Genomic DNA, 121,896 nt, shown 5'->3' with positions numbered 1-121,896 from the left:
AGACTGATATATGTTCGACTTGGTACACCAATGCTTGATTCTCAAAGACGAGATCTATACAAGTGCCTCGCGAGGTTGTCACAGCCGTGGGACGCGTTACGAGCGAGAGGAACGGGATGTTCTCCCGCATAAGTGTTAGGAAATTGCTGTTTGTCTTTATGTCAACATTAAAGTCCCCCACTACTAACATCGGTGTGGATCGATGGACGGTTAATGCGAGTTGCAGGAAGTGCACGACGTCTTTCGTGAGTGCGGTAGCGGACTCACGAAAGCGGTATCAGTCGGTCGCTGCTAGCGCTGGGGGGATGAAAGGGGGGCGGAGCTGGTTATGAGGCCGACGACAACGCGAAACCCAGGAACGGTCGCCAAAGAGCCATTTGTGTAGCCAGCCCTCCTCCACAGTCTCTCCTCCTCCCTTCCATCATCCTCCCTCGCCCGGAGAGCCGACAGCGCGCATGCGCGGCGGCGGAGCAGCGGCGCATGCGCGGCGGCGGAGCGCGGCGGCGGAGGCGAGCTGGTTACGAGGCCGACGCCGTCGACGACGACGCCGACGACGACGCGAAACCCAGGAACGGACGCCAAAGAGCTGCGCTCTAAAATGCGGAAAGTACATCACCCTTGCTCTTCTTAACAGTCTTTTCTAACAACTACAGGTTAAGCCTTTTAAGCAGCTCCAAGGCACTTCTTTTCACTTTTTCTGGTTTTACGCACACAGCCTTGAAGTTTTTGCTCAAAGCTTCTTTGGCTTTCTTAGTGAACGAGGTATTCGGGAGGACAACAAACCCATCTTCCTTATCGGACTGTAGAAGTCCAAGGTCATTGTCCACGCAGAAACGTACAACAGGCCGCATGAGCTTTTCCGTGGGACCATTGGAAGGTCCTGAATGCTGGAGTTGTTCGATACCCTCAGATATGCTTGTTCGATACCCTCAGATATATCTTGGGGGACGTCGTTTTCATGAATAATGTTCAGTTGTTAGTCCAGCCACCTTCCTGTCTCTTTGTCTATGTCTGCCTCTCAATTTTTTCCTACTCTGAAGTTTGCTGGCATTCTGCTAGCAAAACTGTTTTAGATTTTCTTTTGCGTTTGAGGCAGGTTCAGCATTTGCGACAGTCAACAAACACAAAAAATCACTAACTATGAGTCCTAACGCCACAATCGACACTTCGTGTATTGCTCAAGAATTAGCATTTCATATTTAACTTAATAATTTAGGACTGTTACCATATCGATCTGGGACACAAGGCCATCTAGACATGCGACGTCGAAATTGTTCACGACCAAATGCCGTAGCGACAAGCCAGTACCATTTCCACCACTATCGCTTCCCGTCATCCTACAGAAAGCGCGTCACACACAAAACAATACCGCTCATTCATGACGTCACAGGTGTTGTTTTCAAGAAAAAGGGGACAGCGTGTGCTCGCAAGCCACCCTTTAACACGACCCGCATGTGTAGTTTGTCCGAAGCGCTCATGACAGCTGCGGCCAGCGCACGCGTCATGAACGCCCATACAATATCGCCTGTCTTGGAAATTTCTGTTTTCCATGTGTTCCTGCTTTCTGATGAATTATTTCGTTCTAGTTGTCATAAAACGCTGGAAGTTCGCTTATGTTCAGAACAAAAACAAAAAAGAAGCACCCGTTGCGCCTTTATTTGTGCAGCATTTTTGAATTATAACTCAAATGAAGATGACTAATGTCTCTGTCAGCAAGACATGTGGGAAAATTGGAAATGAAGGTTCTCTTCTCATTCACACGATGTTTCTTTTCAGATGATCTGAAGCAAGCCGAAAATTTTCAAACCTAGAAGACATATTCACTGAAATTTCCAGATCATAAATGAAAAGATAACACAGGCACAAGAATTTCCCAATTTGCAATACATTTTGTAGCCATTTTCCCGCCTGGTAAGGAAGCCGTGTGACAGGCCATAACCGCACATAAAATTTTCTGAGCATGTCTTTATCTAGATGCCCCCTAGGTCTGTCCAGGGTACACAACTTGCGAAAAAGTAGTTACTCATATTTGCAGAAATATTAATGCAACAGTACATGAAAACTGACCTAACTATCACGTTTCCGCAAGATTATTTTGTGGCTAGTCTTAAGACTCAATAATGTAAACTTATCGTGCTTATTTAATCACATTAAACAGTATGGGACTGTACGTGCCTAAGCCACAATTTCATTTATACGCACATTATAGTGGGGGCCGTGGGAATAATTTGGACTACCAGGAGTTTTTTAACGTACATGTAAATACGAGCCCACAGGTGCTTTCGCATTTCGACCCGATTGAAATGCGGCCGCTTTGGCCGGGATTCAAGCCGCGACCGCGTGCTTAGCAGCCCAATTTATTCATATGAGTCGTTGCCATATACGTGTACAAAGCAAACTATGAAAGAAAACGTAAGGCCCAACTCACACAAACTGAAGCCCCTCATATCATTTTTTTATTGGCAGCACAGAGGCTACATACGTCATGCGGGATGAATCGAGCGCAGGTTTTCTTATGTCACGGAGGCTTCTACAGAAACTCAGTTTCGCTAGAGCACCGCTGTAAGCCTGGAAAGCGAGTACCTGCTGTACTTATTCACCAAAACGAGTACCTGCTGTATCTGAGTACTTGTTCTCCAAAAATTCTATATAAGTGATTACCAAAAAAGGTTTGAAGTATGCAAAAATATTTAACTGCTGAAGGGCATTTTTGCTTTATACATGAGAATGTGTCAACTGCAACGAAAACACTACGAATTGTAGCGCACAACTTAAGCCAGTCACATGACTCGACTTCCAAGCCACTAAATCTCAGCCTCAGTCAGATGTCAACTACAAGCACAAAATTGGGCCTTATTACCTGTTTTCATACTGCATTGCTTCTAAAACTATTGATGATGTTTCACTTCTGATAAGTCTTGTAAATTTGTTTAGATGGTGGAGAAGAACGTCATTTACCGCAGAACTGAACTATAAATATACCATATTTTAACATATCGCATGGTGTATTTTCGAATAAAACTACAAATCGTTAGCATGAAATATTGGATTCGTATTTGAAACTTTGAATACTCTAGCAGGCCTACTAAAAATATGCATTCAATGCTTCACTCGGCCGAGGTCACTGGGGAAGTCTAATAGGTGCCTAGTGTATATAAAAAAACCAGTGTTCGGTAATTATTTGAAGAGCTCCTAATTGAACTCCAAACAGCCCAGTTGGTGATTCTTGACAACTGCCTATTTTCCCGGTGATGCTGCTGCCCCCAGGATTCACCAGCCGCGCAGCTATAGAATGAGTGAGGGATAGAAAGTTGAAGGTAAACAAAATTTACATTCTCTGTCCACAATTTTTTATTTGAAAAAGACGCAAACACATGAATGAGAGGACGAAAGCTGCAATGTCGTAAATCCTTTCTGGAAGTTTTAAATAACGTAGCCTTTTTTCGTAATTACGAAACCGACATTTTTCCTTCCTTTACCTGCTTTTCAAGCAAGGTAGGCTTGAGTTTTGCTTGCACGACATCATGTTGTATATTCAGAAGCATGCATCATTTGTGGATAAATAAATATTATAGGTTATTTGTTTTTTCATGCAGGGGATTTATTTTTTATCCATGTGCTGTTTTAAAGACACGTAATTGGGCTGTGCGTTTTTTCAGCTACTCAATGGCAGCCTTTATCTGCTGGTTCCTTTTATCTTTTTTGTAATATAAGGAAAAAATTATTGAAGAAATGACAATAATACACCTCTCTTCTGTCTTCTAGCATGTTCCTGCTGATGTACACGAAACGAAAGCTTCCTGGTGGGTTGAGTCCTTTCAGGACTGAATGGGAACCTGAGTTTCAGGTCCTGTTTCTGGGAAACAGATTTTGTCCGTTCATGTGAGCCCTTAGTTGCGAATGTGTTAGTTTTTCGTAGTTTTCTCATGATGACGTTAGAGATACTGGTTGCAGGGATTGCAGGGTAGACGCTTTTCCTGGTTCCGGAATTCAGGTCATTTTAGCCTCCCTCCAGCTCTGTGTGACCGTGCCGTACTCCCAGACTTTCTCATTAATGAAATAGGGGAGAGTTATAAAATTTTATCAGTCACGTTTTTCAGCATCGTCTCTTGTTTGGTCTAGTCCTGGAGCTGTATTGCGCTTTGCTGCCTACACTTCCGCGAAAAGCTCGGTCTTCGTTATTGGGGCATCTAACTTTTGTTTTTTTCATCCGTTCTATTCCAGGTTGCACGGAGGCATCTATTACTTTCCGTGATATAGTGTAATTAGTGCTTGCAAAAACTTCTGGTCCGTGCTTCCAAAATTACTGCTAAGATTCTGAAAGGCATGGTTGGTAGCCATCTTGGTGGTGTCTAGCATGCTGCGTAGTATAGCCTAGGTCTGAGACGAAGTTTGTGTGTGTCTAAGCGAGTCAAGAAAAACGAACCCGGCGCTCTGCCTAGAGCTTTGTCGCACACTCATTGGCTTGCTACCACATGACTGCGATTCTCCTAAGGATGTTAAGGTTGAGCATTTTTTTTACCATCTTTTTGCGTTTGCCTACTTTCCCATATATGTAGATGGTGGCTATCGACAACTAGCGTATCTGCCATTAGTATCAGGAACAGAAACATGCACAGAAATAGAAACAGGAACAGAAACATTCACAACGTGCACAGATTCCGGTAACATGTCTACACAGATGGTTCTTTGAAACTCAACAGTACTGCTGCTGCATTATTCATCGCCAAAAAATCTGAAGGAATCAAATAAAGACTTCATGTACGACCACATCGACGGGTGGAGAACTCGCGGCTCTCCATCTGCATTTGAATTCATTAGGCAGGAACCACCGCAGCAATGGACTGCCTTTAGGGACTCCAAGGCAGCCCTTCACTGCATACAAAGCCCTATGCGCCATGAACCTAATGAACAACTGGCCTCAGAAATTCGATACGTACATCATCACAGCAATGACAAGAGACACAAAATAATCTTTCATTGGCTTTCAGGACATTGTAACATCAGTGGGAACGACCACGCCGATGAAGCCGTCCGATCTCCGCATGAAAGTGGTCAACGAGTCTTCATTCCACTTTCGCGAACAGATGATGCTGCTGGGCTGCGATTGATGTTCCGTGTACGTACTTTGCCGCTGTGGGACTCGAACGTTTTCACCATGTTCCGTTTGCGTGCGTTTGCGCATATGCTTTCCTTATTGGAATGGCCGACAGCCCCACGTGCTACGCATGCAACAGCGAAGACACGCTCACACATATTATTTATGTCTGCCTGTGATATAGTGCCCGGAGACAAGTGATGTGCAAAGTAGTGGACCAGTTGCACAATCGTCCACTATCAGAACTGAAAGCTTTAGGTCAGTGCTCTGAAACAAAATCCGCGTTGAAGGCCTTGCTCGCGTTAATAAGGTCCCTGCCGTCTGCGGGGATTAAGGATAGACCTTATTAACGCCGCCCTTACCTCTCTATAGTGTACGCGCTTGGTTAGTGCTCGTATTGCTTTCTCTATATCCCCCCATCCACTCTCTTTCTCTTATTATCTTCGTTAACTTTAACCTCCGTGCAGGGCAGCTAACGGGAACTACCTCTGGTTAACCTCCCTTCCTTTCTCTGTATTCTCTCTCTTTGATGAAGTTCGCTCATTCACTGGCGTTGGTCAGGGAGCTATCGGGTATGGAATATTTCCTGTAATTAACCCAATCCGCAATCGTTGCAAATCCTTTTATATGTTTAAACTTCGGGGAGGCTATGGATATGCAATCATAAAGTCATCTCTACGCAGGTTTTCGGCTATATTCCTCCAGGTCGCTTTCCGTATGTTGTATCTGAAAGCAAGCTCAGGGTAAGTGTCGTTGCTCACACTTTCACCAAGTCTCGTGGGAGAGACCGGTACTATTATTAGGTGGAGCTTATGCTTTTTCGTAGCTTGTTCAAGAGCCCTTGCTTGGAGAGAGTCGTTTTTGTACCCCAACTCGTACGCGGTGCCTTAATATCTTTCAGCAGCACAAGTTGGTCATGCACGTTCGCGCGAAGTTTAACCTCTGTAATCAAGATATAAAAAGCTACGTCCTTTTCTTTTGGCGGGCTGCGTACATTTACTATAATGGCTTTCAACTGGCTCCACTTTTGCGGCAGCACTGTAATAATTTGATGCTGAATGCTGCAGTCCGTGGTGTAGTCTGTGCTCCTCGCTACACCCTTCGCCGCCAGCGGCGCCGCTCTCGGACAGTCTGGGTTAAGTATGGCGTAGTAGCCAATACGTTTAACAGGTCAGGTGTCAATCTCCTGTAAGCACATGATGCCGGGTTGAATTGGCGCTATTCAATTATTGTTGTCGTGTGGCGGAACGTTTGTGAAAGGTACGGCCCTTCCATTGCCAGATTTCGAGGTGTTCGGGGAATGTCGTAGCGTTACTCGCCATGCATCGCGGTCTGTCGTCTCCAGAGGCTGCTGACGACGGATCGCGTGTTGTCTAGCCGGGCTACATTCTCGCGTAGCCCGGCTAGAGCTTGCACTCTTACTGGTCGCACTCTTAACTTTGTCACTGTATGCGTCTACGTACCATATCGTATTTTCAAATTCTGAAAGGAGTTGTTGGAAGTTTTGCATAACCTGCACTTTATGCACCAATTGTTCGAGTGCTGGCTCTGCCGAGGGTGACGCGATGGAAGCTGGTGTAGGCCCCGCCATGAACTGTTCGGGTTTCTTCGGGGTGACACCTGGCACAGGAATTCGCAGCCCGGCTTTAAGGGAGGCCAACTCTCGTTCGATTTCCTCTAGGCTTTCGGGGAAAAGTCGACTTTCTTTTATTTAATATTTTTTGATACTTTGGATTAGAAGTGATGCGAAGAGAGGCGCAAACGATCCTTGCCCACCTTACCTTGTTCGTCAGCGGCGCGTGTTAGGTAGGGGGTTGTTGGCGTCGGGCTCTGGTCTTTGGGGTTTGGATTAAGGACAGTAGGGAGGGCTGGTCGTTTGGTGGACTCTTTAGTCGTGTTCATTAGCGGGACGTCGATCGTGACGGTGACTGGAGTATTCATGTTGGTGGCGAGAGGTAGCACCAAGAGTTTCTCTCCAAGCTGAAGCAGCGAGGTAGCATACTCTCACTCAGTGTGGAGTCCTTCCTGCTAATGCGCAGCTTTTCGGGACGCGGTTTCTTGCTAGGAAGGGGTTTGAGGCGCGTTTTGCAGGTTCTATTCCCAGTAAGGTGTCGTTCTCCACAAGTGGCGCATGTGGATTGCATTCATGGCCTACTATGGGATCTATTTGCTCACAAGGGTTACACATGTCAGTGTCCGGTTGCGGGCATACGTCGGAATGGTGTGCCGTTTGATGACAGACCTGGCACACTTGCGTGGTCGCCTTGTATGGATAGCAGGGTATTTCACCCCTTCTGTAATAGTCAAAGCATGGAGTCCTTCTATCTAAAAAAGATACCTACTGTTTTGGTCGTTCCGAGCATCCGAAGTTCGAGAATTCGCGCCTCTTGTTTTCGTATGCGGAGGTTTGCCCTGAGTTCTTCCGATGTTGTAATCGGTTCTAAGCCATGTATTACTCCCTTGGTGATGCCTTTGCAAATCACCACGTATGCGCTCACCCGGCCGTTGATGCACGGGCTTGGGATTCGGCGAACCAAACCTGCGGCCTACTGGTGCGACGTTGATACTCTGAATATGTTGGAACCCGGCTCAATTCATAGTGGCAATTGCGTACCTGAGACTTCCTGGTCACATGCTGTAATCAGAATGTCCGCCACATGTGGACAGGTCAGATTTTTCTTCGGCAATCTCAGGTGAAGTCTCACTACGATTTCAGAGCAATCTTTGAGCAGGCAAGGGGAGGGGGAGCAGGTAGCGTCCTGTGCTTTGGTTTGATCTCGTGTTGGCTTTCCCTACCGGATACCTACCGGTGGTCCGTCGGCGCTCTTTGGCGACCCGGGTGGTCTAGGTCTGGACGTTTCTCCTCATTCGCCAGGTTTTTCTTGTGACAAAGTATGAGGACCATTTGACATCGTCATCCATGTTTTTGTTGTTCACCGGGACATCGGTCTGAGCAGCGCTGTCCTTGTGCGTCGTTGAGCTGCCTTTCTCGGAGACTTACAAATGGATGTTACCAAGGTGTGGCCGACCTATTTCTTCCGCAGAGGGGCGTTCGGCCGTGCGGTCATCCGGGGAGGTTGGCTGGCAGGCGCCATGAGCCGCGCACTCGTTGTTGACGCGAACGGCGGCTGCCGCCTACGTGGCTACGGTAGTCTTAACGAGCTGCGAAGTTGTGGATGGGCATTTCGGCTTGTGAAATGAAATGGTTTGGTCCCCCATGGCTTGTGGTTGGTTTCCTTACCACACTTCGGCTTTATGCGGGACATCACACGACGAAGGTGACGTAAATTTGCCCGAGGTGTGCGTATACTTGCTATGAACATTATCAGTGTCTTTGACAACTGTATCCAACGACACGATTTATATTGCAGAGTTGGAATTAAAGAACCGCTGAGTCTAAAAAAATCACCGACTCCCACTTGATTCAGCGTCACTAAATTTCTAATAAAATATTACTGCGCGACATCGGGATGAAAGGTATTGTGTCATGACAGACATATGTCTCTTGATTGCGCAACTGCTGATCAATGAACTAGTAAGCAACATCACATTGTTCTTATATTTGTATTTTTAGAAACGAGAAGATAATTTAGAAAGCGATCGCAAATATAAAACGAAAAGTGTCCTAAAAGATCTATTTGTACATTCCATTTATTAACTATATAGTTTACACGCTCCTATTACTAATCTAAAAGGGTTTATTCACAAGTGAGCATTTACTTTTCATCATGAATTTTGCGTAACAGATAAAGGACATTGCAATAAAATACCGCAGATACTACAAAAACGACTATACCAGGAGCGGTATCAGAAGCAGGTGGTCGTCACAATTCCGCTTTCAGTGCAACAATTATAACGACTTACGATGTGTGATCACTTTAATGACTTCTCGCTTTCCACAATCGAGTTTTCCTCTTCCAGCGACACAAATGCTTCTAAATCATAAGTGCATGCCAAAGCCTTAGAAATACACAATAAAAGAAAACAAGCCACATGAGTATTAGAGTAGAATCTGTTTATTCCTGCAGTGGCGCCAATTAGGTTTAGTAGGAAGATTCCTGGAAAAACGGTGAAAAAGACTCATATTACAAAATAAAGCGTCACCATAAGATGGTGGTTTGAGAAATAAAACTGTCTAGTTCAAGTAATTTGTTGAACTATATATTGTGGGTTTTTAGGTTACGAAATTATGAAATAAACTGCAAATACTGAAGAGACGAGCCAGAAAAACAGCTGATGTCAATATACATTAGCCTTCACGACGACAACAGTGCAGCATGACGGGTAATATGGGATGACCAAGCAGATCAAACAACTGCGTAGTGACGTTTTAGAGGTAAAAGAGTTTGTTTAAGCACTTACATTTGACGAGTGTGCGAAGAAAATTTCATAGAATCAAAACAGATAAAACAATTGATGCGATGTGTGTTGCTTTGCTACTGCACCTCGTTAAAAAACAAATTGTTTTGGTCAATTTGATATGTGACTTCTACACGTATCTTTTACTTTCTGTTCATTAATTCAGAAACTCCTATGACTGATATATAAGCCTTTACAATACCAGGAAATATTTTGTAAAGCTGCACTTATATAGCCACATTTCTATAATTGAGACGCCGAAACTGTCTGAAACGCATTTTTTGTTCTTGTTCTAGCAATAGGTATCAGAAGACATTCTGTATTACACACCTGTCAAAATAATACATTCGATGAATAGTTCATTTGTCACAGAAAGTTATTTCGTTAATATGTTCATATCTGCCCATTTCGGTTATTTATTGGAAAAAAAACTTCTGCGTTGCGCGAAATAATGTTAACTCGTGGGGTTTTACGTGGACATAACGGGTACGTTAACGTACGCCTAAATCTATGTACAAGGTATTTTACAATTTCGCCCTCATTGAAATGCAGCCGCCATTGCCGGGATGTTTTGCATTGCCATGTCGTGCTCCGCAATAATAGCAAACACGACCTTCACAAAAGTCACGCCGCTAAAATGGTCAGATAGTAGTTTGGGTGCCTTAAAATTTTCTTGAAATAGGAAAAACGTTTTTTCTGCTAGTTTACCAAAGAGTGAAACACGCATATACTCGTATGGACGATAGCCCATGGTTTAAGCAGGTTCGATGAACCTCGACCCTTTTTTTTTAGTTGTGGCCCTGAAATGTTCAACATGCAAATTGCGGTGTACATTGCATATACCATACTGCATGCTGTACTTGCATGTAGTTGATGCCAACTACCTGTACCAAATTGCTGTCTCATTTCTCCTCTTTTTGACAAACTCTAATGACAAACCGTATTTGGGTTTACTAGTCATGCACCATCTATTCGTTGTAGTTCACATTAGACCATGGATTAGTGCATTATCAATTGCATTTTAAGGTGATGCTCTCTTTTGCCTTTCCCTTTCATTTACCCATTGCTCTTGCTGCCATCGCTATCTAGGACGCCACTTTGGTGGTGGTACAGAGATGCATATATGCAAGGCACGTGACATGGAACATGGAACTACATGGAAGGCACATCACAGAGCAGATGGCGCGACAAACATGTTTGGACCTTTCCCGTGCGTGACGCCTGCACTTTGCCTTCTGAGGCTACTCGGAGGTCGTCGAAATACCCTGTTGACATCTAATATTATCCGTGAACCCCCGCAAAAACATTGCAGAAACTGCCACGCTTAACCATTAACCCTAACACGCAACAATGCAGTTGGGAGGTAGTTTGAATGGCAGAGAGGAGGTGGGGATAGTAGCCAGAGAACAGGCAGAACAAGCGTAGTCCTGAAAGGAGTGAATGACAGCCTTGGCACTCTTTGATCGCAGTTGTAATTCACGTGGAAGGGAAGGAGAGGGAAAAGGTGAAGTGAGTGGGCGAGGAAAGCTACTACTAGACGCAATAGTGTTTGCAGAACAACTCGAGAAAATGAGGTTAAAGCTACGGTACCATGTGGTTCTGATATTTCTGAAAACTAAACATAACGCAACTTTGTCAAGCGGACAACTGACCCTTGGTGTACTGACGCTGAGCGCCATTAAAGCACCGTATCACTTAGATGACACTATGGAACCGCTAGCGCATAGAATTAACACTTCTATATCCGCTACGGTGTGATTGCGGCTATGACAATGCTCAAGGTGCAGGGTTCAATCCAGTCCCTGACAGCCGCCTTTCGACGGCGGCGAAATACAATAAGACTCGCTAAGAACACGTTAAAAATCTCCAGGGCGTATCGACAGGCGCCTCTATGGCGTGCCTTATCCGATTGTCGTTTTGGCACGTACATGTCAATAAGTGAACTAAGGAATACCACTTCCGCCACGATGCGATGTGCAATGTGAGTCAAAGACGATGCTAAGGTTCTCGGATGTTATGAACCGTGGCGCAGAACTACGCCTGAACCAAACACAAATCTTTTTGTCTTCTGTCAACTATGCCGGCAAACAGAAGTGTGCGGCACAAGGTAACGTTTAAGACCCCCTCACCACTCTCGTATTAGATTAACGCTTAAGAAATTATAAGTTCGCGATTAAAACTATCGCATATTGTGACAACCATTACAAATTGCGCACAATGCTTTGCTTATATCATTTCCAAGGGTTCGTGGAATTCGCATAATTACTGAATCAGCCTTGGATCTTGGCTTTGTTTTCTTCTTTTGTTTCCTCCAGCGACAGTGACTGGCTGGCGTCAGACATAATCAGATAGAGGGTTATTGAAAACTTCAAAGTAAATTCAGCCTATAGCGTAATACGCTCAAAGACAATGCCTTCCAAGGCATTTCGAGCGTAGGAACAATATGATCTACTGCAGCAGCCGTGCTTGAGCGATATCATTTGCTCGAGCACAATTACACCTTGAATCGCCTTCCAGATTGTTGACACCGGTTGTCGTAATTGGCACCGTAGCCGTCAACATCACAACTATCGTCACATACATCGTCATCATCATCATAGTCACGTGGGCCCTACGTACTTCAGCTGCCCGTACCCAGCCAGTAACCAGATGGTCCCATATCCTGTGGCCCACGCCTTGGTCTCAGTGACACCTATACATAGAATGCGCTCGCCTCCTAATTGGCCGACGAATAAGGCGTGTAACAGGTTATGAATACGGAAAACAAAATTTACCCGATGTGTAAAACCACTGGTAACATCCCAAGAAGGATATTGTCTTGGCAAATAAAATATTGTGCTTGGACACGCAGTGCACATGTCTCCTGTTCTCGTCCTAGAATTTCCCATCCACAAGTGTTTGCTGTGTCTGGCCATCAAAATCATTTTTTTTTAAATTTTAACGTCGTACAACGACAGAAAAGGCGATACTGATGACAACAGCCAAGGAAGCTTTGGTTCAAGTGTAACTAAAAGAGGTTGGGCTTAGCACTTACAGGAAATTTTATTTCCTAGAGCAGAAATTTTAGCAAGTGCGTTTATCGTATTTCTATTAGCTATATGGAGCGCAGGGTGGCCTATTAGAACCACCGCAAATAAATTATTTATTTTTACCACTAAGGAACCTAGAGCAATGCAAAGGCAAACGGTGAAGAAATTCATAGATGTCTATCGATGACACATTGGAGCTTGTGATTTAAAAGAAAAGATGGGCGAAGAAAGAATTCATGCGGCCAATTTTTGATAAACGCTATCATGTTTATAGTTGTCTTGAGAGGATGAATGTACGGTGTTAGTGCTCTTCACGTTCTCTTAGATGCGCGTTTCCACCGCCAAAAAACAAGCTGAAAATTTTGCTTTATTGGCCACCAGTTCCTGTGCAGCTTTTGCGCACTAGAGAATTCCCGCAGAGACTGATGACACCACTCTAGTTGAATGACCTTTGAGGCAGCACCGTAGTTCAGCCTGCGTTTATATCTACAGTAAACTAACCGTGCCTTGACTAACCGTGAAACAAGACTAACCGAATGACTACAGGAGATACTACAGGACTAACCGTGAAAGAATGTGCAGAAGAGTACCGTACGCTTATTTATGGATCTGGCCATCATGCTGTGTGCAGCATGACTTCGGCTGATAGACAACGTTTGCGAACGTTTACTGATGCAATGGATGTCCTCTCGCCATGGAAGAACTTTCAGTGGCTATAGCTGATACCAACAAAGAGTCTCCTCGCGGCGTAGACGAAGTTTGCTATTAATATATAGCACATTTCTCACCACTGTCTTCTTCGAGTGCAGGAAATACACAATACTTCATGCAAAAGTGGTACAGTGCATGCCGTATAGCAACTCGCTAAAGTTGTTCATGTCATCAAGCCTGGGAAGCAGCCAATCAGCTACAAACATTTCCGACCTATCGCCCTGCTCAGCTGTGTTGGGAAACTAATGGAGAAACTGATTCAAACGCAAATCACATTGTTCGTTTAAACGCGAGTCATCGATCCCAAAGAAATCAATGGCTTTCGGTGGAATAGATCAGCACTAGACAATATAATATCCTTGATTTCCTCCATAGAAGAGCAACTAAGTGCTCTGTATATTCCAACCATCATCTTTCTTGACATCAAAGCCACCTTCGGTTATGTTTACATCACACAGTTCTTCAGGCCCTTGAAGCTGTTCCTTGGAGGACCCCTTTATACATGGCTATCAATTATCTCGAAGAACGGCAAGTCTGTATGGTAACCCCTGAAGGTATGACAACTTGTTACATTTTATTTATTATTTGAAAATACTGCCAGCTGCTTTTTAGCAGCCAAAGCAGGAGTGGTACATAGAAAATACCCTTGTTGAAAACGTAGTTTCACAAGGGTAGTCCTTAGCCCTTTTTTTACTCAACATCGCTCTAGTTCCCTTGAGCAAGGTTCTACAAACTCGAGTACATATCACGCTGTGTGCATGTGATATCTGTATATGAAATGCGGTAGGATCTCATCGAGTAAGTCAGCAGCGGCAACAGCATGCGCTTTTCAGCATGTTCTCCTACCTTACTATGCGGGGGCTCCATCTATCACCTTAACTCGAAAGCGCATAGATGGCTACCCGCTGATGCTTATGGGTCGAGCCCTTCCCTACGTATAGACACATCGCTTTCTCGGTGTCTTGATCAAACATAACCTCTCCTGGACACTGGATGTGAAAATGTTACGGGGCAGAATCCCCGGCACATTCGAAATTAATAATTATCTTCTGGACCTCGGTAGGGTGGCCACTGCCGGTCGATCGTGATGCTTCATAATGCTTACGTTGATGACCATCTACACTACGGTCTTCGTATTGTGAAGTGACTGTTCTCAACTAATATTAAAAGCTTGGAAGCAACACGTAAAAATAGACTGCTTGTTTGCATTGGTCATTCGAAGGGGTCTTCTTGTACTGGGAAACTAGCCGAGAGCCGCTGTTTAAGTTTTGACCAGCTAAGAATCAGGAAACCGCCCGCATACACATAAGACACCTGGCCCAAAGCAAGAACCATTTCTTGAGCAACGTGAAAATGCAAAACAATTCCGGATTTGGGCGACCTGTTGCGAAATTCCACTTTGTATCCTCAAATAGACACGACATATCACGCCGCCACATTTCCCGCCATGGATACTGTCTCCTCTACGCATTCGAAAGTACATCCGTGGAAAATTCTGAGAAGAACATGCCTCAAAAAGCTACCTTACAGATGTCCCTGGGCTGCGTGAGCGAGAAGTATTCCACTAGGAAGCACATATTTACTGACGGTTCTTCTAGGCCACCTGAGGTATTCCTGAGGTATTTTCGTTCCTTCCACAGACAAGGAATTTTCGTGGCGTTTAGAGCAAGTAACGTCCTTATCATTGTCTGAATGATACGGGACGAAACAGGCACTAAAATACGTAACATAGCAACTTCAACAACAATAGTCAATCTTAACACACTCGACAGAAGCATTGCAGAGCATTTCACAAAAAGTACTTAATGAAGAAATTACATTTTGGCCCTGCACATAGCATGCCTACACCACATGGCATCTAATGCTGGACATGCGATAGAATTTCAGAGGCTTCCAGTTTATTGTGGAAGTATAGGTAATGAAAAGGCGGGTGAGGCAGCCCACAAAGAACATGATCGCATGAACTTTATAAAAGTTTTTTCCTTAAAAGTGAATCTGAAGCTTTGGCGAAGCAATGTTTATTCATCAGAGGAGTATATGATGGTCTTAAATTTCAGATAATCACAAGCATTGACCGAGAACTCCAACCAAGGCTACCACAATGTATACCATGCCATCTGGAGACCCTCTACCACCGGCTATGGCTTAACGTTGCATACGCGAACAATCTTTTTTTCTCCATTGGAGAGACCACAAAACCATGTTGTGAGAACTGTGGCGTGGTAGAATCTCTAGTGCACATTCTGCTTGAGTTCCCTACCTACAGAGACGAGTGATATCAATATACGATGAACATCAAAATGACTGACCATAGCCCCTAGACATTGACTGAGAAGCTGAGTCCCTGGCCTTACCCATCAAAACAGCACAATGCCCTGGACTTCTTGTTCTTATGTATTTAATCAATCGGTTTGGTGTCCCAACTAAGACTTAAATGCGTCGTCTCATTAGGACTGTGGGTTTATTTTATTTTGTATTTACCTACTTCATGCGTCGCATCGGACACTTACTATGCTACTGACAACATCACCCTACCTGCAATATGTTTTCTTTTATATTGCCTTTTTTCTTCTGTCACCTTCTTTTAGGGAGTTTCTTCTCCTTCGTGCCATCCTTAGCAGGAACAAACCACTGTGACTAACGTTGCTGGCACGGACAATCTGTCTCGTGCAGCACATTGCAAACGGAGCGAATTGTGGCGTGACTGCCTCGCTAATCGGGAGATCGCGAGATGCAGCCCGTAGATGCGTGTGCGCGATTCACAGCAGCCAGCACACAGAGGCCTCTGCTCATGCAATGCTTTGTTTAATTATAGACGCGTGCTCTACTCTGGTGCCATATCGTATGCATTGTCGCCGCACAGCCCGTCTTTTGTGGCACTATGGTTTTGTTCACACGCTTTCTTTCCAACAAAAAATTACCGACGATTACGTTACTTCCTAATGCGAAATTTGAGCGCAGCAATTAAGCTGTTTCACCTTTTCGATAGATTGAGGCAAAGAAATCGAGCAACACATGTATGCGCTATCACAGAATTTTTTTTTAATTTTTCACACGTATTCCTTTAACAAAGACTTCACTAACAGTTCTTGACAGTCATGAAGGAAGCTTTGTGGTCGGAGAAATAGACTGATATATGTTCGACTTGGTACACCAATGCTTGATTCTCAAAGACGAGATCTATACAAGTGCCTCGCGAGGTTGTCACAGCCGTGGGACGCGTTACGAGCGAGAGGAACGGGATGTTCTCCCGCATAAGTGTTAGGAAATTGCTGTTTGTCTTTATGTCAACATTAAAGTCCCCCACTACTAACATCGGTGTGGATCGATGGACGGTTAATGCGAGTTGCAGGAAGTGCACGACGTCTTTCGTGAGTGCGGTAGCGGACTCACGAAAGCGGTATCAGTCGGTCGCTGCTAGCGCTGGGGGGATGAAAGGGGGGCGGAGCTGGTTACGAGGCCGACGATAACGCCGACGACGACGCGAAACCCAGGAACGGACGCCAAAGAGCCATTTGTGTAGCCAGCCCTGCTCCACAGTCTCTCCTCCTCCCTTCCATCATCCTCCCTCGCCCGGAGAGCCGACAGCGCGCATGCGCGGCGGCGGAGCAGATTCGTCGGCGAGCTGGTTACGAGGCCGAAGACAACGCCGACGACGACGCGAAACCCAGGAACGGACGCCAAAGAGCCATTTGTGTAGCCAGCCATCCTCCACAGTCTCTCCTCCTCCCTTCCATCATCCTCCCTCGCCCGGAGAGCCGACAGCGCGCATGCGCGGCGGCGGAGCAGCAGATTCGTCGGCGAGCTGGTTACGAGGCTGACGCCGACAACGCCGACGACGACGACGACGCGAAACCCAGGAACGGACGCCAAAGAGCTGCGCTCTAAAATGACAGCGGCCCTTCGTCGCGGAGAAATTGTGCCACCAGTGTCAGCGGCGAAAACACCCAAGGAAGAGCCACATCGAGCCTTCCACGTAGAAACGACGGGAGGAGACGTCACAGTGAATAACCTGTAGTACGTGCTGCCAAACATGGAGATCCTGTGGAGCCAATCTAACAAGTTGCTCTGTGCTCTGGGTTACGCGCATACCTGTGACTTTCATTATTTGAAGTGGTTAGAAGATATGCATAATCCAGCTACTCCAAATGCGTGTTAAGTCGGCTATGAAGGCTTTGTTGTCGTAATATGAATGACATTCAAGTTTATGCCACATTAACGTATAACACACCGCCACACAAAACTGTGCGAAGAACGTCATTTAGACTTCTTGATGGCCGCGATATGACGACAATGCTTGATCGGTGCCACGTGACTGCAGTCATTTAGACATGAATGCTGAAGCTTTCACTCAGTGTGCTAATGTTCACGCGGATGGGAATTCCCCAGCAAACGACGTTATGACGCGCAATGTGAGAATTTCCCACTAGATGCATCAACTATAAGGCTGATGAGGAAGTATGCTTCTGAAGTTACATCCCTTGGCAGAAATTTTCAGAAAACCTAATGTGCAGGTTGTTTGGCGCATACGACGCGTTTCAATGTATTAGACAACAACGACGAGATCAGGTCAATTACCCCTTGACATTCGAGTTCGCCTAAGCACCCAGGAGAATGTGCGGCATCATATCCTAGTTAAAGTGCTTTCTAGGCTTGCACACGGCCTGGCTCCAACGTAGCGGTAGCGCGAAATTGTTGCATAACGTTGCAGGTCTCTTTTACCATGACAATTTCCTGTAGCTGAACAATAGGGTGATAATCTCTCTTTGGGCAGTACACTGACAGAATTTCGCCGTTGAGCTCTAAAAAGAATGACAATACCAATGTTTTGATCGTATGAATGTTTGATGTTTAATGACGAAAGAGCTATGCATGGCCAAATAGCTCCATGCTAAGGAAGGGGGAACGCGTCTACGCGGATATAATAAATCGACCTGCCTCGTTTTCTTGGTTCCTGCTGTGCGTGTATTCCCACCATACGTGTATGAGAATGGGGGTGGTGAAAGCGGTTATTGACTCCTGAACCTTATGATTAAAGCGTACCGATGGTTTGGCTCGATATCGTGAATGGTGGCAGGGAGCTTGAGGCCCTTAGCGATTCTTAGAGATCTGTAGGTGCTACAATGATTTTGTAACCCTGCGGAAGATACCCCTGTACTTTTTTTTCATTCATACTTACCATATTCATCATTAGGATGCCTGCTGGGGTGAATATAGGCGAGATGATATCATGATAGACTTCATGTACTATGAGGACTGGCGTTGCCTGAAAATCTGCGTATATAAGCCACCCTGCAGGCGTGTTACGAATGTACACGTTGAATAAATAATTAATCTTCAAACCCGTTTTGCTGTAACGGTGGCTTCTGCGGTTGTTTCCATCATGGAATTCAATGGTGAGTCTGAAATGAAACATAAAAGATACATCGTAATTATGCCACCTTGGAGAGTCAAACCCAATCGCCTGAGCAAATCCAGCAAATCAGGGCATGACGTACGAACCTTAAACATACAAATTTCGAGTAATCAGGTACGCAGTGTACTGAAAGAAAAACAGAATTCCCAAAAAGCAGCTCCACAACATTCACTTTCTGCGCACAGCGCGATTTCACTGGCCGGCTGGTCGAATAGCAATCTGCAGTCATGCTGTAATTGATAGGCGTACAAGAGGCTCGGTCCCGCTTCGATATAGTGCGTGCAGAATTTCACGAAGCAAAAAACACCCTGCCCCACCACCCTGTCCGTCCACCTTCCAACCCACACCTCGCCTAAATTTCTTGTCGACCGAAGTACTATGTGGCTACATCGGGTGTGCTAAAAAGCAAAAACATACTTTTCTCGCTGCAGTTGTCGTAGCCTGAAAAGCTAACTTCAAAAAAAAAAAAGGCAGAGACAGCTAAGACCGCTTACGTGCGGAAATTCAAAATGATTATAGTTCCTGCGGTGAAATATTCTCTACTCATGTTTTCGCCATCCATTAAAATTTCTTCTGCTGATTCGGTGTATGTGTTTCCGTATACGTTGGCCATACGCTGTGAACATCCGGGTAATTTTGCTGCAGAAGGATGAATTTTTCACCCCCACGTTTTTCTTTCATGACATGGCACCGCCTCCTTCACGTTGGAAGCGCCATCACGTGCGCAGTAATGCAACCACTATGCCACATATTTAGTCAGCCCGAGAGCTCCGACATGATGTGTACGATGACACATGCACTAGGCACACATTTAGTTAGCCAGAACCGCACAGCCGCCGTGGCGATGGGAAAGCGTGATTGTATCGCACGCCGGAGTTCCGGGATCAATTCCTATTTATACAAAAATGTACGGAATATTGTTTTCAAATTCACTAATTTGCACTTTTTACATCAACCTCCCTGAGCAATTTGACCTCAATCCGAGCATCTCTGACGTGTTTTTACACTTTGCGCTGTCTCGCTTGCGCCGCCGATGCCGCCGCCTGATTTTCGCGCAATGGGGCATGTAATGCTATAGCATTCATTTTAATGGACGCTTGCTAAATGATGGTACTGGGTTCATTTTTAAGGATATGCAGAAACACGCTTGGCATCTCAGGTGGCCTAAGCGTAAAAATTCATTTGAGAATTTGCACGAAGGCACCCGGTTGCATTGTGCTCCGTGCCAGAGGCATCAATTTGTTTGTCTTTATTTTGTCATGGTTGGCGCGCACATGCAGAGAACCTTTTCTTGGGCGTTGGTGAGTGACAGGAGAAGAGGTATAAGTTAACGTGAATCTGGTCAGTGTTCCAAGACCTGCTTCCTTTAGTGGTTTGAGTTCGCTGTTCCATTCTTTTCGCAAGCTGACCGTGTTGGTACAAATCCGATGTAATTTATTTCTTCATGAACATCACACGCCGTACACCGCGCTCTTGCCTCCTTGCTAAGAATTGATAAATCGTAAAGAAACCATATATACACTGATGTACACAGCAAATTTATACCTCGCGGAAATGATTTTGTTGGTTCAGTGGCTATGATGGACTGCTACTTTGTGGGAGGTAGTGGGATGGAGCCCAGCTGTTACAGGCGTTTCTCTCCTAATCAAACTAAAGGAATGTGTGTGTTTACGTTGTAATGAACGTCAAGAAACCCTTGATAAAACATTTCTAGGTGAGGTAAGCTCGAGTAAACAATGTCAAGAAAACATTAGCACGAAGTTTTAAGCGACGGAACGACGCATGCCCGACGACGTCGTCACTATCAACCGAAACATCCTACAGTAATACAGTGATCACTAAACACTAGTAGGCTTTGATCACTAGTGTACCGAAATAATTTTTTCTGCAAGGCTCTCGGTAGCCTCCAATTGAACACGGCGTTATGGAAATCAATTATTAATCACACTTCGAGGTATTGTGAAATTTACAAAGCGTCTACAGCCAACCACTAGTAGGATTAGAGTCACTAGTATTCGCTAGTTTATAACATAATCTTTTAGGTCCTCCCTGTTTTGAACACCCAACTGTCTTTGATATGAAATAAATGTAATAAAACTAGCGAATAAACTATGCCTACTGGGAAATGGTAGGATTCAGTCATTAGTGATAATGAATCATTTATTTAACTGGTTCAGTGGAAGTATTCATTAGCGCAATTCATAATTGATAGCAATCAAGCTGTCATTATTGGAGTATCCATTTAATTCCCGCTGCTGACTGATTACCACAGGTCATGGGTGATCATCAACGTAAAGCTCAGTTTCATGTGACATATCACCATTATATCAAATGAAAGGTCCTACAAGTGATGATTCATGATCAAAAATAACGTACAGCGCAAAGGACAAGGACAGCGAAAGACGACATACACAGCGCTGACTTCCAACATTGTTGGAAGTCAGTGCTGTGTATGTCGTCTTTCGCTGTCCTTGTCCTTTGCGCTGTACGTTATTTCTGATCATGAATTACCAATTAGCCCAAGCAACCACCCTAGTGATGATTCATATATAGTTACTAGGCGACAGTAAGGTTCAGTAATAGACGGTCACAAATTGCTTTGCTTATTAAGAAAATGGTATCCTTCGTTCTTATACGTTATCATCTCTATCCCTGAAAAAACTGATTCTATTTCTATTTGTTACATTACCATTGCAAACTGACAACGTGAATTTTTCAAGTTATGCCTACTGATAACCTTGGTTGGAGGTTCTTGTGCTTTGCAGAGCATAGTATCTGGGATCTCAAATGCTAACTCATTTAAACAGTGATTTAACTATAAAAACTAGGAGCTGGTAGTATTGAGTCACTATCGACTACTATCACTTTGTCCAGTATCAAAGTGGTAGCCTTTAATCTTGCAGGCCGTCAATTCTATCAGCCATGCAGTCATTAAATAAGTACGTTTGGTTACCATGACTAATTTTTCATGTCTTGTCATAGGTTATTTGAAATGAAGAAATCTTAATCCTCAGTAAAATGTCATAACACGTTTTAGGTGGCTGTCTCAACTTGAAAACAAAATAATTAACGAAAACGAAACTGCCCCCTTTAAAACGCTGACCGCATGTCTCTAAGAAGTTCACATGGTTTTTTTTAATATGAAAATTTGAAGCGCTTCTTTAGGTTATATAGCTAACCTTTACGCATTTTATTTTTCATACAGATTAGCAATATAGCAACCCAATTTTTATAAAGTGGCGTCTAGCTTTTCCAGGAATTCCAGACTACTCCGGAAGTCCAGCAGCCAGATTAACCCATCGTTCTGCGTATGCTGTGATAACCTGCCACTGATTCCTTTATAGCGGGGGTCCAAACTTCCATGTATATGGATTTAAAGTTGTCCAAATAGAGTGTAGCTGGACAGACAGACAGACAGACAGACAGACAGACAGACAGACAGACAGACAGACAGACAGACAGACAGACAGACAGACAGACAGACAGACAGACAGACAGACAGACAGACAGACAGACAGACAGACAGACAGACAGACAGACAGACAGACAGACAGACAGACAGACAGACAGACAGACAGACAGACAGACAGACAGACAGACAGACAGACAGACAGACAGACAGACAGACAGACAGACAGACAGACAGACAGACAGACAGACAGACAGACAGACAGACAGACAGACAGACAGACAGACAGACAGACAGACAGACAGACAGACAGACAGACAGACAGACAGACAGACAGACAGACAGACAGACAGACAGACAGACAGACAGACAGACAGACAGACAGACAGACAGACAGACAGACAGACAGACAGACAGACAGACAGACAGACAGACAGACAGACAGACAGACAGACAGACAGACAGACAGACAGACAGACAGACAGACAGACAGACAGACAGACAGACAGACAGACAGACAGACAGACAGACAGACAGACAGACAGACAGACAGACAGACAGACAGACAGACAGACAGACAGACAGACAGACAGACAGACAGACAGACAGGGAACTTTAATTACAAGGTCCTGATAAGCTTTGCCCGCCGCATCATGGGCTCTCTGGACAGCCAAAGTTTGACGGGCATATTCTGAGCTCTGGATGGCAGAGCTCCATTCTTCTGTGATGCGATTGGGTCCCTGTATGGAGGGGCATCGCCAGATAATGTGTGCGAGATTACTAACAGCCCACAGTCCGGGGAAGTTGGGCTAAATGTCTCTGGAGTGATCGTGTGAAAAAGGACCAGGTTTGGATAGCACTTAGTCTGAAGCATGTGTAAAGTGGACGCCAGAGGTCTAGCCAGTTTGCTGTGAGGGGGAGAATAAGTCCTGATACCCATGTGATAGTGCATAGTAATTTCGCTGAAAGTAGTGAGAGTGTCCCGAAACTGGAGAACCCCGGAGTCTGAGCTTTTTCCTGCTCCCGCGTGGTGGATTAGTGCGCGCGCTTGGGAGTGGGCGATGTCATTGAAATTGGGAAAGGAGTCAAGCTGGGGGTCGCGGTGAGTCGGAAACCACGTGATGGTGTGCGGAGAGATTATCTTGTTCTTGAGAATCTTGTGAGCCTCCTCAGCGACGGATATTGAAGCGAAAGCCCTGACTGCCGAGCTCGAATTAGTGAAGATTTGTGATCTGTTGTTGTCTGGGGGTGCTATAGCAACTCCGTCCTGCTCCGCTCTGGTTGGTGTTGAGCGCTTCAGGGAAGCCGCATTCACTATCTGTCCGTTGTGATCAACGAGGGCAATGGCGAAGTTAGACGACTGTCCATATTGGGCTGCGTCGACAAAACATGCCGAGTACGGATCGCCCTTAGTATGCTTGAGGACGGCGAGGGCTGTTGCCCTGCGTCTGCTTACATTGCGTTGAGGATGAACATTACGGGGAAACCGTGCAACTCGTATGTTGTTCCTTTGATCTTCTGAAATTTCATATTACAGCTCTTCCATGATTATAGGGTTCATCTCACGAACCACCGGGATCTTCTTTCCGGCAGGGGTACAGGATAAACGGGATAGTTGGGCTGACTCCTGGGCCTCGATTATCTCGTCCAGTGTGTTGTGCACTCCTAGTTGCATAAGGAGGTCCGTTCTCGCCTAGTACTTTTTATACTTCTAATGATCGTGTTTAATCGTTTCTTCTCGGAGTTATACCAGTTGTGCATGGCTGCCACATAAACTATATGACAGAGGAGGTTGCCTTCTTTTAAACCTCCGCGCCTATTCGAGACATTTTGATGAGTCTGATCACATTGTCAGTCTTGGCTGTGAGCTTGTTGAGCTTCGCATTGTTACTGCCATTGGATTCGATCAACAAGTCAAGGACCCGAATGGTATCTACTCTGGGGATGGTACAGCTGCTTTTAGTGTAAAGTTTATGTTTATTTCAAACAACGGTTTCCAGCCTCTAGGTTTGGGACCTCCCCTGACTGGCCTGTAGAGGAGGAGCTCATACTTGCTCGGAGAGAAGCTAAGCCCCGTATTTTCCAGGTACATCTCTGCTTGATCTACAGCCTTCTGTAAGCCTAATTCAACGGCTTCTTCGCTTCTTCCAGTGCACCAGATTGTGATGTCATCAGCATAGAGCATATGATTGATCCCTTCTATGTTGGAGAGCCTTTGCGATAGTTTCTTCATGGCGATGTTAAAAACCAGTGGTGACACTGCCGCTCCTCGTGGCGTGCCTCTGGGGCCCAAACTGAAATTCTCGGACTTGAGGTCATTTATTTTAAGCGTGACCTTGCGATTCCGTAGGAACAAGCCTATGTATCTGTGGAAGGCGTCTCCCAAATTGAGCTCCGAGATGAGGTTCAGAATGTGACCATGGGATACACTGTCAAATGCCTTCTCCAGGTCTAAGCCTAGGATGCCTTTTATATCTCATGTGGTGTTGTCAATGATATGACACTTGATGAGGTCCATCACGTGTAGCGTTGACAGGGCCGGACGAAAGCCGATCATGTTGTACGGACACAATCCTTGTTTCTTGATTTGCTTAGAATTTCGATTGTGTATGACATGTTCCTGCTACTTTCCCCATGCAGGCCGTGACAGAAATGGGTCTGAGGTTTGAGAGAAGCGGAGGCCTTCCAGGCTTTGGAATGAGGATGACCGAGGCCATTTTCCAGGACTCCGGGACAACCCCTCGTTCCCATATTCTATTAATCTCCTCTGTCAACATTCTATAGAGCAGTCATCCAGGTTTCTGAGGCTGCGGTTGGGGATGCCATAAGGACCAGGGGCCGACCTGCAATTTACATTCTGGAGAGCTTCCCTTACTTCGCATGCCTTGAAAGGTTGATCTAGCTCGGGGCAAGATGCGCCTTTGTAGTGGGGTAGTCTTCGTCACTCGAGTACGGTCTGCAATGTCTGTCATTGTGATGCCTGGTGAAGAACCTTCGCTATCACTTGTCTTTGGTTTGGCTTGTTATTGGTATCATGAGCAGATGCTTGAGTAGGTTCCATTTAGCTCCAACTCTCATCTGGCCATGGATCAACGGAATTGCAGACTTCATCCCATTGTTCTCTGCTCAAGGTTTGGCAGTGCTCTTCTATAGTTTTCTTGAGCTCCGCAATCTTTTTTCACAGCCTTCGGTTGAGTTCCCGCCCTTTCCATCTGTTCAACAGTGACGTTTTAGCTTCTAAAAGATGAGCGAGGCGGCTATCCATCCTGTCCACCTCCTGTTCAGTCTGGATTTTCTTTGTCGCCACGCGGATATCCTCCTTTATCTGTTTAGCCCACTGCTCAAGGCTAAGTGCTGAGTCATGTGTTTGAGTTCGCACTTCCCTAACCTTGCGAAAGTAATCCCAATCTGTAATAGTGAATTCTTTGAGGTCTCCGCTTCTCACGTTGACGGAGGTGGCCAGGAAGTTGCGATCATTGCCAAGGTCCACTTGGAGGTTGGAACAAGATGCCTATTCCACGTTCCGTATGAAAAGAGATCAGGTGGTATGCGTAGAGCAGGAGTTGCCGATCCTGATCGGAAAAGCCGGATCTGTTATAAGCGTGAGGTTATTATTGACTGTAGTTTGCCATAGGTCGACGCCCTTACGGTTAGCTTTTTGGTACCCCCTGCTTGATGCGGAGCATTGTAATATCCGGCCACCAGGAGTGGGAATGTCTTGGCCTTGCTTGTAGCCCTGTTGATAATTGCCGCGATATCTTTGCCTGAAGTGTTTGGGAGTACTGTTTATGTTAAGTGTAAATATACTCGTCTTGAACTGTCCGCCGCGGATGATTTCAACGAGCGAGTGTTCGACCTTATTAGAGTCAAGATTCAGATCGTGAGCCATGAACGCACATTCGTTGGTGACTAATGTGCTGTTTCTCCTCTTCCCATCACCATCTTGGGTATGTGATTTATAGCCTGGGAGGGTTACCATTTCCGTGAGCGTTTCTTGCCCCTAGAAGGGGCACGGTCCTGGTAGCCGCCATCCTCGCCTGCGGGGTCTCGGGATCGGCTCCTGGATCTGTGCCAGCTGCTGAGGGCCGGCTTGAGAGGGGTTGGCGACCCAGTTAGTTGTTTGGATTGTTCACCGTTGCGCCGTACTCTTCTCAGTTTTAAGTACAAACGGAATTTGGAACCTTTGCTTGCATGTTTTGTCATCCGCGGGATGAAGGCCACCGCAGAGGGTGCACTTCGGTGTACATTCATGCTTATCCTCCGGGTTGCTGGAGAGAACCAAGGTAATGTTGTTAGTCAGCCCTTGGAAGTAGGCAGATTATTTTTTGTGTTCCTCATATTTGCACGTTGTGTCCTAAGTAATTAATTAATCATCTATTAAATAATTATATTTACATGAACTGTGTGAATGAGAAAATTGTAGAGCAACAAGAAAAACTCCTGATACAGCCTTCCATTGCCATATACGTGCTATATAAGAGTGAAAGAGAAAATAGTCTAGAGGAATTCGAAATCCCACAGGTAACGCCGGAAGAAGTAAAGAAAGCCTTGGGAGATATGCAAAGGGGAAAGGCAACTGGGGAGGATCAGGTAACAGCAGATTTACTGAAGGATGGTGGGCAGATTGTTCTAGAGAAACTGGCCACCCTGTATACGCAATGCCTCATAACGTCGAGCGTGCAGGAATCTTGGAAAAACGCTAACATAATCCTAATCAATAAGAAAGGGGACGCCAAAGACTGAAAAATTATAGACCGATCAGCTTACTGTCCGTTGCCTACAAACTATTTACTAAGGTAATCGCAAATAGAATCAGGAACACCTTAGTCTTCTGTCAAGCAAAGGACCAGGCAGGATTCCGTAAAGGCTACTCAACAATAGATCACATTCACACTATCAATCAGGTGATAGAGAAATGTGCGGAATATAACCAACCCTTATATATAGCTTTCATTGATTACGAGAAAGCATTTGATTCTGTCGAAACCTCAGCAGTCATGGAGGCATTACGGAATCAGGGTGTAGACGAGCCATATGTAAAAATACTGAAAAATATCTATAGCGGCTCCGCAGCCACCGTAGTCCTCCATAAAGAAAGCAACAAAATCCCAATAAAGAAAGGCGTCAGGCAGGGAGATAAGATCTCTCCAATGCTATTCACAGCGTGTTTACAGGAGGTATTCAGAGACCTGGATTGGGAAGAAATGGGGATAAAAGTTAATGTAGAATACCTGAGTAACTTGCGATTCGCTGACGATATTGCCTTGCTTAGTAACTCAGGGGACCGACTGCAATGCATGCTCACTAACCTGGAGAGGCAAAGCAGAAGAGTGGGTCTAAAAATTAATCTGCAGAAAACTAAAGTAATGTTTAACAGTCTCGGAAGAGAACAGCAGTTTACAATAGGCAGCGAGGCACTGGAAGTCGTAAGGGAATACATCTACTTAGGGTAAGTAGTGACTGCGGATCCGGATAATGAGACAGAAATTATCCGAAGAATACGAATGGGCTGGGGTGCGTTTGGCAGGCATTCTCAGATCATGAACAGCAGGTTGCCATTATCCCTCAAGAGAAAAGTGTATAATAGCTGTGTCTTACCAGTACTCACCTACGGGCAGAAACCTGGAGGCTTACGAAGAGGGTTCTACTCAAATTGAGGACGACGCAACGAGCTATGGAAAGAAGAATGATAGGTGTAACGTTAAGGGATAAGAAAAGAGCAGATTGGGTGAGGGAACAGACGCGAGTTAATGACATCTTAGTTGAAATCAAGAAAAAGAAATGGGCATGGGCAGGACATGTAATGAGGAGGGAAGATAATCGATGGTCATTAAGGGTTGCGGACTGGATTCCAAGAGAAGGGAAGCTTAGCCGGGGACGGCAGAAAGTTAGGCGGGCGGATGAGATTAAGAAATTTGCAGGGACGGCATGGCCACAATTAGTACATGACCGGAGTTGCTGGAGAAATATGGGAGAGGCCTTTGCCCTGCAGTGGGCGTAACCAGACTGATGATGATGATGATGATGATGATGATGATGATGATGATGACGAGTGTTTTCCTTGCGTGAAAGAAAGCCCGTGACTGGTCGGTAGAGCAACCTTGCCTGTATCGCCTGGCTGCTTTCCCACCCGGAATTTTTTTTTTGTAGGACCCATATGAAAACAGTTGTATCGGGACTTCTTCATGTTGGTTTACATTTCTCTAATTGATACTTTTCATCTAATAACATTTGAGAAGTTGAATAAACACTCAGCAAATATTTGATTCGGCTCAATGCTAATAATAATCTGATTATCTCCAAGCGAGGGCATACAATATTCCGTTGGTTCTGTTCACCTATGTCGCATTTGCGTGTTTTTCAATCTCGGTGCGTAGTACTTGGGAAACCCTGTATATAAGCAAGATGACTTTTTCGGTTCACCTATGACACCGAAGGTGTCTTGTATAAGAGGCAATAAAAGAAAAAAAGTAATTGTGCTGTAAATGATTGGGGGCAACGATCACAATTTCGGCAGCAGTAATAAACTTCTTTCACCACATATCGCGGCTAACATTTTCGTGAGTTTTCACGGCAGCGGTGGCGTAAGCGCATGTTCTAATCAAGTGTATGTGGAATCTTTGCAGGTGGGTTGATCTGTTCATACTACCTTAAACACAGGAAGTGCTATTATTTTTTTATTATCGCTGATGTTGCTGCGAAGAGTGGGTTGGACCATGAACCGACCACTGAACTTGTACCAGTTAATCATACCTTGTATCACAGTTACACTAGCCATGTGTAAAGATTTGAGTAAACTCATCCACGAAATAAAACGCAACATAAAACACGAGATCCGAGAATCACGTGAAAGTTTCGAGCGAGACCTGACGAAGGATATCAGAAAAATCATGTGTAGCTTTTCCCTCATAAATACATGTTATGAATATATGAAGGCCTCCCTAAATTATGTACGAACAAAACATGTAAAACTCAAGGCAGCGGTGAAAGTGTTACAAGATGAACGTGATGTTCTTCGCGCTGGTGTATGGGAACACGAGAGCAGACTTCAGGCGACTCACTGTGGAGGTGCAAGGCGTTCCGCACTCACCGAACGAAAGTGTCCTATAAATAACTAAGAAACTTGCAAAAGCTATTGGAGCACCTCTTGTGGACAGTGAAATTGAGACGTGTCATCGTGTTCGATCTCAGAGTGGAAATCCATTATCGAATATAATCATGCACATTACACGCCGTGAAAAACGGTACAGTTTCCTACAGAGAGCAAGGAAACAAGGCGTTACTTCAACTGATCTTGCGTTTGCTTCTCGTGTTCCAGTATATGTGAACGAGTACTTGTCCCAACACTTAATGGTCTGTTCGGAATGGCGAACGCCAAACAGAGAGAATGTTGCTGGAAGCACATCTGGTCGTCCCATGGGAACATTTTTTCCGGAAGTCAAATACATCGAAAGTCGTATCCATTGCACACGTTGAATACTTGTCTAGAATAGTTTCATTCTTCTTTCTCTGGTTCTAATTGATGGTACAGAACAGCATGGACTTTTTTGCCGACCGACATTAATGAATTAGTGTTAGCTAACCAACCACGTTTTTCACTGTTTCATCTTAACCACCGCCCCCCTCTGAAACAAAGATTACATTGAAAGAATGCTCGAAACATTTGAACAGTCATGCACCTTTCAGTTTCCTGGATACCAGTCCTTTTTTTGCTGCCTTAATTAAAAGAAAGTATTCTTGTAAAGAAACATATTTACAGCGAAATCTCAGTTAATTAACTGCCATAACTGCTGATTATGAGGTCCTAGGCTAGCGCAGGCGGAGTACAGTGTCTTCTGTTTGTTATAGACCACTTTCAGGAAGGGCACAGCGCTAACTTCCATTTATTGATAGTTTTCTTGGATATGGTAATGCTCATTCCCTGGACCAAATTTTAGGAGGAGATGTAAATGTGAATTTGTTGGTTTCTACGAGTACTTGAAATGGGCTTCACACAATCATGTAAGCAAATGGCTTCATATATTCTATAACAAGGGCAACAAGAGTCACGCCTACATGGGAATGTTTGTTGGATATATTTAAAACAAACATGCATAGTGTCGTAATTTTGGAGATGTCACTATCACTGACATCGCTAATCATTTCGGTATATTCATGTTAGTCCGCAAGAACTGCGTCATATCGAATACAGCAAAGGAACAACATTTCAATCAAGTAATCACGCAAAGACAACTTGAGCCATTCCGTAGCTCCGTCAATCAGCAGACATTGGAAAGTACTAATGAACCTAATGATAATGATATGGTGTACAACAATTTTATAGATACCCTAAAAACATATATCATCAATGCTTTCCATTGAACAAGGTAAGAAAATTGTGCAAGGCCCAAAAGCCCTGGGTGAATCATGATATGTTACATATGATAAGGCACACGAATGAACTGTATGAACATTTTGTGAAAACATAGTATATTGAGGTACATTAAGAAATAAAACATACTGCAATGAATTTACATCTAAACTGAAGACGGCGAAAAAGAAATACTATATTAACATATTTGGGGTGACAGTTTAAAAAAGTCAGACCAGATCTGGAAAAAGCTTGGACAGCTCCTGAATTGCTTATAGACAGCTCCAACATTGCTTATAGCTGTTTGCATGCTCTGTATATTATTGAGCATGCAGGCCAAGATGTTTCAGTCATTGAAATGGCAAGCGTGGTTAATCACTTCTTTATTTAACAAAGACAGTTGCAATAGTAGTTATATTCCTACTAGTTCTGATACAAGTCCATTAAATTCCAGCCCCGTGAATTCGCTATTTTTGCAACCTACAGATTTCGTAGACGTTTTATCCTGTATCAGCTCTCTAAAAAACAGTAAATTTACAGAGACTACTGGAATTCACATTACATCCGTAAACGACCTACTCGATTTATTTTCCCAGTAATAACGTATATTTACAATCTAATTGTATGCAGTGCTGTGTTCCCTAAGGCCATGCAAGAAGATCGAGTTTTGCGAGTGTTTGAAGGTGGCAATAGGATATTTATTAGCAACTATCGTCCAATCTCAGTTTTGCCTGTAATATCTGAAGGTATTGAAAAAATTCTGTATATTAGAATCGTCAAGTCATACATTTCAGTAAGTCATTCTATTCTCTTTTCTAAGCTTAAACAATATGGAATACGTGGAATAGCAAACGATCTACTGAAATCGTACCTTCCGAAAGAACTCAATATGTATATGTAAGCAATAACAGGTCATCCTTACAGTCAATACTTGCTGGAGTACCTCAAGGCAGCATTTAGGGGCCACTCGTTCTCGCAGTTTATATAAATGACATTGTATTCTGCTACGAGGACGCCCGAATAATTTATTTAGACGATGACACATCTGGTCTTATTATTGGTATATCGACGGGTGATATTGAACGCAAAACCAACTGTGTGCTTGTAAAAATAAAAACAAATGGGCAGATGCTGATATTCTTAAACTAAACTTTAGCAAAACAAAAGTTTTCCTATATGCACGTAAGGTCAAAACTATCCCCAGATTACATAATCAAAGCATGGGTAATGATAAAATCAATGTTGTTGATAATATTCAAATGCTGGGTGTTTTCTTGTCAACAGACTTAACTTTGCATAAACACATAGAGTGCCTCTGTTCTAAAGCTTCCCTGCAGTTGGTATAATTACTCGACTAAGAAATATACTCCCTGCAAAGATTAAAGTTTTACTCTACATTTTATTGGTGCTTTCCTTGCTTCAGTATTGTCATCTTGTATGGGGTGCAACATGTATTACTAATTGTTTAGGTACACCTACTACAAAAGAATGCTATAAGATGTATGGCAAATTCACCTTATAATCTGCAGAGTAAAGAGTTGATCGTACAATATAATATTTCTCCTGTACATCAACTATACGATAATGATAATACAATACGTACATATTCGACCTTGCAAACCTACGAGCAAATCAAAGGATACTCGACACGAAAAACAAAGAATTATGGTTTTTACCAACCCCAGAAGCTAACTACTATAAAGAATCTTTATCGTATACCTTCCTGCATTTGTGAAATATGTTGCATCAAGAATCGTTTGACCCGTTCTGTTACTCAAATATTGAGATCAGACTTTTCTTATCGACAATGTCTAAATGATCAGTGAAGCTGTATGAGCCTCGGAGGAAATCAAGAAGCGCAGGAAGCTTGGTACAGGGGAAGAGGAGAATGTGGTTAGAATAAAGGAAAAAAAAGATAGACGCCAGTGCCACAGCAATGCTTTACGTCTACTGTATCCCTTAATTACGATCGGTACATTACTTTGGCGCAGCCGACAACTGACTCCAACATGTAGGTGACATTTTTCCTTGAGGAGACCTCCGAAGAGAATATTAGATATTAGGCTCCAGATGAATCAGCGGTGACACTACCCTGCGAACTCTTCATAACTCGTCATAGCAATTCGGCATAACTATTGAACATGGTTTTAGAGAAGGCTTCCGTGGGCTCTGTTGAACTACGTCGGAAGGGTGCTGTAAAAGCGAACTTGCGTCTGGCGATCTTCGACGAATTAGTTCTTCAACCGATGCGTCGAAAGGAATCCAGATCATGGTCTTCGATGGAAGAGGTGAGCCTCGTATTGAAAGCTGGTGACATCGCTTATAAGCTCTCTAAATGCTGAGAAACCGATGACTGAATTTGTAGAGCCCGATGCGTTCGACAGCATGTCTTCAATTCCAGAAAGTTGGATTGAATTGTATGAATATGCCGCTAGGATGAACAACTGGCACTCTAATTAGGACAAGAATACTAACGTGCGTAGTTACTTGGGAGGTGTTCCACAGAAGTGGTACAATGTGCACATTATTGAAAAAGCTGGAATCTCTTGAAACTAGTGGAAGGAAAAATCCTTGACGACATTACGAAGCAATCCAGGGGGAGACGGAACGCTGCCCTTAATTTTAAATTTAAGCAGGGCTTCCTTGTCGAGTATTTCTTTCTAATACGCCGCCTTTTAAAGCTGGCTGAGCCTGTGCTTCCTTCTTCTGCGGTAGTAGGACTAATAATGCACGGACTCCACGCGGAAGTCCTGAAGCAAGTGGAAGTACGGTCACCTAAACCTATGGACGGGCTCCTGGAGTGCTGTCAGGATGTACCATCGATTTCAGTAGAAAATATAACCACTAAGTTAAGCAGTTGCTTCAGACAGAGCGATGCTGATTGGTCAAGCTGTTCTCAGCGAGAACCGATCCACCTTACAGGCAGCACAGAGAAATCAGGTTGGCGCCCTCCCTGATGTCGGGTAAATAACGTCGACAACGACGCTGTTCGCCAACCTTCGGACGCTGAAGAGTTTCCGATGAAAACAACTAATAAACAAGGGTGATCAGTCTGACCCGACGACCACAAATGAGAGCCAATAGCTTTAGAAGAGGTATTGCCGCGTGCCTTGCCCCCTTCGGCGATTTCCATTTCCTGCTTTACTTGAGTACAACCAAAATTGAAATAGGCTTCCAGTACCCCTTGATTACACTTGATTACATTTCATTGCATCTCTAAAGAAAGAAACATCGTTTTGTATTAGGCATAACGTTTCACTAAGATTGATAATACTCCGCCGAATTCTTATTTTCCTGATTTATGGCAAGCATGTGACCCATTGTTGATTAATTCTGGATGTTTGAATTCAAGTGGTGTCGTGAATCTATCACTGATTGCCTTTTTTGTTCAATGATATATGTGAGATAAATCCATGTAATTGTTGTATTCTTTACCCTGCATCTTCATTTATTTAATTTTTTTTCCTCACAGGCTTACGAAGATGCATAGGGTGAAGGTGGCATGAAGTACAATGTTTAACAAAATACAAGTGGCAAAAAGATATCATACAAGGGTTCGAATATGGGCACAAAACGAAGACAATTATGCTATACAGGAACTATACAGACGGTAAACAAGAGAAATGGACATATAAGCATCGCATAAAAACCGCAAGAATTTACATAACATCACAGTATTAACAGCAAGAAGCATCCCATAAAGCAGGAAGTTGCATTGCTTCATGATATTATACATTATGAGCGATTTAGATTGAGCTAGTGCACAATAATGACACATAAGTACATACCAAAATGTACCAAAAGAGTGAGGACAGCTGGGAAAAAAAGCAGCATTTCATCAGTTATGCTTTGGCGCATTGCGTAATGCTAAAACAATATCGCGCATGACATGATTAGTAATGTGATCCAGGTTACAACATTCTCGTGCGCTTGAAGTCTTCATTTATTGCAAATAGATACTTGCACATTTTTGAAACATTTTCACGCTATCTTTTATTAAATTCCATGTCATTACCCCGCCTGCGTCATTCAACCTGCGCATGTCTCCCATACGCCTTCTAAACTGATAGGACTTTCCACGTAGAACTTCTATTTCTTCGCCACTACGTTGAAGAGAAAGTTATCTGGTTACTCTGGGTGCTGTGCAGCTCTTCATAAAGTTTTTCTGATCGTTTCACTATTTCGTCGATAGTGGTGATTACATTGCCACGCATACTTTTCACTGTTTACGTCTTGTTCCATCCAATGCCGAGTTTTCTTCATGTCAATTCAATGCTTCATTTCTTTACCGTCGCCAATAGGTTGTAGATGTAACAATTCTGCGCGTCATGGATTCTCCCAATGCAGGCCATTTTGTCAGCTCGGATAATTAAACTTGATTTTTATGCTTGAGATGTTATTGTCTACGTTTTCTTAAATAAACAAGTTTCTGCGGGAGACCTTGACTGTTTGTTGTTGTTCGTGACTTCCAACCTAAGGGGTGGCCCCACAAATAAAAAAAAGGTAATTAGGATGTCGTAAGTTGTCGGTAGCTTATGTAGGCTTGTCTTATGTAGAGAGCGACAATAGACGGCCCAAAACAAAGAAGACAGGACGACTTTGCCCGTCCAATCTTGTTCGGCCGCCTCCACGTGTTCTTTCACTGTAGAGAAGATGACGCCTAACCAATCTGCCCAAATGCCAGTTCTCATAACTTGTTTTGTTTCTAAGGCCACATCTTTGTGTGCGAGCACTATCCTGACCATAATTGCGTGTACTCTGAAGACTTCAATGTAGGGGTCCTCTTAACTAATTTGTGCTTGCATTTTTTTCAAATCAAAATCAATTTTTCGCCGTAATAATTGTGATCACGGGCCTTGGCACCTACCTTATACTGCCACATCATGCACAAAGTTGAGGTCATGGCGGAACGTGAAATTGCTAAATTTTTGTTTCACACGTTAGATCTTTTCCAGCTGATTTTTCGTGCTCCTGTTGTTCAGACATGTGCCCACCACACCCTCGTGCATAGAACGATTTGTGCAGCTCACAAGAGCAGCAGTGTGAGACACGTCTGGTTCATGTGTAACAAAAGAGCATTCTTTTTCTTTGCTGCGGAGTGGCAGTCGCCAACTTGTTACCCAGGCGTATTCTCAGAACACCATACGACAGTGGTCAGCGCAACGCCTAATATTCGTGTCGACTTGAATGCTACGCTTCGCGGCATTTATATTTCATTGTCCCCCATGTTTGTTTGCTGCGCGTTGCAGTAAAAAGGGACACCACATTTACTAAAAAAAAGCACACGCGCTCGAGCAGATAATCATTCTGTTTTCCGTGCGTGCGTATTGCGTGCGTTCAATTGTTAGCCCTAAAGGAGTCTCCATACTCCACCCAAAAACCAGTCTACCAAGCAACGTGAAACCTTGATAAATATTTTATCGGTGGTAAATGACTATCGCTGCTGTAGCACGTAATTTTCCATCAAGCTGCTTGCGCAGAGCATGCAGTCATGCATGGTTTACTTCCAAGCTATACATTTGCGCCTGTAGCATGTTCGAGTATTTCAATATAATAATTAGAGAAAATGGATACACGCCATGATTAACATAGTACCCAATACGAGCAATACAAGCCTATCTTGGTAAAAATAAATGATTTTCTACTGACTTCGTGCGTTCCCTAGCCTTCCATAGCAAAACGTAAAGATGACGCTACACCAACTAGGCGCTTTGCAAGCGCTGCTTTTTTTCACATAGAGTAGTTTCATATTCATAATATAGATCTCTACGACTTTTCATACGCGTAAAAGCAGCGAGCTACAGAATGTTTGGAGAGTTCATCGCATCTCTGGTACTTAGATTGGAAGGCTATGTAAGGTGTTTTCACGATTCTTTTCGAATGATGTGTACCTATGTCATGAATAATATATATATATATATATATATATATATATATATATATATATATATATATATGTATATGAGAGTGTGTGTGTGTGTGTATGAGGTATTTCCTTGTATTCAATTAAACTGGCATCAATTCTATTATCCCTTTGTCACAGCAGACTAAATTTCCTTGAGGCTCGAGCTCAAATCAATATATCCTTCATACTTGAAAGTCTTAGAAAAACGGCAGCAGGTGCTGACAAACTAGACGCCGAATAGGTTTTCTAATGGAGCCGAAGGGAAGACATTGCGTACAAATTTCTTCTGTCTGCTCCTCGCTCTTCTGTGATTCGCGTCCTACCAACAAAGTCAGAGTGGATGCTTCCGTTATTTCTCATATCAAGTGTTTTCCTCGATAGTCCATATTCATATTTCGTTGACTGCGAGCCAATATCGAATGTAGTTATTGTAGAAAACACTACTTACTCTCCCCAGCCATTGCCGTATATACAATAAAAAATTCCGTATGATCCGACGTTCAGGGGAACGTGGTTAATAAGAAATTCTGATCCCTAAAGAAAATATGAAAACAAAGTCACGCACAACAAAGTACAGTCACACAAGTGTCTCATGCAAGAAGTGTTCGTAGCAGAAGTGTCAAGGCAATGCTGACGGTAGAAATATTACAATCGAAGCCGGCTCTTCAATTAGAAAAATACTTATGAAAAAAGTTGTGCGTTCAGCACCAGATGTTCAAGGACTGCTGCGATTGATTTCGGTGATGTAAATCCCCAGGCACACTAGACAAAAAAAAAACACGCCACGCCGCCTGCTGTGAAACGATGATGCAGGGAAACGACATAGTTGTGCAGAGTGAGGTGGGACTAGTTTTGAAGTGATGGAACCTCACCGTAAAATTGATTATGAAGAACTGAGGAATATGGAAGAAAGTAAATGAGCTGGGAGAGTGTTGAGGTATTTGTACAGGTAAAACATTGATTTACAGAAGAGGAAAAGAACTAGGAAGCTTGCCAGCAAGTTCGCGGCCTGTAGGGTGAGTAAGACAGCAGCAAAGAAAGTGAAGTGGAAGGTCAGGGAGGCTGAAAGAATCTCATCGTTGGCGGCAATGGAAAGAAAACCTGCCATCAGTAACTACTCAATAGGAAGAAGCGAAACAAGGAAAGAAACAATTTATATTTCAAAGCTAAGCACATTACTTTTCGAGGACAGATCGGGACGCTTTATAACACGCACCTATGAAGCGAGACATAAGAAGGAAGAATAAGCATGTGCTTGCTGCGGTAAAGCTAGGGAAACAATGGAGCATGTTTAATGAGAATGTGGAGATGTCTGCTCAGCGGTCGATTTATGCACCACTGGCCTCTCTGAGGGCATTGAGTTCAGCAAGAGCAATGCAAAAGTATACGTGTCCACAATTGAGATTAGTAAAAGGGGATTGGAAGATCGGTGGAAGAAAAGCAGGGAAAAGACAATAAAAAGGAAACGTACAAAAGCAAAGTTAGCAATAGGGGATCAGAAAATTTGGTTGTGGAAGTTCCTGGGCTTTTCTTCTTTTTTTCTTGTTTAACCTAGGTAGGACATTATGCAGTATAATAGCAAGAGCTTGGTGGCGCAACCGACTGCCCTGTTCCAATGTGGACAATCACAGCATACATACATGCATCCGATTATACAGCAGTGTGGCATCGCCAACTGGCGGGGCACTTCCGCGGCAGTCACGTGACAGCATGAAAATGTCGCCTCCGATTTTTTACTCTGCGCATAGGAGTGAGATGCCGTGCGCTATGTTCTTTGTCTGCAGAGAGATCGGTGCTAGATTTAGATTTTTTGGTATTCGTTTCTAACGCGAGTCATGGGAGATGATGGTGACGAAGTCGTTGTCACCGTTATTTTAATCATTTGCGTGGGGTTCCCTTTTATTTGCGACATCACCTCAATTCATGTGGCAACAGGGCTTTGTCACGTTCTTTTCTGGACACGCTGCGCCTTCTTGTGGCATCACTGAGAAGTCCAATCCTGACATCTGAGACGACAACCATGGCACGCCGGTGCTTGCGAAAGCTTCCCTGCTTGCGAAAGTTCCTTGCCTTACGCACACTTAGTGGCCCATACTCCGTGACTCAATGATCATGATGAAAAACGTTTATTTGCTTTATTTTTCAGTGATTTTTGCGGCTTCAGATGGAGTGTTCTATCTTCTCTCCAGGGTCGGTTCTTCTAGTCCAGGGCTCCGCTGAGGGTAGCTGCCCTGCGTGCATGCCTTACTAGTCCTTGTTGGACTTTCAGGATGTCACTGGATAGCATCCTCTCCCACCATTCCGCACTCGGGTTTTTTATTATGGCTAGCCCATCTATTTTCTGGCAAGCCCATGTGGTATGGTATAGGGTTGGTTTGTCTCCACACCATGGGCACTTGCTCTCGTACTGTGTGGGGTAGATCTTGCTTAGCATGTTTAGGCACGGGAATGTCACCGTTTGTAGCTGTCGCCATACTACGGCATCTTCTCTATTTAGTTGTTTGTCAAGGCGCGGTATTTTCTTCTGATGCCTCTGTAGTAGTTTAGTATCTCTGAATAGCTTGGGCTACCGGCTCGGGGTCGTCAGCGGGATCGCGATTATTGGATGCTCGGATTGTTGCGTGCCCTCGAGCTATCCTATCCGCCTCCAGATTTCCCGTAATGTCGGTATGTCCTGGCACCCAAACTATCGTGTGTTTGGCCTGGTTGTCGACGGTTTTGCCACTTGAGCGGAGGATGCGGCGCGCGCTGTGGCTGATTCTGCCGCTTAGGTAGTTGCGGCATGCTGCTTGTGAGTATGTGAGCATGGTTAGGGACCTGTTGGATCGGTAGCCCTCCGCTGCCGCTAGAGCCACGGCTGCCTCTTCGGCCTCTACTACCGTAGAGTTTCGAGTTGATGCACTGGTGATTTCTTTTAGGTCCGAGTTGATCACCGTTGTGACTTTGCTCTCCTTGTGGTTTCTGTCCTGAGCGTAGGCAGCGGCGTCTACATACACTGTGTCGTGTCTAGTTGCCAGTGTTCTTTGTTCATGCTCTGCTCTTGCATGTCTTCGTGCCATGTGTAGGTTCGGGTCCATATTGCTGGGTATCGGTGCTACTTTGATGATGTTTCTGTATTCGTCCGCTATCGTCTCCGTGCTTTGTGTCTCCTTTATGGTAGCTTCTCCGCTGTACCTGCTCAGGAGATTTCTGCCCGTTGCCGATAGCTTTAGTCTTTGCATTTGCACGATTATCTGCGCTTCTTTGAGCTCCTAGAGGCTGTTGCGTAGCCCCAGGGCCAGGAGTTTGTCGGTCGATGTTGACTGCGGTAGGTGTAGCGCCGTCTTTAGGGCTTTCCTCAGGATTGCGTCCGCTTGTTGGATTTCGTGCTTCTTACAGTGGTAGTGCGGGAGGCTGTACGTCACTCTACTGAACCCCAGGCTACTGACCAGTTTGAGTGTGTCTGCTTGCTTCATGCCCTGTCTTTTCCGCGAGACCCGTGTCATCATGCGGGCCACTTGGTAGGCTGCAGTTTCAAGTAGTGTTAGGTTGTGGGTACATCGTTGGTTCCATTGTATCCACATTCCTAATATCCTGATGAGCATCTTCTCCGGGATTGGCTGTCCCTCGAGGTGGATGTTCAACTTCATGTTTACTTCCTCTGGGACGGTGCGATTCTTCTTGCCTCGCCATACTCTTAGGAGCTCGGACTTCTCCGTTGAACAGGCTAGACTTCTTGCCTTGGCATATTCCTCTACGCATGACGCACCTTCTTGTAATCTTTCTTCCTTTTACCTGAGTGAGCCTTTGGTGACCCATACAGTGATATCGTCGGCGTACATGGCGTGGCGTACGCCGTCGATTTGGTCTAGTTGTTGAGCCAGTCCAATCATGGCAACATTGAACAGGATGGGTGAAATGAACGATCCCTGCGGTGTGCCTTTGTTTGGGGTGTTGAACGTTTTGGATCTGAGCTCGCCCAGGCCGATTGTTGCTGTTCTGTTGGACAAAAATGCCTTGACGTAGCTGTGTATTTTCATGCCGCAATTTAGGTTGTCTAGTCCTGTCAGGATGGCTTCGTGGCTTACGTTGTCAAAGGCGCCTTTGACATCCAGTGCCATGATGATGTGCTCTCCATTGAGCGGGATATTGCTCAGTACCTCTTCTCTGATTGCAGGAGTACATCTTGGGTCGAAAGCCTGGCTCTGAAATCAAACATGCTGTGGGGGTACAGCTCGTTTTCTTCCATATGATTTTGTAGCCTCCTCGTAACCACTCTCTCATAGATCTTGCCTAGGCATGATGTAAGGGAGATTGGTCTGAGGTTTTCCACTTAAAGTTTCTTGTCTGGTTTCGGGATCATGATGACTTCCGCGTGTTTCCATTCTTCTGGTACTGTTCCCGCTTGCCAGAGTCCATTGAGGTATTCGGTTAGCTTTTCGACTAGCTCGTCTCCGAGGTTGCGGATGAGAGCGTTTTTGATCTTGTCCGCACCTGCGGCTGTGTTCTTTGTTGCGCTTCTTATCGCCGCGTACACCTCTTCCCGGGTGATGGGTCTATACAGCCTTCCATTTTCTTCTCCTTTGTAGCGCTCTGTGTAGGCTGCTAGGTCGCCGTCGCCGTAGCACTTTTTGCGTGCTTTGTCCAATAGTTCCGAGTCTGTTCGCTCGTACTGGTGCACCAGTCGGTATATGACTGTTCTTTTCGGTCTTTGATTTTGCCGGATCTAGGAGTGCCTTGAGTATGCGCCGTGTTATTCCAGTGCTCAAGGTTCCGTTTAGAGAGTCACTAATTGGTTGCCAATATTGCTTCGCTAGCTGCGCCGCGTGCTCTTCTGCCTTTTTCGTGATTTCCGCGATCTTTAGCTCGAGCTTCCTTTGGTATTTCTGTTTTTTCCACCTTTTTGTGAGCCCCCTTCTGGCTACCCATAGTATGAGAAGTCTGGAGTCGACGTCCGGCGTCTGCGGCGCACGCTCAATTTCTTTAGTGAATTTGTGTTGTTTCTTTGAGCATGTTCCCCCAGTCTGTTATAGATTCGATGCTTTTTATCGTATCGCCACATGCTTCTCTGAACGCTTTTCCAGTCCATTATGTTTGCTTTCCCTATCTGTCGTGTAACTTTGTCTGCTATTGCAATTTGCGTCTTTAGGATATAGTGGTCGCTACGTAGGTTTTCTATTAGGTTGTCACACTCCGCTTGCCTTGTCCTTTTGACGAACGTGAGATCGGGGCAGGTGTCCTTGTACACGCTGTTCCCGATTCTCGTAGCGGCATCGGCTTCCTTGGTGAGTTCACACTCGATATTGAAAGCTGCCTCAGTTACCGCTCTTCCCTTTTGATCCGTTCTCGTCTATTCCTAGCTCTCCTCTCTGGTGTTGGCAAGGATGCTGAATCGTATTCAGCACCCTTGTAAGGGGGCGTCGTACACAACCACAAGTGTGAGTATATAGGCCACGTTTGCAAACGTTCTGGGACGCGTAGCTGTTAAGGAGGTGCTGTTTAAGCTCCTCAACAGCAGTCGACTTTCGGGCTGCGCCACGCCAAGTTACCGGCTCTTAATGTGAGCAGACTTTCCGACAACGTTACCAAGAGGCAAAACATCACTACCACTTCAACTTCATTTTCCATGACAGTCAAACTACCACATTTCAAAGCAAATAAGAGCTTCTTTTGCGCTCTTTGTATCCTCTTTTTTCTTCTGCGGTGGCGGCACTCTCTTCGCCGACGCAATGACTGCCTTTCAAAGCAATAACCTCTTGCGCCACAAAATCAACAACACCAGCAGGATTTTCGGGAAGCACATGTTGTCGCTATGAGGAAGACTTTTGGCGTCTTTAGGAGCTGGCGCAGTACCGTGTTTTGAACCTTAATTTGAACTCCTGTGTTTTTGAAATGCCATCTTTTTTCTTGCCGGCTAACAACTTCGTTTTGAAAAATGCCCACACGATATACAGATCGACATTATACACGATATGCATATGAGGCGTGTTGTAGTCGGGGATTACAGGAAAAATGTTCACCACATGGAAATCCCTAAGGTGCGCCCAATATGCAACGCCCAGGATTTCTTGCATTTTTCCCCCACGGAAATGCGGCCGCTGCGGTCTGGATTTCCTCCCGAGAACTCCTGCTTAGCAGCGAAACACACTAGTTGCTAAGCCAGCGGAGAAGGTCAAAGCTAGGTGAGCAAAAAGGAACATTTTGTCTAAAAAAAAACACGATGAATAGTGAGGTTAAAAAAAGTCTCACGTCTGATTGCCTTGATTTCATTTTTTCTCTCCCACTGTTTCTTAGTGCAGCCAACCTCTTACAGATTGAGAATTTTCGCCTATAGGAACACGTTTTCTTGCATTGGGAAATATTGCCCAAGAGGTAAAATCCTCCAAAAAGCTTTCATCCATTTGATACCGCGAGTGAGGTTCGTAGACTTGTTTAAAGAAAGTTAAAGTGGGCATCTAGCACCAAACAATACCTTTAGATTAGAATGTTATCGCACTGAACGAACTTCGACGTGAAGGATGAACTGTCTCGCATCCTATGAGAGCCTGTAAAGCAGTAGGTACCACAGAGATAGTGAATTCAATTTAAGCCCTTAAATAAATTAAGCCGTACGAGTTCCTTGGAATGTTCACCATTGTTTGAAGCCTCATGCGAAAGCGCTGTTTTTTTTGGGGTTAGACGTGGTTACTTGCAGACGTGTTTATGGCTAGATGGCAACACATGACCGTCGTAATCACAATTTCTCTTTGGAAATCCTGCATGAGCTCAAATAGTGTCTATTGCATTATGGTTACAACAGCTTGTAAGTTGTAATATGGGATGCAAAAAACCGAGAGTATGAAGCTGAAACCTATAAATGCGTCTTCCTGGAAGATTTTGGAAATATTTCTTGCAAAATAAGATATAGAACTTCGGTATTTATTTAACATTTACAGTTTCACAAAAAGTGTCACAACGCCACACAAATTCCCACCTCTACTTGCTCCAGAAAAATTTACCCACTTTAAGGATGAATACCTCTTACGAAGCTAAAATAAATACCTGTAACAAGATTGACATTTGTGGGATACTTCAAAATTTTTCCTGGAAGTCTATCTACCTGTTAAAAGCAGCTCTAATTTCTTTCCCGCCAACTTGGGTCACTGGCTAGCCTATCGTGTGATGAACAGATATTCGGGCTGTCTTCTGAGTAACTATAGTTAGAAACCAACCTTCGCTCCAACTTTGGCAGCGGACAAGTGCCACAGAGCACCGGCCATTCTCTACTGGCACAAACGATACTTTAGAAGCTTATCGGCTGCTGCATAGAATTGAAAGCGCGCCGTATATACTTAGCAGTCTTGTTGACCACACATTTGCACGCACGACATTAGTGGACTTCGCTAGGACGCATGGTCCAGCGCGTCCAATAGGAAGCGGGAACCAGGATCTCCGCTGCATGCCACGCCAGTTGCTTGACACACTTCGGCCTCGGCAATATGGCGCGTCGCTGGACGGTCTCCTGGCTATCCGCAGTAACGTCCACAATCATCCGGAGAAGGATTTCGCGTGATTATTTTCGTAAGTTATCAGTATGGTTTAGAAATGACAACAATCTATACTAAACCAGTCGAGTGTTTCTCTTAAGTGTCTTTTTTGCACATACCATATTATGTTTTTTTTTTATTCGGGCGGGAGCTAGTTTCTCGCACGTTTCCTGGCGAAAAACACGAACAGCTTTTATGTCGTGAATGCTGCCTGCTCTGGCGCCAAACGTTATTTTGTTATCACTCGTGTTTGCATGGGCCGGTTCACGCAGCCGTTCTTTGAACGAAGCTTTCTTTATCGTCACCTGCATAGTTTCGCCTGTATCCACTGTCGTCGCTCTTGGTGAGTAGAAGTTGTCTCTACTCCAGCCAACATACTGACACTATAAAAAATGCGACAGCGTTCGCAAAGTCTTGGATGATTCGCCAGCGGACACAAGTGGGCGTACAACTGATAGCGCTCTTCGCACTTAGCCCAACCCGGAATATTCTCGCATCGACAGCAACAATTGCGGCCACCCACTAGGATGACTCCGGCCCTTAATCCCTCTAAATCTCGCGAAGGTAATGTTAGCACAAAAGGTCATCACTCCCCCAGGATGCCGACCTTGAATGCAATTTACGCTACCTTCGTTTCACAAAGTACCCGCAGCATGAACAATCATGGTTACGGACGCAATTCCTCGCGGAAATGCTTCGCATGCGCCATTTACCTCACTGCCTGGAATCACCATCCAATACTCGGCTTTTTGAGAACATCATGTTCCCTATATTTGATGCCACGAGAGTGCTGAAGAGGAGGATCGGCAATTTCGATTAGCGAAAGTTACATATTGAAAAAAGCCGATTATCCGCGTGGAAATTTGAACGGGAAGGACTCGCCATTTCGCCCAACAAGAATATACCGATAAATTTTAAACAGTAGTTATAGGACAAGGGCTTTATTATTAAACTTCTTCTTCGGAACACATATATTTTTCGTTTGCGGGCATCCATCCCTGATGTGATATCCGGCAAGAAGTTTGGCTGAAATCTTAATTTAGGAACAGTTACGACTACAAATTACTGTAAATACGGGTCCAAATTATTTTGGGGAGCCTGTTAGTGTGACCCTCTATTGTTGTGTGTGAACAGTGCTTTGGGCAATCTTGGACAGGGTGCACTCCAAAGAAAATGAATGCAGCCGCTTGTGTGGTTTAAAATTCTAGTGAATTAGGCAAATGTGTCAAAATATGTGCACACGAATTTTCCAGGCACGTAATTGGGAACATGCAGTGAGGAATTTCATACTTACGAGGCCATTAAGTGGGTATGCATATCCCTTAGCATCGTATACATGGATTGAAGTAATAATATTCAAAGATGGAGTAATCTTTAAATGCCATTTTGTTATAGCTGAAAAAAAAACGATTCATCACAATGTTTCATAGAAAGACCATCACTTGTGAAATTCTGCAATTCGGCAGCTGAAACGAAACTTCACGTAGAAAAGGAGGGCGCACTCCTTGAGGGAGACAAAATATTGGTTTTCCTTGCCCTGTTTGACACTCGTCACTACACTCTGCAGCGACACTTCATTGGGAAGTGCAGCGGTGGCGTAGAGGTAGAACACCCATCTCACGTGCAAGAGGCCCGTGGCTCGAATCCCGGTGCCGGCAATTTTCCACCGGATTAAAGAAAAAAAATCCGCGGGTGATAAAAATTGCATAAACAGGCCTGGACTGTGGTCTGATCCCGTTTACCAGAACCGGTAACGCACTCCGTCGCCAGAGCAGGATTGGTCACCCTGGTGTATGCCTATATGAACAACACAATAAAACCCCGGCCCTCAGTTCACAGCAGCTGTGAAGCAACTGACCAGGGCGGTGGTCAGACCTGCGACGCAGCAGAGGGCGCTAAGAATCACTGGCTCAGGACAGGCCGCCATAGGAATATGAACCTGGCAACGTTTAACGCTATAAACGTTATCTAGTGAGGCGAGTCTAGCAGTGCTATTGGAGGAATTAGAGGGCAGTAAATGGGATATGATAGGGCTCAGTGAAATTAGGAGGCCAAAAGAAGCATATACAGTGCTAAAAAGCGGGCACGTCCTGTGCTACCGGTCTTAGCGGAGAGAAGACAACTAGGCGTCGGATTACTTATTAATAAGAATATAGCTGGTAACGTACAGGAATTCAACAGCATTAACGAGAGGGTGGCAGGTCTTGTGAAACTAAATAAGAGATACAAAATGGAGGTGGTACAGGTCTACGCCCCTACATCCAGTCATGATGACCAGGAAGTCGAAAGCTTCGATGAAGACGTGGAATCGGCGATGGGTAGAGTGAAAACTAAATACACTATAATAATGGGCGACTTTAATGCCAAGGTAGGCAAGAAGCAGGCTGGAGACAAGGCAGTGGGGGAATATGGCAAAGGCACTAGGAATATCAGGGGAGAGTTATAGTAGAGTTTGCGGAACAGAATAATATGAGGATAATGAATACCTTCTTCCGCAAGCGGGATAGCGGAAAGTGGACGTGGAGGAGCCCGAACAGCGAGACTAGAAATGAAAACAGACATCATACTCTGTGCTAACCCTGGCCTCATACAAGATGTGGACGTGCTCGGCAAAGTGCGCTGCAGTGAACACAGGATGGTAAGAACTCGAATTAGCCTAGACCTGAGAATGGAACGGAAGGAACTGGTACATAAGAAGTCGATCAATGAGTTAGCGGTAAGAGGGAAAATAGAGGAATATCAGGTCAAGCTACAGAGCCGGTATTCAGCTTTAACTCAGGAAGAGGATCTTAGTGTTGAAGCAATGAACGACAATCTTGTGGGCATCATTAAGGAGTGTGCAATGGAAGTCGGTGGTAACAAGGTTAGGCAGGATACCAGTAAACTGTCGCAGGAGACGAAAGATCTGATCAAGAAACGCCAATGTATGAAAGCCTCTAACCCTAGAGCTAGAATAGAATTGGCGGAACTTTCGAAGTTAATCAACAAGCGTAAGACAGCTGACATAAGGAAGTATAATATGGATAGAATTGAACATGCTCTCAGGAACGGAGGAAGCCTAAAAACAGTGAAGGAGAAACTAGGAATTGGCAAGAATCTGATGCATGCGTTAAGAGACAAAGCCGGCAATATCGTTACTAATATGGATGACATAGCCGAAGTGGCTGAGGAGTTCTATAAAGATTTATACAGTACCAGTGGCACCCACGACGAAAATGGAAGAGAAAATTGTCTAGAGGAATGCGAAATCCCACAGGTAACGCCGGAAGAAGTAAAGAAAGCCTTGGGAGATATGCAAAGGGGGAAGGCAGCCGGGGAGGATCAGGTAACAGGAGGTTTGTTGGAGGATGGTGGGCAAATTGTTCTAGAGAAACTGGCCACCCTGTATACGCAATGCCTCATAACGTCGAGCGTACCGGAATCTTGGAAAAACGCTAACATAATCCTAATCCATAAGAAAGGGGACGCCAAAGACTTGAAAAACTATAGACCGATCAGCATACTGTCCATTGCCTACAAACTATTTACTAAGGTAATCGCAAATAGAATCAGGAACACCTTAGACTTCTGTCAAGCAAAGGACCAGGCAGGATTCCGTAAAGGATACTCAACAATAGATCATATTCACACTATCAATCAGGTGATAGAGAAATGTGCGGAATATAACGAACCCTTATATATAGCTTTCAATGAATACGAGAAAGCATGTGATTCTGTCGAAACCTCAGCAGTCATAGAGGCATTGCGGAATCAGGGTGTAAAAATACTGAAAGATATCTATAGCGGCTCCACAGCCACCGTAGTCCTCCATAAAGAAAGCAACAAAATCCCAACAAAGAAAGGCGTCAGGCAGGGTGATACGATCTCTCGAATGCTATTCACAGCGTGTTTACAGGAGGTATTCAGACACCTGGATTGGGAAGGAATGGGGATAAAAGGTAATGGAGAATACGTTAGTAACTTGCGATTCGCTGGTGATATTGCCTTGCTTAGTAACTCAGGGGACCAAGTGCAATGCATGCTTACTGACCTGGAGAGGCAAAGCAAAAGAGTGGGTCTAAACATTATTCTACAGAAAACTAAAGTAATGTTTAACAGTCTCGGAAGAGAACAGCAATTTACAATAGGGAGTGAGGCACTGGAAGTCGTAAGGGAATACATCTACTCAGGGCACGTAGTCACTACAGATCCGGATCATGAGACGGAAATAATCAGAAGAATAAGAATGGGCTGGGGTGCGTTTGGCCGGCATTCTCAGATCATGAACAGCAGGTTGCCATTATCCCTCAAGAGAAAAGTGTATAATAGCTGTGTCTTACCAGTACTCACCTACGGGGCAGAAACCTGTAGGCTTACGAAAAAGGTTCTACTCAAATGGAGGACGACGCAACGAGCGATGGAAAGAAGAATGTTAGGTGTAACGTTAAGGGATAAGAAAAGAGCAGATTGGGTGAGGGAACAAACGCGATTTAATGACATCTTAGTTAAAATCAAGAAAAAGAATTGGGCATGGGCAGGACATGTAATGAGGAGGGAAAGTAACCGATGGTCATGAAGGTTACGGACTGGATTCCATGGGAAGGGAAGCGTAGCAGGGGGCGGCAGAAAGTTAGGTGGGCGGATGAGATTAAGAAATTTGCAGGGACGGCATGGCAACGATTAGTACATGACCGGGGTTGTTGGAGAAATATGGGAGAGGCCTTTGCCCTGCAGTGGGCGTAACCAGGCTGCTGCTGCTGCTGCTGCTGCTGCTGATGATGATGATGACTACATTGTTTGCGAAGCAGCCTTATGCGAAGCATACTAGCCGCACAACGGCGCTCTTCCTTGCTGTGCCGCCGACGGCCGCGTAGCTACCATATAACGTCATAACAGCTGCAAAACGCCTCCTCGGCACGCCAATCGGCGCGCGTCTCCAGCAGAAGCGTGGTGTGTTGTCAGGAGCACCTCCCTGGAGCAATGATGGGTGCGCGTCTCTCGCAGGGGCCAGTCCGGTTGTCGGGAACGCCTCGCCGCGCTCCCATTCGGAGGCTCAACTCGTGCGTTCGCTTGCGGCCGCGTAGCTACATATCCGGGTCTCAGCTCGTGCGCTCGCCTGCATGAGTTGTTTCTTCGTCTAGCCGAACCAAATATAGCCAAGCAACAGCAGTTAACCAGGCTAAACAGTGGTTAAACAACTAAAATAAAGGCATGTATGCTTCGCACGTTGGGGTTAACCTTAGCTAAGCCACAGCCATTTTTTGATTACTGGAGTGCGGTAATACATAAATTGTGCTGAGTCGAAGATGCAAACATAGATCTGCATAAATAGGTAAGTCGGATACATATGAAACCGACAGTATGTCTGGCGTATAAAATAGAAAACTTGATTCACGCCTTTATTTTTACTCACTACCCATTTCACTGAACACCCAAGGCTGCTTTGCGTTCCAGGGTGACCGTGATTGAGGTACCAGATACCGCATGTTGTGCGATTTGGTTTGTATTCATATTTAAAGTACTAACAAGCAGTGCCAAAGTACGTTGACCAACGGCAGAGAAAGTAGACCCGAAGGCAAGCAGCGATTGTGCGGGCCGTTTTCACTCTAGTTTGTCTGCGTCTTCCGGTGCAGCTCGGAACTTTCTTAAACAGGTGTTAAGGTTAAATGCGTGTCTTTGATGCGCCTCTCATTGATGGCGGACCACACGCACATATCATAAACTCCAGCAGCGCAGTGTTTGCGCATATCAGTGCTTATTGAAGCAGTGCGCTCTAACCTTCACCTGCACGAGAAGCAGACCAGCACGAAGTTTTCTGGATATCGAGTGGTTCCATGCAAACACCCAGATGATGTAATTTAGAAGTCTGGCGGGACCGACTCTTGCAAATCTGTATTCGCGTTCGAAATACTTGCAAAGGAAGCCTTCGCGAGCGTCTCATATTCCAGCTTCTTCCAGTACCTAGCAGTGGGAAACCAGCGCGTTTTTATTATGTAACATTGCATTGGCGACAGTTGCGCTTCCTAGGATTCATAGGAACACCGGCACAGACGCTGTAACAGAGAGGGGTCCCACTGAGTGAGGTGCTGGTTGCAATGCTTTGATGTGGGGCGATACATTCATTTCTGCTACGGGCTTTGAATGCGCTGGGTCTCTCTGGGGTTGGCAAGTGCGTACTGGAAACTACGCGAGTTTTCGTGTTTACCGCGCCGGTTACAGTACGTAAGAAATAGACGCTGTAGAACAATGAATTCTTTATATAGTTTTTACTGGGGCACACTAGTCTACTGTCCTAATTAACGCGATACTTTGAAATTACAAATGTACATTCCGTGTCTCAGAGAGAGAGAGACAGAGGAAAGAGAAAAGGCAGGGAGGTTAACGAGAGGGGAAGATTCGGTTTGCTACCCTACGCCGCGCACCATGCGCCTTCGCGGAGACTCTTTCTTTCCTCCGAAGGTTAGATCTACAGTACCGGCTGACTCCCTCTACACGACACCATCTCCGTTTGTGAGCGCGAATAAACAAATCTAAAAAAAAAGAAAACTCGCTCTTCAATTCTGTTTTGACATCAGTGTTCTCCATTTTCACGTCTACCGAGTCCGCGCAAAGCGATTCCAAAGCCTGATGTTCCGTGTTATGAGAATGGGTACTGTACGTGTGATGTTGCCGCCGGCGGCCAGCCGAACTCAGCGAAGCTTATATGACATATGGGTGACTGCTCAGACGTGTAGCTTGGAATGTACTGCCGAACTAAGATGATGTTACATTTCACTGACACATAAAAGCAGAGACGTCTATCAAAATCTGTAGTAACTTCTGAAACTGCGCCCTAGGTCAGCAGCTCTCACAGGATTTGTTTTCGAAGTTAAAGTACCAATCGTAACATAGGATTATTGCTGTGACTCATTGCGGCGTTATTTTTATGAGGGCATTTTTTCCTCGCTGATAGAGGCATTCGTTTGCATATAAACATCTTTTTTGCACGTATTTGCGCTTTTCGTCACTGGTCAGAACGAAGTTATTCCCCCATTAATAACTAGAAGAACCAGCTGTGAATGGTTGAAGATAAGAAAGGCGTCGATTCCAGTAAACGGCATTGCTACAATATCATGACCCAGAAGACACCCGGTGCTATCCGGTTCTCTGACTGGTAGAGATAGGAAATATGATATGAAGCCATAAAAATATGAAAAAAGAATACTTTCAGACCCCTGAAAATTTAGAAACGGTGAGAAAATCGGTTTGGTTTTCTTAGCAAGCGCAAATGAAAATAAAGGTAGATTAGAGTGCGTGGAAAGACATGGATCCAAACGTTTTGCAAAGATAAACCTATTCTAATTGAATATCTAGTGTCTTTCCCTAGGAGGTTTATGGCGGATTCAGGAGTTCTTCTCTACACCCAAACAAAGCTGTGCATTTCGTACTATTGGAGATGGGAGGCTCGTGTACTGTCCTAAAATTGTGAAACGTTAGTTTCTGAAATTGTAGATGAGGGGTGTTTTGCCACGAGAAAAATACATAACTACTAATGACAAAACATGGATAAAGAAGTGGCTGCCTATATTATTCTTTGAAAGCTCCCTTTCTCCATTCTGATAGAAAGCAAAATTTAATGCATAAGGGAACACAACGCCGCTGTTATTTATTTTTGTAATGCTTTTTTCGAACCTTCGTACTGTTAACTAAAAGCGACGTCATGAATTGCCAACTTTTTCTACTTGGGCCGTTTTGATGCATTACCTGTTTTCGTAAATACCTAGAGTCGGCCTTTGATGCATTGTGAAAGGAGTTTAGTCCGTCATTAAGGAACGGTAATTATTGCTGTATGCCAGTCTGTGAAGTTTAAGATTTTTTGTCAAGCCAGTGAGGAGAACGGTGGCAGCATAACCACGTGGTTGTAGTGCTTGCGTCGTTCTGCTTCACCCAAGCATCATCACGCCAAGGAGAGACTGCAATATTGTCACGTGGTAGTGACGGTGAAGAAAGAACACAGTAGCAGTACTGTGAAAGACAAAACTAGCTTTTATTGGGCGAACCTATGCCCACAAAACAGGCCACACTTAAAGCACAACGATAGCGGCGAACACAGTCGGCGATCGTCGAAAATCTGATCAGCGAGTCAAGTGCGTTGGCTTTTGTAGAGCAGTCGTCGAATGTTCCAGACTAATCATTCGGACCTGTGTGCCTTCCACAAAGTTCTACACCATTCGCGTTACGCGATGAAATTAGATAACACAAGGTTCGGCGACAACAGACAGCCAGGTAGAAGCATCGATAACTTTCCAGAAACATCGGATACATTCAAGCGCATCCCTCGCTGTGCGATTACAGTTGTTAAGCGGCGAAACATGGTCGCCCGATAAAGATAAGTACACGTGTCAATATTATCTAATGAAGTAACACATTTTATCACAAACAAGACTTTAAAATTTTTGCTCTAAATAAGCCTGAGCTCTAGCGGTGCGCCGAGACAGCGCGACAGTTTAGAAGGTGACTGCTCAAAGCTTTCAGTCGAAATTGAGATCAAAGGAAAGAAGGGAATTCTGTGAGGGATTGTCGCGGTGATTGCGCTCAGTAAAAGTGCGTGCCACAGAGGTGACTTGGTATGCACACTGCGTGTGTGTCGTTTGTATTTGGTTTCGTTTAAATCTTGTATCTTTTCGTTACAAATATTCTGGTTCAATTTTCACCAATATAAAGACTACAGCCTACATTACCAACATAACCATTCGCTACACAATATTTACATCTTTCATGAAAGCATCCTCGACAAATATTGATTATCCACCATGTTGGCTTAGCGGCTATGGTGTTGCGCGGTTAAGCACGAGGCCACGGGAAAATCCAAGTATTCATTCACACATTAGGTTTCCTTCGCCTTATGAAGACATGAACTCCATTTGAGTCAACCAAATGCGTTTACAGCGAAACTGTTTATGCGGACCCTGTGCCGTCGTTGTCGGACTTCGCTAAAAACGGGCAACGTTACCGAGAAGAAAAGAAGAGCTCAACAGGAGAAAAGTGGTTGTAGTGACCCCTTCCTCTAATTGAGAATTCTGTCTTACACATGAATCTTACACGGTTGTCAGACGATGCATTTTAGGCGATCGAGCCAGACCGGCACCCAATTTATTGACGATTCATTCCGCCCAGCTATGAAAGAAAAAAAAAATATGGATGCGGTTTCTGCTGAACAGTGTCCAGCGATTCAAAGGTGATGCTAAGATGGCGTGGCTGCCGGCAGCAAGAAGTGCCGGCCTTATCTTGAATCGTCGAACCAAGCCAACCAGTCGTAAAAACGATCGCAGCGCTCGCATCGATTGCAGCGCCCGCATCTCCTGTGGTAGGCCTTGCGCCCAATATACGCAGCTCTGGATTAGTGCTTCACACATTCCGTCCCAGCTAGAGCAATGGGAAGACCAGGAGTAGTGCGTACTCCTGAGGAAGAAGGTGCCTACTGTGAGCGTCAGCGAGAGTTGGTTTCTAAACGGGCTCGTCGTTGGAGGATCGACCCCGAATTTCCCACAAGAGAGGCTGAGTTTAGACGATGCGCTAAAAAGCGAAAATGAGATGAAAAAATGGTCCTACAAAAGATTTACGCTATGGACTGCTCGCGAAGTTTGCCTTGCATGGCGTAACACTCAGTGTAAGTCTTCACGGACTGGAAGGGGCAGTGATTTTTTTCTTTTTAGCATAGGACAGTAAGCACCGCGAAGATGCTCTTTTGCAGATAATAGCTGCTGAAAAAAATGTTCCCAAAGGTACAATGGCGTGGCAGGTGTGTTTCGTGCGAGCATGGTGAAAACTGAGATTGAACTGCTACACTATCGTGCCATTGTTTTGATGCCAAGATACGCACGCCCAAAAGTGCTTCGCAAACGTCGGCTCACGTGCGTGTATGTACATTGTGCCAGGTTCATGGCGTACTGAGCTAACGCCACGAATTCTGCTAACGACATGTAGCTGCCTACTGCACAGCTACGGTACGACGCTTCGGTTGGGCAACATCACAACAAATAATTGGGCACTTTTACGACCGAGGAAGAATGTGGACGAAATACAGCGCGTCTATGGATGTGAAAAGCGAGACTGTTTTTCTCACCGAAAGTGTATTTGCGTACATGAAGCGTTAATAACAACTAAATCAGATGCAAATCAAACCGTGACGTTGTCGAAAGCTGCCACATTTACCTGATCGAACAGATTTCGCGTGTGTCTGGTGGGGATACGCACGGAAAACCACACGAGCTGTGGTTTTGCACAGTGCAGAATTGAATCGACATCAGAATCATGGGGTGTGCACACGCAAGTGGTCTTTCATACCGTGAGACCACCCGAAGAAGTTTCAGTAACTTAAGAACATTGCATTTTCATGCTGGAAGCCGCACTGCACTTCGCACTTATTTTCAACTTATTGCATTAAAGCGCAACCTAATATTTGCTCTGTCCTAGATCTTATGCGTTTGTTTTTCGCGCTTTCTATGACATTGTAAAAAAAGACTGGAAAGACGATTGCATCTTTCAAGATTTCTTGCTTTCTTAAGAGCCATAAATTCTCCATCGCTGACCCAAGTTACCAGGCTGACCGACGCCAAGACAGGTGTCGCCATCTTCCGTGCACACCGGTGTGTCTATTGAATAATTCATCCACTACTATTACTATGCAGGGCGACTATAGGATAGCAAAGACAAGTGATAAACTTTGCTGTACTCAAATTAGTCAATGTACTAAATGTAGCCCCCACCCAACACGGGAAGAACAATGAACGGGGATGGCTGATGTGATGGCTCCAGCGGCAGCAGATGAAGCAAAGGCCCACCTTCCACCTGAGTGTCTCTCGTTGAAAAGCAAAGGCGTCGAGACATTTTAAAGCGTATGTCTCCCACTCAGTAGTTGCTCATGAAGAGCATAACTATCAATGATGGTGTAAGACCATACTGCACAGCAGAAGATGTCCTGTTTTGCACAATTGTTCTGAATGCATTAAAGCTTATATTTCGCATATACCTATAATTTCAAGAATCATTTCATCTTACCGCATCCCAGAGAATGCTCGTGTCCTCCCCATCTGACGCAATTTATTTGCAGTATCTATTGCAGCAATTTGTGTTATACTTATACGAATACAGCTTGAAGCAAAAGATATCTGTGAAGTCAGTAATGATTCTACAATATTGTGAAGCTATATCTCAATCGTTTATCCTCGTGTGCGCCGATTTCGTTTCGGTAACAAAACATTTCGGCTTAGTGTACAAATCTGCATTCTGCATTTTTTCATCCTTCGAAAGCAGTAGCGAAACAAGGCAGTGGCTCACCGGGCTTATGCACCCCTTATCCCTGAAATCTTTCTGTTAAAAATTGCCTCCTTCAGCCGCCTACCAAACATTTACCTAGCGCGTCACTCCCAAGTCCTCTCATGCGATTGGTGAAACGGCTAAATTTTAACCGCCAAATTGCCCTGAAAGACGTTGTCCTTGACGACAGGAAACTGCCCAGTCTCTGACGTCTCTGACAAAGTGAAACTAAAGGTGGAATTCCCTTCCAGTTTTTAGAACGATATGTCCTGGTGCGAGTGTGCTGTAAAAATTTGGATTTCTATATGGCAACGCTATAACCCCCTTCCTATAGCGCCTCCGGGCAATGCGGCCTAAGCTCTGAATGAAGTAAAAGAAGAAAGAAAGCCGGGTAACAGACGATGCTGGTGTTCGAAGGAGCTTTGTGCACTTTAGCATACTGTCGCTGATTTCGCAGCTTCGGGTTTAATAATGAACTGAAGTGATGTGCGGTCTATTCTGACGCGATACTACAATTGTCAAGGGGGTGCACTATAGCTGAGCTTGCACATAAATGTTGGTTGATGATGTAAAGCTTTGAAGAATGACAATGTGGCCTGGATGTTAGGCTGGCTCCAGAATGAATCGTATATTATTGATTGCCGCACTGTGTGGAATTATCAGTTTTGACTTATTCGCAAGGTCCGAATACTTTTGTGTGCGTGTGCGTGCGTGCGTTTGTGTACATATTTATTGTAAATGACGCTCACGCAAGGTTGCTGACAGTATTTCTATACGAAAAAGAAAAAAAAACAGATGAGTATTGTAAGCCCCGCTACGGGCGGCTGCAAAACAAACCCAAACGGACGGCGCAGGCCATCTGGGCAGGCGACATGCGTCTCGACGAGATTGTCTCCACACTTGAGTAATGGCTGTTAACGGTTGACCCAGAGCGGGGCCTTGCAAGCAAGCAGAGTAGCCACGCCGTCGGCACCCAGGGCTGCCGCACAGTTCGGGGAGCGCAGAAGGCCATCAGCGCCACATTAGCGGTCGCGCCTCACAGTAAAAAAGGGAGCTTCGGACCCCCGTCGCATTGTGCTTCCTGGGGATCCCCACAGGCGTTTCCCTTGCGCGCGGCCGGCTGGCGGGGGTAAACTCCTTCCCAGCTGGGATCTCCCCGACTGGGCGTCAAACGCCGTAACGGGTGGGCCCGTCTGACTTCCGCGGTGCTCTCATCGGCGCCCTTGAAGAGTGCTTGGTTCGGGTCTAGCCGCGGGCAACGGAGATAGCGCGGCCTCAAGCAGGCGCGCCAGCCTCATTGACTTTGACGGCTTTGCACCGCGCGCTGACCGGCGTAGGGATTCTTTGAGCCGCAAAAGACCCTGCGGTTTTGTCTCGGTTCCGAGGCGCCGTGGGAACGTCTTCTTCGGCTTACGGCCCGGACACGAGGCCGACCTCGGCGGGTGGGCAATTATCCCGGGCTCCTCTGTGACAGTTTGGCTTGCAAACAATTGCTTGTTTAAGGCACCGCATGGCCTGCGGGTTCTTGGAATCCGGTCGCGTCGCGCACGTGTTCGAGCACTGGAAAACATGGTCCCGACGTTCCCAGGCTTTTGGGTTTTGTGAATGTATTTTGTTGTTCAGTGCTTGTTGCGCCGGCTGTGCTCGAGAGCCGTTGCTCGGAACTTGCGATGTGTACAGCTGGCATGACCCTCACCCCTTTGTTGTTGTATATTGTGTATTTCGGGTGAGGATTCTACACCGTGAACTGTACTAAAAAAGATGTTCTTTGACTTTTGGTTGTTCGACTGGCCAATCCCGCACGCAAGTTCTGCTGAACGCAGTGATTGGTGAATGGATTGTCCAGTTGAGACGCAACCCGGCGGCAATTCGCCAGCTATGATTGTGGGCGGAGCGTTACGTCTACAAAATGCGGACGCAGCGCTCCAAAGGGGAGTTCTGGACCTGGCTTCGGTGCTAAGCACCATCGGCTCTGCCGAAATAGGGTCGCCCTATGTGGTCCAAACCAGTGTAGCTATTTGTAACCGATGTACTGTTGAAACTATGCAATCTTGTAACCGAACTTTGTAATTTTATTTGTAAATACAAGTTGTTGTTCGTTCGTTACTGCAGCGGCTTTGTCTTTTCGAACCTAAGTCACCCATTGAGCCACCTGTGCAGACCGTCTCTGACGGTGCGTCTCGGACGCCGACGGTGGGGGTGAATTTCTACGAACCAATCGATCGATCGTTTTGGCATCGAATTCTTACTGGCGCAGTCGACAGGATAGGTTCGGAAGACCAGCTAAGCGCTATCAAGACAGCGGTACATCTGCCAGAGTGGCATCCCAAGAGCTAGCAGCACCTCCGGTGTCTGCAATTGGCTCAAGCCTTGGAGGAGGAAGCCCAACAGCAAGTCATCGCTAGGCGACGTACCTCAACGAGTAGGACGTCGAGGCGCCGACTCAACCCCAGCAGGGAAGCAGCCCGAGCGAGAGCCACGCAGAAAAACCTCGACCTTCGTCCACCTGTGATCCTCGTCTGAAACGTGAGTTTCCTTTCCTCTTACTGTTCAGTCACTGCGGGGCTTCGAAGCTAATCATGATGCAGAATCACAGGGACGATGAGGATGGTCAGAGGGAAAGGGGTAGCAGCGATGGTGAAAGCGAGCCCTTTCTGTCTGAGCGGGAGATGGAGTTTAGACTAAAGATGGCTCAGGAACGCCGCCAGAGCCTAGCCCTTGAACTGGAGCTCGTCAGGGCACGGACAGCGTCGCCATCGAGTGGTCGCGATGGCAGTGGCAGAGCACTTGAGAATGATAGAAACACGGAATGGCGTAAATATTCAAAATTATTAGTTGGTGCTTTCCCCAAATTTCCCACAGACGCCGAGGTCCCCATTTGGTTCGAATCTGTAGAGCACACCTTGGATGCCTACGAGGTGCCGCGAAGCTGTTGGGGTCAGATAGTTTTTCCGCTCCTAGCGGAGCGCATTGAGTACCTGTCAACACGTCTGACTCCCGCACAGCACCGGGATTATGAAGCTTTAAAGGAGGTCGTCCTTGATGAGCTGCAGTTGTCTCCCCTTGAATATCAAAAAAGGTTTTTCGGGGTACGGAAGCGGAAGACCGAGACGTGGAAGAGTTTCACGACTCGTCTTGCCAGTTACCTAAATTTTTATGTGGCCTCTAGGGACGTGTCAAATTTTGCGGAGCTGCTCGAACTCTTGGTGGCTGACCAGCTGAAGACAGTGTTGTCGGAAGAGGCGCTCAGGTACGTCAGGCTGCGAGAAGGTGCAGGGTGGTACAAGGCGTCCGAAATTGCTAGACTTTTGCAAACTTTTGAGGACGCTCACGGCCGCGTGGATCTACCTAAGGGGCAACCCCGGGGCGCCAGCAGTAAGGGCGCAGAAATTACAATTGAGAACCGCAGCAGCAGTGGTTTGGTTTCGCACCAAGGACAGAGGACAAAGCCAAAATCCCCGTGCCCATCCGCAGGACAGCAGAGGCCAACAATTTGCTATGAGTGCGGGTCGGCCGGGCACATTAGACCAAATTGTCCGCGCATCCGCGAAAGGCCGACGCAGACGGCCGCCCAGCAGGAACCGCCAGAGAGGCTCACCGCTCGGGTCGCGCTAGAGAACCCAGCTGCGGGTGACCGCTTGTTGTGTGTAGCTCTCAATTGTAAGGGCCGAACAATGAAGGCAATAGTGGATACGGGTGCCGAGATAACTGTAGTTCGCGAAAGTGCCGTACCAGCGGAATTAGCACAGTCGCATGGCAGTGTAAATCTCCGCGCAGCTTTTGGCGAACGAGTTGAAGCGAAACTCGTGGCGCTACCACTGACACTAAAACAGGGCCAACCCGTGTTTTCCAAAGTGGAGGAGGCGACGCCAGTATTGTGCGCCCTCACGGATAGGCTGAGCGTGAGCGCGGATTGCCTGCTCTCAGCAGAAGATTGGAGCGTGCTCCAGAAGGGTCGGGACGAGGCTTGCGAGCCGCCCCCCGACAAACTCCCGCCGAGCAGCAGCGCAGATATGTTTACAGGACTAGATGGGGAACGGGTTGGCCCCGAACAGCCGGTTGCCGGTGCGAGCAGGAGCGGTGCGCTGCATCCGAACGAGGAAAGGGCAGAGGAAGAATCCCGCAGTAGCTCCGATAAAGTAAGGGGTGATGCCGGGATGTTAGGGGAGGAACAAAAAAGTGACGCGACGGCCAGCAGGGTTCTCGGCAGTACGGCCCTCCTGCCCGCAGAGAGTGTATCACATTTCGAACCACCGGAGCGAGCGTTAGTGATCGAGGTGTTCGGGACACATGCCACCTTGTCTACCACCGAAACGGGGATAGCGCGAGTGAGCGGGCACCACATAGAACTGATGGAAGGAGCCGCGCCAAAGCGTTACCACCCCGATCGCATTCCATCGTCTCCTGAGGCCAGCGAGGCATTCGAAGGTCTCGAGAGTGCTCTGTGCAGTGCCGTCGAGCTGGCGACTCCAGAATCAAGCAAGCCGTTTTGGCTATTCACCGATTCCTCTGCAATTGCTGGGGGCGCATGTCTAGCTCAGATGACCGACAATGGCACAGAGTGCCACATTGCTTTTGCCAGCCACCGCTTCACGCCCACGCAGATGCTGTGGTCTACGATTGAACGCGAGGCGTTTGGCGTCATTTCGGCTATGAAAAAGTTCGACATTGGGGTCTTGGGCATGAAAATATTGGTATCCGACCATAATCCTGTGACGAACATCACTCAGTCTACGCCTCAGAAATCAAAATTAACACGCTGGGCTTTAGCGCTGCAGCGCTATGATGTAGTGGTGCGACACAGAAGGGGAATCATACATACTAATGCCGACGCACTTTCGCGTCTGACAAACCATTGCTGGGAAAAGGATGTAAAAGATAGGGAACCCGCAGTGACGGAAAGTGGAGGCGAGGGAACAAGTGTGGGGTGATGTGATATGACTGCGTTAACCACACAGACGACCTTGGACGATGAACTCATGCTTCCGCATTTCTGTGTGTACCTTGTTCATTTAGTGTGTTTGTTTTGGCGAGTGCTGTCGTCTAAGCTCAATGATGTATGTTTGTATGTTTTCCTCCCAAACTAGAGGCTCACAGTGTCCTTCCGGCTTATGTTTGTACGATACTGCATATTATAGTTTCATGACGCGAGCCCTGTTGCATCAGGGAAGCGTTACTATTTGTTTCGTTTGTGTATTTGCTTTGTGTGTGTCTTGTTTGTACCTAGTTTACGGTGAAACTTATTCATGTGTTCACACTTTCTACGAAATGTGCCGCGTACAGCGCTCCTCATAAAGCGCTGGCATTTATTTATGTTGTTTCAGTAAGCGAACCAGCACGTACTGTACCTTGTTCTTCGTGGCTTACTGTCATGGGCAGGCCGCGGCTCACGCAATTCCTACGTGTGCGAACTCAGACCATCGTTAAAACGCGCTCCATAAGCTTGGCTGGTAACTTTTATTTGTCATGTCCAGAGGCGGCGTATGTACAAGTTTACACGCAGCATGCTTTTGTTTTGGTTTGTTTTGGTTTCTGCTTCGACAACACTGTAAGCGAGTTGTTGTCTCGTCTTGGGTGGGGGGTGTAAGCCCCGCTACGGGCGGCTGCAAAACAAACCCAAACGGACGGCGCGGGCCATCTGGGCAGGCGACATGCGTCTCGACGAGATTGTCTCCACACTTGAGTAATGGCTGTTAACGGTTGACCCAGAGCGGGGCCTTGCAAGCAAGCAGAGTAGCCACGCCGTCGGCACCCAGGGCTGCCGCACAGTTCGGGGAGCGCAGAAGGCCATCAGCGCCACATTAGCGGTCGCGCCTCACAGTAAAAAAGGGAGCTTCGGACCCCCGTCGCATTGTGCTTCCTGGGGATCCCCACAGGCGTTTCCCTTGCGCGCGGCCGGCTGGCGGGGGTAAACTCCTTCCCAGCTGGGATCTCCCCGACTGGGCGTCAAACGCCGTAACGGGTGGGCCCGTCTGACTTCCGCGGTGCTCTCATCGGCGCCCTTGAAGAGTGCTTGGTTCGGGTCTAGCCGCGGGCAACGGAGATAGCGCGGCCTCAAGCAGGCGCGCCAGCCTCATTGACTTTGACGGCTTTGCACCGCGCGCTGACCGGCGTAGGGATTCTTTGAGCCGCAAAAGACCCTGCGGTTTTGTCTCGGTTCCGAGGCGCCGTGGGAACGTCTTCTTCGGCTTACGGCCCGGACACGAGGCCGACCTCGGCGGGTGGGCAATTATCCCGGGCTCCTCTGTGACAGTTTGGCTTGCAAACAATTGCTTGTTTAAGGCACCGCATGGCCTGCGGGTTCTTGGAATCCGGTCGCGTCGCGCACGTGTTCGAGCACTGGAAAACATGGTCCGGACGTTCCCAGGCTTTTGGGTTTTGTGAATGTATTTTGTTGTTCAGTGCTTGTTGCGCCGGCTGTGCTCGAGAGCCGTTGCTCGGAACTTGCGATGTGTACAGCTGGCATGACCCTCACCCCTTTGTTGTTGTATATTGTGTATTTCGGGTGAGGATTCTACACCGTGAACTGTACTAAAAAAGATGTTCTTTGACTTTTGGTTGTTCGACTGGCCAATCCCGCACGCAAGTTCTGCTGAACGCAGTGATTGGTGAATGGATTGTCCAGTTGAGACGCAACCCGGCGGCAATTCGCCAGCTATGATTGTGGGCGGAGCGTTACGTCTACAAAATGCGGACGCAGCGCTCCAAAGGGGAGTTCTGGACCTGGCTTCGGTGCTAAGCACCATCGGCTCTGCCGAAATAGGGTCGCCCTATGTGGTCCAAACCAGTGTAGCTATTTGTAACCGATGTACTGTTGAAACTATGCAATCTTGTAACCGAACTTTGTAATTTTATCTGTAAATACAAGTTGTTGTTCGTTCGTTACTGCAGCGGCTTTGTCTTTTCGAACCTAAGTCACCCATTGAGCCACCTGTGCAGACCGTCTCTGACGGTGCGTCTCGGACGCCGACGGTGGGGGTGAATTTCTACGAACCAATCGATCGATCGTTTTGGCATCGAATTCTTACTAGTATGGACTAATGTTTAGAGCAACCGACTGTTGTTTTGGAGATCGCGCCTTGACCCCATCACTCAACGTTTTCTTGGGTCCGAGGAGAGCAAACACCTAAATATACCTACGTATGTACGTACGTACGTACCTACCCACGTACCTACCTGCCTACACACCAACCCATTCAGCGACCCACACACCCGCCTACCTATCTGCCTACCTACCTGCCTGCCTACCTACTTACCTATCTAACTAGCTTCTGCAAAGTTCCTGGTATTAGGCAAACACTCCTTCGCAATTAAAACTGTACAGCAAGTACAGCATGTAAAACTGTAATTACTTAGCTGAACGTTTACTTATCGATATGTGTGCGTCCAGTAACCCCATAGACATAACCAGCTTGATTTTGACAGCAGTCAAATGTAGTAATTTTAAGCCACTTCTTTATAAGTATAGGTCTTAATTAATTCAGCAGAATAAAAGTACTCACTGTTTATACTCCCCATATCATGCTCATGGCCGGTATTTTCATCAAAAAGTCCCTGTAACCAAAGACGAAAGATGTGAGAGGAATCACATAGTCAGCTTGGGATAGGGTGAGTGTACGGCATCTTGTCACAGAAACATTCGCTAATGTTCACTCAGGATTCTAACCGTGTCCTTGTTTTAAGTATTATTAAACTGAAGATATGAAAGCGTTAACGTACACTATATATATATATATATATATATATAGTTCTCCAACTAACTTGGACCACGATTTTAAACACACCCATGAGCTCGAGCGAATATGGAGTAGCCGTAGTACTATGTAGTTCTGACCACTATCTTTTTCGTCCCGATGTAATACCTAATGAATTACTTTTAATTAGTGATCCCCGTAATTATCGCTTGAATCTCCAACATAGCAATTAAAAAGTTGTAGGGCACCTTATATAACCTCCGAATCAAGCATTCATATATATATGTGTATATATATTTATATATATATATATATATATATATATATATATATATATATATATATATATATATATATATATATATATATATATATATATATATATATATATATATATATATCTATATATATATATATATATTGAAAATCAGCTGTTAAACCTCACCGGTTTATTTCGCATCCTCGCGCGCTGAAGCAGATTGCGCTTCTCCCCCGCGCGTGGAAGCGGCCAACTTGGCCTCTGGGTATAGCAGGAAACGCCGTATGAAAAGCTTTAGACGCGGCACATGTACAATATCTGTGGCATGGCAGCGGCCGTGAAATGGCGACACAACTGGAGTGACACGTTAGTTAACTGGCGCAGTCTGGTCCCAAACAATGTAGGGCTCAATAAAACGGGACTGACATTTCTCGCACAATCCAGGAGCGCGAACTGGGGTCCACAGTAGCACTTCATCCCCAGGGTGGAAGGAAACGACACGATTGAGATGCATCATAGCGAATTTTGCGGTCTTTTTGACTGGCGTCGGTGTTGAGGCGGACACGTTGGCGACACCGGGCAATGTGCGAAACGAAGTGCTCACACACTGATGTGGACGAAGGCATGGGTACACCGAAGAAAGAAACGTCGAGGATAGTGATCGGTTGGTGACCATACACAATGAAAAAGGGCGAGTATACCGTAATGGTTTGGACGGCCGTGTTGTATGCGAAATTGACGAATGGCAGAATGAAATCCCCATTGGTGTGGTCAGGGTTGATGTACATTGACATCAAGTCGCACAGCGTGCGATGAAAGCGCTCTGTGAGACCATTAGTTTGAGGATGGTAGCTGGAAGTCGTTTTATGGATGCTATTGGACGCACGGAGAACATCGTCGAGAAGTTTAGAGAGAATGGTCCCGCCGCGGTCACTTAAAAGGACGCGTGGGGCTCCGTGCAGTAAAAAGATGGCTTCCAATAAAAAGGCTACAACCTCCTCGGCGGATCCCAAAGATAGTGCGGCTGTTTCTGCATACTGTGTCCAGTGGTCTACAGCTGTGACGATCCATCGTTTCCGCCAGTGGCTATGGATAGCGGTCCGTAGTGCTCGATACCAACGACTGTGAAAGGAGCTTCAGAACACGGGACAGGTTGAAGCAGTCCAGCCGGAGGTGAGGTCAATCGTTTTCGGTGTTGGCAGAGCGAACAGGAAGCCACGTATTTCGCTACGCTGGTTGCAAGTCCAGTCGAAGAGAAGCGGCTGCAAATTCGCTCGTACCAGCGCAAGGCGTGGTGCCACCAGCGCAAGGCGTGGTGCCACCAGCGCAAGGCGCCAACCAGCGCAAGGCGTGGTGATCAGTATCGACCGTAAAGTGGCGGCCGCGCCGATAAGGCCGAAATTTTAGGACGGACACAACAACGGCAAGACACTCTTCCTCGGCAGTCGCATAATTTTACCGTGCCGCTGTTGGCATGCGACTTGCGTGTGCAACCACACGTTCTTCATAATTTTATTGATGGTGCCGAATAACAGCGCTTATATCGTGTGCGCTGGCGTCACTATGTAGGAGAGTGGGTGCGGTGTTGATGACATACACAGGTTCCGACTCGAGGGCACGCTTGAGGGCGTCACAAGCAGTTTAGCATGCGTCCTACCATAAAAAAAAGAGATGAGGAGTTCATATAATTCGCGCAATATATATATATATATATATATATATATATATATATATATATATATATATATATATATATATATATATATATGTCAGCAACATCGGCAGCATCAAGCACGCAGCAGAAGCTCGCGCTCGGGAACTGCTTGATGCATCGTAGAACCGGCGGTCGCTAAGAACCTTAATAAGTCTCATTTACAAGTGGTGGAGCCGTGCTGGGTAACGTTCCGCTCTACCATCCTGGAACTCCGTTCTCGGACGCTACTCTCTGCCATGCCGGACGCCGACCAGCAGACTCTTCCACCGCCACCCGTCCCTTGCCCTGGCACCGTTCGCCAACGGGAGCCTCCCATCTTCAGCGGAACTCAACGACAACGACGTTGAAGAGTGGCTGTCGTTCTAGGAGTGGGTGAGCGTTCATAACAAATGGAATGACTCAGATAAACTGGCTTACTTGTCATTCTATCTCGCGGGCGTGGCCAGTCTCTGGTTCAGAAATCATGAGAGGGATATCCGAACGTGGTCGGCGTTCAGGACTTTGTTTACAGAAGTATTTGACTGACCCGCCGTCAAAAAAGTCCGAGCCGAGCAGCGTTTGCGTAGACGCGCACAGGACATGCGTGAGACATTCACCAGCTATATAGAAGACGTTCTAGATTTGTGCAGGTGCGTGAACGCTGCCATGACGGAAGCGGAAAAGATCAAGCACGTCATGAAGGGAATCGATGATAACGCGTTCCAGATGCTTCTGGCCAAGGACCCACGCACTGTTGTCGACGTCATCAGCTTGTGCCAGAGCTTTCATGAGTTGCGTAAGAAGCGAGCTCTGACAAGGCGACATCCCACACCAAATGCGACGTCACTCTGCAGCCTAACCACCGGCCCAGGACAAGCCTCCCTGATAACCCAAATCAAGGATTTCGTCCGCGAAGAAGTTGCACGACAGCAATCTCTAGTGTCCGTTACTCAGGAGTCTGCCAGCACTTTGCCGTCTCATCTCCCTAACGTGATCCATGAAGAGGTCGCGGAAATGCTGCCGGCTGTACACCAGCAAGATGTAGTGACTACACCACTCCCTTATGCAACGTTACAGAATAGGAGTGTTTCGCCATTATGTGGGTGCTCGGCAAGCTTCGCCCATACTTATACGGCCGATTGTTTGACGTAGTGACCGACCACCACGCACTATGTTGGTTGCCGACGCTCAAAGATCCATCCGGCTGCCTTGCCCGCTGGGCATTGCGAATCCAAGAACATGACATTCACGGGGTTTACCGTTCCGGACGAAAGCACTCCGACGCTGACGCGCTATCCCGATCACCGCTTCCCCCGATGGCCAGTCACGACTCTTCCTGCAAGAGAACTATATCCTCTCTGGACGTTGACACTATCCCTGCTGCACAGCGTAATGATCCCTGGACTGCATCTCTGCTCGACCTTCTCTCGGATACGTCGAAAGTTCCAGCGTCACGTACGCTTCGGCGCCAAGTGCCTCATTTTGCGATTCACGAGCAGCTACTATATTGACGCAACTATGCCCCAGAGGGACGCACCTCGTTGCTCGTCATTCCTAGAACCTTGCGATCAGAGCTCTGCTCCTCGTTCCACGTCGGCCCTCAGTGTGGCCACGCGGGAGTCTTCAAAACCTGCGAAAGTCTTCGACACCGCTATTATTGGCGGGGAATGTACAATTTCGTTCGAACATTCGTGCGCTCTTGTCGTGAGTGCTAACACCGTAAAGTGCCACCGCACAACTCCGCCGTTGAACTCCAGCCTTTGCAATGCCCATCCCGACCCTTTGATCGCGTGGGCACAGATCTCTACGGGCCACTTCCGTTTACTCCTACCGGCAACAGGTGGATAATTGTTGCGGTAGACCACTTAACCCGTTATGCGGTGACCGCTGCTCTACCAAATGCTACAGCGCAGGAAGTCACCAATTTCATACTTCACCGTTTTCTCCTTCGTCATGGCGGTCCACGCGAACTTTTAAGCGACAGAGGCCGCGCCTTCTTATCTGAATTTATCGAACAACTGCTTGGTGAATGCGCTATTGTTCATCGTAAATGCACTGCTTATCACCCACAGACTAACAGTATCACGGAACGCTTTAATAGAAATCTTGGTTACATGCTCGCCAAGTATGTTTCACCTGATCACTCTAATTGGGACCTCGTTCTTCCGTTTGTCACCTATGCATACAACACCGCGACTTAGGCCAAAACCGGATTCTCACCCTTTCACCTTCTTTACGGCCATCATCCTTCGCACACAATTGACACCATTCTGACCTACCGGCCAGACCCATCCGAATGCCTGCCGATCTCGGAAACCACCAGACACGCCGAGGAATATCCCCAGCTGGCCTGTCGATTCACCTCCGACGACCACAACCGTCAAAAAGCCGTTCACGATGCCCAGAACTCGACTCCCACTTTTCTCCCGGGCGCTCTCGTCTGGTTGTTAGTGCCACACCACACGCCTGGGCTAGCTTCCAAACTCCTTCCGAAGTATGACGGGCCATACCGCGTTCTCGAGAGAACATCACCCGTGAATTATCTGATTGAGCCACTAACGCCGCCATGCGCCATGCGACGTCGTATCCGCGAAGTCGTTCATGTTCAGCGTCGCAAGCCGTATCACCATAATACCGCCGTTCCAGAAAACTAAGTCACCAGGATGGCTCGTTTATTTCCGCGGGGCCATTGTAACGAAGATAACGAACGTGCGCACTGGGTCAGCAGCACCGGCGGCATCAAGCGCGCAGCAGAAGCTCGAGATCGGGAACAGCTCGGTGCATCGCAGAACCGGCGGTCGCTATGAACCCTAGTAAATCTCTTTACAATATATACTACACATGATGAAAAACAGTACGACGTACGCACGTTCAGTGAGCACAGTATATTTGACTGCCGTTAAGGCTGGTCGGACAGCCTTTGTCAAGGCGAGACTTCAGCTAAATTCGTCGAAATGGCACTTCGGCCTCCGGCAACTTACTGTGCTGGGTCACCTCATCGACTTATCCGGTGTTTGTTCCGATCGGCAGAAAGTTCGCGCGGTCAAGTATTTTCGTTTGGCCACCAGCACAACCAACGTTCGAAGCTTTGTAGGCCTCTGCTCCTACTTCCACAGAATCGTGAGAACATTTGCTGACCGCGCACGCCCTATAAGGGAACTTCTGCAGAAAGAGGCGACATTGCCTGGGGCCTTGACCAAGCCATGTCATTGGCTGAGCTGCCGACGCGACTGCCGTCGCCACCGATTCTCGGCCAGTTCGACGTGTCCGCCACAACTGAGGTTCACACTGACGCCAGCGACCACGGTATGTTCACTGCTCTGGCACAACAACATCACGGTTGCCACCGTGTCATTGCGCATGCTAGCCGTCTTCTGTCACCAGCCGAACGCAATAGCTCAATCACCGAACGTGAGTGCCTCGCCCTCATTTGGGCCCTAGGTAAATTTCGCCCGCAGCTCTATGGACGGCCTTTCAGGGTTATCACCGATCACCACGCACAATTCTGGATCCAGCAGGACACCTCGGTCAGTGGGCTTGACGGTTCTAGAGTCTTACACAGTGATTTGTCAGACAGGCCGACTCTATGAGAAAGCTGACTGCTTGTCACGTCATGCCGTGGAACGACCACAGCAGCCTTAGACAAGCGAGTTCGCACGCGAGGCACGCGAGGTCGCACGCCTCCGTCTGATCACTTCCTAAGAAAACCAGCGACGCAAATAATGCGCTCGTCACCGCGATGCCCACATTAACCTTGGCGACGTCGTGCTTCTTTGGAAACCAGCACGGCAAATTAGACTTTGTGGGAAGCTGATATCGTCCTTCTTAGGTGCCCAGGTGTTGCCTAAAGCCATACATTGTCTCTGGCATCTGATCGGTGGCATCGAGATGTCGCTGCAACCTCTTAAGTACCATACGTTCCACGACCTTCCCCACGCAGGACGTGAGGGATATCGGTCGCATGTTGTCGATGTGAGGTGTCTTCCCAGGCTTGGGTATGAAGCGGACTTCTGCCTCTTTCCATTCGTGTGGAAGATTGCCCGACTCCCAGACCCGGTTCATGTACTCGAGCAGCTGTCTGCGGGCCTTGTGCTCGAGGTTGTTAAATAACTTGTAGGTAATGGAATCGGGTCCCGGCGCGCTGCCCCTGTTGCTCTCGGAGATTGCCGAGATCAACTCGGTGTCAGTGAATGGCTTATCTAACGCTTCTTTGGTAGGTCCTGCGTAGTCGGGAGGTGCGATATCAGCCTTCTCCGTTTTCAGGTACTTGGCCTTCAGGTCGTTGGTGAGTTTGTCGGCACCCCCAGTATAGTTGTTGAGGGTGCGTGTGAGGCTTCGATTAGTGGCGCTCTTGCTGCCGAGAGGATCGATCAGGTGACGAAGGAGACACCACGTCTTCCTGGTAGAAAGGGTGCCCTGCAGTCCATCACACACGCTCAGCCAGTTCTCTCTGCACAGCTTGGACGCGTATTCAGCTGCGTGCTTGTTGAGATCATGTTGAGGCAACACCTGGGCACCCAGGATGTTCTCGTACAACTCAACGAACTGGTAATTAAGCGAGCAACGAAGCAGGCGCCGCGAGCGATACTAGCGCTAGACCTCACAGGGGCCTTTGATAACGTCACACATGAAAGTGTCCTCCGCAACCTGCGCAACACTGGTTGTGGAGTGAAAACTTACAACTACATCCGAGACTTTCTTCGTAACCGAACGGCAAGGATCAGAATGGGAGAGCAGACATCCCAACCGATCTACCTGGGGGATCGAGGAACGCCGCAAGGTTCGGTCCTTTCCCCCCTCTTATTTAACATGGCTCTCCTGCCATTGCCCAAGCTTCTCGAATCAATAGATGGTCTGGGCCACGCATTATATGCCGACGACATCACCCTCTGGACTGCGAGGGCAGGGTCGGATGGCTGGATAGAAAACACGCTCCAAAATGCGGCTGACACGATCAACAGCTATGTGAAGACATGTGGCCTGTGCTGTTCGCCTCAAAAATCGGAGCTGACCATTGTCGGACCACGTGCATCAAGTACACAAGCAGAAAATATAGAAATCACTTTGGAAGGGAACCGGATCCTCCCGGTACCACAACTCAGAATCCTGGGCCTCCTGATCCAGGCAAACGGCAAGGCAACAGCCATGATTAGAAAAATGAAGCTCACGTCAGACCAAATCTCGAACATGATCAGACGAGTGGCCAACAGGCGGAGGGGTCTGAAGGAATCGGACACCTTGCGCCTCCTTAAGGCCTTTGTTATATCACGAATCGTCTACGCGGTGCCGTACCTGCAGCTCCTCAAGAAGGACGTCTTACTACTTGACGCAATAATCAGGAAAGCCACGAAGCAGGCCCTGGGTATTCCCATAAGTTCATCCACGACAAAATTACTTCAAATGGGAGTCCACAACACAGTAGCCGAGCTCGTAGAAGCCCACCTATCCAATCAAAGGGTACGCCTTAGCCAGACCAAGGCGGGCAGAAGCGTCCTCCGCAAGCTAGGATGGCAAGAATCGCACTACACCCGCCACGACCAATTACCCGAAAAGCTGAGTGAGAAGTTGGAATGCAAACCACTACCACGCAACATGAACCCCACAAGGCATGCGGGACGACACGACGCCCGCGCAAGAGCCATCTCCAGGACCCCGGAGGAAGACGACACTGTTTTATATACAGACGCCTCTCTATCGAAACGCTCCACGAGGGCAACAGTCGTGGTCACCGGGCTAGAAAAGCTGGTCACCTGCGCATCAATCTACACTCCGTCTTCGGAGGAAGCAGAAGAATCAGCGATAGCTCTCGCACTCCTGCAACCAAACGTCACCAAGATCGTCACGGACACACAAGCTGCATACAAGAACTACAGATCTGGTTGGGTGTCCCTTGGGGCCCTAAAAATTATTGGTAAAGCTACGCCTCCTAAACAAGCAACCGAATTAGTTTGGGTCCCGGCTCACTCCTTAGTTGAGGGCAATGAATATGCTCATCAACAGGCCCGAGCGCTAAACTCCCGGGCCAACGAGGAGGAGGCAAGGGGATGGCAACCCATCACAAATTACCGAGATATAGTCAGATATTACAGGGACGGCAGGAAGACATTCCCGCACCCCCACCACTCCTTGACCAGAGCCGAACAAACAATATACAGGCAAATCCAGGCAGGATCCTTTCCCCACCCCTGCCTCCAGAACAAAATGTACCCAGAGAGATATAAGAACACATGTCCTCACTGCAATGCATTAGGCACCCTTCGGCACGTGATAGGAGAGTGCAATTTTTCCATAGACCACCCCCCACCTATAACCATAACTAACCCCCCTGCTATCCCCACCCTTTACGAGCGATGGGAGATCATGCTGTCCAGCCCCACCCTGGAAGACCAGCTCTGACTGATCCACAGGGGCCAGGCGGCCCTGGAAGCATATGGAGCCCGCGAAGAGGGAGCCACCCCATCACACGCTTAACGCGTTTCAGTTCATAATGGACCAGTAAAGTTGTTTCTCTCTCTCTCCTTCTTAGGCGCATACCGTGTCTTTCGTCAAGCGACAGACGTGACCTACGAGTTACAAATTACCGATACCCCCACACGACGATCCTCATCCTATACTGTTCGCTTCGCTCGAATGAAACGGTATCACTCAAACCTACCAAATGCCGGGCTGCGTTCTACGAGGCACCGCATTAGCGAATGAAAATGACAGGACTGACCAAGACAACGATCGCTGATTGTCGTGCGCACGAGCTCCAGCTTATATGCTCGCCTGCCCGTTGTATTAATCTTGTAGATATTATGTCAAGCGTCCTTCTGCCTCTACCACTATATATGTGTATATATATATATATATATATATATATATATATATATATATATATATATATATATATATATATATATATATATATATGTTATGTTATATATTGAAGAGGGGCTTTATTGAAGTTTGTCTGCGTAATTGCAAGTGGCTCTGTATGACCAGTCACAGCTCTTGGCATGAGGAGCTTGAGCTCGGGTCTCGTGGCGACGTGGTGGCAGTGCTCATAGCAGTACATGCATGGTCCCCACTACAATTGCTCCCGCGGCAAAGATGAGCCATATATATATATATATATATATATATATATATATATATATATATATATATATATATATATATATATAACGTATTATTTCATAAAGCAGCTTTATAATGTATCCTGTAATGTAATGTTCCTAGAAAATGCGTAATTTCGAGGTGATGGAAGCTTTGTACTAGTGTTAATGTATGGGATGTGTTAAATCAGCTTAAATTTTCTGTCCTAAGTTGCAGGCAACTGTCTCATGCAATTTCGTTCATTGTACTGACTCCATCATCTCAAATTTTCAGCTTCACACTCTCTCTTCCTGTTGCCATATTGAATCACTGAAGTTTTCCATGCTCTGTACATCACATAAATTTTCTTCATTCGGCAGGTTCATCACAACCGCTACACGTACATTCATTTAACCTCATCCTGACTGAATATTTCTCATTTTAAATACTGCAACAGGACATTCAAATACTATTTTTGTCCACAATAGAGAACTGTGCAATACTTTAACTTGTCATGTTCTTTCTTTGTCACCTGTTGAATCGACCACCAGTCTTAAATTTCATGTTTTGTTTTTGTTTTATTTCTCTTGCTAGATATGTATTCTACACTCCATTCCTGCAGTAGCCCTTCGGGGCTACACTATGTTGAAATAAGTAAAAGAGATAAGTTTCAATCTGCTGGCTATGGCAATTTCCGTGCAGCCAAATTACCATTAGAAACGTATCATATACAAATCATAAAACACCTATATAAACCGAGGCAGAAGTTGCTGGTCAAAACTAAATTTACCTCACACCACTGGCATGCACGCCCAACAAGCGCCGCACCACGTTCATGTACGCACCAAGTAATGCTAGTTTACTGTGGTGTGGACACCAGGTACCACTTCAGCATCCTGGTCTGCACTCCAGGTGACAGTAGACAACTCTGGGTCGGTATTTTGTAGCGATGACTTTTCCGATTCCATGCTTTTTCATGCTTTTCGCGCTTGGCCAGTAGCCAGAGCGACGGTCTGCCCACATTATCATCGGGATCAGGCAGTCGTGTGTGGTGGATGATAAGAATAGCACAGAATAAGGTATAAGGTATCGCTACAAAATAGCGGCCCTGATGTGCATGCCGGGTAGCACCGGAGTGTGCTGATCTTTGCACTAGAAAACATCGGAATACACCAAACCGGTCGGGTTCATTTCTCAACTGGGTGCACCTAAAAAGTACACAGACAGATGCACAGGTACAGAAAGAGCATTCAAAGCAAGCATTGGAGACAACCTAATCTATGCAATTTTATTGATCATATGAAGCCTGCAGAACGACTTTGCAACAGTGCACATTAATCTAGTGACTGCCTCAAAGAACATTGTTCTACAGTTTCTTCGGAGCTGTAGTTGGGTGTTTTATGTTATCAGTCGGGAAACTTTTTAGTATCGTATTCTCTCTTAATGTGCCAAATGTGTGGTTGTTATTTTTGCACATTGCACATAACAAATTCAATTTGAAAAATTTCCAGTTCACCCCTTCATGCTATTGGTCTCCCTACTCCCACTGAGAGGATGCCTGTGGTGCTTCGCACATGCTCATGGGAATGCAGCTTACCAGAACCAGGGAAGTTTAGTAGTACGTAAATTTTATAGCATGCTCTACGATCACAGCAGTGTTCTAAAATTGAACTCAATATTAACTTTTATGGGCTGGAGACTAGAAATGGTGGCAGCGAAAGCTGCAGTGAAGTAGCTTGACCAGCCCCACTTCCTACAGAGGATAAAAAAGCAGTGACATCTTATTGTGAACAAAGACCAGCATGTTACAGTGAAATCTTAACAAACTACAATATTACTACACACACATTTAGCAGCGTATACTAGGTAATAATAGGCTACACAAAATACTTGAATAAATGTTAGCAAAGTACTTCACGGACGTTTATATTAGCCAAAATGGGACTTCTGCAACGCACTTTGGTATCTCAATGAATCCCGTCACATCATGAACTCCGCATCATCACTGTCGCTACTTTGCCATAGGTAACCTATTATGTTCCCACAATCGCATACATTCACCCATTGTACTCTCACTATGCGTCCCACCACCCACCCAGTACACCCAGCATTAATCAAGAACGTACATCATTCACGGACAATTCGGTTCAGACAAGTTACCCAGTATGTATCCCACCATCTACCCAGCATATTCATTATTGAGCCACTATTTACACAGACCACCCAGCATGTTACCCACCATCGACCCAGCACACCCGTTATTCACTTAGTCTGCGCACCAATGGGACAAGTCACCAAGCCCTTATCTCAACAATACATACAACATTATTACGAGAAAGCGTTTGATTCTGTCGAAACCTCAGCAGTCATGGAGGCATTACGGAATCAGGGTGTAGACGAGCCGTATGTAAAAATACTGAAAGATATCTATAGCTGATCCACAGCCACCGTAGTCCTCCATAAAGAAAGCAACAAAATCCCAATAAAGAAAGGCGTCAGACAGGGAGATACGATCTCTCCTATGCTATTCACAGCGGGTTTACAGGAGGTATTCAGAGACCTGGATTGGGATGAATTGGGGATAAAAGTTAATGGAGAATACCTTAGTAACTTGCGATTCGCTGATGATATTGCCTTGCTTAGTAACTCAGGGGACCAATTGCAATGCATGCTCACTGACCTGGAAAGGCAAAGCAGAAGAGTGGGTTTAAAAGTTAATCTGCAGAAAACTAAAGTAATGTTTAACAGTCTCGGAAGAGAACAGCAATTTACAATAGGCAGCGAGGCACTGGAAGTAGTAAGGGAATACATCTACTTAGGGCAGGTAGTGACGGCAGATCCGGATCATGAGACAGAAATAATCAGAAGAATAAGAATGGGCTGGGGTGCGTTTGGCAGGCATTCTCAGATCATGAACAGCAGGTTGCCATTATCCCTCAAGAGGAAAGTGTATAATAGCTGCGTCTTACCAGTACTCACCTACGGGGCAGAAACCTGGAGACTTACGAAAAGGGTTCTACTCAAATTGAGGACAACGCAACGAGCTATGGAAAGAAGAATGATAGGTGTAACGTTAAGGGATAAGAAAAGAGCAGAGTGGGTGAGAGAACAAACGCGAGTAAATGACATCTTAGTTGAAATCAAGAAAAAGAAATGGGCATGGGCAGGACATGTAATGAGGAGGGAGGATAACCGATGGTCATTAAGGGTTACGGACTGGATCCCAAGGGAAGGGAAGCGTAGCAGGGGGCGGCAGAAAGTTAGGTGGGCGGATGAGATTAAGAAGTTTGCAGGGACAGCATGGCCACAATTAGTACATGACCGGGGTTGTTGGAGAAGTATGGGAGAGGCCTTTGCCCTGCAGTGGGCGTAACCAGGCTGATGATGATGATAATGACATACAACAACAATACAATACAACAATATCACCATATACCACTGCACCCACTATCCGCCCAGTATATCTCGACGAATTCCATAATACCCACCATCTTTTCGATCATGCCGTCACAAAAGTGCGCATAATCAAAACGTGCGTCCCGCATCACCCTAGCCAGCCACCCCTATCCCGCAACAGCTTCGACGGTGGGAGAGAGCGCATATGCTAGGCACGGCCGACGCATTCAACGCGACTAGAAACATCTATAAGACATTGCAATAGAGAGGTGAGAGAGGGTGCGCGCCAGAACACCTTCTCAGACCTTGACGCACGGCGAGCATAGCGAGAAGGAAGAGCGACAGCCCTAACATGAACCAACGGATCAGTCACCTCCGTCCTCAAAGACATATCTGTGGCCACGACAGAAATCGCAAGAAATGTCTAGAAGATTCCGAGTTTTTGTTCATGCCATGGGCGCACGACTCCGTGACAAAGTTTCAGAAATGCTGGCAGAGGCTATAAAGCGCCGTGCTGGAATCAGAGATGGTCAAAACTCACACCCCACTAGTGAAGAGTTCTGCCGTGTAGACCGACAGTCTCACTCCCCACAAAGCTGGCCCTCGAGTTTCTCCAGCATCTGCACTTCCGTAAGAAGCTCCTTCCTCGAGATTTACCTCATGTTACGCCGAGGACATCTGGCCCAAGACCAGCACTGGTGAATACGAGCGGACACTTGTTACTCATTTTCGTTTTGTACTGTACGTGTTGAACTCTCAGTGCTTGTCGTTCGATAATAACATGATACCATCAAGGGCCCGTGTCGCATAAAATAGGGCGTCGGCGTCCGGCGTCCCACGTGCAGCATCAGACATCGCTCTGGCAAAAAGAATATTGAACCACACGTACTGAACCACGCAGGCCTTCCATACGGCGGAAGAAAAATACTAGGCTAATTGAATTTCTCAAACTACAATACGTAGAATAGTCGTAAACTACGACGTATACACAACCCAAAGATATGATAGCGATATGATGGCTCAGATCACCTAGCTCATACCAGGCCACTGTTTATTAAACATGGAATATCTCCCATTCACCATCTAGTGTCATTTACCGTTCCTCGCGCCTTGAATACCCTGAGCTTACCTCGGGCCATGTTCATACTCCAACTCCCATCGGTGACACAAATGCAAACTCATGCAAACTCATGCAAACACAAATGCAAACGCAACGAGAAATGGCATCTACCCCGACATCGCACAACGTGTGGCTCCCAAAGGTTGCATTTCCTCGTTCCGAACACCCTTCACACAATCAAATGGTACACACAAAACATGAAACTTAATGAAAAAAAACAATTGTTGTTTTTTTTCATTAAGCAATTTTTTGAGCATGTGGTAGGTTCAAACCCAAATTAGGCTAATAGTTTTATATATTTTGCCATTGTAAAAAAAGAAATACTGCTATGTATTTTGTTTGAACTTCATAAATTAGATCGTAGTGTTGAATTGAAATTACTTTTTCATCCTTCTGTTTCTGCTATACCGCTGTTTTATGCTTTTGTTACTTCTCAGCGCATTGTACACTTTAATTTTAATTTCTCTTAGATTAGGTAAAATGTCTTTCTGCATTGTTTATGGTTCCTTCATTCATGTATGTCAATTTTTACTTTTTTCCCTTCACGGCTGCCATTTTGTTAATCGGCCTCGGACGCCGTCAAGCTGCTCCAAGCCTGTTTTTTCCCCAGGCCTTTTTCTCTTGGAGAAATAAAAGAATCTTGAATCTTGGATTGTAATTTCAACATACGAGAGAACCTTATTCAGTTTGGCGGTAACTGACACACAAACCCCTTTTAACGCGCTGGCGTTTTCAAGCTGCTATTTGAGGCCTGTCTTAGCAGTAGTGGCGAGGTCTCCTCAGTTAGTTGCGCACCACACACAAAGCTCACCTTGGCACATTGCGTTCGTCGCCAGCATTTCTCTGGGAGCATGACGGTTACATAAGCTGCAGTGTTGGCAAGCGCGAGATGCAGTCAGGGTTCTTTGAATGCTCTCTCGTTCCACTGTTAAAGGTGAGGTTTAAGCTTTCTTCAAATTTATTTTCGAAATTTTGTTAACCCCCACCTGAATTGTATTGTGATGTGTCCAGCCAAAGTGTTCATGTTTGAACGTAACTGCCATATTTGAAGGGTATATTATGTTGAGTTTTGCAACTCTGGGCGCTGACTTCATCTTCGGACCACAAACGGGGTTCGCTGGCGCACTAGAGTGCCTTGTATTATTTGTCCGTGCTTTCATGGGCTTATTTTTGGAGGCTAACCCAGATTTTGAATTTGTTCCGGCGTTGGCGCCTCGTTCATATGGTGTGTGAAACATGCCCTGCACATTTTCAATCACGCCGAGCATGAAAATTATGATGGGCTTTGTTGGGATTTTCCATATGGTATCCACTCCACTAAAATGGCCATTTGTCTATAGCCCAGCGAGCCATTGTTTGGCCATTGTGGTGATTATTTAGACAAGCACAAATGCCTCAATAAGTGAGAGTGAGCTTGATCGATGTGATAGCTCAGTGGTTGTACACTGGGTGGGTTTCATGACACTCCCTGGGTGACTTCATTCGGTTTGTGCGCGACTAAATAATGTTTAAACCTACTGTGCAAACATCTAAGCTAGAGGAAAGGGGATTAACCGAGGGGCCCGATATTTTCAGTCATATCATAAGAAGCCAACAAACACTGACACCAAGGACAACATAGGGGAAATTACTTGTGCTTAATAAATGAAGTAAAGAAACAATAAATTAATGCTAATTAAAGTGGATGAAAAAGCAACTTGCCGCAAATGGGAACCGAACCCACAACCTTCGCATTTCGCGAAGGTTGTGGGTTCCTCTGTAAATCGGGCCCCTCGGTTAATCCCCGGTCTTCTCGTTTATTACATAACGAGGGTCTTATCTCTGGCAGCATTGTTGCCTTGAGGCTGCATATGTTGCTTTATTGACCAGTTGCCTTCACCCAAAAAAGATCACGTTCTCGTGACGCCTGCGGCAAAAAGGACGTTCCAAGTCCGCCGCCAAGATCTGTGAGTGGTGGCGCTGCCTAATACTCCCAGGGTTCTACTATGACACATAAATACCCAAGAAAGTGGATGGGAAAACGGCTCCGCGGTAGCTCAATTGGTAGCGCATCGCACGCGAAATGCGAAGGTTGTGGGTTCGGTTCCCACCTGCGGTAAGTTGTTTTTTTCATCCACTTTAATTGGAATTTATTTATCGTTTCTTCGCTTCATTTATTAAGCACAAGTAATTTCCCCTATGTTGTCCTTGGTGTCAGTGTTTGTTGGCTTCTTATGTGCAAACATCTACTATTTTACAACGTATAACCTTCAGCTGCTACAAAACGTTTCCAATAAGTAAAAATCTTTGAACGACTTCATGAAACCCTATGATAGCCTTCTTGAAGTGATTTAGCAGGCGTTTACTGAAAACCAACGGTCCATGACGTGCCTGCAGCTCTGCGTGGAGTTCCGGCGCATCCAATCGGCAAAATCACAGCCGTTGAGATCTGTCAGGCAATCTTGCGTGAATATATATTCCGATGGGTCCCGCCAGGGGACATTGCTGTAGCAGTGCGAAATGGTTCAGCAAGTTAGGAAGGAAGCGCATGAGATGGGTTCTATCGAATTATGCTACCTTCAACCGGTCGTTAAGATGTGTGTTCCACAGCACCTATTTTTTAAGCTGGGATGCAATTTGATTTATGCGAAACATTGGGGACACCAGGCAACAGTTCGCAACAGACAATGGTACATATAGACTTTTGGTATTTATACCTGAGCAAATATTTTGTTAGTTGTGGCGCATTAGAGAGAAAAGCAAATGAGAGAAAGGCAGCGAGGTTAACGAGAGTTAAAGCCTCCGGTTTCCTATCCTGCACTAGGGGAAGTAAAATGGGAAGAAGGAAGGAAAGCTCGGACAAAAAGAAAGGCGTGAAAAAAAGTCAGTGGAGTGGAGCAGTGCAATTGCCTCTGCGAAACATGCAGTGAAATACCGTAGTGGAACAGCTAGAATTGTTGTGATCCATTTCTGTCACTTTTTCAAACCTCCAAAACAAAGTATATGGTATATTTTCTCAAGTTATAATTTTATGATTTTGATCATGGAATAATGAATTTGTGCATACAATAGCAGACCCATACTTACCCTAAATTTATGATACTCATGACCGATTTGAATAGCTAAAGAGAAATATTCGCCTTGTTTAATATTATTTGCATTAAATCGGTCGCCAATCCTGGTTGATGATCTTCTACCAGTCACGGCTGGACGGCCCCCTCGAGCTTCTGCTCTGATTACATATTTGGACGGATTTACGGAGTTCCATCCAACTTGCACTGCAGTCTCTGACTGAATTCTGAAAAAAAGAAATATAGGTACTTATCAAGCCATTCAAGTGAATTCTGTTTTGTTTTAAAACACGTCGAAATGAATGTACTCGAAAGAGGTTCAAGAACAGTCTCCAACCGCATGTATGAATTCATAGCTGCACATATGGGTAAGCGCTGCCCAATGAAAATGAACCTGGAGTGCTAGGCTCGAGGCGCAGAGTATCAGGAGCACTAGCGACGCCCCAACATGAACGAACTAATGGTAACAAGGCAAAGCCTGTCCCTCGGCACGCCTACTGTTTTATTGATTTATCTGCATTCCCATTGGATTGCCATCTTCCCTTGGACGTTGCCTTTTTTGTGGTCGACAAAGTGGGGCTCACATGATCATACCGTCTTTGCATGGTCGGTGCTTTCTTTCACTTCTTTGTCCTTCAACCAAGTGTATAGCATGCACAATCAAGGTATCTAATAATGTATTTATTAGAAAAAATATTAGTCACATTATTGTGGTTTATAAACACTTTAATATTTACAAGATATACAGCCATCAGCGTGCTTAACACGAATGCTCCACAGTGTGGCCTGCACCGGCTTAGAGGGATGCCAGCACCACGAAGTGTTGTGCTTTGTTATCTCGTTATGTTTGCGACGGTATAGCTGGAGTGCAGATCGATTTCACTGCTAGTCTTGTCTTTCGCTTGTGCCTGACCGGCGGAGAGTGCACTCACCTCACATCTCCTTCTCGCCAAGTTTCGCTCGTGGCTGCGGTGTCGCGCGCCTCGCGAAAACATGTTGTGGTTTGCCCATCTCGGCAAAGCGAAATGGCGGGTGACAGCTCGCGTGCGCAGTGCGTCTGGCGTGTGAGAATTGTGAGAAGCGTGTGAGACCCACGCGCGTGTCGTCTGCTACACGCGCACCGAAACTCGTAGGGTCCATCTGCTCTTCTGGCCAGCCAAGGGCGCTGACATGAGCATCTGCGAAAATGTATGGGGCTGCATAAAAGCAGCCATGGTGCAACACCCTATTCATTCGGCATGAGCGGATGAGCTGTGGGTAGCCTTGCCATTTGTTGGGCGTGTTGGTAAACTGAGTGGGAAAGCACATTTTGCGCCAGCGAACAAGGACAGAAGGGTGGCAGTGGAGGTGTCGTCTGCCTTCTGTCCTTGTTGGCTGGCGGTAAATATGCTTTCCATGTGGGTAGCTGTTTTCCAAGAGTGGGATCATCTTAGAGCAAGTAACTTTGTGCCTTTCCTGTACTCTTCCCTATCGCCTACAATGGCAGCAGCAGAAAATGAAACAGTGAATAATTCCAGTTTACAGCTGTTACTTTTCTGCGCCTTTAATTATTTTGTGAAAAATGCAAAAAAAAAGTTCAGACGTATGCGTTTCCTAGCTTGTTTTCGGCATTATGTGACAAAAAAGCCTGGTAGAAGAGAAAAAGAAAACTAGGGAACGGTTTCCAGGTAATTAGCGTCACGCTAAGAATGAGGAGCACACCACTTAAACTGGAAGCACCTCGATTCTGCTTACAGTGACAATTCGGTCACCGCTGACGAAACAAAAAACAGCTGTGCGCACATGCGCACAGCTGTTTCTGTGCGCATGTGCGCACAGATATTTGTGCATATCTGTGCTATATCTGTTTGTACATCTTTGTACATATTTGTACATATCTGTATGTTTGTACATATTTGTACATATCTGTGCATATCTGTGCGCATGTGCGCACAGATATTTGAGGTGCCGCTTAATAGCGGTGGTAGTATTGAAAGCCACGCGCTCCCGTGTTCACGCTCAAAAAGATTGCAACTGTACACGGCATGCTTATAAGACTAATTTCTAATTTAATAACGACGAAACGCTCTCCTCCTCTTCCCTCTGCATTTGATTGGCCTGCCTCGTTACGTGCTTGCACTCGCATTTCCGAGCTTTGATTGGTCTGTGCCTAACTTTCGCACTGGGCTTTCAACAGATCACTCGTGGTTCCTCCTCTTTCCTCTGCGTAGAAATGGTGCGGCTTCTTAGCTACTTGCACTCGCCTTTCCGATCGAGGATTTGTGCGCGCCTGGTTTTCACACTGGATATTCAATAGATCGCTCGTTCCTCACAATAAATTCAAGACTGCGAGGCGAAGTGGGCGCTGTCTAGCGTACAAGTGGTTTGCCACGCACTTACCGTGTAAGCACGCAGGAATACCAAAAAACACTCACACAAGTAAGAGGCTAGACAAATACGCTTTATTTTCTTTTACTTTCTGATGCATCTTCCTACTGGATAGCGCCGAACGATTGCTTCTAACAACCGCAAGATCCAAGCTTTATACTGTGTAGCCCCGAGCAATCCATGGCTTCTAACAAACGCGAGAAAAAGTCTGTGCAGAGCACGTGGCCATAAACTAACTACCACATCCGTGTCAGTTGAGACTGCAGTAGTGGTCGAAGTTAACCTGTGCGCACCACTAAGGAGATGGAGTTTCACTTTTTACAATAACTTTCTATTTTTGCATGTGTGTGCCCTTGATCGGGTCCACAATATTGAAGCTGTGATTGACTGTCTCCCAATCTACATTCATACTCGTCCAGTTAGCAACCACAAAATTTTGGATACAGTTGTGAGCAGCCCATTCTTTCTGTGAATAATGGTACCCAGTTGAACATTGGCTGCAGAAATGGGGCCTAGCATCACGCAAGTTTGTCGGTCGATCTTGAATAGTCGCACCTCTTCCCTGGTAGCGCAGACCATGCCGAAAACGCATGGTCCAAGATCTGCAGCGTCGCCGCAATTCTTGGCGCTCGGCGGAAGGTTGTTGCCCGGCATCCGGTGACCTGAATAGTACTTTCGCCCACCGCGAGGACAGTACCCGTCAATAGCACTATTTCTCAGTGTCAAACTTACGCTTTTGCTCACGCAGTACCTGAGTCAAATCACTTGCCGCGTACAGAGGTCGATAGCCGAGGTGGTCGGTGTTGGTGAGAAGTAACATCCTTCGCCTTTCAGCCCGTTCAGTGAAGTGGCACCGAGTGGGTTGCCACAACTGCTTTCGTCACCTGTCTCACCTGTAGGCAGCCCGATCTCCATTCTGAGTCTTCCGATATAATGTGAACACTTCGAAGGTTTGTCGGTCCGTGTTGAAGCCCAGGCCCTTGTAGGTGTCCGAGTATTCCGATGACGCCACTGGACTGGGCATGGTCCAGGTTCGCGATAAACGCAGAGCGCTTGAAGTTGGAGGTAGCCGAAGCGATCGCACGAACTCTTACGTCGCAGCCCAGTCCCACCGATCTGCTCGGAAAGCCTAATTTCGCTGACACACTGTCTCCGCAGATGTAGGTCTTCGCCTAACTCATTACACAGCCAGCGCACTGACGTTTCGGCAAGTCGAAAGTTACACTGAAACACTGTGTCAATCAGGTAGGTGAACAGGTCTATATCATGATATTGACTCTGTCTCGCACTGGAAGCGATGAGACGGGTTATTGCTGCTGCAGCCATGTTCCCAAGTTCATCACGGCATGGGTTTGCGATGTTCTAGTTGAGCAGGAGTTCGACTATCAAACAAAACCAACAGCAGCACTGAGAGGCATTAACAATATTGACTGCCAATAGATAGACGCACAAAGCATTGTCGTCGGTGATGTACTGAGCACCGCTATCAGTGAAGCGCAGTGAAGAACAGCCATGCGACCGCGCTGCATTGGTATTCCCCTAATGGAGAAAGAATGGGTGGATTATTGTCAAGACTTACTTTATCGAGAGTAGCGATGCAGCACCCCTGTCAACGGTTCAGCGTATAAACTACCTCGTCGGTTCCACCCTCTAGAATGTACCCGCTTGTAAGCTTTCGCTTCTCTTTCCACACTCGCCGCAAAAACTTTTCGCTGGAATAATACCGAGTTCACCGAAGACCGTCAGAAAATTTCTTCACGAGGACACCAACATCTAGAAAACACTGCAAATAAGGAGCAGACAATTACACCACTGCACCAACACAACATACTATACCGGAGTTTAATCACTGGGCACAGACAGCCTGTGTTTACAAGAAGAGCTTCATACGTTGATCATTCTGACGCCGCCACAAGTAGCATCCATTGATGACATCATCCGCGAGGATATTCACCAGTCACATAGAGCCCTCACGTGCTGCGGCGTCAGCCGGAAGCGATGCCTTACGTTGCAGTATCCTACTGTTCGTCTCTTTCGCGCGAAACCGCGGTAGCATCACAGTTCCGCTGTTCACCACCGCAGCCGCCAGTTTGACCTCCAGTAGTCTAGTGCAGCTACCAAAGGAAGCCATATGTATGGAATGCTCCAGCTGCTGCTACCACCGCCGGTGCTAATACCACGACTTGGGACTGCGAGGCTTTGCCGTCATAGCGCCACGTCACCAGCTTGGTGAGCGGTCACGTTGCATCCCTAACTACCTCGCTTCAACATAGTGGAGACCCGACGTGCTTCGCGCTCGCTATCTCCAGGATGCCATGTGTCACCGATGCACCGACCATACACTATCCTAGCGCGGGTTCTGTCCGTAAGCCCAAATACGGAAATCAAAAAAGCAGCAACCGATGGAGGTGACGTAGCTGCACTTCGAAACGAAGACCCTTCGCCATCAACGGTGACGCTTCAAGATCAATTTGGACGATGCAGAAACGAGACGCTGCCCTCACGACGAAGCTTGGGAGCCCAAAACACGCCAGCAAAAGACGACGCGATGCACCAGCCGTGATCTGATACCAAGACCTAACTGCAACGCAAGACAAATACCTGCAGACCTCGACGTCCATCTCTACGATCTTGAAATCACCGCGTTCGTGCACTGGAGCAGACTATTCCGTAATCAGTGGATTATTCAGCACAATGTTGAAGTAAGCCAAGGCTGCATGTGAGGGCCATTAAATCTGGACAGCTGAAAGACACCTCATAAAACCGGCCAGAATCTGCATGGCAATAACAACAGTTCATGACCTGACCTAACCTGCAACATTCGTTGTCCTGCAACAGTGCTCGTGAGACGTAATTCTCGGCGTGACGCAACCCGACGCATTCGTTGGCCTGATGTCAAACTTCATAACGCTGTCCAATGATCAAGCGATAGCTACGGATAGGTTTTGCATTGTTTTTGAGGACTAAGTCAGCGTCCCGCCTCCTTCCACCATGGTGAATTCCGTCGGGAACGAGACATCCCTGACGTAGAAGGCATCATCAAGGGCAACCAATGTCAACTGCTCAACTGTGAAATTTGGGTCGAAAGAGGGATTGCTCGAACAGACGGAAGCAAGAGAAAGTAATGCTGACAAACTTCAGCCAGGAGTTTCAGCACAACGACCACGGCACGACGAGTGCATACATCGAGGAAATTGTGGGAACCAACAAAGCGTTCGTGCACACGGATTCTGCCGGATTTACTCAGGCGAACATAGTTCCGAACCAGATTTCGACATAAGTCCAAGCCCCCCTACCCCCCCCCCCATGAGTAGGCTGGAACTGCTTAGGGTTCCTCCTCGACAATACAAAGACTACTTTCCGCGTCATGGAGGATCCGACAAACATTAGTTGCATCGCATAATAACCGCAGTATGTGCTACATCAGTCCGCCAAGACACTTAGCGAGTTTCCATGCGAGAACAAGAAGCTATTAGCGAACAATTCAAAATCCTGCTCGCCGACTTCATCCGGCCGTTGAAAAGCGTCCGGGCATCTCCTGTAGTCTTGGTGAAGAAGCAGGACGGGAACCTGCGTTTCGGCGTCGATTGTCGCCGACTGACCAAGACCACGAATTAGGACGTATGCCCCGTCCCACGGATCAACAGCGAATGGGTTCGGCTCTGCAACGGTAAATACTTGTCGTTGATAGGTATAACACTCCTACTGGCAAATAGAAATCCACGAGATGGATCGCGAATAGACCACCTACATCATGACAGATGACCTCTGTGACCTCATGTCATGTTATTTGGTCTGTGCTAAGCGCCTGCAACGTTCCAGCGCATCAGGGGCAGAGTGTTAGAAGGATGAAAGTGGCAGATTTGTTCACTTGTTCATATGTTTACTTGGATGGCGTCGTCGTCTTCGCCAGAAATGTAGGGTCACTTTAGGTGGCTTGCGGCATATACTAGTTGTCATCGAGTGATCAAGGCTCACTCTGAAGCTAGAAATGTTGTACTGCGCTTATGATGGGCTCTTGATCCCGGCCCGCGTCTTTAGCTAATCTGAAGTCTATCCCGACCCTTAGAAGACAGCTTCGAAGGCGACGCAGTAGGTTGATTGCTTGGCATGTGTGCCTGCTTCAAGATCTTTGTGAATGTCTTTTGACGCATCACTCTTCCGCTGACACATATCAATAAATACAATGTCGAGTTCAAGTTGTTAACGCCACCAGCCAACGCATATTGAAAACCGGAGGTGCGCATGCAGTAGTCGCCCGTAGTAGCGCACTTCGACGTGGACGTGGATACAGAAATCTATACTGACGCCAGTAGCCTAGGACTAGGTTCCCTCTAGTCCAGAAGAAAGACGGACTTGAACGGCTGATAACGTGCGCCAGCCAGTCGCGTTCAATAGTGCAGGGCAACTATTTTGCAACAGAAAAGGACTTCCTGTCTATCTCATAGGCTACATTGAAATTCCGCCGTTCCCTCTATGGCAGGCCATTCAACGTCATCAGCGACCATCACGCATTAAGTTGGCTGGTGAATTTAAAGGACCCTTCTAGACGGCCTCGGCAGTCGAGCCTCTGACTGTAAAAATATGACATTACTGTCATCTGCAGGTGCGGACTAAAACACGCTGATGCTGACTGCCTGTCTTGCGCTCCAGTGGACCCGCCGAGCCGCACTGAATAAGATAGGGACGACGTTTTTAGCTACAATAACTGGCGATGAATTTGCAATGCCACAGGGAGTGGACCCAGCATTCAGAAGCTTTGCTCAGTACTTGTAAGGAAAGACGGACGATGTCTCGATGGTATTTAGGCGCGGATTATCTACGCTTTTCAGACGAAAGAACGAACCCGACGACGAGTGATGAAGAACCCGCAGGACTCTAGTCATAAATGCTGCACGCCCTGTACAGAGATGAGACAGCCCAGCAACTCGCGCTTCGCTGTACGCTTGGAAGAATGCAAGAGGAGCACTATTTGCCGCGCCTGTCGCCCTTTACGTCGAGACATGTCGATACTGCTAGCGAAACCAGGCACTACCGACGAAGCCGATGGGATTGCTACACAAGCCTCCTTGCTGACTTTTTCAGCACATCGATATTTGTTGGGGCCCTTTTCGACGTGAACATCAGGAAACAAATCAATAGTCGTGGCTGCCGACTACCATCCTCATTACGCTGAAACGAAAGCTCTCCCTGCAGGTAGTGCTGCTGAAGTTGCTGAATTCTTCGTCCAGAACATCCTGCTGCAATATGATGCCCCTGATGTCCTCCTCACTGACAGAGGGATGGCCTTGACTACTGAGCTGACTCAAACCGTTTTGCGAGGCCAACTGCCTACAACCCGCTGACGAATGGTTTTAAGGAGCCCCTGACTTGCACCATCGCCAACATGCTTGCAATTTACGTCGACGTCGAGCGCAAGAAGTGGGAAGCCGTCCTGTGATGCTTAACCTTCACTTACAACGCGGCAGTGCAAGAAACTCCGAAGATCACGCCTTTCAAGCTGGTTTACGGGAGGAACCCCACGACGACTCTCGACGCCGAGGCAGTCATACGGCACTGACGAAGAGAATCTTGACGTCGCAGCCGATGTGCAACACGCCAAAGAAGCCTTACAGCTCGCCCACCTGCGCATCGAGAACCAGCAGGATACCCACATCCGATACTAGAGTCTTCGATGACGCTACATCGGGTACAAGCGCAGCGACCGCGTTTAGGTTTGTACCCTGATAAGCCGATGAGGGCTTAGCGAGAAACTTTTACACCGCTATTTCTGGCTCTACAACATCATCCAATGCATTGGCGCACTGGACATTGGCGCACTGGCGCACAGACGGAATTTCCCAATAAAGGGGCACCGCTTACGACCAGGAAAAGTTCATGTTGTGCGACTTCAGCCCTTCTACAAGCAATAATGCAGTATGGAAGTTTGCATAGGTGAACTTTGAACTTGGTTTCTTTGGACTTTGTTTCTTTGAACTTGGTTTCCTTGTTCTTTTGTCACTTTATAATATGTATGCTTTTGTTTTTCTGGCTTTTATGTTTGTTGCCTGAGCACGATGCTCTTCAAGAGGGGGCATTGGCACTTGGGCTTGCTTATTATTCTTGGGTGAATGGTTTTCACGAGTTGAAAATGCTAGAAAATGGAGAACGTTATTTGTCGGCCCAGGGCGCTGCTGCAAGTTGGGAAGCTTCTCGTGTGTTATCAATGCCTCTATCCGTCGTTTGTTGTCACCAAAACCTGTACAATATCATTGTATGAGCGGCGGGAACTGTATAGTACTCGCTGGAAGACAGGCGGGTGCCAGCGATTACTCTCTAAGCTTCGATGAGTCAAGCATAAAAGCTGCTGCGCTTGACCCCCAATCAGATTTCGACGATCGCTGATTGTGTTGGGCGGTGTCATTGTGCTTTGAGTGTTTCTTGTTTTTCTGGGCATAACTTCGTTCAATAAAAGAATAAGCTTGTGACATTCAGTTTTGATGCTCAGTCCATTGCAGTCAAACTATGTTCATGCAGGTTGAGGTAAGTGCGACACGTCTGGGGCATCATTTAGGTACTGCCTACCACTGATGTCGCACTGGCCCATACCCATTCTGGAATAATTGCCTTTAACGGCAGCTTACTATGTAACACATGACTAATGGCAAAAAGAAACCAAAAGTGATTCATCCCCGAGATGTAAATCAATACGTTCGGGAGTGGATCTGTTATAAATATTTATGAGCTGATATGAAGTTGCAAGCATATGAAATGCAATGGAACATGCGCATTGCACAGGAATGTCTAAAAACGAATCCGCGCATGATTATTGCGAAAGTCAAAGAAAATAAAGTATATCCCAGAAAGTGATGTATATAGTACACCATGCAATGAACAAATTGGTGTAGTTTACGAATGCCTGATAGCCGCCAATGAATGTCCAGGTTTTATACAGGAAGCAAAGAAATAAGTATTGATACTATAATCTGCGTACCTGTTCACTAACCACAGGCTCATACACGCCCCTTCTCTGGTAGTTAAATATATTCTTCTTATACATATCCGCGAACATATCTCCCCAAACCCCGGCTGTCCCTAAAACACCTAGCACGCAGCAAGCAGGAGCCCATGCGAAACACCAGAATGTATTACAAAAATCGCTTTCTAAAGAAAGGCCATGACGTTCTGCCGTTTGAAGGTGTCAAGTGTAGACTTGGAATTTTAAGGGAAGGTATTGGCTGTAATAATGAAAAGTTTAAATGATTGGGAGCACTATTCTTGGTTGCCAATAAGTGCCATATGAATAACAAACTGAATCCAGTGAAAGGTTATAATTCTCGGAACCATGTCATCGCTAATATTATTGTTGCCTTGTTATGCGCTTAATTTTTCCCTCTGCTGAAGAGCCAGGATTAGGCAAGCTGAGTTAGGAAAATTGTGACATCGCGAAAATAGGTAACCAATCAATTTTCTCATTTTACAGCGTCCGCCCAGTGTGCTTGGTGGCATGAACCAACATGAAGTATGTTAGGTACAGTACTGGTGTCCTTGCGTCTAAGACATGACGCGGCAACCTTCCTGGTGTAGTTTCACAGCGGCGCAACATTGGAGCACACTAGCATATGTTTACTTTCACAGACCAATTTATGCGCTCTCCGCAAGGCAAAAGCGCAGGCCTGAACACAATTGTCCAATGTTTGTAAAATGAGAACTGTATATTGTGTACGTAGTGGCATTATGGGCCGAATAGTACCGCTGTATTATTAGTTGCGCTCTAGCTGCGAAACACACGGTTTATCATTCAATACAACGGCAAGCAAGTACGAGCACCTTGTTGACCTTTTGGTGATAGAGCAGACTCTTCAGCATTCAGACAATGTTCGTGTCAGAAATATCAAGAGCAACACTTTATTTTGCCTCCTTGAATGCATTCGTTGCCTGAGACGGCTTATGTGGGCAGAATATGACTATGTTTCCTAAATATAAACTAATACTAATGAGGCGTTTCTACTAATCAGTTCGGTTTTGCCTTTTATCGTGTGCAATAGACAAATATGTGCAGCCTCATATTATACTCACGGATTTGCAGCGTAAAAAAACACTCGAAGTGTCCAGCCATCGAACAAGGGTGGTCTCAACGTGTCGCTTATATATGCGTCCTTGTCTGCGAGCTTCCAGCCATACTACAGAAAAAAAAGAGGCAGAGATTGTGCAGAATTAGAATCACGAGGTATTTCAAGAGCTGCTGATGGCGCAAGTAGTGCACAGGAACAAATGCAACATACACTGGCGCTAATGTATCTGGTACGCTCACATATAGATTGAGCAGATGCGTGGGACATTTACTATTTATTTTCATCTTTTTTTCTGCAGGCTTGTTCAATTGATAGAGCGTGTACTACACTGAGTGGGTCTAAGTCGTTTACGTGCAAATGAGTTCAACACGTGAACTTCTATTGCTGGCTCCTGGAAATCGCGTATAACTACGACGCTTGCGTTAGAATGGGGAGAGCGTGAGAACATGGGTAACGAGAACGGCGTGACGGCAGTTGCACGAAAGTTACAATCCTGACGTGCTGACAATGCCAAAATATAAGAAGGTGATAAAGACGGTGACCAAATAACGATGGCAGAACAAGGACAGGATTATGACGACCCTTCAAAGGCATTGGCGAAGCGTTCACTCGCTTTAGACATTTATTTGAGCATACCATCCATGTTATGTCAGCAGTGTCATGCAAATGATGTTACAAAAACTAGTTTTTTCAACAGCGCTGCTCTAACACTCACTCATGTTTGCCAAAGTGCTGTTCGTGTGCTCTTTTTCCGTCTTTGGCAAATACACGCGGGAGACTCGTGGTTTAATTTTTATGCTTCTCACAGTAATGCTGACCGAATCTGATTGCGCACATACAAAAAAACGCTATAGGAAGCTGTATTGTGGGACGAAACATGGATCAAGCGGAAACAAATTCATTACTCAACTTCCGAGGAACCCGTGTACACCAGACGGTTTGAATGTACATCAAATATTTACTGCGAAACTTAATTTTAACTGTCCCTAGTACAACCGGCAGCACGTTCCAGTGAAAACGCTGCTACCTGCGACGCACGGGCAAAGTGGCCAGATGTCGAGTATGCGGGGCTCGAGTGCAGCTACGATGACCTTGGAAGCAACATCGTCGAATTCACCTGCGTCGAAAACGGACTCTGAGCATGATTGAATGTATTACCAAGAATAAGAAAATTCCAGATCAGACATTCTGGCAACTACGGGCCATTCGACTGCAACGAGCGTTACAGCACACAGCCAACTACAACTAGAAGACGTGTGCTGCTAACACTTCCCCACAGGAAAGCAAGCAAAACAGAAGAGAAAGGAAAGGAAGGAATTAGGCCACGTGAGCGGAGAGCATGGAGGCGAGCATCAGACCGCTGCATTCAGTGCCTTGTAAGAAGTCGATCTTCGAGAAGCCACCACCTCATTTTTTCATTTTTCATTTTTATTTCCTTAAAGACCCCCTGCAGGGGGTTTTACATAAGGGGTGGGTTTAACGTGAGAAACTAAAACATTCTTTTTATTTTCATGATGACAGGTGGGATGTTACTTTTTCTAGGAAGGTTGATGGACAGGTGATGGCTACAATTTCATGGGGAAGGTCGTTCCAGTCTCTTGCTGTTCGGAGGAAGAATGACTGGGAAAATGTAGTCGTACGGGCACGTTGGCGTGAGACTTTCAGCGGATGACCAATTCGGCGAGACGTGCGTGATGGCGGTGTGCTGATGTATGGCTGCTGTTTGAGCTGGGAGTAATAAAATTTGTGAAATAGGCACAGGCTAGAAATACGGCGACGGAGGGAAAGACTGCATAATTGGGACTGTAGCTTGAGAGATGAGACACTGATATAGGGTGAGTATGAGCGGTGAATGAAACGGGCGGCTCTGTTTTGCACAGCTTCTAATGAGTCGATGAGGTAAGCTTGCTGTGGATTCCAGATGGCAGATGCATACTCAAGTTTTGGCCTGATTAATGATTTATAAGCAAGTAGCTTTACATTTTGAGGGGCGTCGTGAAGATGACGTTTAAGAAGGCCTAGTTTTTTATTCGCAGATGATATTAGCTTTGTTACGTGCTCGCGCCATGATAAGTCATTGCTGATAGTGATACCGAGGTAAGTATAGGACGAAACGAGTTCGACAGGGGAATCGCAAATCTTGTAGGTAAATAAATGCGGGTTGTGACGACAATGAAAAGACATGAGTTTGCACTTATTAGGATTAAGCGTCATCAACCAGTGATTGCACCATGATTGAATGCGGTTAAGATTGTCCAGAAGGGATTCTTGATCAGCGGTATTAGTAATTGGGGCATAAATAACGCAATCGTCGGCGAACAGACGGACATGACATGATAAGTTTTGTGGTAGATCATTAATATAAATTAGGAATAGGAGAGGGCCAAGGACAGTTCCCTGAGGAACGCCCGATGTTACTGGTAGACGGTTAGAGGTGTAGTTGTTAATAGTAACGGACTGTGAACGATGTGTGAGGAATTCTTTTAACCATGCAATAATTTCTCGATGCAAGTTTAGTGTGGACAGTTTTAAGAGCAGACGTTGATGAGGTACCTTATCGAATGCTTTGGCAAAGTCTAAAAAGATGGCGTCAGTTTGTAAGTTAGCATCAAGGTTGGAATGAAGATCGTGAAGAAAGATGGCAAGCTGTGTCTCACATGAAAGGCCTTTTCTAAATCCATGTTGGGATGGAGTGAAAAAATTTATAGAGTCTAGATGCTGCATTATCTGGGAGTAGATGACGTGTTCCATTAGTTTACAAGGGATGCTAGTTAGGGAAATGGGGCGATAGTTGAGTGGAGAGTCTCTGTTACCTGATTTGAAAACAGGAACGACCTTGCCCATCTTCCAGTCTTCTGGGATGATACCTGTGGCGAGTGACTGAGAGAACAACAGGCATAAAAACTTGGATGAAATGTCCTTAGTGTTTTTGAGGAACTTAGTGTTAATTTCGTCCGTTCCGGCTGACGATGAAATTTTCAATTTGTCGATTGCGCACGAAATGCCATTTGGATGAAAAATTATGGCTGGCATTGCTAGTTCAGTAATGGAGGGTGGTGAAAGGAATGTATCTTCGTTCTTTCGTGAATACTGATGAAAATGCAGTATTAAATATATTGGCACACTGAGCATCACTAACAGAGTCGCCGTTATCATTAGTAAGGGTGATGTCGTGCGATTGCTGGGGATTTATCACGTTCCAAAATTTTCTCGGGTTAGTTGTTATCATTTTGGGTAAGTCGTTATGAAGAAAGAAACGTTTCGCGCTTTTCACTGCTGTCAAGTACGCATCTTCAGCGCTGTAGTATTTTTCCCATGCAGAAGAGCCGGGTCTAAGTTTAGCTGCACGGTACAGCCGCTGCTTTTTATTTTTTAGTCTTTTGAGCGTTTTATTGAACCAAGGATTTTGGGAATCAGAGTTGATAGTGCACTTTGGAATGTATCTGCTCGTTAGATCACTAATTTCGCGTTTGAAGACGGACCAATTTTCGTCGACAGTATGCTGATGGAAGTGAAGTTCAAAAGTGGGTAAGAGGGAGTTTAATTCATTATTTATTGCTACATAGTCGGCCTTATCGTAAAGCTTTATTGTTTTTTTGGACACTTTCCTTTGAACGGGAGTAATGGTAAATGAGGCGTGAATAACTTTATGGTCACTGATTTCCCTCAGGTAAGTAATAGAAGCTAAGGTCTCAGGATGACTAGTTAGAATGAGATCAAGAGTGTTTTGTGAAGTCTCTGCGATGCGAGTTGGCTCAGTTATTAACTGTGAAAGATTAAAATTGAGACACACGTCGACGAATTCTCGAGGCTCTTGACAAACGGTTACGTGAGGTGGGTGCCAGTTTATAGACGGGTAGTTAAAGTCACCGAAAAGAATAATTCGTGCACTTGGATACCTAGTTGTTAATTGTAGCAAAACACTGTTGAACTCACGCGGGAAGTCAGGGCTATTATGTGGCGGTCGATAGCAGACACCAATTAGTGTTGTTACTGGCGCAGTGCGGCAAATTAGCCACATAATTTCAATGTGAGATGTGATGTTGACAAGCGAGAATGGTAGTTCACGATTAACGGCGACTAAAACACCGCCCCCTCGAGAACCCTCGCGGTCGTTGCGAAAGAGGCGAAAATTTGGCAAATCATGCAGAACTTCAGAATCGCTGATGTTTTCGTTGAGCCACGTTTCTGTTAGTACAACTATGTTGCTTCCGGACGACGATACAAGGTTAGATACAAGGTCTCGTTTGGGAAGGAAGCTGCGTATATTTGTGAAAATGACGGAAAGGCAAAGGGTGGTTCGGGAGTTGGTTCTAGGATGACAAGCTGATAGAGGGTATTGTGGGGACTGGCGCCGAAAAGTTATCTGCTATGCGAATTCCTTCACTGTGTTAGTCGTTTCGTCGAAGAAGTAGCGCTTGGGCCCGATATGAAGCGTTTTATAGCGGAGCGAGAATTTATTAGTTGTTTCTTTTGCAAATGAAACCAAGTGCTTTCGAATATTTTGTACGCGGCGGGTATAATCTTCGCCTACACTGAATTTTGTTCCATTAAATTTGGGCCCTTTAGATAGAATGGTTTCTTTTACCTTGGATGATATGAATTTGACAATGATAGGGCGTAGATGGTTTGGGGTATGACGGCCGAGCCGGTGGGCACGCTCTATATCTTTGGGATCCAAGGCTATTTCCAGGTGTTCTAAACAATGATCAGTGATAATTTTTTCAGATTCGGCATATGTTTCACGGGGGGATGAGTCAGGCAGACGGTAGAAAATTAGGTTGTTCTTGCGGGAGCGGTTTTCGGAATCGTCAAGACGAAGCTCCAAGTCTTGAACCAAAAGAGCTGTCTGGCTAACTGTTGACTGAATGATTTCAACGTCTGATGTAACAGTAGACAGATTCTGGAAACGTTCTTCGAGATCAGTGAGGCGGGTATTGAAATCGGATATCGCTCTGTCGATTGAAAGCATACGTCCTTTTATATCTTGCAGGTCAGAGATTAGTGTTGCCTGGCCATCAGACAGCTTTTTCTATTCAGCCAGAACGATATTCAGTTTGTCTGGTCCAGGGTTAGTTTCAATATCACCAGCAAGGAGTAATAGGGACCGTACATTATGACAACATTCGGCACAAATAGCGGTCAAACACTTAGGGCTCGGCAGCTGTATCAGGAAATAATTACTGGATTTTTTAGTAAATAGACTGACCGGTTCACCAACCTGCATGATGAAGAGAGCCAGATTCGATAACCGTGCCGTGGCACAGCTGCCGAGCCCACAGATTGCGTGAGGTGATTGCTGGTCCTTTATAGGTGGCTTGGCAAGTGATGTTGCTGCTGATGGTGTTTCCCAGTTGAAGTCGAGGGTCCAGTTTTGCACGTGCGGTAAATGGGCAGAGTCGGCGATGGCGCTGATGAAGCGGTGGCTGTCTTCGACGGCGCTCCAAGAAAACTCGGCTGGGGACCAGGATGTGTCCAGGAGGGTCCGGGAGGCGTCGAAGAACACGGTAAGCAGAAGGCAAGCGGAGGCGTGAAAGGGCACCTGCATGATGAAGAGAGCCAGATTCGATAACCGTGCCGTGGCACAGCTGCCGAGCCCACCTCTATCTAAAGTGGATTCTAAAATGACTCTCAGATGGCACAAGGGGGCCATCATACGACATTTCACGTTCCTCCTATTAGCCGAAACAGCTCCCGATGTGAGCGGAGGGTAGGTCAGTCGTGAAAATTTTCTGTTACGCAGAAAACCAGTATTTCTTAGCTTCGTTGTATCGACACCAGAGCATGAAACGGTGGTATAGGTCAGTAACTTAACCTCAATCCATCTCGACGGCAAAGTGCTCTATTTAAACGCTGGTGTAGCAGCATGAGGAGTCAATCTCGAATGAGCTATAGATGGCCTTGAGTGGAATTATGAAAAACCACTTAGGAACTAGAAATCAAGCAGTGCATATTATATACGCAATAATTCTCGGGGAATTCGAGACATAATTTAGTACCTTCTACGGCAACATTCTTCCCAGGGATGGGTATTGTGAGGAGATGGAGGTCCCATGCTTCCTAAACAAAAATATAATCCAAACGTGTATAATGTTTTGCTAAAATTGGGCATAGGACCGATGTCTGCCCGAACCATAGCTTTTCTGTATTTCACCAATGCAGGATACAAGGACTGAATCCCAAGCATGAATGCCCGTCAAAATACGCATCATGTGTTGGATAACATCTAGCAGGACCAAAAAATGCGTTGAGCAACTAGGCGACACCACCAACAAACTCAAAACCAACACTCAAAAACCCGGTTGCCCAAAATGGCGCCGATACTCAGAAGGTTCGCAAACGACGACTCTGAATAACAGGAATAAATGTAGCCAAGATGACCAACAAAAGTACCAAGATCGAGCTCCCCTTCGCTTGAGAAAAACTATTCGGTAATCATTCCTATGCAATATACACGCACACACACCACACGACAATATTAGGAGACATGTTATTGTGGATCCTTTGAGGCCTCCTGCAAACCTAAGAGCCGTAACTACTTTCTGCAGTAGAAAGTACTGCTCTACTGCACTGTTTAACTGGTTAGTATTGTTTACTGGAAAGTACTGGTGAAGTACTGGTCTGCAGCAGCACAGTGGAGGCGGCTTGAGTAGGTGTGGCGACAAAGGCAGAGACTCCCAGGCGACCTGCCGACCCTTCCTCTACGGAAGAATTCACAGAATTGCTCTTTTTGGGCCATCGACCAAGACAAATATATCACAGTGGATGGTGTATGGCACATGCTCCTGTCACCGGTAACACAGGGGCAGACAATGTTTGTCGCGAGAGCTCAATACGAGCAAGGAACAACACTCTGAACGAAAACAAGAATGAAATATGGTGTGTGAGGTCTTAGAACGTCAACGTCGTGCATACCAAGGACTCGCAACGCAAAATCCGTAATTAAGAGTGGAGGGGACTCAGTTATACTGCAATATCTAGACAAACACATGTCACATCAGGGAGGGAGCCTACCATCTGGCCAACCATATGTGCCAACAAGTTGCCTTTGTGCCGGGGGAGGCTCAATTTGCCCCATGTGACATGGGCGTGCAACTAACGGCCCGAAAATTGAAATTCATACCAATAAACTAAAAAAAATCTTATATGGAACACAGGGCAGCCATCCTCACCCCTACTGACCTGAAATCTCAATTGAGTGTCCTCTACCATGTCCGGGACTGAGAAGCCACGCTCCGGCACAAGTGACACTAAAATTTTTAAACAATAACTTTATTTCTCTCTCTATCTTGGTGTTACTTCGCTTTTTTGCTCGGACGTAATGGTACCGACCAAGAAGGATAGCCCTAAGGGGAGATGACATCATTGACAGGCGCTTCGAGCAAGAGTATTGGGCTTCACATTGATCCTAGCAGTGCTTACAGAGAAGCTAGTAAAGTTCCGATTTAGATAGAATCAGTGCAATCATTCATTAGCCGAAGCAACAGAGCAGTATCTCTACGTTCCTCCAGAACGTTAGGGAGAATGATTCAACTTATTCATGTGAATAACGTCGCCTCTTTTATGTGCGTCTCCTGAGGCACTATGGCGTAAAGATATTCCAATCCAGTTTTATTCTATTTCTGCCATTAGCCGCCCACAATTGACACCTACCGCCATGCCTTGGCTGTCTTGCGACGCCTTGAAAGCAGGGACAACTCATCTGATATGGTTCGAGCACGGTGGGTACGCATAATTAGGCCAATCGAAAGAAAAATCATCACTTCCAATGCTACGCCTTTTTCGCCATGAACTCTACGCTAGCTGTAAAAGTTCATGAGGTTGCGCTAACTTCGCTTGCCTGACACGCGACGTCACAAAATCGCAAGAACGCACCACAACAGCATAACGTGTACGCACAAACGGTGCTGTACTATTGGGATTTTTTTTGCGATATAGCTTGTACGTACATAGATATAGCTGTTGTCCGTATGCTTGTACGAATGCTGCATAAAAGCATATGCCTTGCAGATGCACATCCTGAAAAGAATGCTATTGTGCTTTGATTAGTTTAAGATCATCTTCTGTTTATCGCAGGAACAAATCACGGTGCTGAAGTCAGACTGTAAATGTTGAGATATAACTGAGATATCTGACCGAGTAATATAGCATGTAGTCACCGGTGTATATCCTAACAGTGTACCGGTGTGTAATGGGGAATACAGTGCTGCGTATCAACCTGCTTGGGTTGCTCAGTGTGTACGGTGTTGAGCTGCTGTGCACGATGTCGCGATATAGAATCCCGGCCGAGGCGGCCGCCGCATTCCAATGAGGACGAAAACACACGTGTACTTAATTTAGATGCACGTTAAAGAATCCGAGTTGGTCTAAATTTCCGGACTCCTCTACTATGGCGTGCCTCATAATCAGAAAGAGGCTTTGGCGTGTAAAACTCTATAATTTCATTATTTTAGTGCTGCATGTCAGATAAAGTTAAAGGTAGTGTACTGCTGGTGACACATTCACAGGTGACAATAGCGCAACATTTCATCAAACACCTCGTTGCTGTTCTGAGAGATTCTTTTTAAGCCATCCAAACATTGAGTCTGAAAGCCCGAGAAATGGGAGTACGAGAAACCATGATTGTGCAGTACATCTCATTCATTTTAAAGCTACCAAAGAAAATCGTATTTATCAGATCAGTGTTGCTTAGTAACAATGCTATGTGATATAAATTCCATGCACTGTCTCATGCAGGCTAAACCTTAGCGCAAACGATGTTGCATGGACCTCAATACATGATTTTCTGAAACATGACTAAAAAGAACTGTGTACCCAGCGCAGTGGGCCTACGGCTTATGGCGTTGTGCTACTATGAGAGCTACTATGTGCTACTATGTGCTACTACTACGGGATTCGATTACATGACACGGCGTCTTCAACGCATGCTAGAACGCTCGTGTACTTAGATATAGGAGCACAATATGGAAACCGAGCTGGTCCAAATTATTCCGATGTTTTTGTTCTAAGACGTGCCTCATAATTGTGTCTTAGCGCTGGCACCTAAAACCTCCGAATTCAAATCGACGGAATGAGAACAACACATACTCAAACACTTTTCTGCGGACGGAAGTGACATCGGCCTGTGATTCTCCATTCACCTGCAATCACCAGCTTTAGCTGTGGGTGCGACGTTTTGTAAATACGCATTGATGCAGTAGCTTCTGCACTCTGTCGCGTCATTAAAGATCACGACTGAATGGAGTTCTTTTCTCCTGCCCTGTCCTGTGAATGTAGGTGACACGAGAGACAACGTAACGCTTAGAACCTGAGCTTATGAAGTTCTTTGTCTCCGGCTAAATGGTTGACATCTTGTGGTGCTTTTGCGCATTTTCATATTTCAGACAAATATCGATTTCGTTCAAATGAGCGCTGGCTGTATCAGCACGTGCTCGTGAGGTCGTCCTTGCTGGCGAGGAAAGCAGCTTCTATTCTTTGCAAATAAGGAAAAGCAAGCGTTCTTCGAAGTTTCAGCTTTTTCAGGGAATACCTGGGGGCACGTTTTTGTGAACACGACCATCATTGCGTTTCATGCGCGCCTTCTTTGAAAGTCGAGAGACGGGACTGGTGAGAGCGTTAAAACACCTATATTTTGCGCGTCTTTTTTGCCGTCCGAGGGCTGGTTCTTTTATCCAAATAGCTTTCTTGCATTGATTCACGCCACAAAAACATTGAGTTGGTGTTAACGTTGGCTATCCATGTGCGTTTTCGTATTGTTTAGCTAGTCATGGATGCACGCCCGATAATAAGCCCCCAAAATAATGTCAACTGCCGGCGACAGCTTTCTGAGAACGTGGGTGCTTTCTTATATAAAATTCCTCATGATATGCTGCTGGAATTAAAAACTTTATCCCTGGTATGATAGCTTATATGATAATCAAATCGACGTTGATTATGACGAGAGTGGATAGTGATCTTCACTATTGTGCTCATCCAGTGAATTAGTTCAAACAGAGCCAGACCATGTTTGGATGGTTAAAATGTTCAGTTAATGAATACATCGTTTTTTTTTTTGCAAACGCACAATGCTGCTTCACAAGTAGGAAGTCTATGTCATCAGATGTACTGCGCTTGTTCTTCTCGGTTCATGCCTAGCGAAACCAGGCAGTGTGATGATAATGTCATGCATTGGCCAACATTACAGGCATGAGAGTCGCGGCATGGCAAGGAAGTATCTTGGTGCACTTATTCTTCATTCTCCAAATTGAATACATCGCCAAAATTTTTACGTTTTCAACCTTTGTCTCCTATGGTGACGACAGCAGTGCTTGTCACGAGAACTACAGAAAGCGAATCAGCGCAGCGAGGAAATAGAGTTATTAAAATTTGAGAAATTAACAGACTTAACTGTATTTCTATAAATTAGATGATGACAAGGCTGGTATTGTGCATGCCAAAGGTAACACGCTGAAAGCGCCACCTTATATACGCTTAATAAATGTAAAAAAAGTATTTATTTATTTATTTATTTATTTATTTATTTATTTATTTATTTATTTATTTATCACAGTACCCACAGCGCCAGTTTGGCATTACAGTGTGTGTGTGCGGGGGGGGGGGGGGGGGTAGATGACATATATCGTTGACAAACAGCAGTTGATATCGAATACATAAAAAAAGAAAGATACAGATCAGGGCTAATCGCCGGCACAACAAAAAGAAGAAACAAAGAAGCAGAGCATAACCGTACATGTGCAAAGTGAAATAAAGCGGTTCTGTTGACGCAAGCACTAAGTACAGAGAAAAACAAATTGCAAGTCATACGGCTGAAGCAAAGGCATCATTTGAAGATAGCGATACAACATCGCTGGGCAACCTGTTCCACTCACTGACCGTCTTAGGAAAAAATGACATCTTAAAAAGCTCCGTTCTGCATCTATACTCTTTATTCTTATGTGGGTGATCGCGCCTGCCAGAAGTGTACTCCAGTGGCCTTATGTAGCTATCATGATTGAGATATTGCATTCTGTTTTATCACTTTCAATAAATTTAGAAGTGCAAGCATTTATATACCTAACAGACGAGGAAACCTGTACGCTATGCAAGACGAATCGCTACAAAGGTAATGTACAAAAAATTTCCAACGATTTCGTTACTTCTTAACGCGAAACTTGAGCCCAACTATTTAGCTGTTCCGGCTTATCGATATATTGAGGCCCCAGGTAATTTTTTGTTCTGAACACATATTCCTTCCGTAAGAAACACTCCACTACCAGTTCTTGAATATTATGAAGGAACTTCTGCAGTGTGGTCGGAGGATTAGACGGACATATACTCTACTTGTTGCACGCAGGCCTGGTTCGGCGTAGCGCCCCAATGGATCCTGGCGGCGACGGCACTGGGCCTCTGCTCGTGCAGCTCATTTAGAAGCAGCAGCAGAGGAAGGACTTCTACCGATTGCCTCGCTCATGGCTAAGAACTGGCTATTAACAGACCATTAATATAGGGAGATGGATTATATCATATTATAAACCATTTGTGAGCCTCGGACAATCAGTCTCATGCGGAACAATTTGCACCAGCCGCCTCAAACGGAGCGAGGCTTGGCGCAAATGCCTCGCTTATCAGGAAGTTGCGGGAGGCGACGCTTAGGCGCATAGTAACGTTGCGCGATTTAGAGAAGGCAGCGGCTGACTGACGTTGCTGACGCTGCTTGCGATTGAACTGAATGTGACTCTGCGTTTGCGCTTGGGAAGCGTTTCGGTTTTGGATACTCAGCCAGAGGGTCGACAACCGGATAAACACCGTGCGTTCTCGCGTGGTACCCACCACACAGGAGGTCGGAGGGTTACACGCAGTGGCGAAAGGCGGCGGCTATGCGTGTCAGCTTGCGCAGCCGCACATCAGCGAGGTCAGCCTCCACAGAGCTGGCGCTCTGATTGCCGCCGCACAGGGGTGACATTGGAGGAGGAGCGAAGAGAGCAAGTCTTGCGCCATGTGCAAGAAATGGCGTCAGGAGCACGCGCAGTTAGAGCGGCGCGCTGGCCCCTGTCTATGGAGTTGGTTACAGCGAGGGACAACGACGAGGCACGATGGAGATGCGAAACGCAGGAACGGGCGCCAAAGAGCTGCGCTCTAAATGCACTTTCTATGAATGGATTGTTGTACATCTGCTGATGGTGGAATAAAAGACATCTCTAGAACCACAGGTGGAGCCGACTTTATGCATTGTAGACATCGGGAAAATTATTCGCGAAAATTTTACGCCAGTCGCGCCACATTCCCGATGCTCTTACGTGGCCTTGGTATATACCTTCCGTTGGGGCGTTCTTTCACCGAAAGAAACGCCCGCGATCGATGAGCGTTCGTCCGCTTCATGTCGCGCAACAGACAGATAAGCAGTTACCCATTTCAGCAGGATGATAAGGAGTGATAATAGGCTATACATGTCTCATCATGGTTGATAATGGTGCGACGCAAATGGATAAGGTGCAAAAGAGCGACAAGCATTTATAGTGATCTGTCTAAATCTGATAATGTTAGCAAGCACAGATAACGGTTGTTAAGAATCCGATCAAATTCGATAAGGTTGATAAGGAGCGATAAGGGTTGGTAAGGATCGCATCGAGTCCGTAAAGGCTGATGCAAACCGATAAGGTTTGACAAGAGTCAGATCTTGTACCGTAAGGTTGATAACGACTGCTAAAGGTTGACAAGCTGTATACTGGTTTAATCAAGTTTCATAGCATTCTTAATGACACTGTGCGGCATAAATATGAGCAAGCGGCGCAACGTTTGCCCATACTTAGATCCAGAACAGTTTGCGCGTGTATTATTTTCGAGTAATTTGACTTCGAACGACGATGTCCAATATCCATGTGAGAATGCATCTTTTGTTCATGTTATTTTACGATTGCGATACTTTCTTTCTAGTGAAATAAAAGTGATGCATCAAAGCTCATTGGCATTCTCAGAGCTTCAACACTGTAGCATTGTTATTTGCACCACGGGTATCACAAACTTGTCATGCTTGTATTTGCTTTTAGCAAATGTGCATTCTTATTCCGAAGAAGGTATGCTTTGAAAATTTTAAGGTATTCGCAGGTTGGGTTCGCATTTTGTTAATACACGTCAAGATTGAGCTATTAGTCCCTTCGGAAGTAGAACCATCAGTCCCTTTCTGGCCTGTGTAAAACAAGGAAAACAGCAATATTTGGAAAACAAGAGACAAGAGAGACCGCAAGCTCCCGCATGTCGATCGTATTGCAGCAAGGAATCTGTAAAATCGGGAGTTTCATGTTAAGATTGTTTGGAGCGCTAACTTCATGCCGCGCAGAAAGGGTGCTGCGCCGTGTTCTTTTCTAATCTTTTGAAATAACGTGAGTGTACCTTTGGTCCTCGTACAAGGACAGACAGACAGACAATGAACTTTAATGCCTCGTACAAGGAAATCCTCTTTTTCCTGCGGCGCTCCGTGCCTGCGGCCATGGGCTTTAGTTCGTGGGCCCCGCGTTCTGGCTGCCCTATCGAGGGAACACGACAGCTCGGAAACACAACTACTGGCGACGAGGTAGACTTTACTGCAACTACTTGCCCTTCCTCCTGTTCCAGTTTTAGTCTTCTACCCGCATAGAGACAACGCTGTCTGCGCCTACTACTCCTCGTTTGTTCGCCTCACCAAGCCTGGCGCTCACTCCCCCTCCGCCGCCATTTAATTTTGGTGCGGGTCCACCTAGCGTATCTTGGGTGACTTGGGTCCACCTAGCGTACCTTAGGTCGTTCCATACTTTTCTATAGGCGGCCGGAGGTGAGGTTTTAGTGGAGTGGGGGAAGAACGTCGTTTTGCAGTCGAACTTGGCGTTCGAGGGGGAGGGTATATTCCATGACTTAACGTCGGAAGTGAACCCCGCCACAATACAGTTCCAGGTTATCATCAGAAGAGCAGATAAACACTACGAACAGAGCAGCAACAACCTCTTCCACTGAAATATTTTGAGAGACAAAATGCAGCAACCACGAGAGTACTTCCAAGAGAAGCCTCGCATAAGCTGATTTGTACAATCAACTTTTGCGAGGAGCATTTTCAAGCTTTCGCTTTGCATACTCTGAGCCTCGGACTCAAAAACAATTCATAGTAAAAAGTATTACAAGCACGGCATTTATTTTTGGTGGTAATAAGCTGCAAGACATGTGCAAGGATTACCGTCCTTGTCTCAGATGAATGCGCTTCCTTGAGAGCCTAGATGCCATTCCGGCTCTGGTAATCGACGTAGGTGCACCTTCAGTCAATTGTCACCAAGTTTCAGGTGCTTGTACTAATCCTGGTGTCTCTGCCGCACAACGCTCCAAAGGAATTTTCGCTTCGGTTCTCAGGACACCTTGGACTTGTAAAGGGCTTGATTCATGACGAGCGTCAGCGATCTTCAGTGCAGCCCGTAGCAGCAACACTTCCTCATCTAGCCTTTGTACTTCCCGGGCAAAATCTGATGAACTGCGTCGACTGGAAACAGCTGACATCATCGAACGTGCCTCCGCATATGAGTACATTTCTCCGCTCGTCGTGGCTCGGGAAAAGGACCATTCCACACGACTTTACGTCAATCACCGTATACTCAACAAGGCCATTCATGTCAACGCTTTTCCGCTAACCAGAGATTGACTGCTGCATCGACTTGCTGATGCCACGGTATTCAGTAAGTTGAACCTACATTCTTCATATCATCACCTCCTTTTATTGGAAAAAAGCCGAGAGCTTCAACCTTTTATTACTCAAGACAGTGTCTACCACTTTCAGCGCATGCGTTTCTGTTTGGTATCTGCCCCATCCGTTTTCCAACAGAGCATGTCATCTGTCTTTTAAGACTGTCTGGGTATACTATGTTGTCTTAAGGATGTCTTTGTTCCGGGTCACACGCAACGTGACCACGGTAGAAACCCTACAAAGTGTCCTTTCTAGAGTAAACAATGCACTTATGTAGTTGAAGCAAAAGTGTATGTTAAGTGAACCACAAGAAACTTTCTTAAAAGATAAAATTTCTTTATGGGGCATTTTGCCGATGGAAAACACAATCAAGGCGAATGTTGAGGCTCCGCAGCCAAATGACCAGCCGGCGCTACATTCATTTCTGGGCCTCAAGGGGCATTAGGCAAGATGTATCCCGCAATTTGCCGACGTGCTACAACAACTAAGAAAACTTCTCAAGGAAAGGACAAGCTTTTTTCTGGGATCAAGATACTGCATACAGCTTCCAGTCTGTTAAACGGAAGCTGAAGAGTCTGTCGAATTCAATAAGATGCTCATATACGGATGCGGGAACCCTATAAACCATGTAGGTAAAATTTGTTTTTTTTTTCAATTAGGAGCGACGTAATCATTGGTTGAAATTGCGCTGTAGCTCCGCCCCCCGTTGAGTGAGTGAGCGGAGCGGAGACCGGAAACTGCGGTGTTGTGACGTCAACTCTACTGTTTCGTTCCACGTGCGTGCCATCGTAATCTGCTTCGATCCACCCCGTATTCCTTTGTTGGTGCGTCTGCGTGTATGTAGAGTGGTAGTCAACGTGCGTAGTAGTCAACGTGAGGGGTAATCAACGTGAGTGGTAATCAACGTGAGTAGTAGTCAACGCGAGTGGTAGTCAACAGATTAAGGTCACTACACGTACTGCATGAACCGGGAAGCTTTTCACGCGTTTAAACTGTCTTTGTAGATTGCCGACAGCTTTGGACAGCGCACAAATGCCGACGATCGCATCCCCGCTTACGTTCCACGAGGAGGCATGCAGGAACACCACACTACACTTGTTTGACCGGAAACGAGCTCACTAGATCGGCGAAAGATCGGCGAGATCACTAGATCACTTTGCAAAAAACAAACTCACCAAGGAGCATTTCCAACACGAGGAGATCCCAAGACTTTGCTTTCGTTCGCGTCGAAAGCACTGCTCGCACCAGCATCGTTTGCTTCTTCGAGAGGCCGGCTCTTCACAATCGGCTCGTACATGTAGGGAGTAACGCCGAACTCCTCAGAAAAACGCAGTCTCTCTAAATTTTCCATTACCGTCTCAGAAAAAGAGCACCAAACTACCTGGCACCGCGCTACATGTGTAGCGGCAGCGGTCGGTTACTAGAGTTGACGTCACGAGGCGCACCGCCCAATCACAGGTGGAAACGAGACGCGCGAGCTGGGCGTGTCCGCTGCTGCACTTTTCGTCGAAATAAAATATATTTGTGCTTTCTTTCGCTCAATTTCGATACGATATTCGGATTGGGAGGTCTGAAAACCATTATGTAGAGATGTTCACTCATTTTTCTGGAAAACCTTTCAGCTTCCCTTTAGCTTTCAGCTAAAGCTTCCCTACCCCTTTCTGTGACAGTTGATGCTTTGTACGTTGACTTGGGAGGTTTACTCAAGCAAAAATGCGCAAATAGGCTTTTTACATTGGCATCTGCATCTCGAATCTAACCCCCGCAGAGTGACGGTTCCCCACCGCGAACATAAATCAAGACTCTGCCTTTTTGCTTGTGACAATCGGTATGTTCAATCTTAGGGTCGCTGGTTCAGGCTTCGCAGTAACGACCAAGCTCTTGTTGCATCACTGTCTTTCAAAGGTTCTTGAAAGCGCTCTTTAAGAATTTATCAGTGGAATGCTCGACTACTTTACTATAATTTTGACATTGAGTATTGTAAGCACGATCAAGGTATCACAGCTGGTACACTGTTGAGCCTTCCTGTCCTTCCTGAATCTGGAGCAGTTGTAGATGAGGAGGTAGTCCCTTTGCTTTCAGTATGCATTGCCGCCGAAAGGTTTCAGACATCTACGGTGGTTAATCCAGCTTTGCAGGCTTTATGCAGTATAAAAGCAATCAACGGAGAAAAGCTGACGGTTTGCCGCCTGAATTACTCGAAACGTCATCTTTATAGTCCGAATTTTTCTACATGGATATTCTTTTTCTCAGAAGACAATGTATCGTTCCTCCCAGCGTTCTCGCGTCAGAAACTCGTGACCTTTGCTCATGAAGGTAATTTAGGCATCACCAAAACACAAGTCAGACAATGTATCATTATTCCAAGCTTTCATGCGTAAGAAACTGGTGTCCTTTGCTAATGAAGTTAATTTGAGCGTCAGCAAAACAAAACTCAGACTCAGAGGCATCTGCTTGTAGCCTCACAAAGATGCACAGGCTGACGAACCTATGAAAAAGTGCATTACTTGTGAACAAGCAGATATACCTGCTAAGTATTATTTTGCTACACATGAACATGTGGAAAGGCCTCTTCCACCATGGCAAAAATAACCATAAACATATTAGGCGTTTTAGAACCTGCTCAACAGTTTGCCCATTTTGCCTCATTCATGACTGACTATCCTTTCATGTGGCCTGAAGTTTACTTCATGGCTTCCATCCCATCTGAAGCTATCTTGAACTATCGCATTTCTCCATTCAGTGGAGAAGGGACTCCTGATTCCATCATATCCGACAATGGACCACAATTTGTTCCTGCTGAGTTTGAAACCTTCCTAAAAGAATGAAGGATCGAGCATTTCCTGTCTGCGTCTTACTACCCGCAGGCAAACGGACAGGCAGACCATGTCATCAAAGAATTCATACAGATTTCTCTGTTGGAATAAAGAGACTTTAGCTCTCTAATATTACCATACCTGACAATCTACAAATTTTCCGCACATATGACTACATATCTTTCTCCGGCTTTGCTGCACCATAGTCGTCAACTCAGAACTCGTCTCGATGTGGCAAACATCCTTCCAAGCAGTCCGGAACTTCTTTTTCGGTAGTTGTGCTAGGAAGTGCATATATGTGTGCTACGAAAAGAGGAAAATGTCAAATCATACGTATATCCTCGTCGGGCAACAAAATAGCCTCAATTTCGTCACCCAGTTTCGTCCGATGATGTAGCTGTCTAAAGTTTGGTCCAAAATACTTAGGTCCGTTTATTATTCGCAGGATAGGATCCCGTAGTTCCCAGCTGGAAAACAGCAAGCGTTGAAGTACTTCCAAACTGGTAAAATTTTCGGCACGACAGCATCATTTTCAATGCTTAGAGAACGGAAGGCATTGCAGTGACTATCCATCCCTTGATGATAGTTACGAGCCTTTTTCCGCAGTTTCTATTGGTACAGGTTCTGCTAAACACACCCAATTTCAACCTCCTGTTCCATTCCGGTGACCAGGTCCATATTCTGCTGAAGAATCTGCTGGGCTTCCGTCTATCATCCCATCACAAAACAGGGCTTCTGAAAGAACTTAGAAAAGCAATACACAAAATTCCAGCTCACATCTAAGAGTAATGATTCGTCTAATCACACTCCCCAACCAGAATTAGTTCTGGGTCTACACTAAATAGGCAACCCCCGGTACGGTTTAAGCATTACGTTTCATTATAGCTGTGCTGTCTTGGTTTGCTTGCAAATGTTCGCTTCACACCTTGCTATAATAAACGTGTTTTTAATCAACAACATCCTATACAGTTTTGTAAAAAAAAAGCATCACACACATACTTCGGCGATATGAAATATTAAAAGCGTAAACGTGCAGTACGCACGTTTGAACATTCCAACAGCATACATTATTATTGAACATTCCAACAGCATAAACGTGTACTACGCACACTTCCATGGCAACTACGGTCAAGGACCGTAATTTCGGGCCCGTGCTCCGAGCGAATGAGCCGCTGATCTTTGTTATCCAAAGCGGATTGTGTCTATTTGTGTCAATTTTTTTATTGTTCTGTCTGCCAAGAGAGTCTTGCCTCTTCGTTTCGCCAAGATGGGTAGACACTTGTCTTAAGTTGGCAGCCCAACATCATGTGAACTTGTGTGCAAGTACATACCTTTGCTATATGTAAATAATCTTATGGCTAGTATAATAGTAGTATATTCCTTTTACGCAGTTTCTTTCATGTGTTCTCTTAAAGAAAATGGCGAACCAAAGATCTACCAGTCTGTGATAGCGTAGATCTACGGTGCTCAGTGATTGAAACGCGCTGCTCGGACAAGATGGCGGCTGGTACTTTCCTGCGGCACCGGTGCCTACTGGTGACACTGAGATGATGCATTTTTGTGAAACGAAAGTGAGAAACTTTTGGATGCATTGTAACTGTATTCGGCCTCCTCAGCAGTCACTCAGCGATCAGCGGTGGCGCAAAAAAGCGCCAGTCGCCATGCTGTCTGAGTATGGCCTTTCACTCGTTGGGCATTGTACGTGTGCCAAACAGAAAAAAAGATGCTGCTATAAGGTTTCCCGTAGTATACGACTTCGTCAGTAAGATGCTTGCGATAATGTTAATTTTGAGTTTTTTTTATGTATAAGGATGCTTCAATTACACGAAACGCCTTAAGGGTTGAGGTGTTTAATGTGTCGTATTGTCACATTATCTTTTAAGGTTATCAAGGTACTACTGGTTGTAGAGTGCTTCATTTTGTTGTATTTTCTTTAAAATTATGCACTTACCTTGTTCAGTAACGGTACGTGACTTCTACCAAACGTTTAAAATTATGCATTTACTTTGTTCTGTAATGGTACGTCTCGTCTAACAAACGGCATTCATTGTATAGCATATACAGGTTCTGCTTTTCACCTATGGGACATTGTGAGTTTCTAAGTAATCAGTTTCATAAACGATCCAACAAAGTCCAGTAGTTTCACTCAGGGAGAGGGGAAGCTAATAATTATGGGAGAGGTGATGTTACAGCATTAGTTTCGGTTTGTGTTGACTGTTAGCACCACGCCGCGCCTAACAATGTAAGGGTACTGCGCTCTGGTCGCCTTCGCGTTCTGAGAACTAAATCTCCATCTACGATTCGTCCCCGATCAAGGATGTAATATGTTTTTTTTTGGGGGGGGGGAGGCGGTGCTCCCCCAGCCGTTAGTCTTACTTCATGGGCTCCGCGTTCCGACCGCCCTGTCAAGGCAACATTACAACTTGGAAATACAGCAGAATTCCTGATCTCCACAACGCCCTCTCTTATTGTCTTCGTCAAAGCTGACTTTAGCACTTTATGTAGCATAAGCACCGCCGTTAAAATGATCTGCCAGCACGTCAATGCACGTGAGTAAATCTTCATGTGTTGTTCGTGTGAAAATGCGTGCCTAATATGCCAGAACGAAGTATATGCCTCCTATTGTGCACTTTATTAGCATTTATACTATGTCACTGCTTCTCTCTACTGTAAGTACAGCATGTGCTTCGTGTTCATGCCTGTTTTGCAAACCTTTTGGTATTTGCCATGCGAAATATATCTCTACAATTTTTTGGTGGCAGCCATAGTATTATAGCAGTCAGTATTAGTGGAATGTATGCTTGGAAACATAGTCTTCGATACACATTTTGTTGGCTGCAAAAGAGGGCATGGAGTTCGTCATGCTCTTAGACCTCTTAGCTGTGTCTCCTTTTTGCACATTGAAAGGGAAATAATGTTTATTGATTTGAGGAAGTGAGCATTACTGCGTTATGCGAAGCTGCTCAGGAGCCGGTACATTTTTTCTTACATCTTTTCGTTGTTTAACCATGAGAGAAAGGATGACAAAGTGGGACTGAGAAAGAGGCCTAACAAATCACATAGTCTGCCGGTCAAAAATGTAGTTTTCTTTCTTTCACATATATCGCATATGCTTCTTGAAGTGATCCGCTCGGGATGTCCGAAGTTGCAAGCATCGGAAACAACGAATAACGTAAAGACACGCAAAGCCCGTCGGTATTAGTTCGGGCGCTATAGCTCGCCATCGCAGTGTCGGTACATAGCGAAACGAACATTAGAGTATAAAAAGAAAAATTCTTACGGGAAAAACGCAATGATATCCGTTTTTGCGATTAATGTCAAGGAAGTAGTGGAGGAATCCGGGTGACATAGGCGCATGTGGTTCGTACGTCATCGTGGGGGCCTTTAGTACCGGAAATTTGATGCTAGGTCTGCAAGAAGAAGAAACATCATGGAGCAGGCACATTTCTTGCGGAAAAAACGAAAACACTGCAACCATGGCGCAAATGCGAATGAACGGACTGCAGCCTCATTTGATCGTGACATACGTTTAGAAAGAATCAAATGACTTACTCATCATCCTACCAACTGCAATCTATAACGCTATTATATTGATCGTAAGCCTCTCTTTCTATAGAATGCCACATTTGAGAAATTACCGACCCCTGTCAAAGCATTATGCACTATTCCGTTTGCGCACACAACACATTTGCTGACGGTGCTGTCAGCAGCAAGTGGGGCAATATGCAGGAAAAGCAGGTGTGGTTCGGCAACGCGCAGAATCTGCCTAAGAGTTCAGTTGGACCGGATCGGGGTGGCCGGATTGTTGTGAAGTTGGAGCAGGCAGCGAAATCAAGGTAGATAGGGCTTTACGTTTTTAGCAATGTTCACCAACCACACTGCTTTCCGTCGCCTTCTGTCTGTGGATGCGCAGTGACCACATTGCTCGAAGTTCAAAGTGAAAGTGCTCTGGCCAACGCAGCCAATGCACCAACTCCACTTCCACTGCTTATTGGTAGCAGGAGGAAAGTGGCGGATCCATACCCTTGCACTTCAAGAGGTTTACGCTTTCTCTCTACGCGACCCTAGAATAGCTGCCAAAACGTGCAAAGGCACCGGCCATTTCAAAATGACGACCAATAGTAGCGTTCATGCGATTAGAATTAAACCTGTCTGTCTGTCTGTCTGTCTGTCTGTCTGTCTGTCTGTCTGTCTGTCTGTCTGTCTGTCTGTCTGTCTGTCTGTCTGTCTGTCTGTCTGTCTGTCTGTCTGTCTGTCTGTCTGTCTGTCTGTCTGTCTGTCTGTCTGTCTGTCTGTCTGTCCGTCCGTCCGTCCGTCCGTCCGTCCGTCCGTCCGTCCGTCCGTCCGTCCGTCCGTCCGTCCGTCCGTCCGTCCGTCCGTCCGTCCGTCCGTCCGTCCGTCCGTCCGTCTGTCTGTCTGTCTGTCGGTCGGTCGGTCGGTCGGTCGGTCGGTCGGTCGGTCGGCCGGTCGGTCGGTCGGTCGGTCGGTCCGTCCGTCCGTCCGTCCGTCCGTCCGTCTGTCTGTCTGTCTGTCTGTCTGTCTGTCTGTCTGTCTGTCTGTCTGTCTGTCCCAAGATAGGTCATCAAGAGGTGGCCCATACCCAGTGGCCACAGTTTGGGCCAGGAAAGCTTCAGTGATGAGTGGTACGTATCCATTTGGATGTACCCATTAACCCAAGGAAGTCTGACGGTTCGTATTGGGCCGATAGGTGGCCGCTATCACAGGAATTTCTTTTGGGTCCTTGCTTTATTGCAAAGAGTGTAGCCTCGGTTGTAAGTGCCGCTATATAATTTATACAAGCTACTGGGCTAGACGTACTGCTCTAGAGATGCCGCAGTGTTGAGGCCCTGTGTATGTGTGCCGCCTTTCCACATAATCACCATTTTCGTAATACTTTTCCTTCCCATCCTTTTTCCTTGGTGTAGAACAGCAGGCCAGAGCAAGCTATAGCTGAGGCCAATATTTCTTTTTTATGTAAATAACTGTTCTCTCCCTGTCTCTTTTGAACGGGATTGCCTCAGCTCAGCAGCCCCCGATGCTCCACTCAACATACCATGGAATACCAAGTGACTCAAGTTCGGGGGAATTCGGTGAGAGACCCTCCGAAACCGAGGCAGAGAGAGATATGAACCTCAGAAAATGCTTGAAGCAAGCTGAGAATGTTAATGGCAATAAAATTACACGCTACCCAAAGAACAATAGCTCATTTGGGTTACTGGAACAGGCATTCCGCCCACTGTTTCAGGACTCCAGCTTGTACTGAATGCTGTAGTTAGATTTCACGCTGTAATTATTGCTTTTGTGTCACATCAGCATTTCCAAACTTGCGTTTGCTTGGGAGATTAGCATGCGTTAAGTGGTTTGCCGCAGGGTCGCCTTACAAAGGCAAGCACCGCCGAACCGTGTGACGTGAAGGTTAACGCTCAAGCAGAATATCTGCCTCCGTGTAGCCTGGTTCACTACATTCCACCACAATGGATTGCAGCAACTCGATTTCTGGTTACCACTGCTATTCTAATACCAAAATGTGTTTGCTAATCATTCGTAAAACTTGCGCACAATGCTTGCGTTGCACAGCAGACGGTTGTCACACACATCGATAGCTGATGGCTATTTCATGAACTTTCGGACGTCTGACCTGATTCAAACAGTTGGATCAGGATTATGCGTAATGAATGGAGCGTAATGGATTAGACAAACGGTTTAGAGATACCGCAGTGTGGTGGTACTATATAGGTGCACATCCCTCCCATCGTCATTCTGCTCGTATTTTCTACCTTCCATTTCGGCAGAGAATAGCAGAAAGGCAACGCAAGCTCCAGCTCAGGCAATCATCTCAGCATTTCTACAAACGAATTTTGCTTTTTCACGTGACTGTCATCGTGCCAGCTACCAGTGCAGCCAACGCAGTCATGAATATGGAAGTCAGGTCAGTAACTTCCCTTCAATTTTTCCCCTGTTTATAAGTCTGGCCAATGCACCAATGCTGTCCGTTCCGGTTCGTTCAAAATGGCTTATTACTTCTTTGATTATCACACGTGTGAACCATTCTAAAATTGCTTATCCATATTCGCGCAAGTTTGATCCTCCAAACGTTATCAAGCTGTGTTGATTTCTACAAATGAATTTAGCTTTTTCTCGTGACTGTCATCGTGCCAGCTACCAGTGCAGCCAACGCAGTCATCAATATAGAAGTCAGGTCAGTAACTTCCCTTCAATTTTTCCCCCGTTTATAAGTCTGGCTAATGCACCAATGCTGTCCGTTCCCGTTCGTTCAAAATGGCTAATTACATCTTTGATTATCACACGTGTAAACCATTCTAAAATTGCTTATCCATATTCGCGCAAGTTTGATCCTCCAAACGTTATCAAGCTGTGTTGATTTTTGTCCTCTGTAGGGGTGCTGAAGAATAACACTGATTAAAATATAAAACCGAATAACCTTAGAAAGCTAAAGTGTCCTTTTTAGGCTTCATCTTCGTTTATTCCGCGTGAATCCGGAAAAATTAAAAACAAGGAGCTTCAACGAAACTTGGCTTGGTGTCCACTGTGGCGCGGAAAAAGTTATCTGACTGTGCAAGGTTTCTTTTAGATAGATCATTCAGTACATCTGAGGAGAAACATTCAAAAGGATTAGTTCAGCTCGAGTTGGGGAAGTTTATTGCGATGTTTGCAATAGAGTACACTGCCCTTTAATAACTACAGTGGCCTTTATTGAAACATTAGTAATGAATGATCGCGTGTATGTAATGGAACCAAGGTAAAGTCCCATGCGTAATAAGGACAGATAGAAGGGTAGAGAAATTGGCAGCCTTAGCCATCATCTAAATGACGCATTTTTTCAATAAACTACACAGTAGTCGGACAGCTTACCACAGGACAGTCGTGCTACCATACCGTGGCCGCTGTTCTTTAGGACTCCTGCAGCAGATATTGCTATCGCACTTACGAAATGTAGCTGTTTCACTCGAAGGACGCACTGCTATTAAACAGATTTAGTATAGCGTACGCTATAGTTTTGCGTACGTTAAAAAATAGTGGGTCACCACTGCGCATGTGCTGAACGCTAAACGAAATAGCGGGTATAGCGGGCGCACGCAATGCAAACGAGTTAGCGTTAGCGTTTTTGCGTGGTTTGCGGAGTTTGCGTGAAACATGGCGGCGGTCCCGGCTGCCCGCTTCGAATTGAGTTTGGTGTTGGTTTTGTAAGACGCCCTTCGTTCATAGCAAATGACTATGTAAACAGCTTTTGCTTAGTCTTAGGCCGCAACGAATGCATACAGCCTCTGAAGTCTGAAGATATCGCCGCCCAACTAATATTGTAGAAAACGTGCTCTGCTTAGCGTACGCTTCAGGATAGCGCACGCTATAAGTTGCGTATGCTAAACTAAAGCTGACTAATAGCGTTATGCAGGTTCAAGAGACACAAAACAAAGTGTCACGTCGAGTTGTATTCAAAGAGACAGCTTTTGTAGCAACAAATATATTTGCAACGAAGAAAAGTTATTGTCAGCTAAAAAGTTACGCGAAAAGAGGGATTGCTGTGATGCCACCTTTTATGGGCTACGGTACCTATCTGATGTCACGACGGCGTCCTGGGCGGATGGCGTTACCGGCAAGGCGGCAGGCTGAGACTGCGCGCAGCGTGAGATGAATTAGGGCGCAAACAGGTGTGAAACGTTTCTCTAGTGCGAGCTGGCACGGGCGCTTCGAGGAACGCCGCCAAGGCGAGTTGAGAGAGCAGTGGCTCACTCAGAAGTAGCGGCCAGTCACAATGTGGCGTGAGATATGACGTCACATCCTCTGTGGTCATGTGAAATATTTAAATTGTGGAGTGGCAGCGTGACGTTCGGAGGCAATTTTCAACATATCAAAGCCGCTTATTTGCACGCCGGCGACGGTGATAGAATGGTAGACAGATAAACTATTCCTCTACGTCAACTTAACGGCTTCATGTAGTGTCCCGTTAAATGTTGCACTTTGACTCGTGTGATGGTAGATATACGCAGTTGCAACATGTTAGCGTGTCATAGCCCTCAACACAACTCGTGCTGGTTGGAAGGAACAGCGTCCTGTCAGTTTCCAAGCACCTTACAACGTTGTCATTCTAACGTGCAGTGCCAAAGGCGTTGCAAGGGACGCACCTTGATTATTCGCGATATTACCCGACAGGAAACCGGCGGCGTAGTTCACGCCCAAAAAAATATTCATTCAGAAAATGAATTAGGGGTGCGTGCAAATCATATAAGCTTATCTTGATATTTACTGATAATTTCTCTCAAAATATTGCATACACGCTGGAGTCCAGTCGAAACGCTAGTGGGCTTATAGTAGCGTTTGAACACTGCTCATACGAGCAGTAGAACGCAGAACTCCATCTTGGTTACGTCACTGACGTTATTAAGCGCAGCATTAGTGGTGCGACCGATTCTCGTCATTGTTCCTGCCTACCTAAAGACCTGCCAGTGCGCTTTGAGTCAAGGCGCCCAATGAGGCAGGCAAACGAAGCACGGTTTGTAACGTCAATAGAGGAACCAAGCTTCTCTCCAGCTGCCATATGTTGTTTATAATTGAAAATAATCGAAAAGCTTTACTTAGAGCTCTCAATTGATATTAGAGAAATGCTGATCAAACGTTATAAACTCAATAGAATTGTGTCTTATGTTACACCGTCACAGAAAACTTCAACAAGAAGAAGCAATGATGCTAATATCTGTACGGATTCTATATCCCACTAAGAATGTATATGCAAACGCATGTTTCCTCCTGATGTTGCGAAAGTTGTTTCTAGCCTAGAGTTTCTCTTCCTCTCTATTATAATTATGTAATATTTTTGACTGATTCGTAGCATTGTAGAAAAAAAAATCGCGAATGTACAGGCTTCAGTGGAATGATTACTGTTATCATGCGAAGCGCAAATCCATTTTTTAGGTACACCCTTCGCCTACAAGGAACACATTGTTTAAGTGATGAAATAGGCCATCGCATACGAGAATTGGAAGGCCTCGGAAGTCTACCATGCATACTCTGAGGCAGTCATCGGGCCTGAGGACTACCTTCAACAAATAGGGATATTTACCATAGACAGTCGTTAAGTATGCTGCTATAAGTACGGTACAGTAAAAAAAACACGCAAACATGCCCATACGACTAATTTCATTGTGTCTTTAAGAGCGACTCGAATGACTTAAATGATGACAAAATATCAATGAACCTCTCGTGTTTGTAAATAAAATTTCAGTTGTAATATTTCAAGCATTTAGACTCACTTTGAAAACAGCCGTAGGTATCTTTACGCTTCTTGTAGTATATTAGGACGATTTGGAAAGCTTCCTCGGAAGGCGCTTGCTGATTGCCTTAGCGTACGGTACTCTTCAAGACAACTTAACCTACTGCGTACCTGTGCGCACTGAAGGCTTAGATTTACGAGAGAGTGCATAGAAAGGTGAACACCATATTTACGATGCCTGGCAATGACAGCACACATATCAAGTATTGTTGAAGCAGCAGCCTAGAGGCGCCTCATATACTAAAGTGACTGATGAATGTTCTGGGTGCCAAGGCTATGCCTTCTCTAAGCAAATCATTCGGATCCACACAAACAGTAAAAGGTATGACCTTCAAGTTAGGAAGATGAATTGATCCTCAGAACTAGCATCGATGTATTTGCACCTAATAGAATCGGGTCTGTGTTAGCATGACCAAAACAAGGTGCCCCTGCTAAATTAAATTATGGGAGTTTACGTGCAGAAATCACGACTTGATTATGAGCCACGTCGTAGTGGGGGACACAAGAAATTTGGACCACCTGAGGTTCTTTAACGTGCACCTAAATCTATGTACGATCCCGCGACCTCGTGCTTAGCAGCGCAATGTGCTCCTGCTAGCATTGCAAGAAATTCAATATATGAGAATGCGACGTAGCTGGACATAATCAAGGCCATGTTGTTTGTAGTCACTTGAAGATACTCAAACTACATCTTTAATTGCGCCTAATTAAATTACTATTCCTGAATAAGCAACTTCTCAAATAATATAATCAGGTGAAAAGTGTGAAGGAGAAACTTGGATAGTGACATGGAAAATCCCGAATACAGCTTTTCGTTGCTCAATACGTGCTACATAAAAGTGTTTTTTGGAACCAGAAAGGTGCCCGCAATCCACATAAAATTTCCGCACGACTGGCCGCTCCAGGCACTTTGCGTGTATTCGTGGGCGCCTTTCCGCTCGGTAAAACGCTTTTATGTAGCACGTTTTGAACAACAGAAAGCTGTATGAGGAGTTTTTCATGTCGCGCTACAATTTTCTCGTTGACACTTTTCAACTATTATAACTGAGGAATTGATTAAATAATTAGGACTACTTATGTGATTAGGTAGATTGAAGAAAAGAATCTCAGTATCTTCAAAATATGGCGAACAAGATTATCTTGGTTCTGTCCAACTACGTGGCATTCGTGTATTTTTAAACTCTGGCCAGAGGTAGCTTGGCTTCCATATATAATGGCAAAACGAAGTGGAGACGCTTAGGTCAATCATTCTTGTTTGGACAAATCATAGTCAAAATTCAAAGCGGCGCACTACTCGCAAAACAGCAAAGCATCTTGTTTCGTCGGGCTTTGGAAATAACGTTCTGCAGAAGGGCATCTTTATTTGCAACATCCTTTTTTTTCTCGATGTCGCAGTTGTCGTACTTCGCAGCGTATCTAATGCTCTGTTGTGTTACAATGTGATAAAACTTTAAGAAATGTATATATGAGGGCATTTTACAATGCACATCGTGTTATCAATAAGCAATCTTGCGACCATAGACTTCACTATTATTTCATTGAGATTATTTATTGTGTGTTTTACGCATGCCAGCTCTTGTGGTCTATTATCAGTCACCGAATAGGAAAACACATTGTTGCGAACGCCACAACTGACAGTGCAGTTATTCAAATTCAGTTTGGAATGTTATCTCAAATTTGTCTTCATCTCAAGAAAGAGGATAGGCTGGGGATAAAGTGACCCTTCTCACATTCGGAGAACACGATTGGAAATCAACGAGGACCTAGTGGTGGTTAGAATTATCATTTTGCCAATTACGTACAAATGAGCAAAAAAAAATCAATGCTATACCGAAAGAAGTTGAAAAACTAAAGCAACGCACGAAAACTGTTTTACAAAATATGAGTTATTATTATGAATGAAGACAAAAATATGTGCAAAAATCGCAATATATGCGTACAAGAGAAGAATGGGATCACAACAAGTATGTGATGACGACGGCCTCACGGAGACAATATGTTGAAAACGAAATCAAAAAGATGTAATGATGATGATTGCACGGTATGACTGTGGACGGCATGATAACTATATGACAATGAATGCATGATAGTAACTATCGAGGACGCAGCGACCAAGATGGCATCACAAAGGTAAACGTAACGTAGAAATGTTGCAATATGTTTTTATTCCAATCTCCTGACGTCAAATTTGCGTAACCACCGACGCAAGCATCGGGCGGTGACCCGCAGGGTTGCTTAAACAGACCAATCAAATGCTCTACTCGTTTATAGGATATCACTTTTGTTTGTTTGAAAAGCGAATAACGTTGCCTACACTTGGCGGCTTGTCTTATCTAATTGGTTCATAAGAGGGGAGGAGTACGTTTCAAGGGGAGAGAGATTCATTGGGGCCGAGCCAGTGGTCTGAAAATTGACAACCTGTTGAAGAGGGTGGTGAGGCGTCTGCGATTGGTCCGCTTCCCCTTATTTAGCTTGCGGTGGCTCATCGATATTCGCGGCGGCATGCAACGAAAGGTTAAGGATGCAGGTACACTACATCCTAAAACTATGCCAAACTTTTCTGTTCCAATTCGGCAATAAGCCCTCTGCGATTGGTCAAAAACTTTTTTGCACCACTCCCAGCTCACCTGTCTGTCAGTCAACGTCACGAATACCGCGGTAGCTCCCCATCTGATATCATCTGCACACATTGATTATGCATGATTTGACCAACCGAAAGAAAAATAGTTATTTGTGATTCGACGCCTTTTCGCTATTAGCCCCCAGCTATTGCTCGAAAGTTCTCGGGCTGCACCCACTTCATCCGTCTGTCACTCGACGTCAAAAAACAGCAAAAGCAAAAACTCACCGCGTCAAAGTGACGTGTACGCGTTAAAGATGCATTAATATGCGGAACAAAACTGAACTTTCTTCTTATTAGCCGCAGGCTGCCCCATTCCAAAAGGAATCAGATATGGCGGCCGCCGATCGCTCAGCAACTGGCTACTCGCGCCTGCCGGCGAGGGTGGGTTTATTTGCGTATAATAAAACTTTTAGCGCGGCCGTGTGACGTTTTCGAGCACTTTCGGCACGTTTACGACCTCGTTCTGCGAACTCTTCTTTGTTGAGGGTCCTTTTCAGCGTCATTCTCAAGCATCCGTTGCATGCCGCCGTGATTTTTCACCCGCCACCACAAGCTAAGTAAGGGAAAGCGGACCAATCGCAGATGCCTGCACAGCCTTCTTCATCCGGTTATCCATTTTTAGAGCAGTGGCTTGTCCCCATCGAATGCTTCTGCACTTGAGCATGCTCCTCGCCTCTTGGGAGCCAATTAGATAAGACAACCCGCTCAGTGTAGGCAATGTGATTCGTTTTTCAAGCGAACAAAAGAGATCTCCTATGAACAAGAAGAGCGTTTTATTGGTCTCTTCAGACAACCCTGTAAGTGACCGCCTGATGCTTGCGTCGGCGATTACGCAAATTTGAAGTCAGGAGATTGGAATAAAAACATACTGGAATAGTTTTACGTTATAGGGCCCAGGCTAGAAAGGATCACCAGCAAATTTAACTGAGTTAGGTCGTAAATGGGCCCAAAGGGCTCGAAAACGTTACACAGCCATGCAAAAAGTAATATTGTACGCAAATAAGCCCATACTCTCCGGTAGGTGCGAGTAGCCAGTGCCTGAGCGATCGGCGGTAGCCATCTTTTATTCCTTTAAGAACGGAACAGCCTGTGACTATTCAGAGAAAAATTCAATTTTGTTCGGCGTACTAATGCATCTTCAATGCGTACACGTCACTTTCACCGGTGAGTGTTCGCGGTTTTGTGACATCGCGTGACACTCAGTTTAAGTGGGTTCAGTCCGAAAAGTTTTGACCAATAGCCGAGGTCTAATGGCGGAAAGGCGTCGAATGAGAAAACATTATTTTTCTTTTGTTCTTTGCAGTCATGGATAATCAGTGTGTTCACATCATACCAGATGGGGAGTTATCGTGGTTTTCGTGAAGTCGTGTGACAGACAGATGAAGTGGGGCCGGTTAAAAAAGTTTTTGGCCAATGGCGGAGGGATGGTTGCAGAATTGGAATCTAAAAGCTTGGAATAGCTTTACGTTATAGCGCGCCTAATCTCGGTGAAATGATGAAAACATGTTTTCTGTTGAATTACCACGAATTGATAATGTCTTTGAATACACAAACGTACTATCACGACGATTCCATGACAATTTTATGACGTTGATGAAGTGATCACCTGGTAAAACGACAGTGTGATGAGGGTGGCATGCCACTAATGCTACGCGAGTATTTTGTGAGAGGACGGCTTCATGGCATTGTTATGACTAAGAGAGATTCCAAACAAAGAATTACTGCGACAGAATCACCACGAGGGCGTGACAATGAGGGTGTGACAACAAATGAATGACGATGATAGCGTCACAACCATATCATGACAATGAGATGAAGCCGAATCTATGACAACAATGGAATGGTGGTGACTGTATACGGGCCGTGTATGGACTCATGGAGCGTGTAATTGTCCATGTTGTGTGCCTAAAGCCCTTCTACCAGTTTATCGTTGATTATACCGGGTGTGCCTCTTTCCACTGGACCTTGTCTAACCTCATTGTATGCGCGACGCAAATTGTGTATTATTTTTTAAAAGCCTCGGGGCACCAGCCAATACGCTCTAAACTTGGAATAGTCATGTATAAAAGCCGACGCACTTGAGGGATGGGCTACTGTCTACACAGCAGCAACGGTGATACCACCAAGCAATGAAAAGGAACTTTGATGAAAAGCATAGGATCAATATATCCGGTATAATTTCTGGAGACGAGATTTCGTTAAAAAAGCGCCTTCATTCACGCACTCCATCCCGGGGCTCGTGTCTTGTTACCAATACAGCCAGGCAACAGGGCACCCTGAAAGCTGTTTATTACAAAGTACTGGGAGAGGAGAAAGAGGAAGCTTCCATTCAAAAGGTTATTCCGGAGGATCCACAGAGGGATCACGACAAAAGGAGGGATGGATATAAAATTCTATGGTCAGGAACCGAAGCAGATGAGGATGGACATGGTTAAATGGTTTGTCAAGGAAGGCAAGAAGCGGAAGTTTGGGGGGGAGAGATATCGACGATAGGCATTAAGGAATCTTAATAAACGCTCTAAGGCTCCCAGGTTTCGGGAATTCTGCAGCCTTACTATGCCTGTATTTTTTTTTTCATAATAACGGAACCAGAAAGTACGACTGCTTAGATAGCATCATCACGAAATAACCTATCATTTATTATCTGGCCAATAAGATTAGGAGTTTGTATTTGTTACTTTCTTTTCGTCTCGTTCGCTTATCATTGTCCTCGCAGAGT

At 45.8% G+C, this 121,896-nt stretch overlaps 1 protein-coding gene across 1 annotated transcript; it reads right to left on the bottom strand.

The window, feature by feature from the left end:
* Positions 1 to 9,098: 9,098 nt before the first annotated feature.
* Positions 9,099 to 116,672, bottom strand: LOC135916091 (uncharacterized). Its single transcript, XM_065449322.1, has 10 exons — positions 116,535 to 116,672; positions 110,546 to 110,675; positions 94,991 to 95,311; positions 89,774 to 89,877; positions 79,365 to 79,575; positions 62,562 to 62,613; positions 45,077 to 45,177; positions 36,726 to 36,811; positions 18,377 to 18,599; positions 9,099 to 9,156 (listed from the first exon to the last, which is right to left on the bottom strand). Exons 2-10 carry the CDS (start codon positions 110,636 to 110,638, stop codon positions 9,142 to 9,144), a joined length of 1,206 nt encoding a protein of 401 aa, XP_065305394.1. The 5' UTR covers positions 110,639 to 110,675; positions 116,535 to 116,672; the 3' UTR covers positions 9,099 to 9,141.
* Between the last annotated feature and the right edge of the window lie 5,224 nt (positions 116,673 to 121,896).

Source organism: Dermacentor albipictus, chromosome 7 (genome assembly GCF_038994185.2).
Source record: "Dermacentor albipictus isolate Rhodes 1998 colony chromosome 7, USDA_Dalb.pri_finalv2, whole genome shotgun sequence".
Lineage (NCBI taxonomy): Eukaryota > Metazoa > Arthropoda > Arachnida > Ixodida > Ixodidae > Dermacentor > Dermacentor albipictus.
This window is presented reverse-complemented; position numbering and strand designations above follow the sequence as displayed.

Coding starts and splice junctions, on each gene's coding strand:
- LOC135916091 (XM_065449322.1), bottom strand. CDS start 110,638: ATGACGTACGAACCACATGCGCCTATGTCACCCGGATTCCTCCACTAC. Junction 62,614..79,364: donor ATGAGTATCATAAATTTAGG/GTAAGTATGGGT, acceptor CTTTGGTTACAG/GGACTTTTTGATGAAAATAC. Junction 45,178..62,561: donor TGATATGGGGAGTATAAACA/GTGAGTACTTTT, acceptor TTTTTTTTTCAG/CTATAACAAAATGGCATTTA.